This window comes from Diospyros lotus, chromosome 9 (assembly GCF_014633365.1).
Source record: "Diospyros lotus cultivar Yz01 chromosome 9, ASM1463336v1, whole genome shotgun sequence".
NCBI classification, from domain to species: domain Eukaryota; kingdom Viridiplantae; phylum Streptophyta; class Magnoliopsida; order Ericales; family Ebenaceae; genus Diospyros; species Diospyros lotus.
In genome coordinates this window covers 32,619,295-32,763,473 of record NC_068346.1, presented here as the reverse complement: position 1 = coordinate 32,763,473, position 144,179 = coordinate 32,619,295, and the positions used below count along the sequence as shown (strand labels likewise).

The following is a 144,179-nucleotide window of genomic DNA, read 5'->3' as shown; positions in this document are numbered from 1 at the left end:
AGGAGAGTAGCGGGAAGCTGGGAGAGAGTGGGGTGAGGGGGGGAAGGGGACTTTGAGAGGGAGCAGAGAAGGAGAGAGCAGGAGGGGAATAAAAGGCAAGGGGGGGTCGGCCTTAATAGGCCGACTCGAACAGCGGTGCGGCCGCGGCATGCATGCCGTGGCCCACCCGCGAGCCACAGCAAGGCTGTTGTGGCACGGGCTGGCCGCGGTATGCATACCGCGGCTCGCCCGCGAGCAACAGAGAGACTGTTGCCTCGCGTGCGGCCGTGGCATGCATGCTGCGGCCAAGGCGCGAGCTGCCCCCCCTTTTGAATATTTTTTTTTTGTATATATAAATATTTTTTTATTTTATTATTCTTATTATTATTATTATTTTCTTTTAATTTTCATTGTTATAGCCTAGGCTCTAAGTAATAAACTCTCCTAACCAAGGCACTCTCTAACCTAGAACCTAACACTTTAAAACAGATGCAAAATAGGGAAAATGAAATAAACAATAGCAAATAAAGAGGAAAGGATAGAAAATTGGGTTGCCTCCCAAAAAGCGTTTGTTTAGAGTCATTAGCTTGACTGTGCTGCTACTCATTCCGAATTGCTCAACACGGTGGAAACCTTGTCTTTTGTACAATCACCGCCAAGATAGGGTTTGAGTCTCTATCCATTCACTTTGAACGTGCCCTTGGTGTTATGAGTCACTTCAACTGCACCATAAGGATATACTTGGACCACGGTGAACGGGCCTGACCATCTCGAACATAATTTGCCTGGAAACAACTTGAGACGCGAGTTGAACAACAACACTTTTTGCCCCACCTAGAACTGTTTTCGGTGTACATGCTAATCATGCCATTTCTTGGTCTTCTCCTTATATAATTTGGCATTCTCATAGGCTTCCAACCGGAACTCATCCATTTCATTTAACTGTAACAACCGTTTCTCACCAGCTTACTTGAGATCAAAATTCAACCTTTTCATTGCCCAATATGCTCGGTGCTCTAGCTCAACAGGTAAGTGACATGCTTTGCCAAAAACAAGGCGATATGGAGACATACCAATCGGCGTTTTGAAGGCTATTTTGTATGCCCATAATGCATCGTCCAACTTCTTAGCCCAATCTTTTCGAGAAGTACTCACTGTAAACTCAAGGATCTTCTTTATCTCTCTATTCGAAATTTCTACTTGGCCACTCGTTTGGGGGTGATATGGTGTAGCAACTTTATGCCTTACCCCGTACTTTGCCAAAAGTGATTCAAAATGCCGGTTACAAAAATGCTTCCCCCCATCACTGATAATGGCCCTAGGAGTTCCAAAGCGAGTAAAGATGTTTGTTTTTAGAAAACTTACCACTGCTCGGCCATCGTTAGTAGGTAACACTACTGCTTCGACCCACTTGGAGACATAATCCACTGCCACTAGGATATATAAATTGGAGAATGATGATGGAAATGACCCCATGAAGTCAATGCCTCAAACGTCAAACAATTCAAGCTCAAGAATGCCATGTAATGGCATCTCTTGCTTCCTGGAGATGTTCCCCATTCTTTGGCATTTATCACACTTTTTTACCATGGTATGAGCATCATTGAATAGAGTTGGCCAACAAAACCCATATTAGAGTACCTTAGCTGCTGTTTTTGTTGCTCTGAAATGTCCACCATAGGGGGAGGCATGGCATTGCTCTAAGATCATCTCCATCTCATCTTCTGGAACACACCTCCGGATTACTTGATCTACTCATCTCCGATAAAGGATAGGATCCTCCCAAAAATAGTATTTGCGCTCCAAAAAGAATTTTTTTTCTTTGATGGTAATCATAATCAAGAGGTACAATGTTACTTGCGAGGTAATTGACATAATCAGCATACCATGGTACCTCTGTTTCTTTGCTTACTTGTTCCACTCTTAGAAGCTGCTCATCTGGAAATTTTTCATTAATATCCCCTATTTCAGATTGATTTTGTTGCTCCAATCTAGAGAGGTGGTCGGCTACCACATTCTCGCATCCTTTCTTATCTCGAATTTCCAAGTCAAACTCTTGGAGAAGTACGACCCAGCGGATTAGGCTTGGTTTTGCATCTTTTTTTGAAAATAGATATTTCAGTGCAGCATGATCCGTATAAACAATCACCTTTGAACCAATGAGATATGATCGAAATTTTTCAAAAGCAAAGACCACTGCTAGGAGCTCTTTTTCTGTTGTGGCGTAGTTCATTTGGGCATCATTGAGGGTCCTACTAGCATAGTAAATTACATGTAAGACTTTGTCCCTTCGTTGTCCCAAAACTGCCCCAACTGCATAGTCACTAGCATCGCACATTACTTCAAATGGCCTATTCCAATCTGGTGCCACAATAACAGGTGCTGAAATTAACTTTTCCTTTAGAGCGGTAAATGACTTTAAGCACTCCTCAGAAAATTCAAATTTTGCATCCTTCTCTAACAAGTTGCATAAAGGCTTTGTAATCTTGGAGAAATCCTTAATAAATCATTTATAAAAGATGGCATGTCCCAAGAAGCTATGGATACCCTTGACTGATGTTGGCGGAGGAAGCTTCTCAATCACTTGAATTTTTGCCTTGTCAACTTCAATACCCCTAACTGAAATTTGGTGTCCCAATACAATTCCTTCTTGGACCATGAAATGGAATTTCTCCCAATAGAGCACCAAGTTTGTTTCTTCACAGTGCTTCAAAACAAGTGTCAAGTTCTTTAAGCATTCATCGTATGAAGAACCAAAGACTGAAAAATCATCCATGAACACTTCAATAAATATTTCTACCATATCGGAGAAGATTGACATCATACAACGCTAAAAAGTTGCAGGAGCGTTGCACAAACCAAACGACGTCCTTCGATAGGTGAATGTACCATATGAACAAGTGAACGTTGTCTTCTCTTGGTCTTCTGGAGCTATTGGAATTTGATTATATCCCGAATAGCCATCAAGGAAACAATAGTGGGAATGACCTGCTAAGCGCTCCAACATTTGATCAATGAATAGTAGGGGAAAATAATCTTTTCGCGTTGCATCATTCAACTTATGATAGTCAATGCAAACCCGCCATCCGGTAATAGGTCGAACTGGAATGAGCTCGTTATTTTCGTTCTTTTCCACTATAATACCTCCCTTTTTAGGCACCACTTGAACTGGACTAACCCAAGCACTATCTGAGATAGAATAGATAATCCCAGCATCCAGTAACTTCAATACTTCAGCTCTAACCACATCTTGAAGATAAGGGTTTAGTCGTCGCTGATGTTGCAGTACTACCGGCTTGTAGGTGTCTTCCATTAATACCTTGTGCATGCAAATAGATGGGCTAATCCCTTTTATATCAGCTATAGTCCATCTAAGAGCTGACTTATGTTCCCGAAGCACCCGGAGTAACTTATCCTCTTCTTCTTGGCTAATGGATGTAGCAATTATAATTGGAAGAGTAGAAGACTCACCCAAACAAGCATATCGAAGATGGGATGGCAGCTGCTTTAGCTCCAATTTCGGAGCTTGTTGAATGGAAGGTAAAAGTCGTGGAGGCCCCGTGCCCAATGCCTTGTATTGCTTTCCCTTTTGAATAAGTTCAGATCCTTGCAAATATTTGACACATTCTTCAATCATAGTAGAGTCGGTCTCTTCAACTTGTGAGTGCATCACACATGCTTCCCAAGGATCTGATGGTTGGTTTAAAGTGAAAGTGTTTGCTATCTCTTTATCCACAATATCAATCTGAAAATAAGAATCTAAAGCAGTAGGAAATTTTAGTGCTTCAAACACATTAAAAGTGATTTGCTCCTCATTTAGCCTTAACATGAGTTGTCCTTTTTGCACATCAATAAGTGCTCGTCCAGTAGCTAGAAAAGGGATCCCCAAAATAAGAGGAATATCCCTATCTTTAGCCATATCCAAAATGATGAAATCTGCTAGAAATATAAACTTGTCCACTTTTACCAAAATATCTTCAACAATTCCACGTGGATGTTTCACAGACCAATCCACTAGCTGTAATGATACTCTTGTAGGCTTTGCTTCGCCTAGCCCAAGTTTTTGAAAGATAGAAAATGGCATCAAATTAATGCTAGCACCCAAATCACATAAGAACCGTTCAAAATATAAGCTGCCAATGGTGTAAGGGATGGTGAAACTTCCTGGGTCTTTCAACTTTGGAGGTAATTTATTTTGTAAAATGGCACTACATTCCTCTGTTAGCATCACGGTTTCATGCTTCTCAAGCTTCCTCTTGTTCGATAGAATCTCCTTCATAAATTTTGCATAGCTAGGCATTTGAGATAGAGCTTCAGCAAATGGTATATTGATATGTAGCTTCTTGAACACCTCCAAAAATTTCTCAAATTGCTTATCCAACTTGTGCTTGCGTAACCTTTGAGGAAATGGAATAGGTGGAACATACGGCTTGATTGGTGATGAAACCACTTCCTCTTGTTCAGCTATATCTTCGGGTTCCTTATTCTCAGTTGTTGTCTCCTTTTCAGCATCAATTTTCTTTTCCACACTTGGTCTTTTAACATGAATTTCTGATAATTGCACCCCGCTCCTTGTAGTGATTGCATTCGCTTGCTTCTTGGGATTAACTTCGGTATTTCTAAGCCATGTGCCCTGTTGCCTCTCGGTAAGAATTTTAGCTAGCTGTCCAATTTGAGTTTCTATATTTTTAATAGCTACATCGGTCCGCTCACTTCGTTCTTGAAGTTTTGAAATTGCTTCTTCCCATCCTCATTTTTCCTCATGTGGTCTTCCTTGTTTTGGTGGGTTTTGAATTCCTTGATTGTTGCCATATGAAAAATTAGGATGGTTTTTCCAGCCGGGATTGTATGTTGGAGAAAATAGATTATTCTGTGGACGCTGGAAATTTTGTTGACGCGAGAAGTTTTGCGCATAAGCAGCCTGCTTTGTGTGTGAATGGTCCCTAACGGTTAATGGGCATTCAGATGACAGATGGTTTGCACCACAAGTTACATAAACTGGAAGAGATCCTTACACCATATTAACTGATGGAGAGTATTTTAAGTTTTCCATCTATTTTGAAAGAGCATCAATCTTGGCCAACATCAACGTATTCATATCCACTTCGTGTACTCTAGCTACTCTCCTATGTGAACTCCTATCCGGTCACATTACAAATTGCTCACTCATTGTTTCATAAAGATCATATAGCTCTCCAACTGACTTGTTTCTAATAGAACCACATGCTATAGAATCAACTGCCGAACGGCTGTAAGGAGTTAACCCGACATAGAAATAGTGATTTTGAGCTGGTAAAGAAAACCCATGATTCGGACACTTCCTTAGCAACTCTTTATACCGTTCCCATGCTTCATGAAAATTCTCAGTTTCAGCTTGCTAGAAAGTTGAAATTTCATGCTTTAATTTGCTGATCTTGGCTGGTGGAAAATATTTTAGTGTGAACTTGTGAACCAAATCAGCCCATGTAGTGATGCTACCAGGTGATAGTGAATCCAACCACTCCCGAGCTTTGTCTTTCAGAGTATGAGGAAAAAGTCGCATCCGCATTGCTTCTTCATTGATCCCTTGATGCTTAAAGTTGCCACAATACTCCAGAAAACGAGAGAGATGGTAATGTGGATTTTCATCACTTCTCCCATAGAATGGAATGTTGTTAGAGAACAAATTTATCACATCCGGCCTCAACTGGAAGTTATCGTGCCCATATGGAGGATAAATTATGCTCAACCAGTTCTCAACGACTGGAGGCATCATGAAATCCCCCATCAAGATATCTCTCTCATTGATCTCAACAGTACGCTCCACTTGAACAAGCTGATTCCCGTTGTCATCCATAGTGCTTTGCTGTTGTTCCCTTTTTGCTCTTTGTTCACGATGCCTTTGATGAAAGGTTTGTTCAATCTCCGGATCGAACTCAACAAGATCAAGATGTTCTGAGCGCCGCATGCACTATTTCAATCCTAACACAACAAAAATTGAAATAGTTCAGTGTCAAAAATTAAAGGAAGCAACACAAGTATTAAAGCTAATCTTAATTAAAATAGTAATCAAAATAACCAATCCCCGGCAACGGCGCCAAAAACTTATTCGCTTTTTCTTTCCCACAAGTGAACGGAATCGTAACAAGTAATATAATGATGAATCAAGTATCATTCCCATGAGGATTAGCTTTTGATCCTACTTTAACCACTATTAACTTTAATAAGCCACACATAATTAAAAGAATACTCAATGGAAGTTTTATATAAGTTAACACTAACTCACCAAAAGGAAAACACAAAATAATTCTTTAAGTTTTAAATATAGAAATCTAATGCACTAGGGTTCATGAATCCATCGTAGTTCATTAATTGGTTTGATCTTTCAGTGATCGAGTTTTATAATTCTTGCTTTGAGATGAAAATCGATGATCCTAAGTTAATCAAAAGCCTCTCTCGATGGTCAATTGAACCTATGCTTACATATGAGATTAATTATCTCTAATTAATCTGCAAATATACAAACATGCATTTATCCACAATGATCATCTAAATAAGATTTCACAAGGCATAACGATATCTCTACCTATTATCGAACCTTATATCGTTTATTACCAAGTGCTAATCTATATTGAATCACTCGAAAGCAATATAAATCACAAACACGTTCTAATGGCGGCCAAGCATCAAAACGGAATTAGTGCATAACAAACGATCAACTCAAAAGACAAGAATAAAATAAAACCCAAATACTTTTAATTAAACCATCATTGAACTAGGTTTCATCAATCACCCTAGCCACAAAGTACTTAGCCTAACATAGTTTCAACCAACGAAAGAGTAATAAAAATGAAGTTCATGACGTTGTAGAGAAGAAAGAAAAGAAAAATAAAACTAAAACCGAAGATCTTCAAGAAAATCTCATCCTTTTGCCTCGACTTGTCGTCTTCTCCTCCTTCCAAGAAAACTCCTTAATCTCCCTTAAATGAGTCTCTATATAGTCCTATTTAGGTTATCAAAGTCATGCACCTTGAAGGAGTCTATCTCTCTTTTATTTGGATTGAAACGGGCTTAAAACGAAGCTTTGAACCCTACCACGGTATGCTTGTTGCTGCAGACCTGTGAGCTCCAGAAACTAATTCCTAAAACGGTCTTATAGCGGTATGCATTCCGCTGTAGGACCGTGAGCTCCAGAAACTAAATCTTACAGCGGTTCTACAGCGGAATGCATACCGCTGTAGGACCGCTAGCCTTTTTCTTTTGCTTCTTTCTTCATCATCTTTCACTTTTTGCTCTCGACACTCCCTTGCTTTATTTTGAATCGATACCCAACCATGCCTCCAAACTTCATTTCAACTCCTGTCATGCACCAAAATCACTCTTTTTGCTCCATGTCCACTTTACATGCAATGTGTACCTATATTAACAAAATTAAGCCCAAAATGAGTAGCAATCATGTTCATTTAATACTTAAATGCTAAGCTGAACCCACTAAATAATAATGCAAACTATGCTGATAAGTAGTGTCTCGATAAAGATCTGTTTAGAATTGGTTAGAAAAGAGGTCGACGCGATCTGGGATAAGATGTATGCTTCCACATTCTGGGATCGGGGTACGTGCTCTATATTTTTAGATTGGAAACAACTCATCAATTCCTGAACGAAAACTAAATATTTGGACATGTGGTCCTCCCTGGCCTCATATTCTCCCTTTACCTGCTGAATAACAAGGTTAGAATCAGATTGTACGTTTAGATATCTCGCCTCAAGCTGTGTGGCTAGCCTCAAACAAGCTATAAGAGCCTCATACTTTGCCTCATTGTTGGACACCCGGAACTCAAAATGCAGAGCATATAGCCAGGATTGACCCTCGGGGCTCTTAATCATCAGCCCGACTCCACCGCTAGCATCTATGGTCTTAAGTTGTCCTCTGGTGATCCCCCAAGCCCAAATCCTTTGGCAATGAAGTTTGCTAAGGCCTGGGCTTTAATAGCTAAATAAGGCTTATACTCTATGTCAGATGTTGTTAACTCCATTGACCACTTTAGCATTCTCCTTAAGAGCTCCAGCTTCCCCAAAACCTGCCTTAAAGGTTAGTTAGTAAGCACGATGATAGAGTGCGCCTGGAAGTAGGGTCGCAACTTCCTCGTTGAGACGACTAGGGCAAACGCTAATTTCTCCATGCAAGAATACTGAGCCTCTACCCCAGACAATCGTTTGCTCGTGTAGTATAATGGCCTCTACCTCTTCTTCTCTTCGTGCACCAGGATTGAACTCACTGCTTCCTCTGCTACGACCAAGTAGAGGTATAGCAGCTCACCCATCCTTAGCTTAGTGAGGACTGGTGGTGGGGCCAGACATTCCTTGAGCTCGTTGAAGGCCTCTTGGCACTCAACGTCCCAGACAAAATCCTTAGTCATGGATAGGGCTTTGAATAAATGGAGGCCCTTTTCTGCCGATCGGGAGAGAAATCTCCCTAGAGCCGCTATTCTTCCCGTGAGCTGTTGGACCTCCTTAATGCTTCTTGGGGTCGGCATTTCTAGTATCGCTTTAATCTTCTCGGGATTCACCTCAATCCCACGATGGTGCACGATATACCCAAGGAACTTCCTTGCAGAGACACCAAAAGCACACTTAGTGGGATTAAGCTTCATTTGAAACCTACGCAAGATTTTGAAACACTCCTCCAGATCTGTCGGATGCTCCTCTGCCAACAGGCTTTTTACTAGCATGTCATTCACGTGGGCCTCCATGTTATGACCTAACTGGTCATGAAATAGCCCATTTACTAGGCATTGGTATGTAGCCCCTGCGTTCTTCAAGCCGAAAGGCATAATAGTAAAGCAATAGGTGCCCCGATTAGTAATTAATGTCATCTTCTCCTGATCTTCCTTATGCAACAGGATCTGATGATATCCCTGAAAAGCATCTAGAAAATTCATGAGATGGCATCCTACCGTGCCATCAATTAGGGCATCGATCTGGGGAAGTGGGTAACTATCTTTTTGACAGGCTTTGTTAAGGTCAGTGAAATCAATACATAACCTCTACTTACCTTCTCCCTTGGAGACTAGAACCACATTGGCAAGCCACTCTGGATAATCGACCTCTCGAATATATCGTGCTGCCATCAGTTTTTCCACCTCGGCCTCTATAGCCCTTACCCTATCCGGGGCAAAATTCTTCTTTTTTTGTATGACAGGTCGGTACCCCAATTTCACTCCCAAATGGTGCGTCATCACTTTCGGGTCTATGCCAGGAATGTTGTGGACCGACCATGCGAAAACATCTGCATATTGGCGAAGAAGGGATACAATCCGGGTCCGAAGAGGGTCTTTCAATTGGGCGCTCACCTTCACACATCTATCGAGTCAGTCCGAGTCCAATGGCACCTCTACGAGCTCATCCACATGTTCAGCAGTCTTCGGGTCCTCTGAACCTTCCAGCAAAATACTGACCATAACGGGAGGGGAAATCCCAACATCCCCCACATTAGGGCCCTATCCTCGTCCTAAATCTTCCTACCGTTCTGACCGCTCCTGCACGATACCCTTAGTTGTGTTGATGGATGCCATGTAGCACTCCCAGGCAGACCTTAGGTCTCATCTGACCTCTCCAACCCCAGTAGCAGTGGGGACCTTAAGCATCATGTGGTAAATACTCAGCACGGCCCGTAGAGCATTAAGTCCCAATCTTCCTAGGATCAGATTGTAGGCCGAGGGGACCTCCATAACCAAAATGTCTAACATGACTTGGGCAGACTGAGAACCGTTTCCAAGAGTTAACGAGAGATGGAACATATTGTCCACATATACCACCTCCCCGTCGAATCCAATCAAAGGGATACAAGCTGGCTTCAATTGTTCCATCTTACATCCCATGCCCAAGAAGGTTTGTGGATATAAAACCTCAGAGGAGCTTCTTGGGTCTACGAGGATCCGCCGAAGCTCCCATTTTCCTAATTTTTCTGTGATGACCAGTGGATCATTAGAAACCTGATACTCGGGCAAGTCGTAGTCCGTAAAGGTGATAACGTCCCCTGGTTGAGCCTTCTTAACTCCCGCGTTTTGATGCAGATCAGAATTTTCCCCCGACTCCCTACCTGGCACCACCTCAGCCGCTAGAGTATGAAAAATTAAATGTTGTGGAGGACTCCCTTCCCCCTGACGACTCTCTCTCTTGGGCGGGGTTCTATTCTTGCGCCTTTCCTAGGATCTACCACGTTTACGAGAGGGGCTCCTTGATCTCCGGCGTTCACCCCTTTGTGGCTTAGTATCCTTAGCTATGAACCTCCTCAGGAAACCCCGATTGATGACCTCTTAAATCTCTTCTTTCAACTGATGGCACTCCTCTATGTCATGTCCATGATCTCGATGGAATCGGTAATACTTGTCTTTACTCCTTTTGTTAGTCGGGGCCTTCATAAGTCTCAATTTTTTCAAGTAATCCTTATTCTCAATTGTAGCCAAGATCTCAGCACAATGAGTATTAAGCAGGGTGAACCTGGCCGGACTCCATCGGGGGCCTGACCTTTCTCCCTATCAGCCCTATTTATCTTCAGGCTTTTGTTCTCTATTCTGCCTTTTCTTCTTTTTCTTGTTCGAGTACTCAATTCTCTTGGCCAACATCACCTTCTCGGCATTAATGTACTTGGTGGCTCGACTCGGGATCTCCGTGAACGTCTGGGGAGGCCTCTTAGCCAATGATTGAGTAAAAGGGCCAACCGTCAAGGCATTCTAAAAAGACACCATAGCAATACTTTGATCAAGGTTCTCAATGCTCAATGCCTCCATATTGAATATGGCCACAAAATCTATTAATGACTCCCCTTGATTCTGCTTGAGATTCACAAGGGTCATGGTAGACCTTTGGTGCTTTGGAGGGGAGCGAAATGAGCCAAGAACTTGTTTCGAAGCTGTCCGAAATTAGCAATCGATCAGTGTGCAAGACTTGAATACCAGGCTCGCGCATATCCTTCTAAAGTGGCCAGGAAAACTCTACACCACATAGCATCAGGTGATGCCTGGACCATTATGTGAGAGGCGAAGAGATTCAGGTGGTCAGCAGGGTCGGTTGTGCCTCCATATGGCTTAATGGCTGGGATTCGAAAGTGCTCAGATAGTATAATTGCCATGATTTCCCAACTTAGGGGTTGATTGGAAATAATGTCATGTGGCTCTTCCTCCTTTCGCCTCAACTCTGCAACTTCCCTTTCCAAATGCCGCAAATGCCTTTCCCGTTGGGCCTCTCCGGCCTGAGTACAATCGGGACTAGAGAACTCCTCATCCTCTGAGCGTGGCCTCCCATACTCGCCACGCCTGGAGGGTTTGCTCCTTCTCTAGTCCCGATGGGACTCTGTAAGATCCCGTTTTCCCGTAAGCTTGCCACGTAATTTAAGTGAGATTAGAATACCAAAAAGTTGGCCGGATAGCAAAATAAATTGCCGAATCGACTAGAGGGTGTGTCTCAGAGTGTAATTGGCTAGGGAAAATGGTATAGTCTCGATGAGCGTTCCGAGATAAGATTATGTAAGTAAAAGAAATTGGAATTGAGACGATTTTCGATACAATTAAAATGCAATTGTGATTGAGGCTGAAATACCAAATTATCGTATGGGACTTCCAGGAAGTCAACGGAACCCTAAGGAGGCTCCGATTTTGGGTGAGGAATAACCCTGAGGCAATTTCAGGATGAATCAATGGCCCGGTGAGGACCCGAGAGCAAAATCGTCCTTGTCAAGCCAATTCAAAGTTATTAATTTTGGATTTAAGCATCGTTATGCAATTTTAATTGGTCATTGAGGGTGCATTTGTAATTAAGAAATTCCCAAGTGTATTAAGGATAAATTATGGGGATTAAATATATATTTTCTATAATTATATTACTGTAATATTAATATAAAATATATAATATATATATTTAGGTGCATGCGTGCGTATAGGCGTGAGGGGCAGGGGAAGCTTCAAAAAATTCTGTATGCACGCGTGAGGCTTCTCCAAGATGGCTGTCTGCGAAGCGTGGGAGGAAGCATGTCTTCAATTGGAGCTTTGGGCAGAGAGATTGTCGAGAGAGTGGAGTAGTGGCCAAGTTGCCTTTAGCTATAAATAGGAGAGGCCACCGGAGGAGGGAGCCATGGCCGAATTCGGCCATGGCTGTGGCTGTTTCAAGATAATGTTGCCATGGCCGAAAGCAGTGAGGAAATAAGAGAATGAGAGAGAGCTCGTGAGAGCTTAGCCGAGATCGAGAGGAAGAGAAGCCGAGGGAGAGAGAGAATAACATGGCCGATTCGGCCATATGCGTAGCAGCTTCAAGCTGCTGTTGCAATGGCAGCCAAGCGAAGCCGCAAGCTCGCGATGAAGGGGACGGCTGCGATGAAGGCTGGGCGGGCAGCAAGCTCGCGCAAGGCAGTAGCAGCCGGTTCGGAGGAAGCTCGGGGAGGTCTTGGAGGCAGCAACCGAGATGAGGCGTTGGCAGGCCGAGGCAGCCGAGCATGGCAGCTCGAGCAGAGCTGCAAACAGCAAGCGCGCAGTGAGCAGGGCAGCGACGCGGTTGCGGGTGGTGGCCGTCGGAGGCGCACGGTGGCGCTGGAGAGCGGCGGCGATGGCCGCGAGGCAGCCATGCGTGCGCGGGTGCGGGTAAAGGAAGAAGAAGGAGGGGAGAAGAAGGTGAACAGTAAGGAGGAAAGAAAAATAAGAAAAGAAAGAAAAAAAAAAAAAGAAAGGAAAAGAAAAAGAAAAAGAAAATAGAAAAAATTAGAAATAAATCCCGAAAAATGCTGGAAAATAGGGATTGAAGATGTATTAATATTCCAGAGATTTTGGTGAGAAAAATGGTTGGGCACGAGCTTCGAGGCAGTACATGAAAATGAGGCGATGCACGAAAATTGAGATGGTGCACAAAAATTGAGGTTAAGTACAAGAATCGAGGTGGTGTGCAAGAATCGAGGGTTTGCGCAGCATTCGACGTCGATCACGCATTTCGAGGTTAAGACACACATACCGAGGAAGTCTGAAAGGTTACCCCAATGTAAGTAAAATTTTCTAGAAAATTTTAGTAAATTAGGAAAATTATTTTATAAATTATTATAGATAAATATTTGAGAAAATACTTGAGAAATGCTTAGTTTGAATAATTATTTAGAAATTATTTAGCAAGGAATTATTGATGAATTATTAGTGAGGAATATTATGTTTAAGGAATTATTGAGGAAAATAGAAAAAATAGAGGAAAATTATGAGAAAATTAGGAAATGAATATAATATTACTTTATTGAATGAATATGATGACTAGGGTATGTTGAGGATCTGATTTCAATACGTTAGAAGTCTGGCATGAGAATCAAGATATTTTGAGATGCGTACGAGATAAGTGGTACTCCCCAAACTAAATTTAATTTTATGAAAAATGTTTGATTTGAAAGTGGTTTTCCAAAACCCAAATTGAGGTAAATGATTTATCATGTTGTCATGTCTTGATATGAATATGTCATGTAGATTGCATTTACATGTATTGATGATGAAATGTGCATATATACACGATGAGATTATTGAACATGCATCCCCATAAGGGTTTGAGAGTACGGGCCGGGGCTGCTGCTTTTCCAAGGGTGCACCCATACACCTCGGCCTGGAAAGGAGGCTGTAAAAATGGAAAGTAGCATAAGGAACGGTCGGCTCAAACCAAAATGAAAGGAAAGACATTTTGCATTCATGCACGAAAATGATTTTGTACGCTTAATTAGATGGTTCATCATCTAATTGGGCCTTGCCCCTGGAATATTCAAACGTTCCAGATGGAGATTGTAGCAGGTACCAGAATGAATGAGGCATGAAATGGCACTTTCCAAGTGCATGATGAAATGAATGATGAGATGAATGTATGTATTGTAGCTTATGTGTTTAAGTCCTGCTACTTTGAAATCTGAACGATTTGAAAGTCCATGATGTAAGATGTGAGTTATGATTGATGTTTAATGAACAATGATGTATAACCTTATGGTTAATGGTGACAATGTATAACCCTATTTAGGGTTAATGTTAGTAAGAACGTATGTTATGTGTTGATGTTAGTTGAGACTCATGTTATGTTTTAAGTCATTGATGAATAGCCTTGTAGTGAGGATTAAGTTCGAGAAACGATGATATAAATATTTAATTTATGATTTATGTTAAAATAAGATGTCAGGTTCGATTCTAGTTTCCGCAATTGAGGTATGTATATGATGTCTCTCTTTAGAGATAGAATAAATATAGGGAAATTTTGGGACGGATGCGAGAGATGATGCGATTTAGTATGATTTAAAAAAAAAATTATCGTCCCAGAATTGTCCCAAGAATTAACGCACCCGAGTAAACGGGGCGTTACAGATTCATTCCCAGTGCAGGGGGATCCGCCTCCTTGGATTTCTCTATGACTAGAGTGACGGTCCCCCTGGTGCTGACTGTTGTGGTTGGAGTGCTCCCCTTGTCTCACCTCTGGAGGTTGCTATTGGGCCAAAAAATTGATGAGCAATTCCATCAAACGTTGAACCTGTCCTTTTAATTGGGCGACAAGATCCTGTGATGGCGAGAGATTTGAGGGATGACCCCCTACGAGGCCGCCCTCAAGTGGGTGGTTTTGACTTTGATCGGGGACGAGTTAGGTACTAACAATTCGCGGTGGATTTCTTCTTATCGCCATAACAGGGGGGAACTTGAGCTCGTCCGAGGTTCTCAATGAACAAGGGTAAATAAAGCAACTGGCCCCACGGTGGGTGCCAAATGATGATACTGGATCGATCACCGAGGTCTGTCTCGAACCAAGTACCTACAAGGGTGGGGCTTTAATCCCTCGGGATGACTCCGACGCTCAAGTCAATAGAGAAAAATACTTGAAATGGAAAGTCACTCAATAATCAAATGCCCATACCTATAGAAGTTGACATCTATTTATAGATAGCGTAAAGCTTACTCCAAAGAGATAAGATAACCTTTGAAAAAGAACGTTGAGAGAATCTCAATTAACTAGGTCCTTCTCGTTCAAATCAAATCTGGGATGGAGATTCGGACGGCACGTGTCGCTTCTTAAGATCGACACGTGGCAGTTGCGTACTAGCACACGCGTCCCCAAGTTGGTAGTTTTCGGGGGTAGTAGAGTAAATTTTCCCTTTGTAAAATATCCCCTCACCACTTGGTGATTGTAGAAATCCTTGGCCAAGGTACGTATGATTGAAAAGAGTTTCTGATGTCGGAAGAATCCCATTAATGAATCATCTCAATCACCCCAAACTAGATTTTGCACAGCTACTAAGTCCTATGAGTTTGGTTGGTCCATGGCTTTCACTCAATCAAGATGTTAGTCAGTGAAGAGACTATAATGCATGGTAATCGAGAATCCAAATAGGTTTACAAGATACTCTGACTTCATTGACATTAGAATCATCCCGAGTCCTGGCTAAATGATATTCAGGATCTTTTAGGATGCTTTAGAGAGAATGAGAGATCCTCTTAATAGATTGAAGTATTCAATTGGTATTAAGACTTGACATGTCCTGATTGTTACATGGTTATGAAACTAGAAGGTCACACCCTAAGTAAGTAATGCGCTAGATTAGTGAATCTGAGCTTATAAACTGTTATTCCACCATTAAGAGTTAATGGAGACTAAATTACCATTAAGAGTTAATGGTTAATAAAAAAAATCATTAAGAGTTAATGAGGTCTTTAGCAAGATATTAATGATGAGAAATGTTCTTAGAGTGTAATTAATTCTTATATAATATTTTATGTATAATTGTTATACGTGTATTATAAAAAATTAATTAATAAATCTCAAAAGGGGGTCATTTGAGTTTGAAAAATCAAAATCCATTTGAAATTAAAAAGGAAGAGATGGACCTCGAGTAAAGGGAATTGATTTGGCTAAAAAGATAATGGGGCAGTGAGTTGCATGCGCAATCATGCACTTGCAAAACTATCCGAGGCTTATCCTGAAAATGGACTTTGATGGTTAAGTAGGTTGGTATGTAGAAAATAAGCATATTTGGAAGAAATAAATTTAGAGGGAGACTAGATCTTATCTTGAAAAGGGACTTTGATGGTTAAGTAGGTTGGTATATAGAAAATAAGCATATTTGGAAGAAATAAATTTAGAGTGCTGATATTTTTTCACAAATTAAATGTCCATTTTTGTGAATTTCAGATAATTAATGTGTTAATTAATTTATTTTTGAGTTAATATTGCACTAATATTTATTTTATTATGTGGTATATTTGGAAGAGGAATTAAGAGGCTAATTGGAAGTCAAATTTCTTAATTAACATGGAAAAAGAAGTTGGGGTCGAATTGGAATCTTACATGCACAAGGATTGAAATTCTAGCATGCACTGCTACTCAGTTTTCAAGTTATAACTTCCTCTAAAGATATTGAATTTAGGTTTTCTTATATGCATTGGAAAGCTAAGACAATTATCTACAACTTTCATGAAGGCCACAAAGCCTAGTTGTAATAGTAAGGCAATCTAAAATGCATGAAAATTTGTTGGACGTGGGTAACCCTATTGTGAAATGAGACCTGTTAGTTTGGGAATCTGTTTCCAAGTTGGTTTAGGACTTCTTAGAGAAGCCATCTATTTAGGGATATGGAAAACACATTACAGAGAATATTGGACATACAAAACCCTAAAAAAAAAAAAAATAAATAAATAAAAAAGAGGAGAAAAAGTGCAACTTTTGGGAGAGAAGGCAGATTATTTTTCGGGGAGATCGTTTTGCTTCCTTCCTTCTTCTTTTGAGCTTTTTGTTCTACCCACTTGTCCACCCATTCCTAACTTTTGCATCACCTAGAGAGACCAAAAGCAAGGTTTGGGAGGCAAGAAGTTCAACAAAGAGTGGTATTTCATCAAGGAAGAGTTAAGGTGATATCAAAGAAAATTGATTTTATCTTTTAAATTCTATTTTTCTTTGATTATTTAGGATCTCAATTATGCAGCAACTCTTGGATGATTTTGGGGATATATTATTCATTATGAGTGGCTAATTATGAGTGGTCAATTAATTGTTCAAGGTTTCTAGAGGATCCTATGCATTGAAACTTTATTTGTTTACTCAATTTTTGATTGTGATTTTTACTTCAATTATGTTTATTTTGTTCTAAACTTAATGCTTGAAATTGGTGAATTAATGCTTGTAATTATTTGATCACCAATTACATGATTTGAGATTTCTTATGATGCTAGACATAGATAAGTAAGAAATAGTCTCTTGGACAAAATAACATGTGTTAATGGGGAAGACATTCACTTGATTACATGTGCAATCTTTGATTATATTTGTGATTAATATTTTCATGTTATGAGTATTGTAAAGTTTTATTAGCTTAAGAGGCGGTGAATTAAGTTTTTTTTATCCAAAAAAAAAAACTTGAAGTAGCTAGTAAAGATAAGTAAAGAAATACAACACACAAGGATATATAGTAATTCGGCTATGCCTACTTCACTACATTATCTCATCGCCAAGGATTTAGTCAAATTAACTTACTGTTGAGTCGTCTTTCAAGAAAGATAATGTTTTTTTGTGTCTTAACTGCCATATTTTGTCTCTACAACATCTCAAAATTCAGTTAAAATATCAAAACTTGCATACAATTTGTCTGAATATCATTTAATGTTCTGAAAAGTAGAAACAAATTGCATTTAATGCACTATAACGGTTATAAATTTTAAATTCAGACAGATGTTACTAGAGTACTGTTACAAAATTAGATCGAATACAAATCACGATCAAACCAACAATCATATAAGCAAACACAAAATTTTACGTGGAAAACCCAAATCGAAAAAAATCACGAGCAGAAAGAACAAAATGTCACTAAGCCAATAATTGTTAATACAAAAGTGACATTGTCACACACAAAATATCAATAAACAAATATTGCTACAATAAAAATGATATAGTTATAACTAATTCCAGAGCATTGAATACCGATTTATAGACCTAAAATCATCTATAAATATATATAGGAAATCATAACTTGATTAGAAGATGATTCATGAGAATATTCCTCCAGATGAGATAAATCTAACTCAAAATTGAATTTAATACACTATAAAAATTTTGATCTTTTGCGGCGATTTTTTTGCGGCACTTTTAAAAACAACCGCAAAACACGATATTTTGTAGCAATTTTAAAAACAACCACAAAACACAGTATTTTGCTGCGGTTTACAAACCGCCACAAAATACGTTTTTTGCGGCAGGTTTTTTAACATTTTGCGGCGGTTTTCCAAAATCGCTGCTAAATTTATTAAAAAATTTAATTTTGCGGCGATTTTTAAAAAATCATCATTAAATTAAAAAACTAATTTAATAATTAAAAATTAAAATTAAATGTTTTGATAGTTTTTGAGAAATCGTCGCTAAATTCAAAAAATAATTAAATAATTAAAAATAAAAATATTTTAACACTTGCGACGGTTTCAAAAAATCGCTGCAAAATTCATTAAAAAAATTAATTTAGCAGCAGTTTTTTGAAAACTGTCGCTATATTCCAAAAATAATTTAATAATTAAAAATTAATATTAAATAACATTTGTGGCTATTTTTCAAAATCACCACAAAATTCATTAAAAAATTTAATTTTACAACGATTTTCAAAACATTGCCGCTAAATTTAGAAAAAAATTAAATAATTTACAAATTAAATTAAATAACATTTGCAGCGATTTTGAAAAATTATTACAAAATTTATTAAAAAATTTAATTTTAAGAATATAAAAATAAATTTAACAAAATTTTAATAATTTTAAAAAGAAATTTTAAAAAATATATAAAATCTTTTTCTATTTTTAATCAATTAATTTATTTTTATTTTATTCCATTATTCTTTTAAAAAATAATCAATTAATTTATTTTTCTCAATTTATAGTAAAGAATATAAATTATAATTCTAGAAAATAGTGGTTGTATATTAGTATATAATTTATATGAGTGAAGATTTAATAATAAGGCTTCGCAGCTTATCTAGTTTCGCGCACGTATGTGTTCAATGGAAGTGTTCTGGGTTCGAGTATGGGGAAGGGGAGAATGATGCTTAAAATATATTTCTAGCATCACCACATGGCGCAGGGGGGCCAGGCACGCTTGTGCGCGTGCGCAAGCCCACTCTGGTGGGCGGATAGGCGTGCGGCTTGGCCGCGCGCGCGAGGTTTCAGAAATTCAAATTTTTTTTAATTTTTGCGACGGTTTCAAAACTACCACAAAAAATATGACTTAGCAGTGGTTATTCCAGCGGTTGTTGAAAACCGCCACTAAATGCTTCGCAATGGCTAGTATAGCGACGGTTAAGTAATTAGGTCTCACAATCTCACTCAAATTTGAATTCTAGGTCACAATTATAACAACCTCTACCTTAACATGAACTTCAAATATAGAATTATTTAAAAAAAAAATTTCCAACTCATGGAGAATTAATATCCTAATAAATACCAACCAAAATTGCACCATGGGAAATACCATCCAAATCCACACAAAATTCACTATAGTGGATATCTTCAGCCGCACTTAAAGCATAGGCAACTTAATGACTCCACATTCACCAATATAAATCCCCTTGATAACTCCACCTCCATTTAAATTCATCTGTGTTAAAATTGCATGCATCTTAACTTGCCATAACAAGAATCAAATATTTTGATCCAATAATAGAATATCATACTTTAAGGTAGCCAATACGAAGATCAAATAAGGCCAAATAATGTCAAACAATCGATAAATAAAATCCTAATAGAAAACAAACTAGAATACCTGATCTGGGTAAAAACAGATCTAAATTTAGGCTGTCGGATCTGGAGTGGACCAATGGGTCAAGTCGTATCCAAGCCAAATCTAGGCAAAAGAGAAATCTAAAACTAGGCTAACAAATTTGGTTATGTTACAACAATGGCTCCTCACTATTGCCTTTTACTAAAAGTTAAAGGGAAGGGTTCATGAAGGTAGAAGGGGAGATGGCCCGAAGGTGATCATGTTTAATTACTTCAGAAAGGTCCAGGTCCCAAAGATATGTGTGCAAAATTGGTACTTTTTTAAGGGTATCTAAGTATTTTACGTTGTTATGGGCATCATAAAAGGAGAGGATCATGTTTAATTCTTTCAGAAGGGTGCAGCTCCCAAAGATATGTGTGCAAAATTGGTACTTTTTTAAGGGTATCTAAGCATTTTGCGTTGTTATGGGCATCAAAAAAGGAGAGGATGTCTTCAGGGTATGCAGAAGGTTGTATGTGCATAATCATTATGTGATTGTTCAACTTTCGAGGGTGCAACTATAATATTGATGGTCCCTTGTGGGCCATACCTTCTGTTATCTAACCGCTCAAAGCCTTCACACCTAAAGTCCTTCCTCGAAGACTTTTCCACATTCATAAATACTTTTCAAAAGCGATGCTTGCCCCCAGAAGACTCTTCTGCATCAATACACTCCTTTGAAGGACTCTTCCACTATTGTTAATGCTTTTGAATCACCCTTTCGGGCTAAATGACCTTTTCATAAAGGAACGCAATTTTGCTCTAGGGAATCTAGTAATGACTAAGACTAAAGTTGCTTCTACACCATGAGGCTCTAGGGTAGTGATATCTCCAAGGTTACAACAATCAATTTTAAGGAATGAGGATGTAAGAGAATATATACTCGCATTTGATATCCTTGCCTCTTAGAAACCAAGAAAAAAGCCAAAGAAACCTGAGTTCACTGCCACCGTTGAGAGAGCTAAGGTAGCAATTCATATTGATAGTCTAAGGGTAGGACCCATACTACCACTCCACCCACTTGGAATGCAATTTTTAGACGAGGAGGAACTGACACCAGCTTAGTTGCACCCAAATGGTTAGGCAATTTTGGCAAGGTTCTTTGTTTTATGTAAACAGCCGAGAGTAAATCCTACTACCAATCTTCTTGGGTGTTTCTATTATGTTCGAACCATAAGAGGAGAGAAAGAATTATGACACTACAAAATGCCACTACTAAGGTATCATTATTCCAGGATGTGCCTTAGAAGATGGATGGCTTTAGGACCCGATGGTTGGTGGTCAGGCCTCCACTAAGTTGGAAGCCACCCAAGTTTTAGCACATTGCAATAATGAGGAAAAGAGCAAGTAAGTGACCAGATATGTAGTTACTAAGGTAAACCAGGTAAACATTGACAAGTTAACTTGTGGAGGACCAATCATTGTTTGATTTGCTCTTAGATGAGTGCTTGATTGAGGTAGGATGGCTTGTGATTGAGAGAGAAAAATATGATGGTGACAGGCCATAAAGGCTGGCGATATGAGGAGTTGTGGGTCCTTAAAGTCAATAGCACCTATAAGGGTCGCTCCCTAAGATCCTTGTGCAGGAAAAAAAGGAGAAGGAAGAAGAAGAAGAAGAAGAAGAAGAAGAAGAAGAAGAAGAAGAAGAAGAAAAAGAAGAAGAAGAAGAAGAAGAAGAAGAAGAAGAAGAAGAAGAAGAAGAAGAAAGTAGTAAGGAATAAGAGATAGATTTAGCTAAAGACAAGGATGAGGCAGACTAAGAAGAGAATGAAGGATGTGAGGGGGAGACGAACCCCGCACGAGGGTGCTTAGTTTTTCCTTATTTTTATCTAGTTCTTACTTGCTTTATTTCTGTTTTACATCAAATACTGACACTTAGCTTTTATTGTTTTACAAAAATGCATCAATTTAGGCTGATCAGAATGGTTAAGATGGACAAGGCTGAAAAGCTAGCTCAAGAGGCACGTGAACAGGAAAGAAAGCAATGCAAGTTGGAGCAATTTCAGCAACAACAACAACATCCATAGCCATCATTCACTTAGCAGCTAGGAGAAGCAGAGAAAGGAGAAGTAGATATACCTTTAGCTAGGAGAAACAAAAGGGTGAAGGTTAAAGGTGAAGCGAAAGCCCCATTAAATCCATCATAGACTAAGCTGCCTGATATGCCTCCCATTATCCTTCCTTCAGTGCCACAGTCACCACATGTTTCAGGCGGAGCCTATGAGTAGGGTGAGCTGCCTAACTCACCCTCTCTACTTAGCCTAGGTACACAAACCTCCCTTACAGCTGCCAAGGCTAAGGCAATAACAGAGATAGATGACGAAGAAGCAAGTTTCATGCTTAACCAAGCTCGGCTAGATAAGTATCATAGCTAGCATCAAGCTATTTGTAGGCTTCCTCTTCCTAGGTGGATGGAGCACCTGCGAATACGAGAGCTCAAAATGGAGTCGTGCACTCATCCACCATTGTTCCCTAAGCTAGGCACTATCCATGACAGGGAGATTCTTCTCTTGCATCGATGACTAAAGGGGCATGAGATTCAAGTGCACCTTGGACTACTTGACACCGATTGGATGTTAGAGCTTGGCCTGGGAGAGAGACTAATCTACACCACTGTGCTACCTCATGATGAGTGGGAATTCATGATGTGAGCTCCTAAAAGTTTCAATATAGCGAAGCAACATTTAGTGGAGATAGATGACCTAACCTAATTCAATTAAATTGGGAGTTTGATTGATTCTAAGAGATTGTTGTCTTTTAATACACAGGGTGTCCAAAGACAAATTATTATCAATGCCAACATGCGTCCTGACCTCACTTGAGCTGAGGCTGACCGAAAGAGGTGGATTAATAAAGGTCTATACTTATGGAAAAAGCGTAATCACCTCAAGAGCAGAGTTAAAGATCTCAAGGGCTACAAAAGGTAGGCTCAAGACCTTTAGAGGGAGAATGAAAAGCTAAGAAGGGAGCATTGAGCACTAAGGAACAAGCGTGACCAAATAAAATGGGAGCTAGACGAACGACATCGAGTGACTAAGGTGATTTAGACCACCAACACCACCTTAATCGAAGAGAATAATCATATGATGAAAGGGATGGAGCATCTACACACTCAACTTCAAGAGTCCAAAAAGAAGGCCAAAGAGGTCATGCACCAATTGGGAGAAGTAGACATTATGGGAATCTAGGTCATCATAATGAAGGAATACAGGGTTTCTCGAGAATGCTATGTGAGGAAAGAGGAATTCACCTCAGGCTTCATGAAGTATGGTTTTTGCTTGGGCCAAGGCCTTTTAGAGAAAAAGTGCCCAGGGAAGATGTTTCCTAAGTTGGTGTATACCCCAGAGGCTATGGGAAGTGTTTGTTCTTGATTGGTATGAATTTGGTGATCCACATGCATTGGAAGAGTACCTAAGGGCTAGGGAGGAGGATGACCTATCAAACCTTATGGGTCATTGGAGTCTGTTTGTTCTAGAGCATGGGCCCAAATCTAATATGTGTTGAAGTAAACCAAACTTTACCATTGATCTTCTAGAATAATTATCAACTCTAGTCACTTATTGAATCTATACATAAATAGAGTCTATTCAAGAGTCTCCTAAAGTTACATAGACATAAATAGAGTCTAGTCAAGAGTCTTCTAGAGTTACATAAATTATGTAAGTTGAAGAGTCATTTTGTCTTTTGGTTTTTCAAATTAATGTTTTGTTGGTTCCTATGCCAATTGGTACATATACATAGGACCACGTGATGAAGTATTTTACAAGGTAAAATTGAAAGTAAATTTTCAGATTATATTGCTCCAGAATTATCCAAAATTTCTTGCCTTCAAACTGGTATTGGAGCATTGAAAACAATGGCCAACAATCTTGTTTCCCTTATGCCTTGTTTCAATGGAGAAAATTTTGATTATTGGATTAATCTTATGAAGTTGTGTCTTGAATCTCAAGACTTATGGAAAGTTGTTGAAGAAGGTGTACAACCACCAGAAGATAAAGATCAATTGACTAGAGCATAAAGAAATGTCTTGAAAAACAAGAGAGAAAATGATAGAAAAGCCTTTTTCCAAATATATCAAGCAATTGAAATTCCAGTTTATCAGAGGATATCCAAGGCAAATAATGGTCAAGAAGCATGAGAAATTCTTGTGACAACATATTCCGACCAAGATCAAGTAAAAAAATGTTTGTTTGCAATCCTTAAGGGCAAAATTTGAGAAGATGGAGATGAAAGAGAATAAAAAAAAAATCAGAATATTTTATAAGAATGAATTTCGTAGTGAATCAAATGGCATCAAATGGAGAAATTATGGATAACCAAAAGTTGTTGAAAAAATCATTCAAAGTCTACCAAGTAAATTTGATCATGTGGTGGTGGCTATTAAAGAGTCATAGGATCTTTAGTCAATGTCTTTGGAGAGCTTGCAAGGAAGATTGGAGGCTCATGAAATTAGAATCATTCAAATAAGTCATCAATTGACTCTTTCAATAGATCAAGCTTTAAAGTCCCAATTCACATTATGGGAAGTCGTGGCTCTCATCTAGGACGTGGAAGAGGTCCCAGACAAGGAAGAGGAGGTGGAAGATATTCTAATGAACAACATGGCCAAGGCAAGGGACATGGAGAAGAAGAGGAAAAACAATCCCTACACACTTTTCAAAGAGGAAAAGGATGAGGCTCTTATCATCACAAAGGATAAAAAATCCATAGTTGAATGTTATCATTGCCATAAACTTGGGCATAAAACAAGTGATTGATGGATAAAATATCCACAAAAAAAAAGATGTGAAACTGGCTTGGTACATGAAAATAAGGCTGGAAATTCTAATCAAACTTTATTAATTGCTTCCGACGAAATTGTTGGTAATATTTGGTATTTGAATAGTGGAGCAAGAAGGCATATGACTGGAAACAAAGATTTGTTTTCAAAACTTGTTGAAACTAACATTTGTTTTCAAAACTTGTTGAAACTAACAATGGGCAGGTGATACTTGGAGATGCCAAATCCTACAAAATTGAAGGTGTTGGAGAAATTACTTTCAAAACAAAAAATGGGCAAGTTGAGAAGATGTATGAGGTATATTATGTACCTGGATTGCAAAGCAATTTACTTAGTGTTGGCCATCTTATGAAGAAAGGATTTAATATTCACTTTGTTGATAATTGTTGCACCATGAAGAAGAAAAATCATTTGGTTGCAAATATTAGCTTGGGCTCAAATAATTTGTTTCCTCTCAAACTCGATATAGTAAATGGATCTTGTTTCCTTACTGCCAATGAATAGATTTCTAAGTTGTGGCATGACAGATATGGACACCTCAATTTTTGAAGCTTAAAGGAGTTATCAAGCAAAACTATAGTTCAAGAGATGCCCAAAATTGATGTTATCAGTGAAGTTTGTGAAGATTGTCAGTTGGGAAAACAACACCGAGAGCCATTTCCATCTAAATCAACCTAGGAATCACATTCACCATTGGAGCTTATTCACATTGATCTTTGTGGCCCAATTCGAGTTCCTTCTCTTGGAGGTAGATGATATTTTTTGCTCTTTGTTGATGATTACACCAGAAAAATTTGGGTCTATTTTGTGAAAGAAAAATCTAAAGCTCTTGCTTATTTCAAGGAGTTCAAAGTTTAAGCTGAAAAAATCTTCGGGCTACCAAATAAAAAATTTGAGAAGTGATCAAGGGGAAGAGTATCTATCTATTTTATTTGAAGAATTTTGTCAAAACTATGGTATTAGACATGAATTGACAGCTCGGTATTCACCACAACAAAATGGTATTGTTGAACGGAAGAATAGAACAATTATGGAGATGGCTAGATGTATGCTCAAGAAGAAAAATATGCTGGCTAAATTTTTTGCTAAAGCAATTTCATGTGTTGTTTATTTAATCAACAGATCACCTACAAAGGGCATGAACAATTCTACTCTGAATGAGGCTTGGTATGGGAGAAACCCAAATGTTCATCACTTGAGAATATTTGGTAGTATTACTTTTTCACATATTCCAAGTTCTTTGAGAACTAAGCTTGATGACATATCTGAAAAATGCATCTTTATTGGCTACAATGAAGGGAGTAAAGCTTATAAGCTTTACAATCCGAAGACAAAGAAAATTGTGATTAGTAGGGATGTTCGTTTTGATGAAAAATCATCTTATGATTTTTTTAGATTTTTCAAGTTCATCAAATTGGCAGATTCTTGAGTTTGAAGAAAATGAATCTCAACCATCACAACATGATGATCAAAGAATTGAATCTCCTCAAAATTCACCATGGACGTCGGGAAGAAGAACAAGAAGCTCGAGAGAAATTTATGATGAAATCGAAGGAGTGAATGCGGGAAATCAAATATTTATTTTCCTTCTTTGTAGGAGAAGATCAAATTACATATGAAGAAGTATCAAAATAAGAAAAGTGGATTCAAGCCATGAATAAAGAAATCAATGCAATAGAAAATAATGACACATTGAAGCTTACCGATTTACCTTCTCAGAAATCTATGATTGGTGTCAAATGGGAGTTTAAAATAAAGACAAATCCAGATGGTTTTATCAACAAATACAAAGCAAGATTGGTTGCAAAGGGATACAAGAAAAAAGAAGCTGAAGATTTTAATGAGGTATTTGCTCTAGTTTCTAGACTTGATACTATTCGGTTGATTATTTCACTTACTGCCCAAAATGGTTGGAGATTATTTCAAATGGATGTAAAATTAGCTTTTTTGAATGGTTTTCTGCAAGAAGAAATATTTGAGCAGCCATATTGATATGTCAAAAAAGGTGATAAAGATAAAGTATATAAACTTAATAAGGCATTTATATGGATTAAAGCAATCACCTCGTGCATGATATGGACAAATTAATGATTATTTTGTAAAATCCGATTTTGAAAGATGTCCATTTGAGGACACACTTTACATTAAAAGGAATTCATGTGGTTTTATCATTGTAAGCCTCTATATTAATGATCTTATCTTCACCGGAGATAATTTGGAGATGTTAAATGAGTTCAAAGGGTCTATGATGAAAGAATTTGAAATGACCGACCTAGAAGAATTGCATCATTTTTTGGGCATTAATGTTTGTCAATCAAAGGCAAGAACCTTCATTTCTCAAGAGAAATATAAAACTAAAATTCTAAAAAATTCAAGATGGAGCATGCAAATCCCATTACAACTCCATGTGTGGGTATGAAGTTAAGTAAGAAAGGTGAAGGAACGTTTGTGAATCCAACCATATTTCAAAGCTTAGTTGAAAATTTGATGTATCTCACAGCCACTAGACCTGATATTGTGTTCTCAATGAGTTTGATTAATAGATTCATGGAGAAACCTTGCTCAAATCATTAGGAGGCAGCTAAAATAATTTTGAGGTATGTTAAAGGAACAATTGATTATGGAAATTTTTTATGAAGCTCATACTCCAGCTAATCTTTTTGGTTATACGAATAACGATTTAGAAGTATTGATGATTCTTGAAGCACTTCTGGTTATGTTTTCAATCTTAGAAGTGGTGCAATTTCTCGGTGTTCAAAGAAGCAACCAATTGTGGCACTTTCTACAATGGAAGCAAAATATATAGCATCTTCTTCAGCTAGATGCCAAATTATGTGGTTAAAAGGTGTTTTGGAAAGTATGAACTTCAAACAAAAAGGTCTTACAACTTTGTATTATGAAAATAGTTCAGCTATTTCAGTTATAAAAGATTTAGTTCTACATGGCAAAACAAAGCACATACGTCTCATTTTCATTTTCTAAGGGGGCTTGTCCACAAAGGAGAAATCAATATTGAATATTGGCAAAGTGAAGAACAACTTGTTGATGTTTTTACAAAGCTTTTAGAGGACACATTTTTTCAAGAAATGTTGTAACTTTAGGAGTCAAAATCAAATTCGGTTTATGGGAGGCATTGTTGGAGTAAACCAAACTTGACCGTTGATCTTTTAGAATAATTATGGAGTCTAGTCACTTATTGAATCTAGACATAAATAGAGTCTATTCAAGAGTCTCCTAGAGTTACAGACATAAATAGAATCTACTTAAGAGTCTCCTAGAGTTACATAAGTTATGTAAGTTGAAGAGTCATTCTGTCTTTTGGTTTTTCAAATTAATGTTTTGTTGGTTCCTATGCCAATTGACACGTATACATAGGACCACATGATGAAGTATTTTACAAGGAAAAATATAAAGTAAATTTTCAGATTATGTTGCTCCAGAATTATCCAAAATTTCTTACCTTCAGTATGATGCAAGACTCTACTGAAAGAGAAGGACTGGAGATAATCGATGCCCTTTAGGACATTGATATTGTGAACATGGACATTCCTAAGGATGAGTAGATCGGGGTTGTGACAACATCTTCCCAACAACTAGGTGAATTTCCTTAGCCTTCGACATAGGTTTTCAAGGGTTCTCTCCTCAAGTTTCCAATGTAACTTTGCTTTTTTGTAACTCATTTCATGTAATACATTTTTAATGCCTATGTATCAATGAAATGAGAATTTTTGGATGATGCATGACAGCTGCATACCTAGCCTACTAGCTAGAGCTTATATATGTCTGTATATATGCCTTGCATGCCTTACGCATTCATGTATATATGGGAACATAATGACATGGTAATATGATAGGCATTAAGTGAGGTAAGGATACTTGGTTGCTTGTAATTTGCTTGAACCATCATAGAATCTTCCAACCATGATAGTTAAGATAATGCAATGGCAGCATATAATAAGCAACATTTTACGTCACAATTATATGCATTGAAACACATGTAAAGTATGATCTCCTTAGGTGGCACCTTCACCTCTTTTTGTTACCTGCACTCATAAAGAAGCATAGCTCTCCAATGTAGCTACATAGAGGGTGCCAACCTATCTCAAATTATAGGGTGTGAGGCCCATATACATACATGAGAGATTTCATAAAACATGATGATGTGAATGAGATGGCTTTAGCATTTTATGAAAAGGTGGAGAAGAATTGATGCAAGGAAAATTTGAAGAGAAGTGGTTTTAGGCAATTATTTTTATGGAATTTTCGTAAATTTTGGCAAGTTTAAAATGTGTGATTCGGGTGATTTCAAAGGCTAATTTTCAATAGAATTGAGCTGAGGATTCAAAATCAGGTTCGTGTCTTTTCGGGAAAATTCCTTTGTTTAGTTCTCGAAATTAGCGTTTTTGCTATTTTATGAAATAATTGATTTGGTAATGACTTCCATTAGGAAGTGAATTTTAATATGCTAATTTGGGGGATTTTCTTTATTTCAATTTGATTTTAATTCTATAATGAAAACTCAATTTTGCGTTTTTTGGTAAGATTCAGGTTTTAGGATTTTGGGGTATTTTTCAGTTTCTTAATCATATTGGAAGTTTTAGCCTATAAGTACTATGTTTATAGGATGTTTTAGTTGATTTCAGAATTCTCAATAAAATTTCTGTTGAAATTTTCCCCATAATTCTCTTTCATTTTTAGTATTTATTAAAATCAATGAATTATTGATTCAGTCCTATAACCCGACATTCATGAGTGAATCAACGGGTTAATAGAAGGCTTTTGTTGCGTTAGTTGGTATCAAAGCCAAGTTCATTCCTTGACAGCCACCATGCTGCCAAGACAAGCAGTTTGCAACCAAGCCGTAGAAGAAGTATATGCCCAAGATAACACAAGAGAAATCCAACGTTTGAATGGGCTCGTGAATACTATGATGGAGCAAATTACGCAGATGAATCAGGCCATGCAAGAGTTCATGATTGGATAGGGAGGTGAATGAAGAAGGCAGGAGGATGTCAATTTGTTCGGTCCTTTCAACCAGGGAGAGGGCGATGAGAACAATGGTGACAGTGAGGGAGACTTTGAAGAGGAACCTATAGGCATCATAGAGGCAACGTGGACAAAGACAATAGACATTGGAAATCTGGAATGCGAACTAAAATTCCAAAATTCTATGGCGAAACTAAACTCGGAGAATTTTTAGATTGGTTGGAAACGACAAAAGAGATTTTGGGATTTAAGGAGAAGTCAGGGAATAAATGTGTGCCATTAATCATAACGCGATTCAGAGGCAGGGCAATAGCTTGGTGGAAACAGGTGAAATTAATCGGGGCCAGAATGGGAAAACCTAAAATTTTCACATGGAAAAAGCTGAAGAAGAAGATGAGGGAGGAGTGTCTGCCCTATAATTACCATAGATTGATGTACCAGAGGCTGCAAAATTTGAGGCAGGGAAATAGGACTGTGGATAAATATACCACAGAATTTTACTAGTTGGTTGCAAGGAACGAACTACAGGAGACAGAGGATCAGATGGTGTCGAGATATATTGGAGGATTGAGATTACAGATTCAGGATACAGTCAACATGTTTGATCATGTGTTTGTTTCAACTGCGCATCAGAAAGCAGTGCAGGTTGAGAAACAAGCTCGGCATGCAGGAAATCCCACAAACAGTAGCAATATGGTTGTTGGCAGTAGCCGAGCAGTAGGTGGTGGTAGTACCAGGAACGTGAATCAGAGTGCTAGACGAGTGAATAGAGTCATCCCTAGCATAGGCCAACCAAATAGAAATAGTCCTAGTGGCAATCAACCTAACAAAGCTAATGGCAATAGTGGAATTAAGTGTTTCGGTTGTGGTGAAACGGGCCATCAACAGTCAGAATGCAAGAAAATAGCTAGGAAAAAGGCGTTGATGGTTGAGGCAGGAGATGAAGATGATGAGTTAATGGATATGGAGCAAGAATGAGCATTTGATACAGAGACTTATGAGGAAGAAGATGAGCTGGCTAGTGATACAAGGACTACCCTGGTGGTTAGGAGATCCTGTCTAACTCCTAAAGCTGCTAATGAAGACAATTGGCTAAGAAATAATATTTTTCAATCTACATCCACCATCCTAGGCAAGGTATGTCGTTTTGTTATTGATGCTAGTAGTTGTGAGAATATAATATTCATTGAGGTTGTCCAAAAATTGAATTTGAAAACTGAAAAACATCCAGCTCCATACAAGATGGCTTGGCTTAAGGAAGGTAGCGAGGTTACAGTGTCTTTACGTGCTTTAGTGCCCTTTTCAATAAATTCAAAATATAAAGACTATGTATGTGTGATGTAATTGCTATGGATGCATGCCATTTATTATTGGGGAGACCTTGGCAGTTTGATAGAAAGGTAGTTCATGACGGTAGGGAAAACACCTATAGCTTTGTATTTGAGGGGTCAAAAATTGTATTATTGCCCAGCAAGTTTTCAGAAAAAATTAAATCTATTGTGGAAGGTACTAATCTCTTATCCTTGGCAAGATTTAGTGAGGAATTGCAGGATTCGAAGGTCTTGTATGTGTTGATTGGAAAAGACATAGGAGCTGAGTTGTCGATTCCTACAAAAGCAACTTCATTAATTTTTAAATTTCATGATGCCTTTCCTGAAGAGCTGCCTGAAGGGTTGGCACCATGGCGAGATATTCAACATCAAATTGATCTTGAGCCTAGAGCTACTTTGCCAAACAGACCCTATTACAAAATGAGTCCAAAAGAGCACAAAGAATTGTGCAGACAAGTGGAAGAGTTACTCACCAAGGGGCATGTGAGAGAAAGTATTAGTCCTTGTGCAATTCCAGCATTGTTGACTCCCGAGAAGCATGGGTTATAGTGTATGTGCGTAGACAACAGAGCCATTAATAAGATCACAGTAAGGTATCGCTTTCCTATTCCTTGTTTGGATGACTTGCTAGATCAAATTAGTGGTGCCACAATTTTTACTAAACTAGATTTGAAGAGTGGATATCACCATATTTGTATCAAACTTAGTGATGAGTGGAAAATAGCCTTCAAGACTCATGAGGGTTTGTATGAATGGTTGGTCATGCCTTTTGGATTATCTAATGCCCCTAGTACTTTCATGCGTGTGATGAACCAGATTTTAAGGCCTTTTATTGGAAAATTTGTTGTTATGTATTTTGATGATATCTTGATTTATAATGCTAATGTAAAGCGCATCTTCATCACTTACGGGAAGTGTTGTGTTCTCCGCAGGGAGAAGTTTTATGCTACTGCTAAAAAGTGTGTTTTCATGACACCCAAGGTGTTATTTTTGGGTAATGTGGTTTCTGAAGATGGATTACATGTTGATGAGTCCAAGGTAGAGTTGGTTAAACATTGGCCTCATCCTAAAACAATTACTGAAGTTCAAAGTTTTCATGGATTAACGTCTCTTTATAGGCGTTTCATTCCCCACTTTAGTAGTATCATGGCTCTGGTTACAAATTGCATGAAGGGTGATAAGTTTGAATGGACAGATGCAGCTAAAGGGGCTTTCTAGTAGATTAAACAACGCTTTACAACAGCCCCAATTTTGGTGCTGCCAGATTTTTCCCAACCATTTGAGCTGCATTGTGATGCTTCCAAGGTGGGCATTGGAGCTGTTTTAAGCCAAAATAGTAGACCTGTGGCTTATTTTAGTGAAAAATTATCAGGTTCCAAGCTTAACTACAGTACCTATGATACGGAGTTCTTTATCGTGGTTCAAGTAGTCAAGCATTGGAAACACTACCTTCTCCATAGAGAGTTCATCTTATATATAGATCATGAAGCATTAAAACACCTACACAAACAAGATAAGGTACCTTGTAAACATGTTCTTGCGTGGCCTATTTATAGCAGTTTACTTTTGTGGTCAAACAAAAGGCAGGGCTGACAAACAGGGTGGCAGATGCTTGGAGTCGTAGACGGAGTTTGTTGACTAACATGAGAGTTGAGGTACCTGGTTTTGATGATTTTCATGAATTAGTTGCCACTAATCCATATTTTTCTACTATTTTGCATGCCGTTGAGGTAGGAGAACAATTAGATTTTCTTTTGCATGATGGATTTTTATTCAAGGGCAACCAGTTGTGTATTCCTAATTGTAGTTTGAGGCTGAAGATAATTCAAGAATTACATGGAGAAGGTCATGTAGGTTATGATAGGACTTTGCAATTAGTTCAAACTTCCTACTTTTGGCTTACCATTCGCAAAGAGGTGAAGTATGTCTAAAGGTGTCGGATTTATCAAATTTCAAAGGAGATAGCCACTAATTCGGGTCTTTATAGGCCTTTACCTGTTCCTTCGCAACCATGGGTTGATCTTGGTATGGATTTTGTGTTAGGGTTGCCAAGAACTCAACGAGGTAATGATTCCATCTTTGTTGTGGTTGATTACTTTTCTAAGATGGTTCATTTTCTTCCTTGTAAAAAGACAACAGATGCTGTGCATGTTGCCCAATTGTTCTTTAGAGAAATTTATCAAATCATGGATTGCTAGAGTCTATTGTTTCTGATAAAGACACTAGGTTCCTTAGTCTTTTTTGGCACAGTTTGTGGAAAATGGTCAATACTTAATTAAATTTTAGTACTGCCTATCATTCTCAAACAAATGGGAAAACGGAGGTGGTGAATCGATCTTTGGGCAACCTATTGCACAGTATAAGCAAGTTGTTGATCGCAAACGAAGGCATATGGAATTTGAAGTTGGAGGTTTATTATGGGTTGTCTTGACTAAGGACAAATTTCTTATTGGAGACTACAATAAGCTTGCTGCCAAGAAAAAGGGCCAGTGGAAATTGTGGAAAAAATAAATCCAAATGCCTATCAATTGAAGCTACCTAGCCATATTCGTAATGTTGATGTTTTTAATGTCAAGCATCTGCTTCCTTATTATGGGTATTCTTTTGATGATGATGATGCGAATTTGAGGCAAATTTCCTCTGCCTTGGGGGGAATGATGTGGATGAGATGGCTTTAGCATTTTATGAAAGGTAGGAAGAGAATTAATGCAAGAAAAATTTAAAGAGAAGTGGTTCTAGGCAATTATTTTTATGGCATTTTCATAAATTTTGACAAGTTTGAAGTGTGCGATTCTAGTGATTTCAAAGGCTAATTTCAATGGAATTAGGTTGAAGATTCAAAGTCACCAACTTTGCTGGTGAGGTTTGTGTCTTTTCGAGCAAATTCATTTATTTAGGACTCAAAATTAGCGTTTTTGCTATTTTAGAAAATAATTGATTTGGTAATAACTTCCATTAGGAAGTGAATTTTAATGTCATTTTAGGGGATTTTCTTTATTTCAATATGATTTTAATTCTATAATGAAAACTCAATTTTGCCTTTTTTGGTAAGATTCAGGTTTTAGGGTGTTTTCCAATTTCCTAATCGTATTGGAAGATGTAGCCTATAAATACTATATTGATAAGATGTTTTAGTTCATTTCAAAATTCTCAATAAAATTTTTGTTGACATTTCTCACATAATTCTCTTCAATTTTTCAGTATTCATTAGAATCAACGAATTATTGATTCAATCCTATAACCCGTCATTCATGAATGAATCAACGGGTTATTAGAAGGCTTCCGCTACGTCACATGAGTATCCATGTTAGCATCTAACATTTAGGAGTTATAAAGGCATCTTTTAAATTTGGGACAAGTGAACTCGCTAAACTTTCAAAATACCCAAGGCTTGAAACCATCCGACGATGTCGACACCCTGATCGCAATTAGGAGTTGTGAGCCATACCTCAACCTCCTAAGCCACCTATACTGAATTATCCTCTCAAGACCTAGAATACCCACTATAATACCTCATTTCGGCATAAGGTTGCCACATAATTTAAGTGAGATTAAAATACGAAAAAATGGTATGATAGTAAAAATAAGTCATCGAATCGACTACAAGGAATACCCTAAAACTTAGATGTCTAAAGAAAATGATACGACGTTAATGAGTATCTCGAGGTGAAATTTATGACACCAAAAGAAATTGGATCAAAGACTATTTTTAGTACAACATCAACGTAGCTAGAAAATCAAATCATCGTAAGGGACTTCCAAAAAGGTAACAAAACCCCGATAAAAGTTAAATTTTGTATAAGGAACAACCTTGAAGCAGTTTTGGGGAAAAATGAAGAGATTCATGATCAAAATATAATTTTACATAATTTTAGACCTAGGTGTAATTTTTGAATCTTGGCCAAAAAGTGGTAAAATGGGTCTTAGAGAGTTTAATGTGAAAGAAAAAAATCTAAGGGTCATTTTGGAATTTTTGGGAACTTAATGGGCCATATGGAAAGGCCTAAAAGAGATTTAAAAAATTAAAGGGGGTCAAAGTGCAAAATGCTTAAAAGGTAGCCATGGCCATCCGACCAAGCTGTTGCCACCACCGGACAGCCTCAGGCCAGCATCGTTAGGGTCGTCTGAAGACACAAGCATGGGCCCCACAGCATAGTGGGTCAATTGAGATGAAGCATGGCTGTGATTGGATGAGGTATGGTCGTGATTTGATAAGGTATGGTCGAGTATGGTCGTGGGTTGCCAGAAAATTGGGAGAGGGGTGTTCGTATCAAATCATCTTGATTTGAGGCCATTAAATGGTTGTAAGGATGATAGAGGCTCGGATTTGACAAAGGTATGGCCCGTCTTAGTCCAAAATCGGGTATAAATAGAGGATTCTAGGTGGCCGAATGTGTCAAAAATTGAGAGTGAATCGAAGGTCGGGGATAAGGGGTTTTTACTCCCCATGTGTTGAGGAGCAATTCTAGAGAGTTTGGTGAGTTTTCATGAACGTTTGAAAGGGTATTGAAGCCTCGCCGAAAAACGCACATATCTCCAAAGCCCATCTAAAAGTCTATCATTTTAGCTATTTCTAACAGTTGTTTCATTCATTGGAGGGTGCCATTGTGATCAGATTGAGGAGATCTTTTAGGAGGTGAAGTCAGATCGAGTATCAAAGCAAGTTGTAGGTCGTCATTGCTAGAGAAGAAGGTGAGAAAATACGAAAATACGAAAAAAAAAAAAAAAAAAGGAAAAAATGCTGAAAAATTAATAAAAAAATCTAGAAAAAATTTTTGGGAATTATTGTGTAGAAAATTTTGGGAAATTATTTAAGAAATATTTATTTTATAATTTTTGAGAAAAAAATGAATTATGAAAATTAGAGAAAAATATGAAAAATTCCCAGAAAATTGGGAATATTTTTTATGATTTATGCTCGAAAAAATTAGAGAAAAACCTTGATGAGGTATTTATTTTAGAATTTTTGAGGAAAAAATAGGGAGAAAATGAGAAGAAATTATTAAGAAATTATGGAGAAAATAGATACTGATATTCTTTTGAATGAATATGATATTTAGGGATCGTTGAGGCTCGAGGTTGAGCATTAGTATGATTACTTGAGGTTTGGCACGAAAATCAAGGTCGGACACGTTATTCGAGACATTCCGAAATACGTTCAAGGTTGAGTAATTCTATTAAAAATTGGTTTATTTGTGAAAGTTTCTACTTCAACTTGGTTTATTTTGGATGGTTCAATCTTATACTTGATTTGTTTATACAAACAATTTGACCTTCGATAGGTTGGTTTCATATGGGAGGTTCGTTCCAAATTATTTTATACTTGTGCATTGAACTTCGTGTTTTGTAAATTCATGCATTGAAATGTTAATTTTAAATTATGCATGTTATGTGTTGCAACATTAGCATGTTTATGTGTGGTCCATGTGGGATATGGGTTGTCAACCTGTGTTGTGGCACTTAAGTGATAGCACTCAGGTTGCGTGCCAAGAGTTAATGCTATGTGAACCACTTAAGATGGGGCTAAGACAAACTTCACCCTATGGTACTCAAGTGGCAAGGCTGAGAGTGGACACCACCTTGAATATTGGCCCAAGTGGCGGGGTTGAAAGTGGACACCACCCCAAATTCCTTTGAGAGATAGCACTATTGCCTAAGTGGATGTTGATTATAGGGATAGTGTTGATCCTCTTGTGGCCAGGGTTATGTTAAGATCTGGAATGCTTTTGAGTGGGAGCGTAATGCCTAACATGATATAGGGGTGATACCTGGGTTTATATGTTGAGGTTGTCCCTCTTAAGCAGGATTGTGTTATGCCAATGTGACGGTGTGGTTGTGTTACCTTTAGAGAGATTGCATTTTTCCCGGTTACGGTTAAGTGCTGTGTGAGATTCATATATCGATTGTTTCATGATCTTGTATATATTCATGAAAATGTTTTTGAACTCTCACTTAGATAATTCATCATCTAATTTGGACATTTGCCCCTGGAATACTCAAACGTTCCAGGTAAAAGCAACAGCGCCAAAGGAAATGAAGTTATCGAGATGTAGTTGATAGTTACATATTAGATTTTTTGTAGGTCTTTATTTATGCATGAGATATTTAGTTGTAGGTGTATTATTTTGATGATGTCATGTTGAACATTGATGGTACAAATTCTATATTATGAATAAAGGAATTATGGTTACGTATATTCAAGGCTTCAATTTTGCTTCCGTTGATGTGATGATATTACTTGTCTTAGCTTATTCCTTTAAGTTGATATGCTAAGATGGTAGATTGAGATTGTCGGGGTTTAATTTATGTTGAGTATATGTTGAGAAAAAAAAATTATCGAAACCTCGAGATAATGCACGCTTGGGAAAAATGGGGCATTACATCCACACTCATCCCAGTCAATTTATCCCGAAGATGCTTAGTAATGGCCAACGCATGGCTTGCGAGAGCAACAAAAGAAGGACACTAAGGCCTTGCGCAGGTCTAAGTAGGTAGGGTCCAGTACCCTAGTGCAGCACAAGCACACAATACTGCCCTGATGGTGATTAGTAGACTTTAACATGTCTCTTTATGAACCTGCATGTCATATGAGAACTTAAGACAAGAACAACTATGATATTAAGCATTACACCTTACTTTTTGAGGATGGACCATTGCGCAAGGCACCTATCTTTTCTTTGCTAGTCGTGCATCTCATTCTTGAACTGAAGAATGGTGGAGATCATCCAACATTGTACCCCTGTGCTCAAATCCCTTGATCAATCTCTATCTCAAGCAAAAATGCATTGAAGTAACCTGCTTCTCTAGAGAAGGCTATATAGGGGTATCACCCTATTAACCTTATGTCACATTAAGAATAAATGGATTATGGCGGGTTAATGCACGCAACCTCCTTCATGTGCACATGAGTGAGCCTTGACTAAGCAGGGAGAATATTAAGCATTAGGTTCTTCAACATAGTCAAGTTAGGTTTCTTGTTCATTATTCGCACAACACCATACTGTTACGCAATAAAGTATGCAAGCCAAAATATTAGAATCCATCCGAACATGATGAATAGTAACAAATAGAGATTAGCAGCATTTGTCAAGCCAAGATTATCGCGTCACTTGGATAAGGTTGCATAGGGGTGTATTGTTGCTTTAGTGTTTTGACAACATGTGGGTTCGATTCTTTGTTTGTCTTCTTTGTATTATTGTCAGACTGCAAGATAAAGGATATATACAAGTAGGGTATATTGGTGTTAATGACACACACACCACCACTCACTATTTACTTATAACACGCAGAAATATTTTACATGGTTCGGCTCATTTGGCCTATGTCCACGAGAATACAACGGGTGCATATTTATTGCATTCTAGAGGAGTACAACAACTAGAAGTACAAAAGTACAATAACTCAAATCGAAAAAAAGGAAAAATATCTCTTTAGATGAGTTGTATTCCAAGTCTTTTCAATGGTCTCCCCCTTCAATGTTTGGAAGATACAAATGTTTGGACTCAACATCTCTTGAATTCTATAAGGACCTTCCTAGTTCACTCAAAGCTTGCCTTCCTCTCAGAATGCACCAGTAATGGTTGTTTTCCTAAGTACAAGAACACCAGGCTACAGTGGTCTACTTTGGACACGAGAATTATAATAATTTACAACCCTCTAATGGTATGTTGCCAGTTTGATTGAAGCTTAATCTCTAAGCTCATCAATCAAATCCAAACTATTATACAGTTGCTCGGAGTTTCTCTGTTCATTAAAAGCCAACACATGTAGGGATTGAATGTCAACCTCGACCGAAATGAGTGCTTCAATTCCATAGACAAGGTAAAAATAAGTCTTTATATTAGATACTCAGCCGATGGTATGGAGCGCCCATAAAATGATCGGAAGTTCTTCCACCTAATGTAATACTCGGGAAATTCTTGAGGTTATAAATGGTATTTTACAAAGGTACAAATGGAATTATCGAAAGAATGAGGCTTTAGGGTACACTAACACAGTTTTAAGCGATCGAATGGAGTACCACGGACCCTAGATATTTAAGGGAAATGGAATAGTACCGACGAGTGATTCGGGGCATGATTTTAGGCATCAAAAGAAGTTGGATCGGGAACAGTTTTCGGTACAACTGTTAGTCGAGCTAAGAAAACCAAATTGACGTAGGGAACATCTAAAGAGTCAACTGAGTGTCTTGAGAGCCTAGATTTTATATATGAAACAACCCTTGAGTGAATTCGGGTTGAAATGAAGGAAATTAAGGTCAAAATGATAGATTGGGCCTAAGTGTAATTTTTTAATTTTGCCCCAAGAGAGGTCAAAAGGATAGTTTTCAAAAATTTTGAGGCTGAAATGAAGAGTACAAAACTTGTGGACCTTAGTGGTATTGTTGGAAAGATCAAGGGACTCAAGGAAATGGGCAAACCGAGATTGGAAATTAGCTAGGGGCCAAAGTGAAATATATGGAAAGTCTGGTGTGAACACAGAAAATGGCCGCCACATTCCATTGCACGTGGTCGTTGTTTCCGGCGATGGGATGGTTGAGAGAGACCTAGGGGAAGTGATATACGGCGTGGGGATGCTTAGAGGCCAAGGCTTGGCTGGTGATTGGCCGAGAGGTGGCCCGATTTTACTATAAAAGGGGTCAAGGGTTTTGACATTTTTGGCCAACAAATTGGTCGCGTTTTGGTGTGATTTTGAGATAGTGGTTAAGAGGCTTTTGATCCTTCCATTAAGGAGAAGGATTATGGAGCATTTGGCATTGATTTGGATGCTATTCGAGCATCATCGGAAAAAGCAAGGCAAACCGCCTTCACCAACCTGCAACTTGATTTTTAGGGGGGTTTTCCGGTGTGTTTTCGGGAAACCAATGGTGCCACTGTGATCAACTGGGGGAGATCTACAAGGGGTGGGATCATTTCGACCATTGGAGGAGTCGCCGGCAGCCGAAATCGAGGAAGAAGGTGAAAATTTTTCGACCATCGGAGGAGTCGATAATTTTTCTTAAATTATTTTAGGAATTATCATGTTGAAAAATTTGGAAAAATGTCTGAGGAGATAATTATTTTGGCATTATCGAGGTGAAAATTAGGAGAAAAATAGAAGAAATTATGAAAAATTGAGGAAAAATAGATTTTGATAATCTTTAAATAAATATGATATTTAGGGAGTATCGTTCCTTGAGGTTGAGTATAAGTTCGAGTGTTTGAGGTGTGGCACACAAATCGAGGCAATGCACAAGGATCAAGTCATTCCGAATACGTTCGAGGTGAGTAGTTTACCCAAAACTTGACTTATTGAGGGTGCTTCTACATCAAAACTTGATATTCGTTCTATCTAAACGTGTTGTGATTTCATACAAAATGGTTTTGTTACATGCAAACAGCAACCGGTGACAGTTGATTTTGTGAGGAAGGTTCGTCCCTAAACGTTTTGTACTTGTGCATTGCATTTTATAAAATATTTTTTATATGATACATTGACTTGTGAAATGTGGCATAGTCATGCGTTTTGTGTTGTTTATATGGAATGTCAACCTAAAATGTTGTCTAGATAATGTAGCCATAATTTTCCAAGGGTATTGACAAAATAATAGGGGTATCTTGTACTACTGTGCATGCCGGGATAGCTGCATTGGTTTTCATGCCGAGCCATTTGGTTAGGGAAGTTGCACTAGGATAACTAGGTGGTCCATATGGGATTTGAGTTGGGACTGGGTAATGGTTCCTAGGCGCTTTTGAGTGGGAACGTAATCCCTGACGTAAATGTGGTGAGCCAGGTTCGTGCATTGATGTGACCCTCCTAAGCCGAGAGTGGTAACGATTGTTCCCGAGATGTTGGGGAGATGCATTGACTTTGCTCTTCTTAAACTAGAACCGGGTCGTGTCGTTGTGTCGGTATAGTGGCATAGCTTTTAGAGAGATTGCTCTTTTCCAGTGGTAGGTTAAGCGTTGTGTGGGATTCTCTTAGGCTAGGGCTTACCGGGTTGTGTTGGTTAATTTCATGTCTTACATTCATTTATGAAAACATGTTTTTGAACTCTCATTTAGCTGATTCATTATCTAATTTAGACTTTGTCCCTAAAATATTTAAACGTTCTAGGTGAAGGCAGCGGTGTGAAGAGAAAAGGGATTGCCAAGGAGTGACGGCGATTAGTGGATAGTTTATGATATGTCGTTTTCAATTGTGTAGTTTATTTTGATGACATCATGTAAAATGCTGGTTTGGATTTATAATATGAATAAAGTGATCTCAGTTGTGTTCTATTGAGATTTCGATCTATCTTCCACATTTGAGGTGATTTACCTGTCTTAGTTTATTAATTATTCTAAGTTGATATATTGAGAAAGTGTAACGGGATATTCGGGGAACGATTTTTGTGTTGAGTTTCTGTTGGAAAAAAATATATCCCCGAAATCTTACATTACCTAACGCCTTAGGAAGGCAGGGTGTTACACGTAAGCACCTTTTGCTTTCTCCAACCAAGTCTTGAGGCCATGGAGAATTATCTTGTTGATCACTTTGGCCTAGCCATGCAAAGGCATATTCCATATATCTGACAAAAGGCATGAAAAGCATCAGAGTCAAATTGTGTGTCATGGTCTATATTGAGGATTCTAGGAATATCGAATCCGCAAATAATATCCTTCCACACAACATTCTCCAATTTCCTTTCAATTATAATGGCTAAGGGATCTACTTCGATCCACTTGGTGAAGTAATTAGTGGCCACAAGCAAGAACTAGCACTGTCTCAAGGCAACTAGGAAAGGACCAAGGATATCCAACCCTCACTAAGCAAAAGGGATGGACTGGAAGATCTATTGGATCTCTGTCAAGAGGATAATGGGGCGTGCTGCTAACACTTATTACATGAAGGTATCTTAGTAAAGGTATCTTAATGAAGTGTGGGCCAAAAGAGACCTACCTTTATGACCTTTGCATCTAGTTCTCTCGCCCCGTGATGTTCACTGCAATCTCCTTTATGAACTTCATCAATCACCCGCTGCGCCTCTTGCAGGCCAAGACACTTCAAAAGTGGCATAAAGAAGGCTCGCTTGTAGAAGAGACCTTCGATAACCACAAAATGGGCAACTCGAGTTCTCAATAACCTGGCCTCAAACGGAATGACAGAAAGTTCTCTTGTGAGCAAATATCAAAGGATCGGCGACCTCTAGTCATCCGTCATCTCAATAAAGTGCATTATAGCCTTAACTTCACACTCCTCAATATTAGACCGTTGCAAGACTTCCATATGAATTAAATGCCTGTGAGTGCCCCTTGTCGCGGCCAATTTAGACAGGGCATCAACGTACAGATTAAGGGAGCAATTGACCTAGATCAGCTGGAAACCTGTGAAGGAGTGGGCCAGCCCATGGAGCTTCTGAAGATACTGAGCAAGTGTGGGATCTCTAACTTCATAAATACCCTGAAATTGATGAACCATAAGTTGAGAATCACTATAGACTATCACTTCCTGTGCCTCAAGCTTCTTGGCGATACTTAGGCTAGCAATGGGGGCCTCATTTCCAATAACACTATTACATATGCCATTAGTTCTACTAAACAGCAATATTAAGTCGTGATGCTGACATAATATCATATTTCAATAACGAAAATGTTATCCGAGCTTAAAATTTGATATTTTGTATATATGACACTTAGTATAAATAATTAAAAAATCACAATAATTACTAATAATTTCTTTATTAATAATGTCGAATGTCCCCCAAAGTGTCAAAACTCTCCATGCAAGTAGTCTCTTCTAATAATACATTATCATGTCTATACAATTTAAATTCTTAATAGTCAGTGATATGAGCCTTAGAATGAATATTGGGGTGTCTTTTTCTTGATGACAGGAAGACACAAAATAAGTTGCCATTTTAATGATGGCACAGTTGGGTGTGAGTGGAGGGGGGTTGACCCATTCATGCTGGCCGTCGTCTTCCCCAACGCACAAAAACAAATGAATTAGACAACAGCTTCCACTTCGTAATGGCCGTCCTTTCTCACTCCCCTTCTATGTAGCTTTCGCCTCGCCATGCCCATTTCCCCCTCCATTCCATGGCCAAAGATGCCGACAACTCCTCCTCCTACACCAACCACCTAACCATCCTCATCATCGCCGTCTCCGCAGCCGCCCTCGTCGTCCTCATCTACCACTTCACCATCGTCTGCTGTAAGGGCCGCATCCGCCGCAGACCGCCCCCCGCGCCACCACAGCGGCAGCAGGACCCGCCGAGCAGCAGCCTCGACGCCTCCGTGGCCGAGCTCATCCCAGCCCACAAGTACCGGAAGAGCGACGATTGCGGCGGCGGGCGCGACAATACTTGCGCCGTCTGCCTCTGCGAGTTCGAGGACGGCGAGGAGATTCGGACGCTGCCGGAGTGCGGGCACTCGTTCCACGCCGATTGCATTGACATGTGGCTGTACTCGCACTTCACGTGCCCCGTCTGCCGGACGGACAACACGCCGTCGCCGCTGGTGTTGAGGCGGCTGTTGGAATGTTCCAGCAGTTCTGATCGGACCTTGGGAAGAAGCATGGGCCCCAATAATAATTTGGGGATGCAGTGAAGTGAGTCTGTTCTGTTGTGACTGTGAAGACCGAGATGGAAGAACATGTGCGTTTGTTTGTACTTCCCTGTCATGCATGCTTTGACAATATTATTGTGGGATCAACCTTAATTTACTCGATCACTTTTAGATCAAATTAAGGAAATATTATTATGAGAAATTCGATATCCTCTTCTCTTCTGTACACACTAACAACAGCTATAGCATGGATATTGAAATTATATTTTTAGCTTAATTACCCTTTCCGTAACTGTTTAATTTGTTAGTACTAGTTGTTGTTGAAGCAGTAACGCAAATTCATACACAAGTATCACACTGGTTATATCAAAACCCCAACACTACCAACAGCTATAACAGTGGCACAGCAACGATATATATATACCACAAGAATAACCGTAAGCAAGCACAACAGCAAGGAGTGCAAACCCAGATTCCGATGAGGCAGGCAGCAACCGGAGAACACTGGTTCGATGGAAACAGCAGCGGAACAGAACCACGGCGAGAAGCAATGAGCAACCGACGATTGAGGCATGCTGTCTTGAAGACAGTTACGTCATGCTCTGGTCACTGGCTAGCTCCGGCGATTATGAATGCAAGATATAGAGATGGCAAACGGGCCGGGCCAAATCGGCCCGCTTAAAAACGAGCCAGCAGATTGCTGGCCCTAGCCCGGCCCTACACGGGCCCGCGGGCCAAACAGGCCAAACGGGCCAGCCCAGCCCGCCCAAAGACTAAGAGCGAGGGGCGCGGGCGACAGAGGGCGAGCGAGGGGCGCGGGCGAGGGCGAGACAGAGGGCGAGGGCGAGACGAGGGTGAGGGCGAGGGCGACAGAGGGCGAGGGCGAGACAAAGAGCGAGCGAGGACGAGCGAGGGCGGCGAGATGAGGGCTACGGTGAGGGGCGCGGGCGAGGGCGAGACAGAGGGCGAGGTGAGGGCGAGACGAGGGTGAAGGCGAGGGCGAGGGCGAGACAGAGGGCGAGCGAGGGTGGCGACAGGTGAGCGAGGGCGGTGACCGACGAGCGAGGGCGAGACAGAGGGCGAGGGCGAGACGAGGGTGAGGGCGAGGGCGAGGGCTGTTTGGGGGGGGTTGTGTGGTCGATTAGCGGGCCAAGCGAGCCAGCCCGGCCCGCCACCATTTGACCCACCGGGCCAAGCGGGCCAGGCCAAATCGGCCCGGCCTTAAATGGGCCAGCAAAATGCTGGCCCTAGCCCGGTGCCAAGCTGGGCCCCAACGGGCCAGCCCGTCGGGCCAAGCCCATTTTGCCATCTCTAGCAGAATACAATGGTCTTGCTCCGATGAACGGTGACCTCAATCTGGAAGGTATTCGTTCTCTGTGTCTATAAGACTCCAAGGTAAACGAAGACACTGAAACCGTGCGATGATCAAAAAGTCAAGGCCCAACCAGTCTTTTATAATTGGGTCAACGGTACTAAAAAGACTCCGCAATCAAGCCGACATTAAACGTCGATTTAAATATATATCTCGACCCAACTTGTCCGTACAAATGGTCTGTGGCGGCAACGCGCGAGGCCCATGGCGTTCGCCCACTCACAAAATCTAAGTACCCTTTAGAATCCAAATTCAAGTGAGAGAAAAGAGTATAATTACGAGTCATGCTATTTGTATAGAACAAATGTTACAGAAGGATTTATAAGACAATCAAAATATCTATTTTGTCCCTGCAATTAATGACCCAAATGTAGCATCTCTCTCTCCCTCTACCTCTCTCTCGCTCTCCCTCTCACACCGTCGGCCCCAGCGACAGCGGCAGAGGCAGTGACGAGGCAAGGCGCGGCGGCAACCGCGAGGCGGCAAGGCGGTCAAGGCAACACGATGAGGCGACGGAGGTTGCAGTGGCGAGGCAAGGCGGTGGCGAGGTAAGGCCAGGCGGAGGCGAAGAACGGCGTCAAGTGAGGTTGCAGCGGCGAGGGAAGGGGGGAGAGGGAGAAGAGGATGAATAGGGATTAAAATATCACGATATATCATCCCTATAAGCATTTTGTACAAAAGATTCTGTACAAATAACATTTTTCGTATAAATACTCACTCTTATCTCTTTACACAATTATTGTGAGACACACCCACACCGATCATGTTTTGACAATGTTGGACCAACCTTAGTTTACTCTATCAACATGAGAAGAAATTTGGGAATGCTATTTTTACATTCAGCTCAGTTTTAATGTATTTTATATTTTTTATTCTTATAATTTTAGTTTAATAAATATATAATACATCGAAATGGTGTAAAATAGACTAAATAAACTCATGTCCTTATAACATTTTTAGAAGAAATTAAGGCAACTTGTGTACATTGAGTTAATATATAGGATTGCTATAAGTCTGAGCAGATAAAAACTCAAACTTGTTTGAATAGAATTTTTTTTGGTTCAGGCCACTTGAGTTGAGGTCAAACATAAGATTAGAGTTTATTTATTTAAAAGCTCATCAAGGTCAAGCTCGAGTCAAACTGGACCATGCTCATTTAGATTTAATAAGTCTTAAATGAGTTTATAAGGCAATTTATAATGGTTCTAAGGCAAACTAACCTTGCATTCTGCCATCAATACTTTCATTGAGGTTTCCATAAACTTATTACAAACACCTAGATTTGAACAGGGTCTAGAAAGTCAATTCACATAAAAGTTTATTTAAGTTATACAAGCCTATACCATCTAACGCTTAGACCAAATATGACAATTGTTGTACCCAGAATTAAGTATTTACCATCGTGTCAAAAACTATAACTGTTAGTAGAGATATAATTTTATTTTTTTAAATCATGTCAGTGCAAAATCTCCACGACAAGCCCCAAAAGAACAAAACAACAAATCTTACTGAAAATAGATGTTTTATAACATTGGTAGATCAAGGTTTTAAAGACATTTCTTAAGTGGCTTGAATGTCTTGGTTGCTTTGATTCATTTTGTAAAAGTTACACTTGAGAGTTGTTTGATGTTTGTGATAACCTTTAATGTGATTTTCTTTTATGTTTATGAAGTTTTATTTATAATTCGAGATCTTCATTTGAATGTTTTCAATAGCTAAAAGTGCATTTAATTGAAAAAAAAAACACTCTTGCACGAAATCTAAATAGGCAGACAAACCAGTCTTTACAGTAGTTGACTATTTTAGTCCTCTCAATTCGAATGCACTTATCTATTCTTGGAATAGTCAATTATTGGTCTCCCTAATTTAGAAAAGAATGAAAACTTGCTATTAATATCTTTTTTCAAAGTAGTAGACTATTTTGATCTAGGTAGCACGGAAACGTGTTTGGGATGTCGTTTCGGCGTTTTCGAACCGTTTCCCATTTTGCAGATGGTGAGAACGCCCAGTAACAAATTTTGAGGTGTTTCTATAAATTGCGAAACGTATGGAGACCGTTTTGCAATTTAATAAAACTTGTTGGAAACGTGTTTTCATCTAGAAATGCATTTCCAACAGCCACCTCGCATTCCCTCTCTTTTCTTTTTCTTCTTCTTTCTGGTTCCAGTCGCCCGTCACTCATTTCTCCAGATCCGTCACCGACCATCGATCTGTCACTTCCGATTCCAATCGTCCATCGTCGTTCCTTGTCGAAGATCGTTCCTTCAGTCGCTTCCAATCAAACCCCGATCTGTCGTTTCTAATTTCGTCACTTCCAGTCGCTTCTGATTTTGTCGCTCCTTTAGTCATTCATCACCGTCGCTTTCAATTTCATCATTTCTTCAATTCGTCGCTTCTAGTCTATATATGTGTGTTTGTGTGTTCATCAAATTGTTTGTGTTCCTTCAATCAAATTTCTCATTCCTTCAAGTGTATGCATTTTGTGTGTTTATGTCTTTGTTTAATTTTTGTTTGGTATTTTATTTTTAATTTATTTATATTAAAATTGAATTAATTTTAAATTAATTAAATTGTTTCAATAATATGGCACATTGTATATTACTGAAAAGAAATTTGTATATTTGAATTATTTTTTATAATTTACTCTATTAAAAATCATATTTACAAAAAAAAAAATTATATTTTTAAAATTTACAGTTTACCCTGCGTTTCCATTTCTTACCTTTTTAGAAAAATACCGTTTCAGCATTTCTATTTCGTTTCAAAAATGTATCGTTTTTTCGTTTCCGTGCTACCTAAATTTTGATCCCCATTTTTCGGAATAGAATATAAATTAGTTCACCTATTTTAGAGTAATTGACTATTTTGTTTCCCTGGAACAAAATGTAAACTGATTCACATATGCCAGAGTAGTCTGACTATTTTGTTCCCCCATTCTAGATTAGATAATGTAATTTTTGGTCGCCTATTCTCTTGTAGTCAACTATTGGCTCTCCTATTTTTATGTTGAAATGATATTTTAATCAATTTTGATCTTGTAGCCCACTACTTGTTCAACTATTTCATATTGAAAATATTTTAAAGCATATTTGAACATAAAATTTATAACAAAAACCTTTTATTTAGATCAAATTAGTTTTGTTAATCATTAAAATTTAAGATCGACTCTTGTGGTAACATAAGTTACCTTAACAATTACTTGTTGATGTTTAAAAAAATATTTTTTATGTCATCGAGCTAAGGGTGATCGAAATTGAACTGACCAAAATGTTAAAACTAAATAAGTCGAATTTGTGTGAAAAACCAAATTGAACTGACTAAACAAATAGAAAAACTAAACAAATCGAAAACCAAAAAAATCAAACAAATATGAAAAAATCAAATAGAAAGAAAAAAATAAAAAAATAAATTAAAAAAAATAAAAAATTACTTGAGTAAGTTTTCCAATTAGTCAAGTAAAATTTTATAGTTATTTGAATAAACAGTACAGTTACGCAAATAATCTTACATATTACTCGACTATCGAAAAGAATTAATCGATTATCTTTCAAAATAGAAAAGTGTTGAAACCCTCCATTTACTACTTGATTATTCTCGAGATTATACGTGTATAATTCAATTATCACTTAATTACTGCACAATATTAGTTGATTAATTTTAGAAAAAAAAATTATTACTCAAGTTATGAGCAATATTAGTTGTCTAATCTATGAAACTATGCAAATAATTACTACATTGTACTCGATTAATATACAATCTTAGTCAAGTAATTGAGTTATTACTTGAGTAATCGGTTATTTCAATTTTTTCAATACGAAAATTGAACCGAATCGAAATAATTAAAATTATCAAACTTGAAAAGTAAACAAAATCGACCTGAAATTTTTTTTTTTTTTTGAAAATATTTGCTTTACATGTTAATTAAATATTAAAAGATAAATTGAGAAAAAATATATAAATATTTTTATTAATTATTTTTAATTTTACTCTAAAAAAATTCAAATCAATGGATGACCAATATGGTAATCCCATAATGACTTTTCTTTTATGTTTATAAGCATTTGTAATATAAATTCGTTTTACTAATAAAATAATAAAATCATTTTTTCATTTTTGAAAAAAAAAAATTGAGCACCTTTTAATTTTTTTTTTTTTTATAACTTGAACTTTTATTAAGTAGTTGAATCTCCCATTAAAAAATAGAGAACTCAATTTTTTTTATTTTTCAACTTTATACTACAAATTAAGAAAATAAATTTTTGATGTTTTTAAAATTTTGGAAAAATAAATATAATAACCTTTTAAAACCTTAATAAAGTTAGAATAAAAAACTATAACTATTTTGTAAAGCTGAATAATATAACCATTTTTGGCCAAAAGGGGATTGCTTAGTGTGGCTGCTGGGATTCGAGCCCAGGTCTCCACGGCCACAACGTGGAATTCTTACCACTAAACTACAGCCACGATGAGGTTTTCTGTAGCATCTATTTAACTTATTTGGAGATATGGGCTACTAATGAAAATGGCTACATGCGATCACTTAAATTTTTTATTATTTTAATTACACTCTTATACTTATATTTTTTAGTTAATTTAACCTTTATACTTTAATATTCCTTTTATATATTAACTCAAATTTTTTATTATTTCGATTACACCCTTATATTTTGAAATATAAAAAAATAAATAAAGTGAAATAACTTAGCACTTTAGGTAAGAACTTTATCTAATTTGTCAAGTTAAAAATATTTTCAAACAACTGTCTTCTTTCGTTCTCATACTCTTACTTTCTTCACCAAACATATTATAATCCTTTAGACATAATTAAAAAAGTACTCATCATCTTATTTTAATTTTTTTTTTTTTACATATCAAAGTATAAGAGTTAAATTGACTCAAAAATACAAATATAGATATAATTAAAATAATAAAAAGTACGGATTACCACATATAAAATTAAAATATAAGAATTAAATTAACTTAAAAATACCAATTTATAGATATAATTGAAGTATGAAAAAGTTTGTGTAACTACATAAAAAAACGTGAAACATAAAAGAAAAAAATATAAATTTAACCAATACCAAATATACCATGCCATGGATAACCTATTCAAATTAATTGGCCTATTTATTGTTAGAGTTAATTATTAAAAAATATTAAAATTTTGCATTCTACACTAATTTTGAAAATTATCGTGTTCATATATAAAATTTCACTTTTGTATCAATTATATAATATTATTTTTTTTTTTTTTGAAATAGAGTTCTATTAAAATTGGACTAGAGACAGTCTCATGTGTCGAACAAATGAAATAATCAATCACATCAACTCGTTTTAATAAAACTTTATTTTCTTATGTATAACGGTATTGTATAATTAATTTAGAGTTAAAAATTTACGTATAAAATTAATAATTTTTAAAATTTACCATAAGGTTTATATGCTAATCACAAACTAATATGGTTTTGAGAATTTACCCTCCTAGTTACAAAAAGACCAACATAAAGTATAATAAACTTGTTAAAAGGTTTATAATTTTAATGTTTATCAACAGATTGCAAACTAGGAAAAAGGATGATTTTTGAATAATCTTTCTTTCATATATAAATCCCTTATGATAGTATTTGGTATTTGAATTAAATAATGATGATGTAATAAAATTAATTATAAGATAAAATGGTGATGAATTAAATAAAGTTGCCTACAATGGGCGAAAAAGGTCTAACTTAAGAATTATGTCAATTCTATGTTCGTGATGCGAATTCTATATACCGATATAGCACTTACAGGTCTAGTCGAAAACAAAAATTCCAAAAAAGATTAAAACAAATTTATAAGAAGAGAAAAAAAAAACATTGACTTGATGATTATAGAGAATTATGAACTAAAGGTATAGACATCACTCTTAAGAATAAGACGAGAAAGTGATTTGATTGGCATAAGCATTAGCTTGATAAAATCTGAAATTTCTTCAAAAGAACAAGAGAAAATCTCTCAAATTTGTCTTCAAAATTCTAATTCCCTCTTTACACATGAATGCAGCCTTTTATAGGCAAACATAATTCTAAGCCTAATGCCCTAACAAATAGGCTTTAGTTAAGATAAGGATGGGCTTAACTTAAAACAAGGTTATAAGCCCAAATATGCCCAAGATGAAATGTTTTAGTTCAACCAAATACAAACTAGAATAATAAAATTAGACATAGCTAAAATGACTAGGGCTCGAAACACATAGTCCATATAAAAATAAAATAAGTGCATATTAGACCCATAATAATAATTTAGGCTCCAAATGTGCAAATGATGTGGCATTATTATGTTTTGGCCTAAATGCCTTTGATCTTGCTATACTTTGGACTTAAATAATGTTTTTAATATTTTGGTCTAACTATTATTATGATTCCTCTAAGTTGTCCAATCCAAATTGCTTATTACTCTTGGGTAAGTCTCTTGGATTAGCTCATTTAGAATTTCTTTCATCCTTTTAGTTTTGGCCATTGTCATTGGTCTACCATGAATGTGCAATGGATCATTGATATTGACTTGTCATCCTTCATGATTACTACCATGATCTCTATCAGTTCGACATGTCACATAGTGAATGTGATTAGAAGTGAGCAAAACTTCGATTAAACTAAAATAATTGAATCAAACCAAAGAAATTGGCAATTCAATTTGATTTGTTTTGTAAAATGATTCGGTTCAGTTTCCAATTTTGAGTTTTTCAGTTATTTCGATTCAATTCGATCTCCTTATTAAAAAAAATTAAAATAACTAAACGGATTGAAATGTCAAAAACGTTGGGGCGACCCAATCATTCAAAGTAAAAGTTCAATCCATTAAGTTCTTCAATTTGTTCAAAATAAATTTTTTGACCAAATTAAGAATTAAGAAAATGCAAATTCAGTAGAAGAAAAAGCTATTCAACAGATGGTAAGGACGAGTCCCCAGCCCTTCCCCTTCTTCTTTGTCTTTTGACTGACCTCGACTTTCTCCTCCCTTTTTGCCTCTAGCCTTCTTCCCTTTGATTTTGATTGACGAGTTGTTGCCGATGACATTATCTGTCTCGCTATTTACTTATACCAATGTCTTATTTGATTTTCGATTTGTTTCATCCCACTCGCCTCAACTTGCAACAAGCATCCTACACCCCCCACAACTAGCCGTAGCACTAACCGTTGTCTGCAACAACCATCGCCATCATTGACCATTACCTTTTTCATATTCTTCTATTCTTCATCCATCTCTTCTGCAATTCACAGTTATCGTGTGGTTCGACCCAAGTGATTTTTAATTAAGTGACCGAATCAACTAATTTTTTTGATTTTTTTTTTTTTTTTGTTTGAGCAACTATTCGATCAATTTGGTTTAATTTTTTAAAAAGATTCGATTTGTTCTGTTTGAGCAATTCAATTGGTCGGTAATCGAATCAATCAAATGCTCACCCTTAATTGAGGTATTAATGTGAATTAATTCTCAAAAGATGAATTTGTCCCTTTATTCAAATAGGTTATAATTATAAAAAAGTATTTGCTGTTGTGAATAAAAATATTTTTAAATTACATAAAATACATTTTAATTACAAATATATATCTAAATAATATATCAAGATTTTAAAAACAAAAATAAATTTCATAAGAGAGAATGGTTGATTTATTTATATAATTTAGGGAAAAAATGTTCATACAATACAAAAATTTAATCCCACCAAGATGAAATTATATAAAACTACCCCCTAAGTTTTATATAATTCCTCTTCGGTTGAATTATTTTAAACTTGGCTGGCTTTATCCAATATTGAATGAGATATCAAATATGATATTAATCACTATGTCAGAAAGTAATACTATATTACAACTCTTATCAAACATGCCATTAAGATATACTAAGAACAATTTTTTTTCCCCTCTAAAGTTAATGGTACAAGATCTGATAATTTTATATTAATGTTTCAACTCTCTAACACAATTCTAAGTCATTTTTCGAGTTTGGGATTAACTAATATCTATTAGCAAAGAGAAATGCAAATAATGATGCAACTTAATCCCAAACAAAACAAGAAACTTATAAGCCTTTGTGATTTTAAAATCCCACAATATATAGATTTGGAATATATATTTTCACAAATAGAGATAAATGTTAATTTTAAGAAATAAATATTACGGAAGTGGTAATCTTACTAAATCCACCCTTAGATTTAAAAGGATAGTAGTTGATGATATTATTTGAAATGACTCCTAGTAGTAGTAAGATAAAATGCAATGTTTTTGGTCGATTGAGTTTTCCCATGATAAAGAAAAAATATAAAAAAAATTAGGAAATTTAGATGAAATCTAAATGTCTATTTAATTTTGGTCAAATTTTAAATTTTTTAAAAAATTAATTTTATTTTTATGTAATTTTATTTTTTTATGACACTTCATTGTAGACGTCCTCGCTACAAATCAAGAGTTAGGAAACCACAACAATCAAGATTCAAATATTGACACATCACAAACGTGAGGCACGAAAAGTCTTTTTCATATTTGCCCTGACCACTATGATCCATAATACATAAATAATACTCTATAAAAATGTTCACGTCTCTATTTATGAGTTTATAGAAGTTTTGTTAGACTCATTTCAACTAATGATCTCACGCTTGATATGAAATATTAGTCAATTTAATTTAAGCCACTTTTAGTATTTAATATAAAATAAAATTCAAGCTTAAAATTAGAAATATTTTTTCAAAAATTAAATTCACTTGTAATTTTTTTCCCACAATGTCGATGATTGAGGTCAAAATCACGTGGAGAAGGTCCTCACTCTACAAACAGATCTATTTAGTCAACTTAGATTTAGATTTAGATTTAGATTTACATGTATCTATGAGTTGTATCTGACGTGGCAGATAACTCCGCCGAACCGTATAAATAACAGCACGTCAAGTTACTACTACGTGGCCCTATTTCATTGGAGAAAGATGAACCGCAGGCAAACTGTGGAACCACGTTTTCCGATCGGATCCGAGATTTATATTTCTGTCACCTCAACCTCAACCTTCTCACCAAGAGTCACCCTCCTTGGTTCCTCCCTATACAATTATTGTGATATAAAATATTGATAAACTATTCAATATCTGAGATTGCAATTTCAGTGCAAATTCAGTGAAAACAACGAAGGATTGCAAATCTGTGATCCAAATCTCCGAGGTAATATGAATAGCATGCGATATTTTGATTGCTTCTTTTAAGCTTTACTGGTGATGGATTGTTAGATCTGAATCTTTTAGGTGCGTCTGGTCGTATTGAAGTCTTTGTTTTGCGCTCTACTTTTCGTGGTTTTGAAGTTTCAATTTGTCTCTCACTAGTGGGTACGAAAGTTTGGTGGCTGAAACTTGTGATCTATTTTCTTCTGTTGTTTGGTTTGTGGGTTCGTTTTGGTGTAGAATGTCGCTTATATAAAGCTCCAATCCTTGCATTTTTGGAGATAATCTTACAGAAACAATCAAGCTGATTCGAGCTTGATCTTTAGATTTGAGAACTCTGAGTTGAAGGTGTGTTCTAATTTTGTGCAGAATATGATGAATGTAAACGATGATTTGTTTGACTTGTGGGTTCTTCCTTTTGATTTGTGAAATTCAGGTTCTTTTGAGTTTCAACAAAATAAATCAACAATGGCTTTAAACGGGCAAACCAACAAAGCCCCACCAAGTCCATCTCCACTGAGAAGTGCCAAATTTTTCCAGGTAACTTGAGGGGTTTGTTAGCAGAGTCTTCATTTTATTTATTTGCTTTGTGATGTCGAGCTATTGTTTCTTCTACTAAAAACTATCTTCCGATGGAGCATTATAATGAGCCCAGAGAAACAAGTAAAGAAGTTTCTGAAATACGTTGCTTCGTGGGTTTGTCATCTGAATGCTGGATGCAAGCCGATGTGAAATACTATGATTTCTGAAAAATAATGATTCTTACCTTGAGCATGTTGAGTGCTAAATCATTATTTTTCTCTACTATGTCATTCTGCCCAGAGATCATAGTATAAAGCTTTATTTGTCTGTAATTTTAGCCAGGGCCAATGGGAGGACACCTCCACAATGGAAGCAGCATTGCTACTTTGGTGTACTGGCAAAGAAAATCATGTTCAAATATAACATTTTGTAGATGAAGCGATTTATTTCATGAAATTTGAATAAGATTTGCATCTAGAGATCCATTTTGGCTATAAGATGCAGATCATGCAGTGCAGTACTTCTATTTATTTATACTGATCTGCGCCAGCTTCTCCTTTCTGGTTCAAAGACAAAATGAGTAGGCCTTTGAACTTAGGCTTCAAATGTTTTTTTTTTTTTTTTTGAGAGAGAAGATGCCCTTTATCCTCTTCGTATCCTTGTTGACGGGTACCTTTTCTTAATTATTTTGCTTAATCTACTTGTCCCCTTCTTTTGGTTACAGGCTAACATGAGGATTTTGGTTACTGGAGGAGCTGGGTTTATTGGCTCTCACCTGGTGGACCGATTGATGGAAAATGAGAAGAATGAGGCACGAAATTTTGGGCTTTGTATTTTGTTATATGTTTGTTAATTGCACAATATTTCCTGTTCCCTAGATGGATGGATGTCTGCGTCACTTAGTGCTCTAAGATCAGATAGAAAGCTCCAAAGCATTGTCCTATCATGTTGGAATATTTTATGGTTTAGACACTGGCATTATTATTTTACTTGTTTAAAAAAATAAAGAAAAGACATTTACATGTTTTCACATGTATTTGTTTTATTCAGGTGATTGTTGCGGATAACTTCTTTACTGGATCAAAGGACAACCTAAAGAAATGGATTGGCCATCCAAGATTTGAGCTTATTCGTCATGGTATGCCACTGTACTTTCATGTCCTGTACAAGACTTCTGAATATCCTGCTAGATGAACCTTTAAACAGTTAGATAACCCTTTTAAGAGTTCATATGGAATAGTTCACTTTCTCTTTTAAATCATCATCATCATCTTCAACTGCACATTATCCTAACCAACTTAGGGTCCGTGGCATGACATTCGTATTGTAATACAATATCAGTCGACTTCTAAAAGTCACATTGACAATACAAATCCATGCAAAAAGACAATCTGGCAAAATTTACACTGGATGCCCTTCTTGTCACAACTCTTTTCCAAGAGAATGATGAGATAAAGTTTCAACACTATCTTCACATAGAAAAATTTCATGAGATGACGGTGAATGAAGATAACTGATATGGTCATGTTCCATCACATAATTGAAGTCTAATCTAACTCCATTCTTATTACTGCTTACTATTAGGTCAATCAATTTCCTGGTAATCGTCATTGTGCATATATAACTTTTCCTGTAGCGATGAGGAGTATTGTTTTAGTTGCACCAAATAATTGTGAGTCCAGGAAATTGCTCAACTCATACAATTGCATTGCATCCTGCTTCATCTATCATATCTTTTCTAAATGTCTAATCTACTATAAATTTTAGTCCAGCAAGTTAGCATATGCTAGTTGCTCTTTTTTTGTTCTTTCTAATTACCTGTAGTTTACTTCAACATTTATGGGTTATGTTCACTTACACTAATGATCAGAAATTTTCAATGAGAACCCAAGCCATGGTTTTGTAGATGATTATAGCACGCTCAATGTTTCTATAGACAACCATAAATTATTTTTTTTTTTAATTTTGGAGTCCTAAATGAGAAGAGAGTAACCACCCAGGAATCCTTAACTTTGGCCTTCAAAAGAGACTATTTATATCTGCTTAGATTATGAAAATAAGCCAGTAGCAGTTGCATCTTCAAGATAGAGCTGAAGAACGTATATAGTGAAGAAAGATCTTTCCAAACACATACACTTTTCATGATGTATTTGTTTGTGTTAATCTTACAATTCTTTTTATGTTTTTTTAATTTAAGATCCAGCATGTGTTTAGTCATTGACAACTCTTATTATATCATGTGCTTTTTAAGCCTAATCACCAAAGGTACTCAATACTAGGGTTGGATAAATGTTCTCTAAACTTTCTCCAGCAACTTTGTTCTTCCAATAGCACTAACTTAATATTGGGTTTTGGTTTTTCTGTAACTAATTTAAGTGGATTTTTAAGTTTCTAATTTTTCATATTGACTTATGAAAACACAGTCTTTCCAAAAACAGCAAGACGAAGGTTGCATATAGAAGCAACTCTCGCAAAGTGGAGAGCTTTTTCACTGGGGACACTTTCTTTTGGAAAATGACTGTTGAAGAGAAATGGAAAACTTTTTGATGAAATGTTGGAAAAGTTCATACTCATCCAGTAGTATCCAGGCTTGTTTTACTCTGTCAAGAGCAACAGATAACTAGGACTTTGATTTAGACTAAAGGTTTTTGAAGGAGGAGTAAGATTTATGCTGGATAGTAGATATCAATCAACCTGTGATGTATACACCACATGCCTGATCGATTTTGTATATGTAATTTTATAAACTAAATGAAGTTCATCTAAATGGATAACCTTTCTAATGGTCTGTGCTTGCTTTTTGGTTGTACGAGATCAACTCTCTTTTAGCATTATGCATCTTCAATTTGTCTGTATGTCTTCTAACACTTCTATTTTTCTGTTGGTATGCAGATGTCACTGAGCCATTGTTAATTGAAGCTGATCAGATATATCATCTTGCCTGCCCTGCTTCTCCTATTTTCTACAAATACAATCCCGTGAAGGTATTGCTATTCAGAAGAAAAGCAATATATATTAGTATACCTCTGTTGTGAATGACTTTCTTCGGTGCATGAGATATTTGCAAGCTGATGAACCTTCGCCCCTCTTACATGGACTTGTGGTATTTGCGGATTACCCTCTTTAGAGTATCACATTTTAGCCAGCCCAGCCTTCTTTACATTCACGAAGATGGTAGCTGACAGTTATGTGTTGCTTGCACCAGTTAGCAGTTCTTATCGAATCTGTCGACGTTGAAGACTTCCTTTTCCCTATCTTCTTGGTTTTGCCTTAAACCCTTTAAAATCAACGCCATAAATCAAAGTGTAAAAGAACGCCTCTCCAAATGCCAGTATCATTCTCAATTATTTTTTTGGGATAAAACCAGGCTGATGATTTGGCCTTACCAGTATTTCTGCTCAAACTAATGTGCCGCATCTATGCAACTAAGGGATGAGCTTTTTTACAGCACATTTGTACTCACGTGGCAGTCCCAGAGACCCCTAAATCGCCTAACAGGAAAAAGTTTCCTTGATGCATTTTCACTTGCTAAATGCGTGCTTCTTCTCCGACTCACCAAAAGTGTGCTTTCCTCCAATGAACACAAGTTGAGTTAAGTGATTTTCTGACCTGTAATCAAATGATACTTGCAGACAATAAAGACGAACGTGATGGGGACACTGAACATGTTGGGACTTGCCAAGCGAGTTGGAGCAAGGTTGGAAGCTACTTTCCTCTTATTTATGGAATTCTTATTGGACTAATGATGTTGTACAACCAACAGGATTTTACTTACATCAACTTCTGAGGTTTATGGAGATCCTCTTGTGCATCCCCAGACTGAGAGCTACTGGGGCAATGTTAACCCGATAGGTATGTTGACCATGAATGCCTTTTTTCCCCTTATAGGTCATGGATGCCTTTTGATCAAAAAGAATTATTCCAAAACTGCCATAATTTCATTTATCTATTGTTGAGAACATGGTATAATATTGTCATTGCCTTACCCCATAAGTAGTTTATGTGCATTTCTATTCCTTTAATGCTCAATTAGTTAGTTACATGGTGCACATAATTTTTGTGATGTTCTATGCAGAGATAATTTAGCTAACAGTGTAGTAACAATATCCTGAATGCCAAATGATGTTTTTTGCTGTGCCTTACAGGTGTTAGGAGTTGTTATGACGAGGGAAAGCGTGTGGCTGAAACTTTGATGTTTGATTACCATAGGCAGCATGGCATAGGTAATTCTGCTCGAATGTGTGTTTTGGGTAACTTTGTTGGTAGAAAACTGCAGTCTGATCCAAGTTCTTGCGATCGTGAAATGGTTAACCTTTGACAGAAATTCGGATTGCTAGAATTTTCAATACGTATGGACCTCGCATGAACATTGATGATGGACGTGTTGTCAGCAATTTCATAGCTCAAGCAATCCGGTAATGTTCAATTATACTGCTAGCTACACTTTAATATTTTCTGAAACTTGTTCGTGCATCCAAAACACTCAACTCGAAGCTCTCCCAAATGAGCAAAATGCAGTTGATTCATATGGTGTTTATTTCTTCCCGTTTGGTCCTTTTCTGCAGTGATGAGCCCTTGACTGTACAATTGCCCGGAACACAGACCAGGAGCTTCTGTTATGTCTCTGACATGGTACGCGAGATCATTATCGATTTTTGATGAGCTCACTATGTCGTGTTCTAATATTACATGTTCTCGTTGCAGGTTGACGGCCTTATTCGACTTATGGAAGGAGATAACACTGGCCCAATTAACATTGGCAATCCAGGTACTATCTATGACTTAATTATGCATGAGGACTACAGCATTTAGCAAGCAATGTCTGGGTTGTAATAACTGTTATGTTGCTTTAGGTGAATTTACCATGCTTGAACTTGCTGAGACTGTGAAGGAGGTTAGTATTCAACTTGCCATTCTCTATTCCACCATGAACACAAGGCAAACTTCCTCAAAAAAATAAGTATTTAATCAAATGGCCTGTGGTTTCTGCATCAAGAGTTAGTATGCAAACATCATCACATGCTTAGACAAGGGAAGCTAAATGAATAGATTTGGGATCTTGCAGCTCATCAATCCTAATGTGAAGATCATAACCGTGGAGAACACGCCGGACGATCCCCGCCAGAGAAAGCCTGACATCGCCAAGGCGAAGGAGTTGTTGGGGTGGGAGCCGAAGGTGAAGCTGCGCGATGGCATTCCCCTCATGGAGGACGACTTCCGTCAGCGGCTTTGTGTGCCTAGGAAGGCCTGAGACGTTGGCAATGGTGTTGTTTTGCTAGTGAAGTTAGAGTCCTCCACAATGATGAGTAAGTTCCTGCCACAGCCACTGCGCCTGCGCTAGCTATGTTTGGCCTAATCATGGCAACGGTGTCGTGCTATTTTCCCAGTGAAGTTGCTGCTCTGTGTCTTTGTCCAATTCTCTTTCCCTTTTGTCTAATATGTTAACCATATGGAATAAATTGTGCAACTACTATATTTTCCAGATGGGATTATGCCTTCATTTAGAATGTGGCAATCATCTTTTCTTCTTACTTGCACTTGAAGATGATCACTATGAATCCATAATAACTGAAAAAGCATTCACTGAATAGAATGAACAATGAAACCCATTCTCCTTTATGAAGTCCATAATTTGAAACTATTTGATTGTGGAGTAAATGTGATGATAAAGAGAAAAAACGAATCAGGTATGTATATATAGATTGTACTGAAGATGCTGAAACCACATCTCTTCTCTTAGGCCTCCGCCAGAGTCTGACTTAGAGGCATCCTTTCTTTCTTTTTGCTTGCTTTCTTTTTTGTCACTTCGCCTTCCTCTCCCCCTTCCCCTTCCTTTTGGCTTTCGATTCTAGCAAAGATAGGCTTCGGTTCAGCCATGACCTGACCACCCTTCAGCCCGCCCCATTTGGTGTCGCCCTGAGACATAGGGCCATAACAAGTCAAAAAACCATTTCAGAGAGAGAGGGAGACAGAAAGAGAGAGGAGATACCCAGGTAGCAGCATTGAACTGGCCCTCAGAGTAGCCGAGCTGGGTATATATTCTCAGGCATAATCTAGGTGTAACGGGGGATAAAGCGATTGCTATTATCCTCATTGCTTCTAGAATGATCACCAGATCCTGTTTGGAATCAAACAGCAAGGATTTCATGAAGCACAACAATGGTAACAGTATCAACAGCAACAAATTCAGCATATTGGCGATAAACGAAATATTGAATAAGCCTTTCTTAAGCAGGCAACATATCATTGCATTAACTCAGTAGCTGAGTTCAGGTTTTAAAGAAAATTTGAAGTTTAATGGTCATTCAAGCTCAGTTATGGTAAATCTGTAAAGATCCAGCAGAAGGAGAAAGAACTGGGAACCTTTGAAGCAGCTTCAGCGGCAGCACCCTGTTGCTTGAAAAGAGACCATGGTGCACGTTCATCCATGTACAAGTTTCCTGCATTACCAATCTCTAGTACAGCCTCACAGGCTGATGATAGTGAGAGATTCTCATACTGAACCCGAGCCTTGTCAACCTACGTAATAAACAGAACCAACAATAACAAATAAATTGAAGAAAGGAAAGATTATCATCTGTGGAAAGAAGATATGAGCTTGAAATCTACTGTTCAAAGTCAACTAGAACTTAGGAAAACCTAAAAATTTGATTTTCAAACTTTCAACTGTATGTAATCTGTGAAATATTATCTCATCCTCTAACAAACTAGTATGTGTGTGGACGGACCCAAGTAATCTGGCATGGGTCTCCATATGGACTTTACATGTGGACACAACTAAACCTTTACAAATAACTTTGGCGAGTACCCTATTCCTAAGCCTGTAGATAACATCTTTCTAGAGGTGGAAAATAGCATGAATCACAGGCGTTTGGTTGCTGGACCTTCACGTGCAGGAATTTATAAAAGCATGGTACATAAGTCCCCACGGAAACAGTATTGATTTCTGAAATAAGAGGACATGGCCATGAAAACACACTAGTGTGCAAGGTGATGCAGAACAGTAAGGAGGGAAAAAATGATGGGAGTAGAAAGCAGGAGAGAAAGCGAAGAAAAAGAAAAGAGGGAGAGAAGAAAGGAGCAAAGAGAGAAGTCCAAAAACGAGAGTGAGTGAGAGAGAGCTCAACACTCTTTCAAAAGTTAACTTCTATTCATCACCATAATCACATTTTTGAATTACACCAGCCAGCGATATTTAATAGGCTAAAAATCCTAAAACAGCTAGAATTCTTTTGAAGTAATAATCCTATATAATATACTAAATCAATGCTTTAAAGTCTATCATAAAATGTTTTACTAGAATTCAAAAAGAAAAGAAACAAAAAAAAAACTCATGACAAGGAAGATAAAACTAAAATTTCTTAAAAATCTAATATATATCCAATGGGCCCCAGTTATCTTAGCCGCAACAATCTCCCAATGTAGATAAAACCTCAACCTCAAGTTTTGTAACACTGCTGTGTACAAATGATTCTTTGTGGATCATTTTTCTCAAAATGCATCTCAAACCAGGAACCCAGCACAGTCCAGAGGACAAAGAAACTTATTGAACCAGAAGAGGCAATCTCAATGGATCGATATCTCAAGGTAAAGAGACTTGTTTAGCAATATCTTCCAACTATCATCCCCTTTCCAAGGAATTGCCATGGATGCTTTCTCCACCCGGGGCTTCTTGCAGAGAGTGAAATTCCTGACCCAAAGCAATCCAATTCTCTCTCATGGAGTCAAAAGTTTCAGTTCCAACTTCCAGGAATGTGACAGTACAGCATGAAATCCTAGAAATTGGACTGAGGAACCGGAGGTGGCCATAAGCCTTGAGGGCAGTCACAATCACGCCTGCAATGAGCTCAACCTCATTGATAATGAAGTGGATCAGGCTGGACTACTGAGCACTGTGAGGCTGTTCTACAGCTTGGACAGCACCATTCTTGAATCAACAAAAATAAACAAAGGCCAAAAAATCACAATCCAGAATGTGGGTTTGGGCTGGATTGCCATCATCATTATCATCATAACTGCACCTATTCTGACTACATTAGGGTCAATGGCATGACATTCATAAGGTCAACTAACTTCAAAAAGTCACATTAATAAACAAATCCATGCAAAAGAACAATGCGGCAAATTTTATGCTGGATCCCCTTCCTAATGCAACCCTCTATGAAGGAATATTGGACTGGATTTCCAAAGAGAAAGAAATTGAAAATTATGGAATATGGGTTTGTCTATTGGGACTTGGGAGGCAATGGTGGTTTAAGGTTCAAGGCCAAGGCAGCAATAGTACCAGCCTTGCTTGCAAGAACTGAAGCAGAAAGTGGAGGTCATGAACAAATTGGTTAAGATTTCCACCATTCACCAAGGAAACAGTTGAAGAGAGTTTTCTGGAAAGAGAGAAACAAAAAGTTGCAGAGAAAAATAGAGAGGGTTTGAATCAGAGCATGGAGAGAAAAGGTGCAGCGACCTGTCCCCACCCCCAGATATACCATCCTGATGCCTTTCCTTGGCACATCTTAGCATGGTTGTACCTACCACATCTCATGGACCTGACCTGTGCTACAAGATGTAAAACACTTCTCGGCATGTGAATAGTGTGTTGAGTAGTTAATCTTTAACTCTTGTGTGCTGCCAAGGGAGTGTCATTTTCAGACCCACAGAGTCACCAGTCAATGTGCCTAGTCAACTCTTGCCTCATAGTCAACCCACAGTCAACTGTCTTGACGGTTGATCTTCCTGGTGGCAGTCAATTATCCCTATCTTCAATTGAGCCTCCCTAGCCTCTGTTTTCCACAGCTTACAAAATAATAGACTTTTTATTAAGCAAAATAAACAAGGAAAAGAAAAAGAAAAAGAAATAAGAGACTTTTTATCAACTGCATTGCCCTTGCCCATAGTTGCCCTTCAGCTGTTGTTCCTTTTTTGTCTGCCAGTGGCAATACTATATTTCCACAAAATCCAAGTCCACAGACACAAATCCATTGTCAGGCATGCTCATGGGTATTTAAGACAACATTAACCTCTTAACAGAAGTTCATCTTCATAAATCTAATGTGCTTAAATTTAGCACATTAACATTAACCTCAAAACATGCTGCATCATGCTTCAAAAGTACATGCATTACATCATGCAACCATCCTTCCCCTTACCTAGCCCCAACCTAGTTTTCACCCCATCCCTTCCACGTTCTGGCATGATAAAATACAATATATGTGAACATAATCTCAGCAAGTCATGGTACTGAAATGCGTTCCCACACAAACACAATGCTCATCATTCACATAGCTCCTGTAGGCAACCTCCAGGTTCCATAACCCAATTTCCTCCAAGGGGTACCCCTAGGTTCAGGCCCACGCTCCACCCTTGGCAACAAGATTTCCACATTGAACAAGAAGCTGAAAGCTCACTCTTGGCTTCCACCACATCACGCAGCCAAAGGGAGTCCCACACACAATGCATGGAACCCACACAAAGCAAAGTATGCTTGATTCAACATTACCATGCAAATGCTCAGAATGTTCATGCACCCAATGCATATAAACATGGTGTAATGCATAACAAATTTGCCCTAAGAATAGTTTATGCACAATGCCAACATGTAAATACCATAACCATGCACTTACCTCAAGCAACACTCTAACTTCTTCAAGCTTTCTAGCTCTTTAACAAAACCTCCACTCTTCTTCAACTTTCCCTCTCACCAAACCTCTTTTCCCTTGAGATCCTCTCCCTCTGCATTTGATTGTGATGGAGTGGTGAAGGGGCAAGGCCTATTTATTTATAGGCAACTCAGCTGGGATAGGTGCCACCTTTCTTACTTGACGTCTAGCCTTGACAAAGTGCAACCTTCTTCTCCTCACACCTTACACCTACTTTACCACAAGCAGGTGAGTCATTTAGCCCTCTAGAATCTCCCATAAGCTTCTCCCAGGTTGTCCTTTCCTCCAAATAACAAAAGATTATATTAATCTAGCTCTAGCTTAATTAACCTTAATTAGCTCCTTTAGTCTCCTAATCCAATTTTCACAATCCTTAAACAAAATTAATAATTTTTATACCATTAGAATCCTTAGTAACAAATTTCTTCATGTATTCATTCAGCAAAATTTTAACAGCTACCAATACTACAAAACAATCAATCAGCTAAGAGTAACAGGGAAGCCAATTTGATGTCTCTCATCTTCATGTTTTTGGCAGATAAAAGTGAAATTACATCAGCTATTGATATTTGCAGGGAGAAAAAAAAAAAAACAAAAAGAAACCAAACTTATGTCCTCGACTAATGAATCCATGTATTACTATAAAACAACCACCTGAATGAAATAACTAGTCAGTCCTCTTACCGAACAAAAAAGAGCAAAACTTCTAGTCAAGACTTACCAGCTTCTCAACAGTGTCCTTAAATGCATTTCCTTCCGCTGCAATAGTTGAATCAACTGCCAAAGTTGATTGGCAATTCTTTTTCAAAAGCCCAAGTGTACGGTTTAGGAGATTTCCTGCATCGATGACCTTCAATTTCAACTTCATGCATCGCTTACCCAGGTTCAAAATTAGCTGAAATGGAGGATTTTTCAAATTATACAAGTGGAGGGAAAAGTAGAAATACCAATTGTATTGGCAAGATGTGCATTGACCATATTGATGAAACGGTCCTCAGAGTAGTCCCCGTCATTACCAAATTCTACCTCCCTAAGGAAGAAGTACCTGACAGCATCAGACCCAAACCTTTGTACCAAATCACTTGGTTCAAGGGTGTTCCCTAGCGACTTTCCCATTTTCATGCCATCCTAAAATTTTAAAATAAAAAAGCATTGCTGCATGAAATGAAATTAGGTATATGAGACAAAATTAAAATCAAAAGCTTCATATTAATGCAAACGTATTGTCCTATGAGTCAAGGCAGCATCAATTTCAATTGTTAAGTATCTCACTCAAAATCACTTAAAGTTCACAAGAATCCTTAACTAAGACAACATTTATTAAGATCATGGAGTTTAATTATATTAATTGTTTGCAATAAATTAAGAGAACTATGTTATGTGGGAGAAAACGAAAAAAACAAAAACCCTCCAGCTATTATCCAACATAACCATATTCACATCCCAAGTTACAATTAAGAAGACCTGTAGCAGTTCTGTAAACAAATCTTCACATTATAAGCTTTTACAGTTTCCAGAAAATAATGTCAGAAGTTGCTACAAGCAGCCAATATGGAAGGATAAAAGTTTCAGGCATGACAAAGGCTCACACAAATAGAAACAAATCGTGTTTGAGACAATCTCCAATTTATGACTTAATGCCATACTAGAACTAGAAGTTTACGTTTTCAGGAGTAGGCCAGCCAGTTCAAAAAAATAAAATCACCAATCATAACTAGTTACCTTCGTTAAGAATCCATGGCCAAACACCATCTTAGGAAGGCTTAGTCTGGCAGACATTAACATAGCTGGCCAATATATTGCATGAAAACGTAATATATCCTGCAAGGAGAAAAGTGAAATAAATACTTTAGATCATTCACTTTCACAATCCTAACACAAAGACAGAAACATAATGTCATGGAAAATAAGATGCTACCTTAAGTCCTTTAGGAATGGAAAAGAATGAAATAGAACATAAAAGGTGAACCAAACAGAAGAGATGAGAGTTGATCTCTCTTAAAACTTCAGGAATGAAGTTCTCTATAGAATCATGCAATTATCTCTTTAAATTCAATAAATGCCATTTTTCCTCAGATACAAAGACAGAATTATATCAATGGAAGTATGTGCATGCAACAAGTACTGTACAGATTCACACGTAAACACCTAAAACTGTCTCAGCTGATTGCTGTGCAAGCATGTGTATAATAAAATACTAAAACGAAATGCACAATGCCCTAAAAGGTAAAAATGAACCATATAAGTCCATAAGCAGAAGCTCAACAAGAATAAAAACATAAGTTTAACATCCACAACACAGGCAAAGTTAGTCAGAGAAAAAACAAACAAGATTATGTTCTTGGACAAGGTAAAATGATTTTATACAAGGTCAATAACCTCAAATTTTCTCTACTACCTTGTGAACATGGTTATAAGCGTATTGTGTTGTGCAACACAACACTATTGATACCTAGCATGCAAGGAGTTATCTCCCCCCTCTCCCAATCCAATCTTCTCTTCCCCCATCCTATGATTGGGGAACTTTAAGCTAATGTTTGGTTAGAGGGAATGGGAATGGGAATTCCACCAAAATGATGTTTGGTTGTTAAAGAGGGAATGGAATACAAATCAGGGAATGGGCATTCTATCACAAAATGGATGGAAAGCCATCCAAGTCCATGGAATGGGTGTGCAGATTACGTTTTTACTCCTAGCATCTTTATGAAATTACACAATGCCATGTATATAAGCTTGGCCTAAATCATTTTGCACCTCCATCAACCCCATCTGCTGCTGAGAGAGTTCCTCCCAGACAATTTCCGCTGCCGTTGAAAATCATCGTCAAGTTCATCTCTCTCTTTTTTTTTTTTTTTTTTCAACCCTTTCCACCATGCTCCGCCACTGCCAACCACCATCTCTAACAATGTGGTTCATCAAAAAACACCAAGAAATACCGCGAGCCACTCCTCTCCTCTATCACTAAAAACCAAGGCAACCCACCATGAACCATCCCTCCCCTCCAACCAAAACCATCGTGACCCACCCCTCCTCTGTTGGCAAATCCCACCATGATCATTTGCCTCTTTCATCGCAAATCTAGCCAAAACCACCACAACCCAGCTATCTCCTTTGCAGCTAAAAGCCACCGCGACCATCTACATCCTCCATCATAGATCTAGTTAAAACACCATGATTTGCTTGCCTCTCCATTGGGAACCACCGCAACTATCCATCTCCTTCATCGTAGATCCAAATGAAACCACCACAACCCACCATCCTCCTCTACTACTAGAAACCACTACAACCATCTGCCTCCTTCACTGCAGATCCACCCAAAACCATTGCGACCCAGCCCCCCTCCTCCTTCGCCAAACCACCGTGACCACTCATCTCCTTCCCCCAAAAACACCGTCACCTGTCACGACAGATCTAGTTCCCTCTCACCACAATGAACCTCCACGATCTACTTCCCCCTGCGTTGGCACAAAATTGTTGTTGAATTAAATCCAATTCAATAATTAAATTATGCATGTTACTTAATCAATTAAATTCAATAATTACCACCCGTTGTTGAATAAAATTATATTTATTCTTTTATCCATTAAAAACATAAAAAATTAATTTTTTAAATAGTATTCAATAATTACATGGATATTTTGAATTAATATTTTCCATATCTTAAATGTTACTTGAAAATTATTGATGTATTTTTCCTTAAACTATTTTTTTCAATTTGAAATAATTTTGTTTTTATTTAATGTTTTTAGCTCAAAAATGAAAATTATCTTTTTTCTAAGATATATTCAAAAATTACATGATTTTTTTGGAATTAAATAACATTTATATTGGATTTTCCAATTTTTATTATATCAAAAGCAATTTTGTCAACTGGTTATTTTTTCCATTCCATCAAAATCAAGGTGTACCAAACCAAACATAAAAATGGAAGGGAATGGTCATTCCATTCCTGTCTGTACCAAACATGGCAATGGAATATCCATTACTGTTCCCATTCCCTTCAAAACCATTTCGTCCAACCAACATGACCAAAGTACAAAGGATGGACAAGATGCAATTGGTATCTGCAAATTATTTATTCACGCATCACTCAAGCTGAAAAGCTAGCATTGATTCCTTCCAGATCTCTATACTGAGCCCAGAACAACAGGGAAAATCTAGTTGATTAGTCTTAGTAAATCCTTTATAAAACAAGCATCTCAGATTTATAATACAGTTTCTAGTCAATGTCACTGTATGAAAATGAAAGCTAGGCTGGAAAAAAAAATGAGTCAACAGTATTCATAATTCAAATAATGCTTGGATGCTAATATCATATTGGTTTCATTTGAAGGAAAGGCAATGCAAAAATACCATAGATGCAAATAAAGGGCAAGTCGTACCTTTCCAATCAAGTGTACTGAAGCAGGCCAACCAGAAGAAACTGCAGTTTGTAAATTAGCTTGCTCCTCCTCCGTAAGTGCAGATATATAGCTTCATAATGCAACAGACTCAAAGGTATAAAGAGAGGATTCATACAAAATTTTAGGGGACAAAAAGTATTTAGAGGCGTTTTACAATCAAATTAAAAATAACGTTGATTGGTAAAATTAATGTTAAATGCCCAAACAAGCCTCAAAAGAAATGTATTCTTCCAACAGAGAGCCAAAGATGCATTTAACAGGGAAAAAAATGTGGCAGGAAGATTTCAATACAGATTTGCGGAAATAGAGCACTGATGAAGTCCCTAAATAATTAAATGAACTTGAGTAAAAGCAAAGCAATTTGATAAGATTAGAAAAAAGGAACACAATTTATTTCATCAAGCATCCAGCCCCCCCGCCCCCCCTCCCCCAACCCCAATGCGTGAGGCTCCCTACTTAGTGAGGGTCAAGGGAGGTCGTTTTTTAATGTAGCCTTGCTTTGTAAAGAGGCTGTTTTGACAACACCTGTAACCTTCCAATCACAAAGGAGAAAAAAAAGAAACATAGAGGATATAAAGAAAAAAAGAAACAAAAACTAAAAAAGCTCAATTACAATATAAATTTGATACAATGGGGCAAATCAGCTGGAATTTGATGTGATAATTAGATGTGATAATTAGACAGGTCAAAATCATAAATTTACATTGAATGGAGGTCAATTAGCCTAAATGACTAAATTAATCTCAAGTACTAAAAGAAGGAATAGCTTTACCCGAGTAGAGCATCAAACCAGACATAAATGGTTTGATTAATATCATTAGGAACCGGAATACCCCAATCCACTGATGTTCGTGAAATTGAAAAGTCTCTCAGGCCACTTTTGATCCAACTTTGCACCTGAAAAAGGTGTACACCATAAATGATATCCAAAAGTGAATTGTCAAACTAACCTTAAATCTAAGTCTAAAACATGTTCCTCATGTTCATGTTAAATACAAAGAGAAAGAAATTATTTTCTTTAGAGTTCTAAGAAATTAATGATATTCAAATAGTAATACTGCCATATAAAAGATTGGCATTCACACTGGAAAAATTCAAGAAAGAAAAGCTCTAATTCTCTTCATCTCACCTCGTTTAGACGAAAAGAAGGCTGTACAAAGCCCGGATTTTGTGCTAAAGTCTCTTCCAACTTCTTTTGATACTTTGAAAGAGCAAAAAAGTAATTGTCCTCTTTCCTAAGAAGACATGGCTTCAGGTGCATGGGGCAACAGTTTCCCTCCAGCAGTTCTTTCTCATCCTGCAGATTTTACAAGCTTAAAAAAATATCAATGCATATACAATAGCTAGATAACTAGAAAGAAATACCTCATTGAAATAGTCAAAAGGCTTTTAACACATTGTTGGATCCAATAGCTAGAAAACCACATATAAAAGTGAATAACTGCATACCAACAACTGGTCAGAGCAACTTTTCAAAATAGCCCCAAAGGCAATGTTTCAGAGAAGGAAAAAAGAGAAGTGCAAGAAAATTCTAGCCCATTATATTAAATGCAAAACTCCAAGTAATGAATCTGAATCTAAATCAAAAGGCTGAGAAGATGATAAAAGAATCTTTGCAATAAGCACGAGCAGGAAGTGAAAACATAAAGCTCCCTGGACGTAGATCCCACATTTGTTTTTGAACCGATTTACATGATGCCATCTGTTTCAAATGTGTTGACTGTGAGTGTAACCAATTTACCTAATGCTAAAAGCTCAATTCCCTTCAGAGTTAGTAGTATTATGAATATAGAGTTAAAACATGAGCCAGGTTCATTATTGTTTATAGCAAGCGGCTCCTAGAGATGCATACTTCGTTAATTGAGTGTCACATGCTGGTTAATGTATAGGTGTTACCAAGAACCATGAGCAAATTAGCTTAAGGAATGCTACTGACTTTTTTTTTTCCGAGGAGAGGGGTTGGGGTTTTCCAAAAATAAGTGCTCTGCAGCATCTAATAACTACTTATGGTGCAGAATACCACCTTGTACTCCTCACAGTTGACACAATAAAGTCCCTCATAATCTGCACGGTAAATGTCACCATTTTCAAGTACTCTAGAGTAAAACTCCTTCACTATAACTTCATGCTTGGGAGCAGTTGTCCGGATGAACTTGTCATAAGCTATGTCTAACTGCAAACAATTATTAAAAGAAGAAAGATTAGATGTTAGCCCAGGAATTGAAATACTCAGCAGCAAAGTTACTAAATTCCAGAGGTAGGAAATTATACATCTTCCCAAAGCGCCTTGTAAGCTTGTGAAATGACATCACAGTGTTCATGTGGGCTGGAACCACTGGCAGCTGCAGCAGTAGCAATCTTCTCTCCATGCTCATCTGTGCCAGTTATAAATGTAACTTTCTTTCCTAGCAACCTCTGCGATTACAAATTAGATATTAGTATAAGTCCTTCCATGAAACCACTCATGCCAAATGCTATCTTCTCGTCCTAAATGCATTTTCACTCGAAGAGAGTAGAAATGTATGAAGTTTACTCAGCAAAAGGAATTAAGTGTCTTTGGGACAGTAAAGTTCATGAATTTCTAATTCAAGAGGCAGAGTTGCCAATACATACCAACACCATTGACAAGAGCATAGCATTCAGGCTTGGTTACAGAAGTTAAGCAAATGAATAATCAGATATATTTATCACAATGTTTGGGCAACATCACTTGTGTGTCCTTCTACTAACAAAGCATTTGATAAAACCAATACTCAAATGAAGTTATTCAAGAACACATGTAGCTATTGGTAGGTTTCCATTATCTTAAACCAAGTTACTGAAAGGAATACACATTTATTTACAGATGCTTGGTTTCATAGAAAGGGAACGAAAAATATATTAGAAGAGGTAAACTATATATATATATATATATATATATGCGCGCGCGCACGCCTAAACATACAGCCTTCTCATAATTTTCTACCATTAAATATCTAGTAGAGTGAATATCAGGAAGTCAACAACATAAGACATGATCCTCATAACAGTATACTTTTTTGACATATCCTTTCCCTTCACTTTCTTAGAACCAAATAGGGGTCACCCACTAGTATTCCAAATTTCTTAAGAGTTCAGTGACATTTAAAAGATACTTTATGTGTCTTTACTTATATAATAACTCAATCAAAATGCAATTATCTCCAACAACATGCCTGCTACGTTGAGTATCTTTATCTTTAGTTTAATCTGTATCTGTGTTGGTTCTACCTTTGATTTGACAAGTTTTTTCTTTGCCAAAAAGCTCTTAGACCATGCCTTTTTGAATCAAATCAAAGGTGTCATGTTATTTATAACCCCAACTTTTTCCCTCCTAAGCCTTTTTTGAAAAAGTCACAAGTTTGCGATGAGATCTTCAGTACTATCTTGAAAATTAGGCTAGAAATTGATGGATTTTTCCATAAAATCAGAGAAGTGTTACAGAAAGAAATCTCAATCCAAACATTGGAACTCTAGGATCGACGCAACAAAGTTGAAACACCCCATTTTCTGATTCTGAGTTTTTTTGTCCTTTCAGTGAGAGGCACTAATCCGGAGTTGAAAATGAGCCATTGAATGGCTGCCATAATGCAAAACCAAGTTGATGAAATTAAAACATGCTGTATATATAGTCTTGTCACAATATCTATTATTAGCTACTTGGCAGTGTAAAAGTAAGGGAAACCAACAATATAAGACGTAGTGTTCATAAAAATATAGCTCCTTTTGCTACATATTTTCCCACTGATGCTATAGAAAATGAATTTTCAGAATCAAAACAAAAATGACAGTCACAGTGGCCAGCCCCAAAAACTTTCTGTTTGAATTTCATTTTCCTTTTCGTTTCACTTTCTCAGAGGCCAAGCTAGCTAGGGTTGCCACAACTGCGCGGAAAACTCTTTAAAGCAGAGAGACGAAGTCAGCGAAGAAGGGTACCTGAAAACGGGCCATAGCATCGGCGGCAATGGTGGTGTAGGCGCTGCCCATGTGGGGAGGGGCATTGACGTAATACAGCGGAGTTGTGATGACGAAAGGGTCTTTGTTCGCCGCCTCGCCGACAGGAAGACTCCTGCTTTTGCCGCTGCAAGTGCAATAGTACAGAGAGAGGGCTCCTCTGGACTGATGAGATGAGAACAAGTTGGTGCGGAAGTGGAGTCGATTCTTGAGATTGTGGGCTCCTTTGGAATACAGAGAAGAGGATGAGGATGATGATGATGATGATAAGAACCAGAGGCTGTTTTGGATGGAGACATGGGCTCGACCCGCCATTGCTTCTTCTTCCTGCTCCCCCTGGCTATGAGGGAGAAGGAGAAGAGAGGTAGGAACTTCAAGAGGATAGAAAGCTTCAACCTTCTTGGACCTGGCTGTTCTATGTATCGCTTCTCCTTCCGTACGGCAAACAAGCTAAGGTTGTCCCTTTTTTTTTTTTTTTTTAACTCTTTAAATTACTGATAATTTTTTGGAATATTTTCTTAAAATACATTAATTTGAGATCTATCTTAATAACAGACCAAAATGACAGCCATGCCCCTATTGGGCTTAGTGAAGGTATAGGTGGTATCATGTGTTTTTAAAAACAACAAAAACTTAATATTAAAACGAATATATTTAATCTCTAATTTCAAATTCTAATATCTCGTTTTATATCTTAATAGAATAAGAATTCAACGTGGTTTAAGGAAAGGTCAAATCACCTTAAATTTAATTATCTTACTAAAAAATTCAAATATATATTTATATATAATAAATAATATTTTGTATATTTTTATTGATTATGTTCTAATGTTGTGACAAAGGTGGGTAATTAAATTTATTTATTATGGAATGATTTGGTGTATTTCATCTTAATCTTGAGGTATAGGATTGTAAAACTTAATAAATAATCAAACGGACCCAATGTTAGAACATGAAAACATTACATATTTCTATCATCTATGCATGGTATTATTTTAACCTTCACATAGAAGTTTATTTTTTATATCGGCATATTCAAGCATGTTATATAATTGAGGTTTAGCAAAGGAAAAAGTAATGTGGGGAAAGTTCAATTATGTTGTTTATTCTAATTTTTTGTTTAATTTAAAGAATGTTAGAAATCCATAAAATAACTCTTCTTTGCATGTAAAATTCACCTTATTTAGAATCTTATATAAGCTTGTATAATTCATAGTTTTCCTCTTGTTATTACCCTTCTTAATTCCTAGGATTAGTTTATTGATTCTATGAAAGTTAACCTACCAAATATAGTCTTTCCTATGTGTATAAATGACATCAATGAATATAAGAAACTATTCTTCTTTTTCATGATATTAGAGGAGTTGCACTTGGGCCATTTCTTTTACCAACCTTCATTGTTGAGAATCAACCTTCATTACCAATCGAAACTATTGAGATCTTTCACCAAGTAGACTTGCCCAATTTGATCAGCATATATTGTCAATTGACCTCACTTCCTCTCATCTAATAATTGGCCTTCATTGCTATAGTTTTATTTCAATTCCTATTCTCAAACGATGTCAAAAACTTATGAGACCATGCCATAAGGTTCATATGGAACCATCTTCAAGTCAGGGTAGAATGTGGCCCAGCAAGAAACTTTAAATAATGAATCTTGCTTATGACTAAATGGAAGAAACTATCTCCAATGGTCATGAATAGTGAGGGCATTCCTAAATGGAAAGGAAAAGATCGATCATTTGAATGGAACGAGACCAAATCCCAATGACCCAAAATTTCATGCTTGAGATAAAAAGGATTCAATGATTATGTCCTACCTTTGGAACTCAATGCAATCGAAGATTAATAGGAATTGTATGTTTCTGCCTCTATCAAAGACATCGCTAGACCTATTCGAATGTGCAAAATGCAAACATTATTTATAAGATCAAGACAAGGATATAAACCACTAAACAAGGTATACTCTCAGTGATTTAATATTATAATATGATGATAGGTTATTGGCTTGAACTGGACCATTATCAAGACACTCCAGGAATTTGTGGAGAGAGACAGAATGTTCAACTTTCTTGTAGGTCTCAATGCTAAGTTTGATTAAGTTAGGGTATAAGCACTAGGGAAAGAGAAGTTGTCATCATTCAATGAAATCTTCTCTATAACTTGGGCCAAGGAAAGCAAAAGGTCAACTATGCTTGACACCCAAACAGTTAAAGCTTTGGCTATGATCTCTATAAGGACCACAAAAGATGGAATTAAAGGTAAAAATTTAGGACATGGTTGAAGGAATTCACATATGGTGGTGCGGATAAAAATAAAAATTTTATGTGCATTAAACATACACAGCGAAAGCAATAAATACACATACCATACACAACTTAGATATTTAAACAACACATTATTTTATCAGATGAAATACAATAAATGAATACTTGATATCTGATGTCAGGTTAGATATAGAAATCATTTCTGTATCGAGACCGAATCTACCTTAAGTCGTGGTGATCCTAATTCGTCCATACCTAGCATGTTATCTGGTATCACTCTGTGCACCTCTTCCCATGCTAGTTTGAGGATTTCGTACCACTAACACTTGTGTGTCTCTTACATGTGACAATCACCCACCTGTTAATTTACAAAGACAAGCAGAAATAGACAGAAGAAGCAGATAAAGCAAAAGACAAAAGCCAAGTAAAATTTTGTAAATCCAATTGTTCTCATCCAATTTTACTCAACCAGTCACCTCACCATCAGCCTCTAATTTTGTGCCATGTGGAACGCAATGACACAAATTAAGGCGACATCAGGAGTCAACCCACTGCCAATCGACTGCCGAGGTAGTCGACTCTCAGTGCTTCAACACGCTAACAATTAACGCGTTGTCATCATTAACACTTAACGACATATTTGAGACACAATAGGTACATAGTGTTGATACCAAACACAACATTATATGGTGTGTGATTTTCTAGGTTTACTGCTCGCTAGCAAATAAATAGTGCCAAAACCTGTTTGGCACTAGTTAACACCTTAACCCATTACAAGAATTTCTCCATATCTCGGTGATGATCCGAGAGGTCCTAAAAAGTGCCTAGTAGCAGTTTAGGACAATATAAAAAATAATGAAGTCTCACTCCAAGTGAATCTATTACAATTGATGATTATCGTGTGTTATAATTCTTTTATCACTTAACGTCTTGACTGAGCGAGAGTTATAGAATAATAAACACACAAACTCAATAACTATATGTCAAATCTTATTAGAGTGACATATGACATCTCAAGAAATACATTTCCTGATAATTAATTTGCCCTGACTAGGGACTATTTTGTCACACTAACAGTAGACCACATAGAACGTTCAGTCCATTAATAAAAATGAGGGTGACATATCATATCCCCGAACACCTACCTCCATATACCAGCAATACAGAATCACAAAGAGGGACCTCTCCACCTCGCAATTGGATGGTTCGGTCTATTAGCAAATTTCGCACATCAATACATAAGATAATTGTGTCAGTTCAAGTTTAAGGATCAGCTACACTGTCGTAAATAGACGACATGACCATTATCCACAATTCTATATTATTAGTCATCAACGTTACATTCAGTGCGTTGTTCTCCAATAACCATCCATGAATTTACTATAGATATCCCCATGTCATATAGCATGTGATTTACCACCCTTACCATCAGTAACAGGTAGTAAATTCTATGGCAATCCATACTTGACTAATTAGAGTCCCCATCCAATTGATCTAAGGACCATGAATAATTTAAGAAGTTCTATTACCAGAGAATCTCATCACATATTCTTAACACTTTAAGAATAAGATTCTCAAACAAGAGATTTAGGGACTCAATTCATATATCTAACTGGAGAGTTATGAATGAAGATAAACTTGCCTTTTATTAATATATACAAAGATATAACAAATGTGTTTATTACAAGCCTACTATACGTTATCTAAACCTAGTATTAGGGCATACTATACTAACAATGTAACAAAACTAAGAAAAAAAAAGGGCAAAATTCATTAAGTCTCGTAACCGGGAAGGACTTTGGTGCACTTATAGCAAGTCGCAAAAGTTTCAAGTTTCAGGGAAAGACACAAGTCTTGAGTTGAAATGGAGGATTTAAGGGACAACAACAAAGTAAAGTACATTACACAAATGGAGAAAACAGTCCCTAAGAAAAGGTTGCTTCTAGTAAGGTAGAATCTAGAGAACTAAAGAAAAAAAAAATTTAACCGGCTAAAAGACTATATTAATTCCCTTACTCCATTCTCTAATAAGTGTTCATTGGCTTAATCAAGTAAATGCCTTGTCTTTTATATCTTTAATGCCTCAAAGGTGTTCCAATCTAACTCTTGGGTTATAAACTTAGGAACTACTAATCACATACCCCACAATCCAACCCAATTTGATTTCTATAAACCTTGTCCTAGTACTAAAAAAATTATAGTTGCCAATGGCTCTTCCATCACTATTGCCAATTAAAGAGCTATCAATTTGACCCCTACCCTTCTTTTGAAAAATGTGTTGCATGTGCCTAAATTATCCACTAATCTAATCTATATTCCTCAAATTACTAAGGATCTCAATTAAGGGGAAAACAATTGGATTTGTTAAGGAAAGGAATGGGTTCTACTATCTTGAAGAGATGAATGATTGTACGAATATAAAAACAAATTGTCCTTTTCATTTTCAAATTTCTCTTCCAATACTTCCAAAATCTTGTTTTATCACTATCAACTTGGACGCCCATTTTTCAAATTGCACAAAAACATGTATCTTTCAATGTTTAGTAATGTTAATATTGACACTTTCCATTATAATATGTGTGAAATTGCAAAACATCATTATTTATCATTTCCATTAAGTAATTCAAGGTATTCTATACCTTTCTCCTTGATTCACACTAATATTTGGGGTTTATCTAAACTCCTAACGTTACTAGGGCTAGACAGTTTGTGTCATTCATTGATGATTATACTAGAATAACTTAGTTATTCCTCATGAAAGAAAAATCAAAGGTAAGCCATATATTTCCTACTTTTCACAAAATGATTAACACACAATTTGGGCTATTTATAAAATAGATTAGATCTAATAATATTAGAGATCACTTTAATCAAACTCTATCACAAATTTTCCAAAGGGAAAGAATTATTCATGAGTCCTTATTTGTCGATACATTTCAACAAAATGGCATAGTTGAAAGTAAAAATAGACACTTACTTAATGTTACACAAACACTCTTGTTTCAAAATAATGTTCTAAAACACTTTTGGGGGGAAGCTGTTTTAACGACAAGTAAATCAAATGCTATCTAGAGTACTAGGGAATTGAGGTCCTACACGTGCTCTTGAAATTCTATCCTAATTTTCATGCCCATTTAGAATTACAACCTAAAAGTGTTTGGTTGTGTCACATTTGTGTACGTTCATGCTCATCATAAAGGTAAACTTGACCCAAGGTCTTTAAAATATGTGTTTTTAGGATACTCTTACACTAAAAAGGGCTATAAATGCTATCATCTTCCCACTAAAAAATTCTTTATCTCTATGAGTGTCACTTTCATGAAAATACATCATTTTTCCAAAGCCAAACCTTTTATCTTTAGGAGGAAAAATTCAACAAGAAAGATAGGGAGAAATTCCTTCTTATTAAGCTTAAGGGTAAGTAAATAAGATTTTGATGATAACAAAAATATTTTTGGCTTCTTGTGAAGTAAAATATGTGTTTTTCATGTCTATGTATCTTAAGTCGATTGATGGTTTAGTTTAAGTAGATTGAAGTGAGACAAAATGTTTAAATCTCTTTGTATGCCATTTAGGCCGACTAAAGTTATTCTTCAGTAGACCGAAATTGGTCAAAATGTTTGGCCTTGTGTTTGAGGTCGACCTAGCCTTCGACCTAAGTTATGTGAATGGCTGTTGGACAACTTCGATCGACCGAAGTTCAATGGTCGTTTCTGTTATATTGTGTTTTCTGTATTTCTTTCTTGCACGCCCAAAGGTATATTTTTGAAAAATATTTTTCCCCTCGTACTTTAAAATCTCATCTTAATTTTCTCATACAAAAAGTAAAATCACTTTTTGAAGAAAAGGTATTTTGACTCCACTTTTGCAGATTCTGATTTTATTGTCTCTAACTTTCATGAGTTTTTTGTTTCAAAAAGTTCATGGCTAATCTTGTTAATAGGTTGTCTCCTTAACTTTCTCAGATTGACCTTTTGTTCAAAGTATTTTCTCTGATGTGTTTGTTAGCCAAGATTCCTTCAAATGCTAGATAGAAACTGATAAAGCCTAAGAAAGCTAAAGAATTTTTGAATTTCAAAATTGCTTCTTACCCCTCTTTGTAATAGTTAATTCTCTAGAGATGTTTATAAATATAAAGTGAGTATGAGGGCTAAAGATATAGAACAAACTGTTGAAAGAGCTTTCAAAAAAGAGTGCTGAAAGAGTGTTGGTTGGTGGAATTCTCAATCATTTTGTGACTTATTTGATATTGTCTCTGGTTGTAAGTTTGTTATTTTTTACTTATTGTTGTGTTAGGGGATTGTATTTGCTAGTAGTGTGATAATGGTTCTTGCTTAGGCAAGAGATTATGTGTTGGTTATATCTCCAATTAAAAGGTAGTGTTAATTATCTTTAGTGGGATTTCAAACTTAGTCTTGAGAGAGATTACTAGGCTTTTTAGAGCCGAACTTCTATAAAATTCTCGTTTCTTATGATTACTTGACTTTACTATTCTTATTTCTTCTGCAATAACCACCTATTAAGATATAAATTTAAGAGTTTTCAACAGGAATTGTTTGTGTGTTGAAATGGCTAAGTATCTTCGGTGGACTGAAGTAAGGTAGATTGTTTAAATTTCATTATAAGCCATTTTCGATCGACTAAGGTTGGCCAGTTTGCTAACCCCTTGTCTTAGGTCGATTGAGCCCTTGACTGAAGTTATGTACTTGGTTGATGGACAAATTTGGTTGACCGAAGTTGTGACTTCAGTCGACCAAAGTTCAACAGTCGTTTTTTACTGTCATGATTTTTACATATTTTTCTATTGCATGCCAAGAGTATATTTTTTCAAATATATTTCCGTTTTGTTCCTCAAAGTCATAGACTAATTTCTTCATATTACAAAAGATAATCTATTGTTAAAAGATGTTGTTTCTTCAGCCCTCCCAACTTGACTTTTATGTAAAAATCTCTCAGTTGTGTTCTAAGTTGTCAACAGATGCTAGCTGGAGCTGAAGAATTTGAAGATTTATTTTGATATTCAAATGTTGTTTCGTCTTTTCTATGTAACAACTATTTCTTTGATATTATATATAAATAGAAGGTGAGTATGAAGGCTTCATGAAGAAAGGAAATACAATACAGTGAACAAACTTAACATAAGCATTCAAATAAAGGTGAGAAGGTTCAAGTGTTGCAGGCTTGCTGGCCGGTGGAATTTTCAAATTGTTAGTAACTTGTTTGAGATTGTTTTTACTATAAGCTTATTATTGTTACTCGCATGTTATGAGGAGATTGTATTTGTTAACTGTGTGCTAGTGGATCTTACTTAAGGCAAGAGATTGCATATTTATTTCTAACTCCAATTAAAAACTATAATTGATTCTCTCTAATTGAACTTCAAGCTAAGTTTTGAGATCTTCAAACTTAGTTTTAAGAGAGAGGATTAGACTCTTTAAAGAGTTGAACCTCTATAAAAATTATTTTTTTCCTTATGGTTGTTTGATTTTATTATTCTTATTCCCACTGTAATAACTATATATTAATATAACAAATTTAAGAATTTTCAAAAAGAGCAAAATTATTAATTTTTGAAAAACTCAATTCACCCTCTATTAGGTATTTATCTGGATAACATCCCATACTAGACCAAATATAGCCTATGCATTGAACATAGTGAGTCAATTCATGCATAATCCAAGGAAAAAACACTGGCAAGTAGTTCATAAAATTCTTATTATCTCAAAGCAATGCCAAAACAAAAGATCTTATTCAAAAAAGGTGAGGAAGTTAACTTGGAGACTTACATAGATGCCGACTATGCTAGCTTTCTAGTGGATAGGAGCTCCAGTTATTGTTCCTTTCTAGGGGTAATCTAGTAATTTAGAGGAACATGAAGCAAGATGTGGTTGCATTATTTAATGAAGAAACTAAATTTACAACTATGATATATGAAATTTGTGAACTTTTGTGGCTTAAGATAGCTCTTAATGATCTTAAGATTAAGAGAAAATGACATATGAAGCTTTATTGTGACAACAAATTTGACATTAATATTACATGCAATTTTGTCAACATGATCGCATTACATTGAGGTGGACCAGAATTTCATAAAGGAAAAGTTGGATAGAGGGTTAATTAGTATTCCTTACATGCCTTCCAATAGTCAACCGATTGATGTCTTAACTAGAGGATTTCTTACTTAGAATTTTAAAGAATCAAAAACAAGTTAAGAATGGAAGACATTCATTCTTTAGCTTTATGAGGGGAAGGGGTATTAAAAATAATTTTTTTATACCAACTTCATATAAATACTTTATGTTCAACTCAAAAAAATTTAATAAGTTTATAATTATCTTAAAAGTATTTTAAAGAATTTCAAAGAGTTGGTAATTATTTTAATTTTTTTTTACCAAATTGAAAGAATATTTAAACACCATTTCTATATAAATAGAGAAAAGTAAAAAAAATTAATTAGTTGGTGATTATTTTATAAATATTTTAAACTTTAAGAAATGAAAAATAAAAAAATCAATTAGTTGGAATAATATGCCAAATATTATTATTTTTAACTAAAAATAAAAAGATTATTTTATGAAAATAGTTTTAAGAATTATTATCATGTCAAAAATTGAGAAATAAAATAATTAATTTTGTTCATAAAATAAAATAAAATATTATGTAATTAAATAAAATAAGCCATTTGTTATTTAATTATTTTGAAAATGGTAAGATTGTAAAAAAGAAAAATACAAAACGAATTGGATTTGGCAAGCCACATCCGACCCGTTTTGTGTACGATCCGACTCCCTTTTTCCATTCAGCCGCGCAATCGTCTCTCTTTCAAACTCAAATCTCTCAAACAGCTCACACTCTTTCTCGCGGACAGACGGGGACCGGCCATATTGCGGCAAGCCGCCGACCACGTCGACGAACGGGTTTTGCACCCTTCCCCGGTAAAGTCCCCGATGCCCTGCTCCCTTAGATTTTCGATATATATATATATATATACGTCCGTCTATGCGAATGTGGGGTTTATCGATTCTAAAAGAACTCAGATCTGCTATGGTCCGGCCGTTAGATCCTTTTGGGTTTCAGTTATGTGGTTGCCGAATCAAGGGGAGTCCAATGGTCGGTCCCGATCTACGGAATCCGGCTTGGCCGGTGGCCAGTGACCTTTATCCAGAAACAGTAAAGTGTGACAAAAAAAGTTAATTTTTTGATCTACTACAATGTAGCCCTGGGATCATTCTCATTTTCGGAAATATGAACCACCGGAGTTAGGTATTCGATAGCTGGCTCCGATCCTTGGAATCACCGGCCGGCGGCAACGGTTAGGCCGAAAAGTAATTTTTTGATATAGAGAATTCCGACTGTCGGATCGCTTCCATTTTTAGATATATGTTAATCACCACGACAAGGGGAATCCGGTGATCTGGTCCAATCACCGGAACCACCGGCGTCGGTGGCGGCGACGCCACCGCTTTAGTTGCCCCTTCAATTTTCCAGCTAAGTGGCCGTTTGGCTGCAATTGAGTTCTGGGGCTTTAGGCTTAAAATTTTTTAGAAAATGATATGGGACGTATTATATAAACTCTGTTGCATTGGGCTTTGTTTTAACTTATACAAATTCGGCCTTTTGTCTTATAAAATAAAATGGGCCTTAGGTTTATAAGATTATGACTAGGTAGAGAAGGCAATGGGTTGTCCATTTACCCATTTGCATGCCCATATAATAAATGTTTAAAATATGTCTTGTGTCTATATCGTTTAAATATGAATTTTTAAAATTATTTTAATTTTAAATGGGTAATTAGCATTTATTTTAGTAAATGTTTAAATAAATTTTATCTCTATGACTCAAAATATGAGGTGGTGTTCTCTTTGTATTTCAGTTTTGTGTTTTAAGTTTTGAATTCATTTTGAATTTTGTGTTTTGAGTGTCTGTTTTGAAATTTTTGAAAACACGTTCTTTTTGTCATTCTGAAAAATTGTTTTTTAAAACAAAAAACTAGGAAATGCGTTTGCTTTGAAATTTTTAGAAAATTTATTTTATAATATTTTAGTTAATAAATTTGATTTAAAATAAATTATAAATCATTAAAAAAAATAATACAAAAAAATCATATTACATATTTCAGTATTCAAATAAAAAAAAACAAAACAAAAAAAATCAAATCACAAAAGAAAATCAAATTAGAAAAGAATTCAAAACACATAAAGAGGCACAACAGAAATCAGGAAGGGGAGGCCGCGAGCGGTGGGTGGTGAAGGAGAGGTCGCGAGCGGTGGCTAGGGTTGTCCGTCGAAGGTGGTGGGCGGTGGCTGGGATTGTCAGTCGACGGCAATCATCAAGTCATCATCACCTGCTTGCTCTGCCATGGCTGTCGTTTGCTCGACATCATTAAGCTATCATCGCCGACTTCATGTGGCCGTCAGGGATGGAGGATGAAGGAGAAAAGAAGAGGAGTCGACGACAGTGGAGGAGGGCGAGGAGGAGTCGGGGAGAGTGGTGGAGGATGAAGGAGAACAAAGGAGAAATGAGAGAAGAGAGGAGAGAGAGAGAGAGCGTGGGTTCTGTGAGTGCGAGAATGGGTTTGGGGTCGGGGGGTTGTTGTTTTCCGTGTTTTGTGATTGTTTTGTATTTTCAGTGAGTTTTCATTGAAAACACTCAAAACATTTGTTGTTTTGGGTTTCTTTTACAAATTTTTTAGTTATTTTTGAAAATAGTAAAAAGAACACATTTTGGGTGTTTTGAAAAATTGAAAATAAAAAATGGCCCTAAAATGACAAAGAGAACAGGCCTGAACTTTTCATAATCATTTTAATTTTAAATGGGTAAATAGGACCCATTTATCAATGAAGAATTGGCTCTTAAGTTTATAAAATTATGAGTTAGCCTTTAAGTTTTTAAAATTTTGAAATGACCCTTAAGTTTTTAAAATTATGAGTTGGCCTTTAAGCTTCTAAATTTATGAATTGGTCCTCTATCTCTAACATTAAAAATTGGGTTGGTTTATGGGCTCAAGTTGGCAAGGTCCAAGTTTTACTTGGACCAAATTTGATGGATTTTACTTGTCCCTTTGTGACTGTCTCAAATATCTTGGATGCTTCTGGTTTGGTTGATACTTGATCTCGACTCAAGATATCAGTTTCTTGCTTATTAAGGTTCCCTTTAGGCCTTCTAGGAATTAACAAGTCACTCATGAATCACTTAGTTGATCGAAGGTCTAAGGGAGAGATTCTCTTGGCTTGGTTATTGGGATCAAGAGATTAACCTTGAGACATGTCCTGAGCTAGCCTATGATGACAACTTGGGCATTACCAGAATCTTAATTTCTGATGGATTTGCGTATGTCTGAGACCAGCATACTACTCTTACCACCCTTGCCTATTTTTCATGATTTTAACACTATTTTACAAAAAAAATTATTTTAAAACAATAAAAGTATTTTGACTATTCATAAGTGAATATACATATATTTATATGTTCACGTAATTTATACACGAGGATGGATTAAGTATTTGAGTGCATTGGGGCTATGTGTGTTTTCACGTATCCTTGTTTACACTAAACATGCAAAGCCTATTTGTAACTTCACAACCTATACAGTGTGCACTAAGACACAACAATTCTTGGCTAGACATGATGATGTAGCCCAACGAATTCCATAATTCGGGATCCTATTTGTTCGAGGCCAAATCTAGTGTTAGACACTAGAGCTGGCTAGGCATTGATTAGGACACACCTAGGGATTTATCTTTTTTGCTATCCTGATTTTAGTGTGATGACTTTTTGTCCTTGTTAGTTAGTTGGGTCTGATACTCGGGCCTACTTTGCCTCTTACACCGCTCTGTTGTTCTCTTTCAGTGTCTGAATTCAATCGAAGAAATCAATGTCAAACAGTGACGTTATTACTAACTCACTTCACAATGATCTCTTCTCTTTGCTGATATCAGACATCAAGACCTACACAGGCAAAGACCCTCTCCTTCCATGGCTCAGGTACCCATAATCAATCCAATACAGTCCATGTTCGCTCCCTTCCATATCTATATATATATATGTGTGTGTGTATGCCTGATGTCTGTGCTATGCTGACTCCTTTTTTGTTGATGATACACAGAGGGATTCGGAAGATGAGGGACTCTCTCCCATCTCAATTTCTCAAAGAAAAGCTCCCTAAGTTCCTCCAGAAATGTGCTCAGGCATTCCAAAATGATAGGCGCTACAAGAATGATTTGCGCTACATTCGCGTTTGGTTGCAATTGGTAAACTATCCCTAGCCTGTTTTTGTTTTTCCTTATGATTTTCATTGTGGATCATCTTTTCTAATTATTTCTTGTTGTTTGGTTCCTACTTCTGGATTGGTTGTTGAGGAATGGCGAAAAAAAAAGGAGCAGGAAAATGAGTTGTTATCTGTTGTTTATTCACTGGTTGGACCACAAATCATAAATACTAATAGTAATATTATGTGCGATAAATTTATAAAATGCTTCTAAAGGTAGATTTTCTTAGATTTTCGTTCCTCAGGAGCAGGACAACTTCCCTTTTAAATCTCAACCGATGAGTACCTAAGTGTTTCTGTATTAGAATTCTGGGCCTGGAAAACAAAAACAAAAGAAAACAAATATCAATTTGCTTCCATTTTCAGTTGAATTTGTGGAACTACATCGAGTTTCTATGTGATTTGATGTAATTTTTCTTGTTTGCTTAGATGGATTTTGTGGATGATCCTAGAGTTGTATTAAGGACAATGGAAGCAAACTGCATAGGAACGAAGAAGTCACTGTTTTATCAGGCCTATGCTCTTTACTATGAGAAGGTAAAGAAGTTTGAGGAGGCTGATAAGATGTATCATTTAGGGGTACAGAAGTAAGTAATCTCATCCTTGCACAATTGTCACCTTTCCTGATTTTCATGACATTTGGTGATAGTGGAACAACTATTAAATGCATAATTAGTTTGTGTAATTATAAAATTATATGCATACAGTGCTGCTATCAATGGCCTTGTAATGTTGAAAGTCAATGCAACAACGGGTTTTTTTTATTAATCTTTTTCATCCATTATTCCCTTTGTATTAGTTCGCTCAATACACGGGGAATGTTGTTCGTCAAACATGACTCTATTATCAGCACAGATTAAGATTCATATGTTCTATTATTCTTGATGGTAACCTGTAGACCATGTAAGCAAACTTGCTTTACTTTCACTTTCAAATAAGTTATTGCTTGTGAGATTAAGTCTTTAGTCCACCAACTCAAACATTGGAGCAATGAAAATGCACTCATCACGTGCTCCTAATCATGGACTTGTAAATTGATGTTATGTAGTTTGCTAGTCCTCACATGTCTTATAGGTCTTAAGTTCTAACCCAAACAATGACAATAGCAAAGCTGAGTGCACATTTACAAGTAATGTGCCCAACTAAGCTTGCCTGTGATACCAGCTAGTAAACATGCCATAAGCCACTTGGTAGGCTCCAAGAGTAAATACTTACAGCACATTGTTACATGCTAGATGCAAGTCCTTTTGCAAAGCCGTGGGTTCCTACAATAAAAGGAACAAGTCAAGCAAATGTTTGACTTGGAGCACACTCGAGCAATGCAAATGCCTGTTCTTGTTTCAAAAAAATTGAAAGAAAATGATTGGGCTAATCGTGAAAATAATCAAATCCATTTCACAAATTTATAATTTTATTCAATTATTTCAATTTTGGCAATTAGGTTCAAATTGTCTCAATTGGGTGCAATTTTATCCAATATGTAAAATCGATTTAGAAAGAGTGTATACTGATTTGGTATGACAAGTGTCATATAATAAATAATATTTGTGTCATATAATAATTTTTTCTTTTTTTATTTACTTATGTGTACATGTGGCTCCCACGAATATTATTATTATATAACACCTGGCATGCCAAGTCAATATGAACATATTATCTCTAAATTGATTTTACATGTTGTATAAAATTACATCTAATTGAGTCAATTTGGATTTAATTGTCAAAATTGAAAGGATTGGATTTTAAATTTGCAAAAATGATTGGATTATTTTTATGATTAGCCCAAAATGGAAACAACTAAACGGGTTTTTTTTTTTTTACATTTTTCATTTTGTTTTCATTTTCATTTTGTTATTGGTTGCACTCTTTTAAGTTTCTGTGGAACCGTTCCAATGCCTACAACCTATGTTGCATGAAAACATCTCATAGGAGTCGTTTTTCCGTTTCCGAAACCCGTTTTGGACCCTATTTATGCCTATTTTTTTTAGAAGAATGTTCATTTCCATGTTTCCGTTTCCTATTGAAAACGTTTCCGTTTCCGTTTCCGTGCAACATAGCCTACAACCTATTTCAAAATTCAGTTTGTTATTTAATCTACAAGTTATGAGATTCAACCTCAATCTTGATCATATTTTGTACCATCTACAAACCATGTAACTTCAAATTTCTATAAACCCAAAACTTGAGATTTCTTCATGAATTTACCAAGTCTAAAATCCTAACAAAAAAATTTCATCTTTTTGTTTTCGTAGATATGTGGTATTCCTTTGTTTTCTCTTGTCCTAATTTTATTCTCACTCCATCATCATGAAAAGATTTAAAACTAAAAAATACTTGTAATTGGAATTCATAAGGACACTGTGCTGTATTTGTCTATTTATTAGGTTGTTGAGGGTTTTAACTCCATGCTGATGGTTGGTTTTGCTTTGCACTTGTGAATGGATTGTGTAGTCTGATATAGGACTCATCCAAAAAATGGTAAAGAGGTACTGTAATTTCCATTTGACATCTGCTCTGAAACAAAGTCTATTATGTTTGCTTAATAGTCTTGCAGAGCCGATAGACGAATTACAAAAATCATATGAACAGTTTCTTCAACGCAAGGAGCGATACAAGAAAAAGAAAATCCAGGTTTGGTTTCTTTCAAATTTTAGTATTAACGATTCTCTCATTCTCTTTAATGATCCTTCTAACCATGGGCAGATACCATGCAGCATTGTGAAAGGATGGCTGGAAAGGGGCTTCTCTCTGTTGGAAACCTCCATCCTAAGTATAATGATGTGAAAGTAAACATCAAAGATACCTGTGAAAGTAGCGAAGTTAGGCTGGCAGGGGCCTGCCTGGCGGAATCTTTACCTGCAACTCTACTTGTCTATGAAGATGTTCAGAACAAGGTCGTCAGGGAGGAGAGCTGTCATAATGAGATGCCAATTGGAGAACCAAACTGCACCAGGATGGCAGGTAACTTGCGCAATTTTGAGGTACCAAGAAATTCATTTTCAAAGAATGGAGTCGTGGGAGATACCGGATCTGAAAGCAATCTCAGCTGGCAAGATAATACTCGGTCAGAATCAGATGAACCTAACAAGTTTTGCAGTGATGATACAGTTGTTGTAAGGTTTGTAGGTACTGCTATTGTGGGGAAGTCCGAAGCAGAAGATGCACGCCATCACGGTCTGGTGGAACCGACTATAAACACAAAAGAAGCGTTGAACGCCATTAATAGCATGTTTCGAGAACCTCTGGAGCCACGAATTGTGATGAATAGGAAATTACCCCGAACAGAACTCAAAGCTGATCAGGGATTGGACAAAGGGTTTGGCGTGTTCATTGATGAGAACTTAAATGATGCTGGATTTGTTAACCGCAATGGAGAGAAGGGTTCTGAGTTGCTGAATTGTAATCGAGTTGCAATTACCCAGCCTTTCCAAAAACCACTTCAGATATATGTTGATGATGATGAAAACAACGAAGTGGAGAGAAGTAATGGCAAACACGAGCATGAACATGATCCGGGGAGAAGCAAGGATGAACAACTGATGGTATGTGATAATATTTTTTCTTCTTTGCGAGTTAATAATGCATTTGTGTTTCCAAGCCCAGTGGATACAGAAGATCCTATTGATGTGGAAAGAGAGAGTTCAGCTCCTCAAGGAAGAGTTACAGAAGATACGGTGGTCTGCAGGTTTGTAGGGGCTACAATTTCAGATGAACCACAAGTGGAAAATGTTTGCCATCATGGCCTAGTAGATCCCACAATTAACTTGAAGGAGGCAATGGATGATATAAATAGCATGTTTGGGAAGCCAATAGATTTTGTTAGGACCAGAAAGAGGGCGAAGGCCAAAGACAAAGCCAAAGCCAAATCCAACGATGGGGGATTTGTAGTACTTGCTGACGATGACTTGGATTGTCATCATCAGCTGGCAACAGCCAAAAATGGAACTGATTTGGAGAAAAGGCATGACAAAGATCAAATTAGCAAGAATAACCATGGTGGGTTTATGGTGCTTGCTGCTGCTGCTGCTGCGGACGATGATGATGATGGTGTCAAAACGGAACGTGATCTGTTTGAGCCAACCATCTGTACAAAGGAAGCCATGGACGAGATAAACAAGATGTTTGGGATGCCATTGGACTTCTGAGTCTTACTTATATCTGGAATTGATGGAACAGACGTTTGGGATGTCCATTTCATTGCTCTCTCTCTCTCTCTCTCTCTCTCTCTCTGTGGTTTTGCTAATTATACAAATCCACACTTTGGAAATCGTTTTGAGGGAAGCCCATGGGCCATTACTGGCCTATCACATGCCTTTTCTTTTTTCATGACTGCTCTACACTTCCATGCTTTTCCAAACAATCATTATCTTCGCTTGAATTTTCTAATAAATTAATAATTATATATATACATATTTTGTTTTTTATGCAATTAGTATTGAATTTAAAATTTTTACTAAAATAATATCAAGCTTTTTCAAGCCAAAATTAAAGAGGCTTATCGGTCTAACTAACGGCTTCCTCTAACTCTAAGTTTTTAGCAGAGAAAAAACAAACTTCCTAATGTAACACCTCTGATGAACAGGGAACGTCAACGTTGTTTTAGTATTTTTGAAATATTTTTTATCTTAAAATGTTAAAAAATATTAAAACAAATTTGGACTGTTTTTGTCATTTTAGAAATACTTCAAGGTCATTTTATAATATCAAAAAGATATTAGAAACGTGTTTTGTTGTTTTGGCAATCACATGAGAGATGGAATTAATTCTGTTTTTGTTATCCCGACAACCATGTTAGAGGTGAAAGCAATTTCGTCTCTAACTAAACTTTTAACCTTTATTGGTTGGTTCCGTTTAGTTTTGTCTCTTGGTTCGATTAATTTGGTTAGTTGATTTCGGTCGATTCGATAACCTTATATCTCTAATTGTGTGAATGTATGTATGTAGTTGTAACTATGAATGTATGTAAATATATATATGTATATATATAAAGAGAGTGAGATTTTGACGATGAAGTGAAGGAATTTTCGTAAATTATGTTACGTTTGATTATCTTATTTTTTAAATTTATTGTTTGCTTTTAATTATTGAGTTATAGTGATTAGATAATAGAACTTGTGTTTATATTTATTTGAATAAAAATGAATTTATGTATATGTTTAATTGAATAACTATTTTTTATAATTCTTGATATCAAAAATCATATTTACAAAAATGTTACTATATTTTTTTATTTACATATTTTTCTTGTGTTACTATTTTTTTTAAAATGTCGTTTCTTCATTTTTATAATTTTATTTCATATCATATTTGTTTCTCATTTTTATTTTTGTGCAACTTCATATAGCACTGTTTTTTTGCACCATTCTTTTCTTTATATTAACAAAATTCTCAAAAGTATATAGAATAAAATTACTTTATCTTCGATTATACTTGTTTTTAGTAATTTCAATTATAAAATATTTTAAATATTTCTTAATAAAGTTTATACGAATAAAGAGTAGCTAAGAGATTTAAAACATTTTATAATTCAAATTGTAAAAAATAAATACAGGATTGAAAATAATCTACTTTAATTATATATATGTATATATATATATATATAATATCAAAATTTTCATAGCACAAGTAAATAATTCTAAGTATAATTTTAAGGCAACAGTCATCGAAGGTTATAATATTAAATATTTTATGAGTAAATTAAATATGATCATCACATCAATTAATATTATGAGTAAATTATCTATAAAGGTTATAATATTTATACATGTATATATGTTTATATATGTATATATGTTTTTGTGCGCATATAAATAAATATATATATTTTTGAACTTATATATAAATAAACACATGTATGTATATATATATATATATGGGTGTGTTTATATATAAAAATAGAAAGAAAAATTTATAGATAGATCTCATGGATCTAATCCAGATCCATAAGTCTAGATCCATGAAATTCAGTCAAATAATGAATGGATCTAGATTACATTTATCTTAAAAAATCTATAGATTTAACTAGAGATAGATAATTAATTAGGACAGGTATTTTCATATTTATTAAAAATTTTAAGAAAGGGAGGAAGAAGAGAATAGAAAGAGAAAAATGTACTTGGAATTCTTTAGATGGAGATTGTATATATACATATACACAATAATATATAGATAATTTAAAATTTTAATGTTTTAACGGAAAAAAATGCTTAAGAAAAGTACACTTTAGATCGTATATATTGATACGTGGGAATTAGATTTTAATCGTGGAGCAAGATTTAGGGCTCATCTATATTGCATCGAAACAAAAATATGAAACGTTTCGAATAGGAAACGGAAACGTGAAAATGGATATTCTTAAAAAAAAAATAGACATAAATAGGGTTCGAAACGGGAATATGAAACGTTTTGGAAACGTTTTGAAAATGGGAAAACAGCTCCTATGAGGTGTTTTCGTGCAACATAGGGGCTCACCACTATACATATCGGAGATATTAACATTAATGACTTATTTTTCTAAAAATAAATTTTTTTAACAATAAAAAGTTTTTTAAAAAATTATTATATTAGTCACCCCACCTTTTAACTTTCAAATAACATCAAAACAAATCATCTTGGTCAACATGTTAATTCTTACCAATTTTTGAAAAATTTTAGAGGGCAAATAAATATTAATTAAATCATCAGCCTAGCTGCTATATGTGACGACATTAGAGAATTTAACATAATTTCAAACTATCACATTGATTTTATTATTTTGTCAATACTTTGACAAATAAAGAGTTACCACTTCTATCTAACGTTAATTTGGGATAAGGACCAAGAATCGAGTCTCGTCAGCGACAGTGTGAGAGCAATCTCTCAAAATGAGGGGCTCCTTGTGCGCAGTGAGCACTAGTCTAGCCATTATGCCCGACTGAATCACCATGATTAACCCCCCTCATATTCTGTCGGGCCGGGTGTGGGGCTCATGAGGTGAACGATTCACCTTTTGAGACAACAATAGTATTTTTTTTAAAATAAGGGAAGAGAGGTAACTTGAATGGCAAGAAACCTTTTCTGGCGTGAAGAGATTACAACTTCTATCTAACATTAACAAAACAGATCATCTTGGTCAATATGTTAATTCTCACCAATTTTTAAAAATTTAAAATGACAGATAATATTAATTAAATCATCAACCCAACTGTTATATATGAAAACATTGAAGAATTGAACATAATTTCAAAACATCACATTAATGATTTTTTTTATTTTGTCAATAATAATGTAAACATATTACATCAGATTATATAGTGTGCAGTTAACATTTTTGAAAGGACTAATGTCTCGTAGGCATGATTATGCTATTGTACATAGTCAAGTAAGATTAGACACCATTCAATTTTGACTGTTATTTCAAAATCCAACAATACTAAAGAAGAGAGTTAATCATGCCAATATTATTACTCTCGTATCCATGCACACCTATAAAAAAATTCTCGCAAACTTGTAATTAACACAATTGAATCATGCAACAATCAAACCTTGCGATTATCCCTTTCCACTACTATATACAAAATAGCACATTAGGGCTTTTTGATTAATTTTTTTTTTCAAGAGGTACATTTTTCTCTAAACTATCACTTGTCTTTTGATGCGAATACTATCATTTGTGATGAAAGGACCTGATTACTCAACAAGTCATAAATTTAGAGTGCTTTGCATACTTATATTTCAAGTCACCGTTTGACGTGAAGGTTGGCATGAGTGTCATGTCTAACCCCTAGTTACTAAGTAACAAGAAACATTGGAATAGATAAAACTCTCATTTTTTATTTTTATTTTTTTTCTTTTTCTTTTTTTTTTTTTGCCCTTTTTACTTAAACTTTGTTTAGCACTAGCTTTAAGGGATAATTAACAAAATAAGTATCACACAATTCAATCATGCATAATCACAAAATTCACATAAACTTCTTACCAAGGCATGCACTTCAATAATCAAAATAGTCAAAACACTTATAACCCTCCTACATAAGATATTGCTACATCTCGAAAACATCGAGCAAGAATAGTGTCATTCAATTGAATTGACTATTCATCATAACATAAGTGTTAAAGTGTTCAAAACTAATACCGCACAATATCCAATCTCAACTAGCAATATATCTACACAAAAGATTGAGCTTCCAATCTCTCCATGGACCACGAAGAATCTCTGCAAAAAGTTGAGCATCTTTGAGAACAACTCCCAAAAGTTTTGGTCCTCTTCGTGAGAAAGAAACATAATGTATCAACACACTGACCTTAACAATAGTAATGTTTTGGAAATGAAGGAGAAGAGGTAACTTCAATGGCAAGAAACCTTCTCTGACGTGTAGGGATTACAACTTCTCTCTAACATTAACAATAGTAATGTCTTCCAACTCCAATTATTATTCCTTTTCCGATCAATTGGCTGCCGCTTATCATCTTCTTCATCCTTGGCGGCGGCGGCGGCATTGGCTTTCTCCACATGCGGCTTCTTCCAAAGCTTGAAATTCCTTGCGCCAAACGATCCAATCGTCTCCGACGGGCTCAAAGCTTCCATTTCAGGAATACTGGGGCAGTATAGTACGAACTCATTGAAATCGGATCCCAGAACCGGCAAACGCCCCTCGCGGGCGTAATTCTTGAGGACAGTCCCGATGACAGCGGCGACGAGCTCGTCCTCATTGACGACGAAACGGATCGGTCCGGCACTGCCGAGCACCGTCACGCTGATCAGGATGCGGCGTTGAGGGCAGTTGATGGCCTTCTTGTTCGGCTTGTGCAGCACCATTGTTGATGAATCAACCAAGATTGACGATGACACAGAATTCTTTTAGGATGTGGGTTGGATTGTGAATAAAAGGAGATATCAAGAAACTGAAATAGAGGAAATATGTGTTTATGGTTTAGGAGGGTGCGTGGTCATCGGTCAAGAGACGAGGCCAAGGCAGCGGTGATAGGAGCCTCGCCTGCAAGAAGTGAAGCAGAAAGCGGTGGCTGTGGAAGTAGCCTTGGAAGTGGAAGGGAAAGAGGAGATCATGAAGATTTCAACCATTAACAAAGGCGGGAAGAACAGCAGATTTGCGTTCTTGCAGAGAGGGTTTGAAAGAATGAGAATTTGGAGAGGAAGAGGTGGGGCTTTATATATAAATAGGATGATGATAGATGTGTTGAATCCTATTGAAAATCTTTACAAATTGATTTTTGAAGATTTTTTTTATTATGATAATAAAATCTTAAAAATAATAATTTATCATAATTAAAATCACCTTGTACAAAAATCTCCTCAAGAACTTATTTGTATACATCATTATTATTATTATTTATAATTAAAATCACCTTGCACACCACTCTTACTGTGGATATGATTTAGCTTGTGCAATTTTAATTTATTCTTTAAAAAATATAATTTTAAATTAGATTTTTAAATTTTACATTTTTTTTTATCAAATTTGTAAATATATTATATAAAATTTTATGGTACCTAATAATAGTAGTATCTTACACAATAAAAAAATTGCAATATATAAAAAATATATTATATAATGATTTCGTAAAAACTCTACAAATGTCAATTGAAATTAGGGTGTGATTGATTGGAAAAAGATGGAAGGAAAATATTTTTCAATTTCATGGAAAACAATTCCCACCTTCATTCTAGTTGTAATTTTCTATGAAAAACGGATCAAAATATGTTTCAATGTCTTGTACCATGAAAATTTTTCATGAAAAATGTTAAGCAATTAAACATGCAAACATGAAATTTTTTTCATTGATGTGACATTTTTCATGGAAAACAATTCTAATCAAACATATCCTTAGATCCAATTGTTAACATTGCAAGGACTCCTCAAATAAAAAATGATAGAAAAAGAAAAAAAGAAAACACATGGATTTTGTGTGGACATTGCTTTGTGAATCAATTTAGCACAAGCTAAAGGATGTCAAAGAACCTAGCACTTGCAAATTCACCCAATACAAGATTTAAAACCTTTACCCTAGCCTTAATGGCTAAAGTCATAGAAAGTTTGTCCTTGTCTCTCTCACATGGATAAATGACATCTATGGCAATGATCATCTTTCTCCTATCATGCCCTGTATAGGTCACAACGTCTCATACCACATTATCTAAGAAAATCTTAAGCACGCGCGCAAGTCTCCTCATATAATGTGCTTCGGATAGAACATGCATCATTTGTGCCTAATTTGTTGCCATTGTTTCATCTTCCTTGGTTCGTTTGCTTGTCATCGCCTACATCATAGTTGTTGGATTTACCATATGGATGTGTGTGATTTTATAATTTTTCTCATCAGAGAAGCATAATAGAATTCTACACAAATAATATGCAATTTGAATGTTTAAGCAATGCAATATTACATCGCATGTAATTAAATGAATGCTTACTTGGTTCGTCAATGCCGAGTAGGTGTAGAAATTATTTTTATATTGAGACCATATCCTTTTTAAATTGTGGAGGGTCTAGTCTACTCACACTAAACAAGTCTTCTAGAACCAACTTGTAGCTCTCGTCAAATTGCTAGCCAAAGAGCCTCAAGTTACTAGCACTCGTATTGTTTTGCTTAGTCTATAACCTATGCTTAACTCTTGAGCAAGCTAGTAGCAAGTAGTAAGCAAAAGAAAGAAGAGTAAAACCACGAGAAAGAGTCAAACAACATAGGTGGTAAAGATATATCTAACCCATGCATAAGCCTAAATTCTTGTCCAATCCTTTTTCTCATTCGTTATTAGGAAGGTCCAATAGAAGCATAACAGCTCCCACCTACGTGCCCTCAAACCACACCATATGTAAGCCACTAACAAGGGATAACCTATTTCTCTCAAAACTTCCACATGTTGTCTGATATATAAAATCGATTAACTATTTCTATAGAACAATTGACTGTTTTCCCAACATTTGGAAAATTAGTTGATTATCTACATAAAAAAGTCGATAATTTTTCCTTGCATGTCGCATGGCCCTTCATCTAGCTACATGTGATCCATTAACTCTTAATAACATCTCAAGACTCACAATTAACTCTTAACAACACTGAGAACATATCAAGTACATTGATTAGGTTTCAGACGCCACACTTTATGATGAGTAACTTTTTAGGTTCATTGTCAAGTATCTATCAAACAACGTCAAACACCTTTAATGCTGGTCGAACACTTCGACCTATCTTAAGAATCTCTCCATCTTCTTGAGACATTTTAACGATCCTGAGTGACGCCTAACAACGTTTTAGGAGAATTTAAAAGGCAATAAAGTACGATATTCTCTATTAATCCAATAATAAGGTTTTAATAATCAAGTACTTCATTAATCAAAAAAGGCTTAAATAATTTTTCCAACCTTTTGTTCGTCGAGTGAAAAGATTGTATAATCGAGTAATGTTATAATAATTCTAAAGATAATTGATTACAAAAGTAGGATTAATTGAGTAAAGATTAAGTATACTCTACTAAATAAACCTTTGTATTTGTTGGAATACACGTATGGTGGTACAGGTAAATTTAAAAATTTTACATACATCAGAGATGCTGTAACGTCCCCTTTTTCAAATATACAACAATGCTAAATACAAGCTAATATCACACACAGACGTTATTGAAATCCTTACTGACGGAAGAGAAGGTTCGAACCTGAAAGCTAGGTAAAACTATATAGCAAGGATTTTCACTATGTAGTCTCGGTATAAGTACAAAATCCAACAAATAAACTCCTATCATGGAAGCTTTCTTATACAACGTCCACAATGTGTTATTTGAGATACATACATAGTAACTATGACACACAACCCTCAATGAAACAAAGATAAACCCAAGTCTTTTGTAACCCCATGTTTATACAATTGCGATATACGAGTCCCAAAACAAATCCATAAAAGTAGCCTCTTTATACAACATCTAATTTAGAAATAGATAAAAATATTTTTAAAGATAAAATGGCTATAAAGATAAAAATGAATTTTTAAAAGAGAATATTTTAGATATATTAAAATATGCCTGTGAATAACAAAATGATGGGTGCAAATATAATTTCTCTTTTACTAATTATACAAATCCACACTTTGGACATCGTTTTGAGGGAAACCCATGGGCCATTACTGGCTTATCACATGCCTTTCCTTTTTTTTTTATTGACTGCCCTACACTTCCATGCTTTTCCAAACAATCATTATCTTTGCTTGAATTCTCTTTTAAATTAATAATTATATATACATCATTTAATTTTTATGCAATTAGTATTGAATTTAAAATTTTTACTAAAATAATATCAAGCGTTTTTCAAGCCAAAATTAAAGAGGCTTATCAGTCTAACTAACTAACGCCTTCCTCTAACTCAAGTTTTTGGCAAGGAAAAAACAAACTTCCTAATGTAACATCTCTGATGAACAGGGAACGATAATAATTAGAGTGTGTTTGATTGCATATATTTTTCATGAAAAATATATAATTATTACACATTTTCTATAGAAAATAATCAAACACTCTTAATTTTTTCATGAAAAAATATATATAGTACAACCATTTAAAGGTTCTTTCCATGAAATTTATTTTTCAAGGGGGTGAGATGGTTTTTGTTTTCTAGACAATATTACCTAGAATTTAATTCTAGGTAATGCAATCAAACACACCTTTAGTATTTTTGTTGTGGAGCACTTAAATACCAAGATCAAATTGGTTCGTTAAAATCCTCGATAAGGAGCTAATGTAATGCATTAGGCTCTTAAAATGAACCACTCTATATTGTGTGTGCTCCATTTTTAATTTTCTTCTAATTTAAGATTTTTTTTAAAAAGTAAAAAGTTTAATTCATCCCATTCTTAAACTAAAATATTCTGCAATATTAATGCAAATTGAATATCATATTTGATATATAATTCAGTATACATATTACTAATTTTTTAAAACAATATATTAAAAACAATATACGGTATTATTCAATACCTGGCTATCATCTTAAGAGACCATTTTCTCCTTACTGATGGTGTATCTTTTATTTTTATTTATAAAAAAAAAAAACATTTTGACATAAGAAAATGATATTTGGGGTGACCCTTCACATTTAACGCTTTTGTTACATGAAAAAACATCTACATTTAAATATGAAAAATATAATGCAATTTCAAAACAACTTGGCCTCATACTTAAATTGAAAAAAAAAAAAAAAATCAAATTAGAGTATTAAAGTGAAAAATAGACACAAATTGGGTCCCTTTTCTTACCCTAATGTTCCGCTGCACACCCTAAGATTTAATCCTGCCCATCCATCTTTTTTTAATTTAATGGTCATTTTGAATGTAAGATTATAATTTAATTTCTTTCTAATTTCATTAATTCTCACAATTTCTAGTAATAATTGCCATGCCAAACTATTAGGCTACGTTATCTTTACTTTTCAATTTTGAATTTTGAATTTATTTTTAATTTTTTATTTTGATAGTCTATTTTTTAAAAAATTGAAAACGAGTTCTATTTATCATTTTGAAAGTTATTTCTCAAAACAAAAAATTAGAAAAAAAGTTCTCTTTAAAATTTTGAAAATAATTTTTTAATGATATTTTATTCAATAAATTAGAAATATTTAATGTTAATATATTATTAAAAATATATATAAATTTTAAAGTTAATGAATTTTATAATATTTTTTTCCATTACAATAATAAAATATGAATAAATAAATGCGTTTTGAGTTTAGAGTTTGTTTTGGATGAAAACACTCAAAATAACTTTTTGTTACTTTGAGTTTTCTTTATAATTTTCTTTTTTGTTTTCAAAAATTTATTTTTAAAAATAATAAATACAACGTATTTTCATTATTTTAGAATTTGAAAACAGCAAAGAGAACGCAACCTTAATTTTTACATTGATTTTGAGATCTTCTTTTGATTTTGCTAATTTGGCTTTAGAAATTGAGTAAGCTTAATGATTATAATTTTCACATTGGTAATGAGAATATATAAATATGTTGATATTTTTGGAAATGTAAAAATATATTTGTAGAATATAAATTATTTACATTAAGAATTAAAATAGATATATTTAATGTTTCATGTATTCGATTATTAAATGTTATATATTTATAAAATATTAAATACTAAAATATATTTAATATTTGTGTAGCTTCCAATGTTTTAGCTGGAAAAAGATGCATAAAAAAAAGACACCTTAGATCGCAGATATTGATTTGTGAAAATTAGATTTTTATCGTGGAATAGGACTCAAAGAGGCTCACCAGTATACACATTGATGATATTAATGTAAATAGCTTATTTTTAAAGAAATATATATTTTTTAGCAACAAAAAGTCCTTTTGATGGCGTTTAAAAATTTACTATATTAGTCGCTTTATTTTTTAACTTTTAACTAATAATAACTAATACAAAGAAAAAAAAAAATGTGCCACCATCGAAACACCAAAGCCAAACACTACCCAACACTAATCCTTGCCTTTGAGCTACGAACACACCACCATCAAAATAGATCATCTTGGTCAAATGTCCTCACGGATGTAGTACGGTTGGTTTTCAAGTAATAGATTATACCCAAGAATGTAGATTCGAGTCATGATAGTCGCAATCTGAGAGTTTCACCTTGTTGTGGGGTGACTCTTTATGGGCACCATGCACTTTGTCTCTTACTTGGTGCGCTATCGTGTACTGTGATTAACCCCTCCCACAGGCATTGAGTAATGTGTGAGAGGCCTTTAAAGTAAGGGATTTCACTTTTTGCAGCCAAGATCATCTTGGTCAAATGCCAGATAATATTAATAAAATCATCAACCCAACTGCTATATATGGAAACATTCCAGAATTCAACATAATTTCAAACCATCACATTAATGATTTTATTATTTTGTCAATAGTAAAATCAGAGAAAAAAGGGAAAAGGCTGGGAAAGGCAACCACATCAACTTTACGCTTAATTCTCATTCCATTTGTTTAGCATACCATACGCTTATATTAATCAATGGTGAAATTCAATATATCAATGTAAAAATATTACATCAGATTACATAGTGTGCGGGTAACATTTTTCAAAGGACTAATATCTCATAGGTATGATTATGCTATTATACATAGTCAAGTAAAAATAGACACCATCCAACCTCGACGATTAATTCAAAATCCAACAATACCAAAGAAGAGGGTTAATTATGCCAATACTATTATTCTTATATCCATGTACACCTCTAAATAAATTCACGCAAACTTATAATCAACACAATTGAATCATGCAATAATCAAATATTGAGATTATCCCTTTCCACCACTACAAACAAAGTAGCACATTAGGGCTTTTTGATTTTTTTTTTTTTTTGGGGGGGGGGACATTCTTTCCTAAGCTATCACTTGTCTTTTGACGCGAATGCTACCATTTGTGATGAAAGAACCCGATTACTCAACAAGTCATAAACTTAGAATGCTTTGCATACTCGTATTTCAAGTCACCATTTGACGTGAAAGTTGGCATGGGTGTCATGTCTAACTCCCAGTTACTAAGTAACAAGAAACATTGGAGTAGATAAAGTCCCCATTTTTTTTTTTCTATTCTTTTCTTTTCTTTTCTTTTTTGCCCTTTTTATTTAAACTTTGTTTAGCACTAGCTTCGAGAGATAATTAACAAAATAAGCATCACACAATTCAATCATGCATAATCACAAAATTCACGCAAACTTCTTACCAAGGCATGCACTTCAATAATCATAATAATCAAGCACTTTCAACCCCCCTACATAAGATATTGCTACATCTCGAAATCATCAAGCAAGAAGAGTGTTGTTCAATTGAATTGACTATGCATCATAACATAAGTATTAAAATATTCAAAACTAATACCGCACAATATCCAACCTCAAGGAACAATATATCTACACAAAAGGTTGAGCTTCCAATCTTCATGGACGACGGACGATCTCTGCAAAAAGTTGAGCATCTTTGAGAACAGTTCCCAAAAGTTTTGGTCCTCTTTGTGAGAAAGAAACATAATGTACCAACACACAAACCTTTTCTGACATTAGAACTTCTATCTAACATTGGCAATAGTAATGTTTTGGAAATAAAGGAGAAGAGGTAACTTCATTAATCAACAATAGTAATGTCTTCCAACTCCCATTACTATTCCATTTCCGATCAATTGGCTGCCGCTTATCACCTTCTTCATCCGTGGCGCCGCCATTGGCTTTCTCCACTCTCGGCTTCTTCCAAAGCATGAAATTCCTTGCGCCAAACGATCCAATCGTCTGCGATGGACTCAAAACTTCCACTCCAGGAATAGTGGGGCAGTACAGTACCGAACTCATTGAAATCGGATCCCAGAACCGGCAAACGCCCTTGGCGGGCGTAATTCTTGAGGACAGTCCCGATCACAGCGGCGACGAGCTCGTCTTCATTGACGATGAAGCGGATCGGCCCGGCACTGCCGAGCACCGTCACGCTGATCAGGATGCGACGTTGAGGGCAGTTGACGGCCTTCTTGTTCTGCTTGTGCAGCATCATTGTTGATGAATCAACCAAGATCGACGATGACACAGAATTCTTTTAGGATTTGGGTTGGATTTTGAATAAAAGGAGATATCAAGAAACTGAAATAGAGGAAATATATGTGTTTATGGTTTAGGAGGGAGGGTGGTCACTGGTCAAGAGCAGAGGCCAAGGCAGCGGTGATAGGAGCCTCGCTTGCAAGAAGTGAAGCAGAAAGCGGTGGCTGTGGAAGTACCCTTTGAAGTGGAAGGGAAAGAGGAGATCATGAAGATTTCAACCATTAACAAACGCAGGAAGAACAGACAGATTTGCGTTCTTGCAGAGAGGGTTTGAAAGAATGAGAATTTGAAGAGGAAGGGGTGGGGCTTTATATATAGGATGATGATATGGGCGTTGAATCCTATTGAAAATCTTTACAAATTGATTTTTGAAGATTTTTTTTATTATGATAATAAAATCTTAAAAATAATAATTTATCATAATTAAAATCACCTTGTACAAAAATCTCCTTAAGAACTTATTTGCATACATTATTATTATTATTATTATTATCACCTTGCACACCACTCTTACGGTGGATATGATTTAGCTTGTGCAATTTTAATTTATTCTTTAAAAAATATAATTTTAAACTAGATTTTTAAATTTTAGAATTTTTTTATCAAATTTGTAAATATATTATATAATGATTATGTAAAAACTCTACAAATGCGAATTGAAATTAGGTCCAATTGTTAACATTGCAAAGACCCCCCAAATAAAAAATGATAGAAAAAAAAAAAACACAAGGAAAAAAAAAACACATGGATTTTGTGTGGACATTTGGTTTGTGAATCAATTTACACAAGCTAAAGAATGTCAAAGAATCAAGACGATCCTAAGTATCCACTAGCCAGGACTCAAGATGATCTTGAGTATCCATTAGCCAAAGACTCTGGACGATCCTAATGACAGTGAAGTTTAACTTAATATGAACTTATTAAGACTTTTTGATTACCATGCACTATAATCTTTTCATTGACTGACATCCTGACTGAGTGAGAGTCATGAACTAATTGAACTCACCTGACTCGATAACTATGACCGATCCGATAAGGTGTGTGGTATAAATAGCATGTCAGATCCCATCAAACATTGGAACTCTTTCCAATCTCATGCTCACCCTAGTCAGGAAATTTTTAATCACTACAACTAATACGTATTACATAGGATGTACATCTTCAACCCATGGAGATCAATGGATCCTATTAGTGAACATCTTTCTCCAAACACTATTGTAGAGTGACCACGCAATGAGCATTCCCACATTTTACACCGAATGGTTCTGCTTAGTGATAATTCCCTGACACTAGTGCACAAGACACCATGTCACCTCTAATCCAAGGACTAGATACACAATCAAGAGCCAGTGACTAATCATTAATCCCTAAGTCACGCGATCATCGCAGACGTCACATTCAGTGGATGTTCTACCAACACCCACTCACATGTCTGCTATATACGTCCCACTCAATGTGGCATGTGACTCATCACCCCCATTCCCATTAGCATCCCATGATAACAATGTAGTAGCCCGTGTGCCGGTCCACTGATTGATATATCATATTCCCCTTCTGATAAATCTAAGGATCGGGAATACTTTTAAGATATCCTAAACTAAAGATCCAGGTCACAATGTCTCAACCTTTTGAGAGTAAGAACTCTATCAGGATATCTAGGGACTCATTCATAAAAGTGAGAGAGAGAGGTCTGAATGAAGATATGACCCTTTTTTATTAATATCAGGAGTTAATGAAGAGTGCCATTCACATACATCCCATGTAATGTAAATCAAGTATCTAGGACACTATCACTAACAAGCTTCCACTTACATCAATGCTAATTTACAATCTACAACTATTGAATCATCACATGATATCCAATACCCATTTTTTGAAGATGGCGATCCAACTGAGCTTGTGTTAATGCCTTGGTTAGTGGGTCGGCAACATTCTCTAATGATGCCACCTTCTGTAGCTGCTCATCCCCACATGCTACAATCTCTCTAATCAGATGGAAACGATGCTCAATGTGCTTGGCCTTTTGGTGAGACCTAGGTTCTTTAGCTTGTGCAATAGCCCCGTCGTTGGTAGAATAGACCCGTTGTTGTTGCAATACAAAGGTATTTGCAACTCTACTAATGGAACCACATCAAGTTCAAAAATGAACTTCCTTATCCAAACAGCTTCTTTGGCTGCATCATATTCTGCCACATACTTTGCCTCCGTGGTGGAATTCGCAATTATTTCATGCTTGGAACATTTCTAGCTAACTGCTCCATCATTCATGAAAAATATAAACCCAGATGTGGATTTCCTATCATCCACGTCAGACTGAAAGTTTGAATCTGTGAACCCGTCTACACGGAGATCACCTCATCTATAAGGCAAAACCATATCCCTAGTCCTTTGTAGAGACTTCGGGATATGTTTCATAGCCACCCAGTGCTCCTCACTTGCATCAAACTGATATATGCTAGTGATGCTCACGGCATAGGATATATCAGGCCTCGTACATAGCATAGTGTAAATAAGGCTTCCCATTGCCGAAGCATAAGGAACTCTCTCTATGCACTGTCTCTCCTCCGAAGTCTGTGGAGACATCCTCCTAGAGAGTGAAACTCCATGTTGAATAGGTATCAACCCTTTCTTGGAGTTCTCTTTGGTAAACTTCTTTAGCATCTTGTTTACTGGACAACCATCTCCTCGCTCTATTTCTATAGACACGGATTCCCAAGATGAAGGTCACATCCCCCAAATCTTTCATGAAGAATTTACTGGATAACCAAACCTTAACTGACATCAACATGCCAACATCGTTCCCCATAAGGAGACTGTCATCCACATAAAAGATAAGATAAGCTCTCGCTCTCCCACTTACTTTCTTGTATACACAAACCTCATCGGGATTCTTTATGAAACCAAATTCCTTGATTTCAGAATCAAAACAAATATTCTAAGAACGGGAAGCCTACTTGAGTCCATAAATGGATCTCTTCAGTTGGCAAACCTAATTAGGATTGGTAGATTGGAATCCCTACAACTGTTCCATGAATATATCTTCATCAAGATAATCATTTAAGAACACCGTCATAACATTAATTTGCCAAATCTCATAATCATAATTGTCCTTAAGGCCATGCTGAATCTCAGGGTAATTCCTCTTTTAATGCCCATCCTGTCCACATTGGAAATATTTTCCTTTGCTAACCTTCACTTTGGACTTGCTCTTGGAGGATCTCCTTCTTGGGCCCCACCAACTTCTTCTTCTTCTTCTTGGAGGTAGATTTCCTCTTCTAAGATTTAAAGGTTGAGGCAACGACAATGATGTCTTCCTAACCCTTTCCCTTGATCTGGGCCTTAGCTGACCTTAGCATGTTGAGTAGCTCAGGGAGTGTGGACATGATTTTGTTCATATTAAAGTTCATTATGAAACCAGAGAATGACTCAGGGAACAACTGCAAGATCAAGTCAATATGTAGATCTGCGTCCATGTTGAAATCTAGTGCTTCCAATTGATTGATCGAGTCAATCATGGACAACACATGATCCCCAACATTTGCGCCCTTCAACATTTGGGCCCGAAACAACCGCTTTGATATCTCATATCTAGCGGTCCTACTCTACTCTCCTACAATTCTTTTAGATTTAAGATCATGTCAGCAACAGTCTTCATATTCTCATGCTACCTTTGAAGCTCACTGTTCATGGAGGCTGCCTCCTTTCCACATCCAATGTGGAGCTCAATATTTGGCCCCTATGCCACCAAATCCTCACATAATAGTTTCTTGGACCTGTGACATAATTAGATCCCTACCTATCACACCACCCAACTGTCCATTTGAACGCCTATCCCTCACATAATAGTTTCTTGGGAATAGACTTATGGGGTCACTGACAACACAAAGTGCTTAATAGGTCAACAAATCAACTCTCCTGAAATGTACCCTCACATATATCTATAGCCAGGGCACACCCATTTGAGTGATGGTCTTCCTACAGTGACGAAGGGCCATGATGAATCAAATTTAATGCTAAGATCTAATATTACTTTGCACATTTGGGAAGATTTTTCGATCTCTAATTTTAATGATCTCACTTTGCGGATGCATTAAGTTTTAATGTGCCTAACGCATAATAAAACAATAATGCATACATGCACATATCCAGGATGATCGTGGGCCTTAAGCTATTAATTAGACCCGAGCCTCGTGATCTAATTAAGGAAGCTTTCCAAGAGACTCGACCATACATTCTTCGCTGCCAACAAATGTAGTTAACTTACTCCTTTGAGGTCCAAAACTGGACGACTCGACGCCTCCATCAACATCAACCTTTTGATTCTCCTTCTTTTGATTTTACAAGAAAAATTTCTAATACAAATAATTTTAAAAATTGAAAGAAAATACATGGAGACTTGTGTTTCTTTACAATGCGAATGAATAAATTAATATTACATATTGGTCACCAAATGTAACACCTGAGATTTTTCATATTCAAGGAAAGAGAATCATAGGAAGTTAGGGGCAAAATCATAATTTTGAAGCTTGGGTAAAAGGATAATTTTTTAAAGAAAAAACTTTGGAACAAACGTAATTTACTAAAAGACCTGGGAATTGGTGAGATTCAAGGATAGATCAAAGACCTAAATGAAATGGATTTCAAAACTCATTAAATATAACTTTGGATTCCAAATCCTATTTAAATCCAACTTTGGGACAAGTGGCAAGAATCAATTGGCCGTTTGGGGATAAGGATGAGAGCCTCATAGTGACAGGACAAGTGGCGATGAGTGATTGGCCCGAGATTTCTATAAATAGGCTATGGAACTCAACCTAAGTCATTCTAAAAGAATTTTGGATTGATTTGAGTTCCATTTTGAGGCATTGAGAGTTAGGGGTGTGTTCTTAACAAGAAGAAGGAAATTTTGCAAAAAGAATGAGCGAAATCGGAGAAGAAACGAGGGAGAACGAGCTTCACCAGAAAAATTGAAGCTTTGCTAGAGTTCGGGCCAAACCAATTGGAAAACAAAAAGGTAGGTTCTTTTTTTTGTTATATTCCTATAGAAGGGGAAGATAGAGACCCATAGGTTCAAACGGGGGTCAAATCAGAGCTAAAACGAGGGAGATATGGCAAAAAAAACCAAAGGGGTTGTGCGTTGTTGCTAGAAAAGACACCGACGCGTGTAGTACACACGTTGCTGCTGGCCACGTGTGGGGGTGCATGGGCCCTCTTCCCAAGGCGAGTGAGGCCGCGTCCCAGCTCCTTTCCCCCTGAAATTTTACACACAAGAACATTAGATCATATAGAACAATCCTACATAAAAATATTTATTGTTTGCTTCACAAGAACTGGTGTTTTCTGCAGAAAAAACGTTAGATCCGCCATTAAACAGGAAAACTTCTACTCCTTATGCAAGCTCCCAACCCTCTTCTCATGTTTTTTTATCCTTGCACAAGCTCTTAACCCTGTCCTAAGTTATTCTCACCTTCGGTTACATATAAGTTCTCGTTTGTGAGTCTTCTTCATATTATTCTCTTTAGTATGAACGGATTAGTATGATTTATTTATTTAGCCTGTAACATAAACTCTGGTTAAGTCATGTTCATACTGTAAATAAGGGTTTTGATTTGCCCTCAAATTCTTGAAGAATGATGTTTTATCATTGGGTTCAGTTTACGCAAGGAATTGTGTCTTCTTGCGAAGGGAATGTTATGTATGGGCTTATGGTTGTTTAAGGGTGTGGGGTGCAAAGCTATTGGTTGTCGACCGTTGAGTCATGACAGTCTATCATTGGATGTATGGGTGCCAACTATCGGCTGTTGTGACAAGCCACAGACGAGCCAGGAAAGCTGGTACTTCCAGTCACCCACATTTGTTTTGTGCATATCATGATATTATGTGATGCATGGGGATTGGATTGTGTTCATTGGGGGAAGCATGCTTTGTGTGTGGGGGGGGATATGTGCATATTGGCATGACCTGGTTGGTCAAAAAGCCAACTTGGGTACCTTAGGTGAGCATATGCATTTAGAGCATTTCGCATGTGTGTGTTCCTAGGCGGGTGTAGCATGGCCTGATGCATGGTTTATGGGGGCCTTGACATCATCTTTATGTTGCAGATGCCATTGTCTTTATTATGTGTTGCATTATATGGTAAAGAAAAGTGGTTATGAGAGGTGGGTGAGGCCCACGACGTAAGATCGTGGAACAGATCCATGGCAACGACATGTTATGATGATATGTTATGTATGATAGGGAAAACATGTTATGAATGTCAGAAAAAACAGACCAAGGTCAGGAAAAGGCAGGTCAGGAATGATGAGATGGTAGCCTATATTGGGTTGCTAACAGGTTTGTATGTGGAACTTGGTGATGTGAACCCCACGAAGGAAGGTGAGACCCGACGATCAAAAATGGTTCCTTTGCCAAGGATCGTTTTAAAACAGATTCATAATAAAGAAAACAAAGGACCTTGACTCGTTATCTATAAAGAGATAAGAACCAAAGGTATAAGAAAGTAGGGTTGACGCCACACTCAAGATAGATGAGAAGATTTGTGAGTGATAAGTCAAGGATGAATGCCACAAGATAAAATCTTGATAAGTTCAAATAGTTCGTTGAAGAACCAAAGAGAAAACTCTCACAAAATAATATTGATCAAAAACTAAATTCCTCTCGGGTTACATTGGCTTATATAACCGAATTCAAATTCTAAATTAGAAAGAAATAAATCAAATCCTAGGCATATTAGGAATTGATTACAAGAAGGAAATAGCATAATCTGATAAAGAAACAAGAATTATCTAAAATAGAAAAGATTTAAAACAAAGGAGGAAATAAGGGAAGCTTGGATCAATCTTGTCAATCAATCAATCATCTCCAAATCTTGCAAATCTTGTCAATCAATCAATCAACCAATCAATCTGGCAATCTTGTCAATCAATCAACCAATCAATCAATCAACCCCAAATCTGGCAATCTTGTCAATCAATCAACCAATCAATCAATCAACCCCAAATTTGGCAATTGTGTCAATCAATCAACCAATCAATCAATCAACCCCAAATCTTGCAATCTTGTTATTGGGCCTCCATAAATGCTCAACAGATTTTGGGCCTCCATTAATGCTTAAATTGGGCCTCCATCAATGTTCAACAGATATTGGGCCTCCATTAATGCTCAACAGATCTTGTGAGGCTTTAGCAACCTGATTCACATCATTCCCCCTCTCTTGAGAAAGATTTGTCCTCAAATCGTCACCTACATGAAAAGGAAAGAAATCAGCAACATTAAAGGTTGCACTTGCAGTATACTCACTCGGAAGGTCGAACTTGTAGATCCTTTCAAGCACTTGAAATGGATCGTCTCCCCTTGAAAGTTGTTTTGAACGCCTTTGAATAGGAAATCGTTCCTTCCTTATATGCCACCAAACCCAATCACCAGGATCAAATACAACTTTCTTGAAACCATTAGGTATCCTTTCCGGGAACACATCATCAATTTTCTGCAAAAAAGAAACAACACTAGGCAAAGAGGGGTGAAGGTCAGTAGTTACAAATAAAGCCTTTTTGAATTCACTCTCTCTTACATAATAGTTCACTTGTTTTCTCTCTTTTCTTTCCTCACTAACAAAAACTCCTTTTCCTTTTTTGCTCTCCTTTGCTTTCTGTTTGGTCTCAATTTCTCTTACTTTTGAACTCTCACTCTCTTTTTCGATCATCTCAGTTTCTCTTACTCTTGAACTCTCACTCTCATTTTTCTTATCACTCTTTTTTTTTAACCTCACTTGATCTTCATACACTTGTCTTGGGGATAGGGGTACAAGAGTAATTGGTTTTTCATTAAGTACAAAGGAGAATCTATTGGTATAACCTTCGTGAATTGCACACCTATCAAACTGCCATGGTCGCCCCAAAAGAATATGGCCGGCATGCATTGGCACCACATCACACAAAACTTCATCTGTATAGTTTCCAATGGAGAATGAAACAAACACTTGTTTAGTTACTTTAAATTCTCCACAATCATTCAACCATTGTAGGTTATACGGCCGAGGATGCTTCAAAGTCATCAAATTTAATTTTTCAACCAAGCTAGTACTAGCCACATTAGTACAGCTCCCACCATCAATAATCATGCTACATACCTTATCGTTGACATGGCATCTAGTATGAAAAATGTTCTCACGTTGCTCTTTCGCATCCGCTTTGACTTGCACACTAAGAGCTCTCATTGCCACCAAGAGCTCCCCATCAACCGGGTACTCAATGCCACTTGCATCCTCTAAAGGTGGCATGGACTCATTATCAGACTTATTATCAATCTCATCTTCGGTCTCAATATCACCATCATCTTTCAAAATCATCACACTCTTGTTTGGGCATTGAGATGCAATATGGCCTGTTCCCAAACACTTAAAGCATTTGATATCTCTATTTCTAGGAGGTAGGGTATCAGATTTTACCTTATTTGGTGCTCCTCCATCTTTGTTTGTTTTGAAGGTTTCAACATTAAGCCTTTCATCCTTTCCACTACAATTCGATTCCCATGTTGAAGAAGAACTTGAATTTTGCCCAATTCGTGTGGACCCCTTTCTCCTCAATTGTCGCTCCACTTTAATGGCCATGTGCACCATGTCATCTAACTCAACGTAATGTTGTAATTCGACCACATCTGCAATATCACGGTTCAATCCAACTAGGAACCTGGCCATGGTAGTTTCTCGGTCCTCCTCCACATTGGCTCGAATCATGGCTATTTCCATCTCCTTGTGGTAGTCCTCAACACTTTTGGAACCTTGAGTAAAATGATATAAGAATGAAAAAAAAAAAAGGATAGATAAATACCCGATTTTAGAGCCAAAGCTCTGATACCAAATGATGTGAACCCCACGAAGGAAGGTGAGACCCGACGATCAAAAATGGTTCCTTTGCCAAGGATCGTTCTAAAACAGATTCATAATAAAGAAAACAAAAGGACCTTGAGTAAGGCGTTGCAACTTCTGAAATAAGTCCCTATAGTAGTGACTTGGAATGAATCGCCTCCTCATAATAGCCTTCATTTCTTCCCATGTCTCAATGGGCCTTTCATGATTCCGTCTCCTGCTCAAAATAAGTTGATCCCACCAAATAATAGCATAATCAGTAAATTCGATGGTGGCCAATTTTACCTTTTTCAATTCAGAGTACTTGTGACAAGAAAACACCATTTCAACCTTTGTCTCCCACTTCAAATAAACTTCTGGATCGTTTTTTCCTTGGAAAGATGGAATCTGCATCTTAATGTTGTCCAAGTTATTATCAATCCTTTCTCCATGTCTAACTCCTCTATCTCTATTCCCACGCCTAATTCGGCCTACACTTACATTAGAGGAACGATCATCATCATCTAGGTCATCCCCATAGTCATCTTCATAATCATACCTAGGTGGATGCCTCTCTCTTCGTTGCACAGTAGGAGCTCTAGGTGGTTGCCCCCTTTGTGAACTAGATTCAACTTTATCTATTTTCTCATTTATCTCATCAAACCTCATCTCCATTCGTTCAAATTTTTGCTCTAAGGACTGAAAGAAGAGTTTGAAATCTATCTTTTCCTGAGCTTCATTCTCTTGAGACATGTTTAATACCCTGTAAAACAAAGTTAGGAAACCTCACAAACACTCACTCACGTGTTTCCTCTCAAGATTGATAGCACTCACACTCGTGTATTCTCAAACTTGGCTTTTACCCTCTTATGAGCTCACACTCTCCTGCCTTTTTCCATTCTTTAGCCTTCTCTTTTAGTTCTTTATTGAACTCAAATGAATTTAATCAAAATTTTTCTTGCAACAATCCAAACTCAACCAATCAGATCACTAAGAATGAGAATGGATTAATTTGCAAAGGACGAAAAAAATAGGCAGAATTTAAGAAGCCGAAAGGATAGAGTTATAATGAAACAATGGATAAGAAAAGACAAGAGGAAAAGGAGATACGAATTTTGATGCAACTAGGGTCAAACTGTTCTGAATAGACAGAATACACACTTTATGCTATCAAAACTTGAATGATAAGCAACACTTCAACTAATTCAGATTCAATTGATTTCTGAATTTACTTTACTTTTTTTTTTTTTGAATTTTCAATTTCGCACTTTCTTTTTCTTTGCGAACTTCCAACTTTCCACTCTTTTTTTTTTTTTTTGATTTTCCAACTTTCCTTTTTTTTTTTTTTTTGGAATTCCCAACTTCTCACTTTTTTTTTTTTTATATATATATAATGATAAATAACAAAACTTGAAGAAATCAAGATGAAAAATAGGCAAAGTTGCAAACTTGAAGAACAAACAATGGTGCGGGAATAAAGAGAAACAATAATCAATGAAAGCAAAAATAAGGATAGTTCAAACTTGATTTAGAGCCAAAGCTCTGATACCAAATGATGTGAACCCCACGAAGGAAGGTGAGACCCGACGATCAAAAATGGTTCCTTTGCCAAGGATCGTTCTAAAACAGATTCATAATAAAGAAAACAAAGGACCTTGACCCGTTATCTATAAAGAGATAAGAACCAAAGGTATAAGAAAGTAGGGTTGACGCCACACTCAAGATAGATGAGAAGATTTGTGAGTGATAAGTCAAGGATGAACGCCACAAGATAAAATCTTGATAAGTTCAAATAGTTCGTTGAATAACCAAAGAGAAAACTCTCACAAAATAATATTGATCAAAAACTAAATTCCTCTCGGGTTACATTGGCTTATATAGCCGAATTCAAATTCTAAATTAGAAAGAAATAAATCAAATCCTAGGCATATTAGGATTTGATTACAAGAAGGAAATAGCATAATCTGATAAAGAAACAAGAATTATCTAAAATAGAAAAGATTTAAAACAAAGGAGGAAATAAGGGAAGCTTGGATCAATCTTGTCAATCAATCAATCATCTCCAAATCTTGCAAATCTTGTCAATCAATCAATCAACCAATCAATCTGGCAATCTTGTCAATCAATCAACCAATCAATCAATCAACCCCAAATCTGGCAATCTTGTCAATCAATCAACCCCAAATTTGGCAATTGTGTCAATCAATCAACCAATCAATCAATCAACCCCAAATCTTGCAATCTTGTTATTGGGCCTCCATAAATGCTCAACAGATTTTGGGCCTCCATTAATGCTTAAATTGGGCCTCCATCAATGTTCAATAGATATTGGGCCTCCATTAATGCTCAACAGATCTTGTGAGGCTTTAGCAACCTGATTCACATCACTTGGGCGCCGGTATGTGTATCTTATGTGGGCCCTAAGGACCCTTTATATGCAGTTTACTTTATGTTTATGCATTTAGGTCTACTGCACGTATTGGATATGGCATAATGTGTTACTTCATTGACATGGAATGCATGTGGGTATGGGAAAAATTCTATTCTTAACTTGTTGCCTATGCTTGCAAGCCTTACGACTCACGTTTGCTTGCGTCATTCTAGGTAAGAGCAGGGTACCAAGCAAGGGTAAGGTAGGCGGTGCTTAAGGCGGGGGTTAGACGTGTACAAAGTAGTCTGGACCATAAAGTCCTGGTGATGTCTTCTTGTTGCAGATGTTGTAATGGGATAATGTGTTAGATTATGTATTGCTTAATGTAATGACCTCGATGTATGCTTAAGAATATGTTAAATGGATTGATAAGGCAATAACAAAGCTTTGTTATCAAGAGTAAGTATGTTAGCTGTTGTATTTTCATTAAGACTCTGGCAGGTGCCAATTATTCTGACGCTTCCCCTTGAATTCCTCGGCCGGGGTTTCCAAGGAAGAGGTCTCCATGTGTTTTTGGTAGCCGTGCTAGCATCACGTCCCCGGGAAAATATATAAATATTAACTATAAAAATGGGGACGTTACACCAAATACCTGTAATCATTCATTCATTCACATACATTCAATCCCATTTAATCGACCCACAATCATCCTTATTCAATTTAATTGAACTATTTGGCATAAATACATTTTGAAATCCAATTTCAAATATATTCCGTGTTTATGTATTGTGTGCTACCAATTTCAAAAACATTACATTTAATATTACAATTTATTTCCAGTATAAGCTTACCCAACAAAATCCAATTATATCTAAGCATATATGATGGAGATCAAGGCAGTAATCAAGAAGGACGACAAGGCAACACCAATGATCCATTGAACATCCATGGTGGACCAATGACAAGGGCAAAAGCTGAAAGGGTGAAAGAATCTTTAAATGGGCTAATCAAAGAGGCTTTGGCCAAGAGTTATAAGCAATTTGGATTGGATAACCTGGAGGAATCACAAAAGCAGTTGGGCCAAAATATTATAAATATTATTCAAGTCCAAGTGCAACAAGATTAGGTTAGTTTTATTATTCCAACTTGTAGTTGGATTGGGTTACTTTTGTTATTCTTACTTCTATTTGGATTGGGCTAAGTAAAACCCATTAGATTTAGGATTTAGTTTAGGATTAGGTTTGCCTATAAAAAGACTATATCAATGTGTAAATAAGACATAATTTTGAAGGCAAATTTGAGAGCTTGTTATTTTGAAGAACTTTATGATCTTATCAAGTTAATGCTTGTGGCGATCAAATCTGACTTATCTTCCACCTTTTCTGTAACACCCTACTTTCTTGGGCGTGTTATAAATTGGGATAATAAATTTTGTTTCTTCAAACTAATACTAAACCACATCATTCCTCATATCTATCCCAAAATCTCCATACATTTATCTCGAAAGAGAATCATCATAAACATTAAATGCAGAATCTAGAATTGAACATAACATCTTAACATTATTCACAAATAAGATTATACATCATCATTAACCATAGGGTTATACATCATCATTCTTCAGAACATTTAGAATTCAAAGTAGCAGAACTTAAATACATGTGCTACATAACATACATTCAATTCATAATGCACTTTGCTAAGTGTCATTGCATGCTTCATTCATCCTCGTTTCTGCTATAATCTCCATCTGGAACGTTTGAATATTCCAGGGGCAAAGCCCAAGTTAGATGGTGAATCATCTAAGTAAGGGAATAATAAACATATCTCGTGCATGGATACAATTATGCAAAATGTCTTATTCCTTATCTTAGTTTGAGTTGACCGCACTCAACTGTTGCTCCCCATTTTTATAGCCTCCTTACCAGGCCGAGGTGTATGGGTGCACCCTTGGTAGAACGGCGGTGCTAGTCCATAATCCCAAACCCTTATGCGATACATGATCAATAATATCATCGTGTACATATGCATATTTCCTCATAGCATGTAAATGCAATCTATATGACATATTCAGATTAAGACATGACAACATGATAAAATCATTTACATAAAATCAGGTTTTGGGATTGAACCACTTACCTTCTCAAGCTTATTGGGCTACCTCGATATTCGCGCATTGCCTCAAAATACGTGCAACGCCTCGATTTGCATGCCAACCTCAAAATTCACACAAGTCACTTCAATTTAAGCCTCAAAACACCCTAATTATCATATTTATTTAAATAAGTATTAAAACCTATTTTTTCATAATTTCTTGCATTTTCTTTATTTCTCTCTCTATTTCTTACTATTTTTCCTAAATAAATCCAAACTAATTATTTCTCAAATATTTCACTATAAAAATTCATAAAATAGCATTCTTGAATTTCTGAAATTTTTTAAGAAATTTTACTCACCTTGACTTAGCCTCTCAGGCTTCCTTGGTATCCATACCCCAACCTCGAAACACATGCCCAATCAATTTCCTAGCTTCTGGCATGCTCCTCAAGCCCAAATTAATTCTTGAAATTTTCGAAAACCTTTTCAAAATTTTTCTCCATTTTTCCTATTTTCTTCTTTTCTTTTTCCTTATTTCCTTTCTCTTTTTCTTCTTTCTCCTTTTTCTTCCCTTGTTCTTTTTCTTCTCGTGACCTACGCGCACGAGCTTCGCCGTTGCCTAGCCTTGCTCCATCAGCCCCGTCGCTGCTCTCGGCTCCACCACTACCATCGTACTCCCCAACAGCCACCAGCGCGCTGCTGCCTGCTTCGTTCGCGGCCCCTCCGGCTGACCCCTGCCTCATGACCAACCGCTGCCATGCCATGATTGATTGGCCATTGCTGCTTCATTTTCTTCTAGCCATCATTACTAGCCCAAACAACCCCTTGCCATCGCTTGCCACTGTAGGCCACCCTTCACCAGCTCATCGGTCACCACTGCTTACAGCAGCTCTTGCCTCCTCAACCAGCTCTACTCGGCCATCCTCGAGGGACAGCCATGGATGAATTCGGCCAAAGCTCTCACGAGCTCTCTCTCTTTCTCTCATTCAGTCTCTCTCTCTCTCTCAGCTTCTCTCTAATCTTGGCCATGCTCGGCCACTGCAACAGCAGCTTGAAGCTGTTATACCATGGCCGAATTCGGCCATCTCTTTCTCTCCTCCCTTTGCTTCCATTTCTTCTTCATTTTGCATTTTATTTATAGTGAAATGCAGCTTGGCCACCACTATTTCTCTCAATAATCAACTGTCACTCTTTTTCTTGATAATCAATTGTCGACCATTTGCAATTCCTCATCCCAATGGAGAACCAACTCATTATGCTCAACATGCTGCACAACTGTTTCCTCACGCGTATACCCCCACACATATATATATATAATATATATTACACAATTAATCTTTCCACTTCTCATTAGTTTTACTTTAGGGTTTTATTAATTGCACTTTGACCCTCTAATGCCATAATTATTTATCATCAAGCCACTCAAAACATCGATTTTCTTGAAATTATTAACCGACAATTACTCGATAAATACTGATTTCACCCCAGTGTCCTCACTGGACCCTTGCTTCATCTCGAAACCACTTCAGGGTTGATTTTTATGAAAAATCAAAGTCCCTTAGAGTTTTATTGACTTCCCGAAAGTCCTCTACGACAATTCAGTTTTTCAACCTAAATCATAGTTGTATTTTAGCTATACCGAAAATTATCTCAATTCTAATTTCTTTTAATACCATAAATCCTATCTCAGGATGCTCGTCGAGACCATATCTGTTTTCTTAGACAATTACACTCCGGGGCATTCCCTGTAGTCGATTCAGTACTTATAACTGTAAGAAATTACACTTAAGTCCTTAATCTTTTGATAATTTCACATATGGCTCACGTTAAAATTATTCTTTAACCCTTTAGAAAAATTGGGATATTACATTCTCATCTCGTTCTTGGGAGTGGTGTCTATACCTTTGGTTCGTGACTCTCCAAAAATCATCGGGTCAAGGTTTTTTCTTTCTATCTTTTATGAATCAGTTTTAATCTTCGGGGTGAGAGTGCCCTGATAAGTTTCATTCGAGTGGGTCTGAAGACTCTTCAGAGCCACCAGGTGAACTGGGCCTGGAAGACTCTGGGTGTGTTATTGAGCTATGCAATGCTAAGGCTAGACAGTCTTGGAGACTCTTCAAGGACTCCAGGGGACATTACCTAGGACACTTTCCGGGGTCATTCAAGGATATGCAAAAATATACTTAGGAAATTTTTAGGGATTTTGAGATTTTTGAAATTTCTTAGGCCATCCCACAACAAGAGGTTTAAATGCATTCGAATTGTAATGTTTTGGAATATTTATCTTTTAGGTATTACTCAAAATATGCAATATTAGTATAGGAGTTATGTTCTAGATCTTATAGAATAAAAAATCTTATATGCGCTAACAAGTAAGCTATTTGCCTTATGTGCATTTTATATGTGCAAAACTGATCTGTTTCCCATGTCAGACAACAATTATTGAGGGTCCAATTATATTGCCTGACACTGACGTGGCAATAGATCATTGAGGGTCCCACACCGCCCAATGATCTGTTGCTCGCTGCAAGCAACAGATTAGGGCTCTTCATATGTGTGTATTTGATATATGTGAATGAATAGTTATTCGGGTAATTATATTTATATAGAGTATGTCATGTTGTGTGTTTAGTAGAATAATTTTTCTTTGATCAAGAAAGGAATACTTTCAGTTGGGTAGTAAGTACTACACTCAACTTATTATCATTTGCAATCAATCAAAGTCACATGTATTAAAATATCTCATTATTTTGATGTAACGAAGTGAATGTGATTGGAAAGTTAGTTTTAACTTATCTTGGGCTTGGTATGTGAAAATGTCTTATAATCAAGTAAATCATTCCTATACTCGTGTATATCAAAATATTAATCGAGTACAAATTTCATATTAATCGAGTAAAATATTGATCTAGGCAAATGAGTCTTTGTACTCATCATATTAATAGAGTATAATCTTATTGTATTCAAATAAGCCTTTTCTACTCAGTATATAATTGATTACAAGTTAAAATATATTCAAGTATAAGTTTGTACTCGACTAAATAGATTTTTGTAATTGAGTAGTTATTGTAAGTGTTTGGTAGAGCAAAAATAATCGAGTACTAAACTTTATAATCGAGTAAATCTAAATTGTGATCGAGTGAATGTTAGATCATACTCGACTAAATATGTTTTTGTAATCGAGTAATTAATTTCAAGAGAAATTGCAAGTTTCTGGAATAGCAATTGCAATCGAGTACTTAAATTCATAATCGAGTAAAATCTTAACTTAGTCGAGTATTTTTATATCATAGTCAAGAAAATTTGTTTGGACATTGGTTGGGTCTCTATATTTGAAACATTAATCGACTATGTATATGTGTAATTGAGTAAGAGTTTATGTTTAATCGATTATAATTTTAATAATCCACTCGGGTAAATATAAAAATTAATTGAGTATTATTCTTTTATAATCGAGTACTATTTTTTTGTAATCAAGTAAGAAAAAATCCCACTCGGGTAAATATTAGTTGAAAAAGCATAGGTCTTTGATTCTATAGCTTTAATGGAGTAAATAAGTTTTTACTCAATTACAATAAAAAAAACTAGTCGATTAAAAATGAGTTTTACTTGAGTAATGTTAAAAAATAGTCGATTACAAACAATTTTTACCTGAGTAAAAGTGTGCTGAAACTTAAAATTATAGTAGTTATAGACATCCAAAAAGTGTATAGTTTTGATTCTAACCATTGCAAAAAGGCTTTCTAAACATCCTTTGGTCATTAATTATATTTCTAACCATTGGGATAAAAAAGAATAGAATATATCTTGAATATCTTACAGGTTTTACCCAATCGACAAAAATACTTACGATTATGAGGCAAAGAAAGATATAAAAGGAAGATGGGATTCAAGAAGATCTAGTGGATGCTGAGCTAAATTTTTTTTCCCATTATCATACTCAAGCAAAAGAGCCCTCAAAGCATATATCTTATATCAAAAAAAGAGAAACAATGTTCTTATTCTTTTATTTTTTTTAATCTCTCTTTCCTTTGTGAGAAACTACTTTCATTATTTGATTTTGATCTTGTGAAAGCTTCTCAAAGTACTTATTTTGTATACTTCACTTATCTTGTTGTGGTTATTGCTTGAGCCCATAAAAAACACAATGTAAGAGGTTCCAGCTGCTCTTTATAAAAGCTTTTGTATTCAGTTACTGTTGATCCATTAAATAGTAGAGGTTACAGTTGCACCTATTAAAAGTTGAGGTTATAGTTAATCCTGTTAAAAGCTAAAATGGATTGTTGAAATCCTTGGTAAGGAGCCACTATAAAATATTTTGTGTGCTGCATATGTTCATTTCTATTTTTCATTCTAGCTAGTTAAGTTTTACTTTCAGCATTTAAGATTTGCAGTCACAACTATGAAATTTGATTTTATAAAGCTCATTCTCATTAAAGTCATATTTGCATCATTATTTCTTTAAGAAACAAGAGTTAAAGCTTTGAATAAACTCTTTCATAACTATCCTCCAAAGGCTCTAAAAGTTTAAACAATTTTCTTTGCATAAAGGGTCTTTAATTTTAGAAAGTTTTTGAAACACCCAATTCACCCCCTTCTAGGCTAGTATATTATTTCTTACACATGCTTTATTATTTTGGTAGCTATTGACGAATCGGGCTTTATTGAATTCCTTAAAAAGAATAAAAAACCTATGGGAAGAAAAATGGATGTCTTTTGTCAATTTCACAATACTCATGGCCACTCCACTAACAGATGCCACGACTTGATAAATCAAATAGAGGCTCTAATTAGGAAAGGGGAACTAGGAGAATTCGTGGACACATAAGTTTAAAGGCAAGAGGTATAACTCAAGACAAGAAGAGAAATGAGTTCCTATTGATCTAATGAAAAATGGGTTCGAGGAGCATGTTTCACCACTTGAATATCTAAGCCCTTAAGAAGCCAAGCATTCTTTTGCAAAAGAGCCCATAAAAGAATTCATAAACCCCAATTGTTCTAGAGAGAGAAAATCATCTCCCTTATCTCCTAATTCTAAGGTGATTCTTAGGCATCTTTCAACAGTTCATGAATTAATGACCATACTTATTGACTCGTTCACCCTCTAGAGGTCTCTCCCATGCTTCTCCCTGAATTGGTGGCCAAGGTCGTTCATGGAAAATGTTCTGTTAAAGTCATTTCTGGCTATGGTCAAACCATCATACATGTTTTGCAAGTTTCCAAGTTTTTTGGAGCTTCAACCTGATCACATTTGAGTCGTTAATTGCATTAATCTAGCTCGGTAACTTTTGGATGCACTATTCATGGAAAGAAATAATAATAATAATAATAATAATAATAAAGGCTTTTCCATAGCTATCGAGCTCAAAAAATGAAGTTAAAGTGGATATCCATCTTCTGCTACAAGGACTATGATGATTGTTAAATCTTTGTTGTCTTCATCACCTACAACTTTGGAGCCATATCATGCTCTTTCTTTGCTGGCATCCTCTTCGTCGTCCCATCTACTGCCTTCAACAACATTGTGGTGTTGGTCGAAATCTGGAGAGTTGGATGGCCTTTTATTTGTTGATTATCCAAGAATCCCATCACTACTTTGATGTTCTCATTGCCTCCATCTCATGCTTCTTTTGAGATCATTGCGTTTGCCTCGCGACTTTTTCCCCATCTAGAGGAGATACCAGAGGAACGTCTGGCCTTGTCCTTAGATACCTTGTCGTTTCCTAGAAGATTTTCTCCAGGTGATCTTGCCCCAAAACCTCTCTATATTGCCACTCAACCTATTTGTGCTCCAAGTAGTGATAGTGATCGGCTCATGTTAATGGGCATGGCCTCAGTTAAGTCGTTGGAGGCCTTAGTCCCTGTAAACTAGAGCTTCCTCTCTTCTTTGATGAGTTTTCCTATGTAGTAGGCCATATATGTGGACTCGGTAGGCCTTCCTAGTTTTGGGTATCATTCTTTGCAATCGATGGGGCCCTCCATCACATCCTGTCCCTCAGTTGACATTAAATGAGGCATGTGATGTCGAGATTGTTGGTGTTAGTGCCCTAATGCTAGTGTAGAAGACATCTAGTATGAGTGTTGGGTCTAATGATACAATTTTTCTTGTTATCTATTTGATCATATCTGCATTCATAGCTCTCCATTTTTATATAAATGAGTCCCCAAATATCCTGATGATCTTATTCTTAAGTTGTTAAGAATATGTGAAAAATATCTATAACACATGATTTCTTAAAGATATTAATTCATAGTCTTAAGATTTCTCAAAAAATGATTATAATTAATTGATTATGGACTAGTACATGAGCTACTACCTTTCGTTAGTATGAGATACTAATGAAAAAGAATGATGAGTCATATGTCATATATTGCATGAGATGCATATAGTAGACATGTGGGTAGATATTAGTTGAACATCTACTGAATGTGATACCTATAACAAATCACATGGCTGAGAGGATAATGGTTTGTTACTAGCTTTTGATTATGTATCTAGTCTTCAGACCAGAGGTAACACAGTTGTTTTGTGCACTGGTGTCAGAAATTTGTTGTGGAAGAAAATCATCTAGAGTGAAAGGTAAGAATGCTCTCTATGCAGTGGTGTATAGAGACAGGTAATTGCTGATGGGATCCATTGACCTCTAGCGTGAGGTGAACAATCTATGCAATATTAGTTGGTTTGTGATTGTAAAAATCATTGGCCAAGGTATGCACGATCGAAAATGAGTTTTTGATGTTTGAAGGAGTTCTAATGTGTCATCTCGATCATCCCAAACTAGATCTTGGCATAGTTACTAAGTCCTATGAGTTTAGTCAGTCCATGGCTCTCACTCAGTCGATATATTAGTCAATGGAAAGATCATAGTGTACGATAATCAAATAATGAATAATGATAGTTTTTTGTTGTTGGAACGTAACAATAATATTTAGAATCATGAGAAATTCATTTTAAAGTCTTTAAATTTTTGTAAGGAAGAATACCGTCAAAGGGAGTAGGATAATCCCCACGCAGATGCTTCAATGCAAATTTTTACCTTCGATGTCCAGTCTAGAAATCTCTCAATAGATAAGACTTATCTAATGGCATTTCTTATCCTATATCAACTAGGAATCCTACCACTTTCATGAAATCCTAGGAGGATCCTTGCAATGTAGGTAAGTCATTATAATTGATATCAACCACTTTGTAAATTCTTCAACAATCTACCATCTACTGACTTAAGCATCGGAATGTCTGTGTGGGGATAGCCTTGTACCCTTTGACAGTGTTCCTCTTTGCAAAAATTTATAGGCTTAAAGATGGATTCCTCTAGACTCTAAAAATTATTGTTGTATTCGAACAACAACAATTAGCGCTATTGAGTTTGATTTTGAAAATATTTTGATGATGAGAAATTAAATGAAAAACTTTAAACACTTTCTCTATTAAAATGTGTTGATAACAAGATATGTTATGATTTGAAGATTAATTAACTAACATGTGACTTTAATAAAGTAATTATCATTTTAATCGAGTAAAGAAATGTTTAGTTGAGTAACAAATGTTGCACTTGACTAACTTAATCTTTTAATTGAGTAAGTCCTAAATATTCAAGGAATTCATCGATTATACACTTGTATTACTCGATTCTGTGATGGAATAACATTATTTGAGTAACCAAAGAGTTAAACAACTAATTGATATATTAGTTGAGTAACTATATTCTTTAATTGAATAAAAAACGAGGGGACAAATTGACAAGTTTTTGTACTTGTATTATTAATTGACTAAGTCAAAATTGAAATTGAGTAATGTTATGCCTTAATCATGTAACTAGAAATCTTACTCGAGTACTAATTCATGAGCAAAATGATAAGTCTCTATACTTGAACATTTAGTCGACTAAAAAGTTAATCATAATCGAGTAACTTTATACGTAATCGAGTAACTACATATTGTAGTAGAGTAAAATTTTTTGGATAAATAGGGAGTCTCTATATTCAAATTATTAATCGACTAACATAAAGTTTTAATTGAATAATGATACTTTTTAGTCCAATATCAAAATAACTTAATCGAGTAACAATCTCAAATCTGCAAATGGTTGAAATGTTACTCAACTAAGATATGCTTTTAATCGAGTAACAAATATTTGTAGTCGAGTAATGACTGTGCAACTGATTCTTAATCGAGTAAAATAATTTAGCAGTCGAGTAACATCCAAGTTTAATCGACTAACCTTTAAGCTTACTCAAGTAACCACATATCTCATTTGAGTAATACCTAGTTTATTCGACTAATGCGGGGCTAAAATTAAAAAAACTAGTCATTACAGACAACATTAAATGCCCATAGTTTTGATTTCAAACAAATCAGACCATTATTAAAAGATGTCTGAACATTTCTTTCTTCAAAATCGACTATGTTTGAGCTTAAAATACATATCTAATCATTAGAATGCAAGAAAAGAAATAGTCTCTACAGGTTTGCAGGTTTAATGTTTTTATCTTATGTGCAAAGTGATAAAGTACATTAAAGAAGTTAATCTATAAATACCTAAGGCATGCACGAAAAGAGAGTTACACACTTGAGCTAAAATGAAATTCTCTTAAGGAGAACGAAAAAGAAGAGAAAGAAAAAAGAGCTAAGTTGAAAGCCATTGATTTTTTATATCATCTTCCTTTGAGTTTTTCATTACTATAGAGCTTTCAGTTTCCATCCTTTAATTCTCTCTATGTGTAACATTTAAATCCCTCATGAGCTTTCATTCATATCCTTAAGGGTTATTTACCTTGTGAATTTTACATCATATCTTTTGAGAGCTATTGTAAAAGTTACAGCTTAGCCTTACAAAAGCTACTGAAAGGTTGTAGTTGAGCCTTACAAAAGCTACTTAAAGGTTATAATTGACCATGTTAAAAGCTAGTGTAAGGTTATAGCTGAGCTTTTAAAGAACTACCATTATAGAGGATAGTGTTCGCCTCTCTAAATAGGCACTTCCTTAGTGGATTTTAGAAAATCCTTGGTAAAGAGCCAAGGTAGTAAGTAGGTTGAGTTGTGCCAAACTACTATAAATATTGTATGATGTTCATTTTTAATTCTATTACCTCTTATTTTCACATTTCAAGCATTTTATATTTACAGCATTATTTTTCATCTACAAAAAAGGTCATAAAATAGTTTTTGTGTATAAATCTTTTTTAAACCCAAAAAGTTTTGAAACACCCAATTGACCCGCTCTCTTGGGTGTACACTTTTATACTTTCAAGCATTGTTTGTGGGAATCAATTCAAAAGGCATAAATACATTAACAATGGTTTGTACCAAAGCAAAGGGGTTCGTGATGTTTAAAACCCCTAGATTCTTCCACGAAATCGGGAAACTCTCCCAAAAAGATAGCCTAGGGTCTCTCGAACAATAGTGTCACCCATGATACCCCTAAGTGACTATGAGGCCTTCTGAAGATAACACGATGAAAGCATTCAATGATATTCTAATAATAGTTTTGGTGTTTTGATAATGACAAACCTTAACATCAATGTCTATAACTTGTATTTAAAATCAATTTTCAAACATTACCTTTTTTTTAAAGTATATCCTTGATTCAATTAATATATATAGTTAAACTAAATTTTCTCATGTCAAGTGGTCTTATCTTTTCAAGCAAACAAAGATTGATCAATCAAACAAGTCTTGAAGTCTTAAAATTTCAAGGAAACTTGTATTTGAAATCATTTAAATAGAAAAGTTGTTTTTGAAATTTTCAACCCAAATTGTCGACATCTTTTGAGAACTATCAATAGTTTCATTTGCTAAAAGAGAGGAACTGTCGACAGGTTTAAATCAAGCTCTCTAGATCCAACTATCAATAGTATCTGTATCTAAACTGTCGACAGTATTCCTTTATTATGTTAATTCTTCGACCAAAACTATCAATAGTTTTTTTTTTCTACAGATTTCATAACGGCTAGTTTTTTAGCACAATTAATGCGCCCCATCTACCACCAACGGTCCGACTTTTAGCATTTCTCATTCTCAACTATAAATACCAAGCAGGTGGCTTATTCAAAAGGCTTAGATGAATTTATTGTTGATCTACCAAGTGCCAAAATCATTTATTGTGCTAAATTTTTTAATTCTCTCATTCTCATTGTTAAGGCTTTGAGTGTTTTCTTGTCTACCCCTATTTCAAGCCTTGTTTACTTATTGAGAGAGATTGTAACTAAGGGTATAAGCCTTTAAAAATTTTCATCTTCATTTCATTGTATTACCTAACATTTGTGCTAGAGGACCTACCTTTTGTGTAGGAGGATTGTATTGTCTAGCATTCTTTGCCAAAGGGCCTATCTTGAAGATAAGAGGTTATTTTGTTTTAGTAGATTGATTCAAAAATCCTTAGTGAGGAGTTAAGATAGTGGACTAGGTTTAGATTAAATCGAACCACTATAAATCATTGTGTTCTTCTTATGATTATGCTTTTTGTTCAATTTATTGTTCCAAACACTTCACTAATTTTCACCTGCATTGGATTTTTATTTTAGAGGATTATAAGTTTCGCCCCCCCCGGCTTGGAAGTGTGACCTAGCACATTATTTCTATCTCTAAGGCACTCCGAGAGATGCCAATCTTTCTTTAGAATCTCATGCCTTCTACTTTACGTCCATCAACACTTCAAAACTATTTGAATGCTATACAGAATCACATGGAATAGACTAAAAATAGACTTTTCTAAAATATATTTAATTTTTGAATACATCCATAATATGATTACGAAAAGTAAAAAAAAATTATATTCAAAATATTTAGAATAGATTGAACTTTAGGTAGATAATTTAGGAAAGGCATACCTTAGGCGTGAATGGAGAGAGAAGAAAGGGAGGAAAATAAAGGAGCATGGAGAGAGAAAAATGTATTAAAATTCATTGGACTTGATTGAGTAATGGAGTGAAACAAGACGATTAGAAGGGTTTTTTTAATATAGATAATTTAAAATTTTAATATTTTGGTAAGAAAAAGATGATGCTTAAAAAACAAAGACTTTAGATCGTAATTGTGAACGTACGATGGTGAGATTAATACGACGAGCCCTTCTTTTGAACAATAAATATGGATTAAATTGAACATCAAAACCTGTGCTCCCGTCAAAACCTAAAATCAAGCACTGCCCACAACTAATTCTTACCCTTAGTTATCAACACAGTGACACCAAAACAAATCATATTCATCACCATATTAATTTTTAAGAAAATGCTACTTATACAAATAATTGAGTTATCGAGAGAATGATCAAAGACGTCAAATCATAAAAATACCCTCACCCAATTTGTCATTATCGCTGCTACCTGCCGCTTTTGGATGAAGCCCGGGCTTCTTCCGTCCACGGCCCCTTAATGATCGATGAAGAAGTTCGATCGGATTTCATCATTGGATGAAGTTCGATTTGGTCATCGAGTATATTTTCTCGTCGATACATGTAGCACGATCCTAATTCACAATAATAATGTATTCAAATAAGGGAGAAGAGGTAACTTCAATGGCAAGAAACCTTTGTAAGGTGAACAAACTTATTGAACCACGTCTTCCAACTCCTATTATTATTCCCTTTCAGATCAATTGGCTGCCGCTTGTGATCTTCTTCATCCGTCGCCGCCGCCGCCGCCGTGGCGGCATTGGCTTTCTGCACATGCGACTTCTTCCAAAGCTTGAAATTCCTTCCGCCAAACGATCCAATCGTCTCCAACGGACTCAAAGCTTCCACTCCTGGAATGCTGGGGCAGTACAGCACGAACTCCTTGAAATCGGATCCCAGCACCGGCCAACGCCCCTCACGGGCGTATTTCTTGAGGACAGTCCTGATCACAGCCGCGACGCGCTCGTCTTCGCTGACGACGAAGCGGATGGGCCCCGCACTGCCGAGCACCGACACGCTGATCAGGATGCGGCGTTGAGGGCAGTTGACGGCCTGGTTGTTCGGCTTGTGCAGCATCATTGTTGATGATCAACGAAGATTGACGATGACACAGAATTCTGTTAGGATTTGGGTTGGATTGTGAATAAAAGGAGATATCAAGAAACAGAAATAGAGGAAATACGTGTTTATGGTTTAGGAGGGTGTGTGGTCACTGGTCAAGAGCCGAGGCCAAGGCAGCGGTGATAGGAGCCTCGCTTGCAAGAAGTGAAGCAGAAAGCGGTGGCTGTGGAAGTGCCCTTGTAAGTGGAAGGGAAAGAGGAGATCATGAAGATTTCAACCATTAAGAAAGGCAGGAAGAACAGACAGATTTGCGTTCTTGCAGAGAGCGTTTGAAAGAATGGGAATTTGGAGAGGAAGGGGTGGGGATATGGGTTCTGAATCCAATTCCATCTGGGATTGGGATTGGAACCTAAAGTGAAAATTGATCAATCCCAATACCAGGGTTGAAGACATGTCTACTCGGTTCTAAATTAGACACTGATGGGGTGAGAGAGTGAATGATTGGATTTTTGTTATTTTTTATGGAGATAGTGTTGTTGTTAGGTTGTCTTTTATGGAGGTAGTGTTCTTACGTCCATATGCACAACACTCTTCCGGTGGATATGATTTAACTTGTGCGATATTTATTCCTTAAAAAATATAATTTTAAACTAGATTATTTATTTTTATATAAATTATTTATTTTTGAAAATACAGAATACAAATGTTATATATAATTTATATATTTCTGTTATTATATCTAATACATAAATTATTTACATATTTTTCTATAGACTAAAAGTATTTTTTTTTCTGAAATATATTTAATTTTTGAATATATCCATAATATGATTACGAAAAATAAAGAAAATTACGTTCAAAATATTTAGAATAGATTTAACTTTAGATAGATCATTTAGGAAAGGCATACTTAAGACGTTAATGGATAGAAGAAAGAGAGGAAAAAAGAGAATGGAAAGAGGAAAAGAAAGTGGAGAGAGAACAAAGGGAGGAAAAAAGATAATGGAGGGAGAAAAATTTATTAAAATTCATTAGACAGTTAAACATGGTCCTCTTCCTTCTCGGGGATCTTCTCCATTGGGGGAGGGGCTTCTCTTGAAAGTCCTTTCGAGGTTAACCATGGGATAACATTGTAGAAGGGGTAGACATATAGCCCTTTTTAGGAAAACGCACAACACTCTTGCACGCACATGTCGCGTCTCCTTGTCCCCTCTTGATGCCTATAAATAGCCACCCCAACTCTCCAGTTTCAGGGACATATGGAGACAAACACAAGTACACACTAATGCAACCAAATAAAACCAAGCAAACACTACTAGCAATAGAGAACACCTCTCTCGCTCATCATACGTATCTCCTGCATGACATCTTTACATTCTATAGTATTCAATATAACAGTAGTTTATCTTTCAGTTATTTTTTCATTTTCATTTTATTATCCATCTACCAAGTTTAATTCAAGTTGATTATTTTTACCTGAAACTAATTCTAACTTGGGGCAAGGCAATGATAGTGTCTAATGCCTCTGATTGCCCAAAGTAGCCGAACTTCAAATGTTTAATAGCATGAACCAAGAGGGCTTTAAAACTTTTCTTCATTTAAACTTTAGGCTTAGATTGGTTCATACGCCTAACCTAGAGTCTCCATGCCATGTATGGAGATTGCTTAACTTGGAAACGTCCTCATACTCAAGCCCGAATAACTATCTGTGTTAAACGTTATTTACACGTTGATTTATGATAGTTGCTTATGATATTTTACTCTTGAGTAATAAAATGGTTTTGATAATGACTATATGAAAATCAATATATGAAAATCAATCTATGTGGATTATATGAATGAGAAAATGAATTTTTAGTATATAAGTCTTAAAGGAAGATATGAAATCCTATAGAGGAAATATTGAGTATGGCTTGTTGAGAGAGATTTGTTTCAAAATATACTTTTGATAATCTCAACTTGCTTTCAAAATAATCAAAATGAGCTTTCAAAATAATCAAAATGAGGATTCAAAAGAATCAAATGAGGATTTGATAAATTTTCAATCTTTTCAAAAGGACAGTCGACTATGTTTTTCATTCTGTTAACTATGCCTAAAAATAGTCGACTATTCAAGGCATATGTCGACTATTTTAGCATCTGTCGACTATCGAGTAAGGATAGTCAACTATGCCTTTTGGTCTGTCGGCTATTTTTGTTCATAAGTTTCAAAATTTTCTTCACATTTTTGCATCTGTCGACTATTGGAATGTGTCTGTCGACTATTGAAAATTTGTGTTATAAGATAGTCAACTATTCGTTTTATCTGTCGACTATTTCTTGTTTTTCTTGTAAAAATAGTCAACTATGCATTTCTTCTGTCGACTATTTCTTTTTGTAGAAAGCTCCAACGGCTATTTTTTCAAATCCCAACGACTCCAAACGGCTATATTTCTCTTCAACTTTGTGGGACACTTATATATACATGTCATAGATGATCAAGAGAAGGCTAATGGACGGGAATGAAATTATTTGAGCTTACTGTTATTCTCATTTGTATTTAAAATCGTCTGTGCTTTAATTTTCTCTCTTCAAGGCTTCGATATTCACTTGTAATTATTTACTTCAAGCCTTGTATCATTTTTGAGAGATCATTGTAACTAAAAGTTGTACTCTTAGATTCTCTATTCGATTGTTTGTATTTTTCCTAGCAATAGCTAGAGGACCCATTAAATTGGGAGGTTGTATTTTTCCTAGCAGTAGCTAGAGGGCCCATTAAATTGGGAGGTTGTATTTCCTAGCTTGTGTAGCTAGAGGGCCTACTTGTGGAAGTAGGAGGTTTTAGTGAATTGGTTTAAAATCCTTAGTGGAGCTAAGGTAGTGGATTAGGCTTGGTTTAAGCCGAACCACTATAAATCCTTTGTGTCTTTTATTCTTCTTGCTTTACATTTATCATCTCATATGTTCTATGTTTTAAGTCACTAAAACCTCAATTGGGTCAAAAAGTTTTCAAGTTCTATCAAGAGTTTTAATTATACCAATTCACCCCCCCTCTTGGTGTGTGCCATAGCACCTCCCGTTCTAACAATTGGTATCAGAGCCTAACTCCTTGTTTCAAGGTCTAACAACCTAAGGAGAGATCCATGGCTCTAAAAGAAGGTTATCCTATAAATGTGGCACCTTATTTTGATGGCTCTTATTATGATTTTTGGAGAAAAAGAATTTATGTATTCATGACATCCATCGATTGTTATCTGTGGTATATGGAAAAGGGTTTTGTTTTAAAACCAAAGATGGAATGGGATGATCGTGATAAAATGAATTTTTCTTTAAATATTAGAGCTATGCATATTTTACAGCATGCCCTAAGTGATGATATTTATGTTAAAGTTTCTAAATGCTCCAATGCTAAAGATATTCTAAACACTCTTGATTCATTATATCTTTCTAACAAATGCTATGAGAATGTTGATGAAAGTATACAGATTGAAAATCCTTTGAACCATCAACAAATAGAGGAGAAAGAAAGCTCCCACGTCTCTAGTGATAAAAGCTCAAACGTGTGCTTCATGGTAAATGAAGAAGAGGAGGTAACCTCTACTTCTACTCTTGTTATTGATATTGAAAATGATCATGAATCTAGTTCTTTGAATGATAAAAATTATGTTTGAAAAACAAAACTCTTCAAGATCAATTAAACTTGTTGTCAAATGAATTGGAAGCTTTAAAATCTAAAAATGAATATTTGCTTGCTTCCAATAATGAACTATCAATGAAAAATGATTTGAATGAAAATCAATTGAAATCTCCTAATGTTCCTTTAAATGAGAAACCTATTTCAAATAGGAAGATTTCAAATTCTTGTGATCATGTTAAAGGTGTTAAAAACTTTCATAATCAAAAAGCAAATTTCAAAAGCTCATCTATACACACCTCTCATGATATTAAATGTTTTCATTGTAACAAGTTAGGCCACATTGTATCTAGTTGTCCTTTTAGGAGGAAATCATCTAGTGGTCCTAAAATGAAATGGATTCCTAAGGGAACTAAAGTATCTAATACTTCCTATATTAAACCCCAAGGATCCAAGTATGTTTTGAAACCTAAAAATGATCATTTTAAGAGGAATGTGCATAAGGATAAAAGGAAAATGAATTTCAAACGAAAACCCTTTGCTACACATCCTAGTCATTGGTATCATTTTGAACATAAAGGTTTCATAACAAAACATCCACATAAGCTAAAACGAGTTTGGGTTCCTAAGGAGGAGCTCTATGCTAACATGAGTGAACCCAAGGTGGTTTGGGCACCAAAAGCTTGTGGATAGTGTTTATGTAGGTTGCTTGACATCCAAATGAACTTTAAAGAGAAATCTTTATGGATGGATCAAGCATGAAGGAAGGAGGAAGTGGACAAGAAGATCACTCCTCATTTTGCCAACCAAGTGTAAGAAAGATTTTATTAATCAAAATCTTGGTGGTATGCTTCTATCCCTTAACTCCCTATGCTTATTAGTTTTTGATAAAAATGAATGATATGCTTGCACTCTATTATGTTTTGATATGTGCATTGAGTGAGGGAAGAACGAAGTTTGTTGATATATGCTAGAAATACTTTCTTGATAAATGCTCCTATGCATAACCTAGCTAGCATAAGTCAATTATGTGATAAAGATATAAAGTATGCTTTAATGATAATTCATGTGAAAATATCTTGTCACAAATAAAATGAAGATCATATAAAATAGGATAGAATTTGTGCATAGACTTATTCTTGTCTAGTATAAGAGAAATGCCCAGTATAATCTATATCTCAAATATTTATCTATGGCATAATAGACTAAGTCATGCAAATATGAATATGCTTCTATAATCTATCCAAACATGATCTTGTTGAGAAATTGCCTAAAGCTTAAATATGAAAAATATTTGTGAGGCGTGCATGAAAGGCTAACAAATAAGTATATCATTTAAGCCTTCAAATAAAATCTCAACCTCTAGGTCTCTAATCTCAATCTATTTAGATCTCTTTGGACCTATGAGAACCCAAAAGCCTAAAGTGAAACACATTTTATCTGTGTCATTGTAGATGACTATTCTAGGTAACTTGGGTAATATGTCTTGTATCTAAAAGTGAAACATTTAGCTCATTTGAAATATTTTCAAAAGATAAAAGTATATGTATTTCAAAAAAAAATTAGAAGCAATCATGGGGAGAATTTTGAAATGAACAATTCAAGCACTATTGTGATGAAAATGGTATTGATCATAATTTCTAGTGCTAGAACAAAATGAGGTACTTGAAAAGAAAAATAGATCTTTACAAGAAATGGCTAGAATTGTGCTATGTGACAAAATTCTTTTTTAGTCTAAGCCATTAACACCTCATGCTATATGTTGCATATGATTTCAATAAAGCCTATCTTAAAGAAAACCCCTATGAGTTATATAGAGAAAGGAAACCAAATATTTCATATTTTCATGTTTTTGGTAGTACATATTTTATGCTTAACAATGGTGAAGATACTCTAGACAAATTTGATGGTAAGAGTGATGAAAGATTTTTCTTAAGATATTCTACTCAAAGTAAAGCATATAGAGTATTTAATTATATGACTCTAACAATAGAAGAATCTACTCTAGTTATAGTTAATTATGTGAGGGTTGAAGTTCCAAAACCCAAGGAAAGTGGTGATAAAGAATTAGGATAAAGATTTGAAAAATTCTCATTAGATCATTAGAATCAAATCTATCAAATGATAATAAGCTTAATTGCTTAATAAAGAAAATGTAGCTCATGAAAAGAGAAAATCATCATTTCTAAGAGAAAATGTGTGCAAGATAATGAGATCATAGAAAATATTTTTAGAAAAATTAGAACAAGATCTTCTCATTAGAAATAAGTGTTAATATGATGTCTTTATATCTCAAGAAAGCCAAAAAGCATTAAGAAAGCCTTGAATGATGAAAATTGGTTTATGGCTATGCAAGAAGGGCTAAATAAATTTGAAAGAAGTGGTGTATGTGATTGGTTCCAAGACCTAAAGATCACCCAACCATATGAACCAAATGATTGTTTAGAATCAAAATGGATGAAAGAAGAATAAAGCTAGATTAGTAGCTTAAGAGTATAATCAAGTAAAAGGGGAAGATCATAATGAAACCTATGCTCCCATAGCAAGTTTAGAAGCCATAAAAATGTTGTTGGCATTTGCATTCCATAATTCTTTAAGCTATATCAAAAGAAAGTTAAGAGTGCCTCTTTAAGTGGTTATAAATAAGGAAATATATGCGGAACAAACTCCCAATCTTAAGAATCCTCAATATGAGAATCATGTGGTCAAACTCAACAAGGCACTATATTGTTTAAAACAAGCCCCTAAGTTAAGTCCTAGCAAGTTTGTTCTAGAAGAAAACCTTAAAAGAGCTTAAATAGATATAACATTGCTTCTAAGCCTCGTAACAAGGACATTTTATGAATCTACAAATGATTTATGCAGCATCTTCAAATAAATCCCTATGGAATCTATTTTCCAATTTAATGTAAAGGGAACTTGAGATAAGTATAGTATAAAGAAGATGAAGGGATCTTTATGTCTAAGCAAAAATTACATATTCTTAAGAAATTTAATATTTTTGAAAAGTGTCATCTCAAAAGAGTAGTACATCAAGCCTAGACAAATATGGGAAATGCCAAATGGTGGAAAATGAGCTATATAGAAATATGATTGGACAATTGCTATATTTTATAGCTAATAGGATGAACATTGTGTTTAGTGTTTGCCTATATGCTAGATTTCAATCCAATCCTAAGAAATCCCATCTTGGAGGCAAAATGGCTAAAAAGAACACTAGTGATCCATGTCAAGTTATAAGATATTTCCTAGTGTCTCTGTTTAGAAGAAACTCAAATTCCATTCCATTCTTGTTCACTAAAGGTGAATATGTAGTTGCTCAAATCCTATGGATGGAACCTCAAACTATTGCATAAATCCCCACAATATTCCAAATCAAATGTGCCAATACAAATGCTATAGCCCTATCAAAAATTCTAGATTTCATGACTCAACATATGAAAATTAATCATCTATTCATAAGGGATCTTGATCAAAAAGAAAATATCAATTGGTATCATTGATAATCAAAATCTAGATAAATCCCAGTCAATCGTTGAGTTCAAGTGCTTTTGTATAAAGAAGTTTAGATCCTTCATGTCTCTCATATCTATCATTGGTTAAATCAAAGGACTATGTCATCAAGCTCTTAGATGTTTTAAAAAGTTTATTAACGGCATATAGTATTCATGTCTTGAATCATTTAAAAATGCTATTTTGAAATAGCTTGCTTATTTTTTATGAATGAATACTTAAGTGAGAAATTGCGCTTTATTTGCTAAAGGATCATCTTGCTTCTTAAGATTATCTATATGTAATGATCCTATGTGATTACAAGTATGGCTAAGATTATCAAAAGACAAATGTATGTTTTTAAGGCCCATCTTTAATGTCTCTTGCATGAAATCTGCCATAACTTGTTTAGATTTATGTTTTTGGATGACCACTTATTCTTTGAACATATATATATGAGTGCATGTGGTTCATTCCTCAAATTTATGATCATTGTCATATTTTACTCTTGCAAAAATCATTCGAATTGAGACAAATTGCTATTCTATTTTTATATGAAAAAATGTCTCTATATCTTAAAACCTCCCATATAAGTTTAAAGGGGAGTCTTTTTCAAAAAGAGTCTTTCTATTTGCTTGAAATGATTTATTTCACTCCTATATTGATCATTTAATGTATATGCCTCTTATATGATGAATGGCTATGCATTTGATCTAGTGCTTTGATTGTTTAAATATGAGTGATTACTTTGAAAGATATAGATTGGCTCTGATATGATCATGAGTTTGTAATATGGTATGAAATTTTTTTGGCATCTCATGAAAAAGGGTTTTAGATATATATATGACATGTGCTCAAAAATTATGTTTGATATTAATAATGTCATCTTAAGGGGGAGTTATCTCTAAATGTTTTAAAAGAAATATTGAAAAAGTCTTGTGATTTGTAAAATCGTGTGAAATGTTTATATTTAAAAATGAAGTTTTTCAAACTATCATTGGGGGAGAGTTAAAAAGGGGGAGAGAGATTATCTTTTGGTTTAAGGAGGTCTTTTTTATGCCCTCAGTGTGTTTCAAAAAGGGGGAGTCTTCATCTTTTTGATATTGACAAAAAAGGGGGAGATAAATTGAATGATTTGATTTTCATATTTGTTTTGTCATCATCAAAAAGGGGGAGATTGATATTTTACTCTTGAGTAATAAAATGGTTTTGATAATGACTATATGAAAATCAATATATGAAAATCAATCTATGTGGATTATATGAATGAGAAAATGAATTTTTAGTATATAAGTCTTAAAGGAAGATATGAAATCCTATAGAGAAAATATTGAGTATGGCTTGTTGAGAGAGATTTGTTTCAAAATATGCTTTTGATAATCTCAACTTGCTTTCAAAATAATCAAAATGAGGATTCAAAAGAATCAAATGAGGATTTGATAAATTTTCAATCTTTTCAAAAGGATAGTCGACTATGTTTTTCATTCTGTTGACTATGCCTGAAAATAGTCGACTATTCTGTTTGATCTGTCGACTATTCAAGGCATATGTCGACTATTTTAGCATCTGTCGACTATCGAGTAAGGATAGTCGACTATGCCTTTTGGTCTGTCGGCTATTTTTGTTCATAAGTTTCAAAATTTTGCTTCACATTTTTGCATCTGTCGACTATTGGAATGTGTCTGTCGACTATTGAAAATTTGTGTTATAAGATAGTCAACTATTCGTTTTGTCTGTCGACTATTTCTTGCTTTTCTTATAAAAATAGTCAACTATGCATTTCTTCTGTCGACTATTTCTTTTTGCAGAAAGCTCCAATAGCTATTTTTTCAAATCCCAACGGCTCCAAATGGCTATATTTCTCTTCAACTTTATGGGACACTTATATATACATGTCATAGATGATCAAGAGAAGGCTAATGGACGGGAATGAAATTATTTGAGCTTACTGTTATTCTCATTTGTATTTAAAATCGTCTGTGCTTTAATTTTCTCTCTTCAAGGCTTCGATCTTCACTTGTAATTATTTACTTCAAGCCTTGTATCATTTTTGAGAGATCATTGTAACTAAGAGTTGTACTCTTAGATTCTCTATTCGATTGTTTGTATTTTTCCTAACAATAGCTAGAGGACCCATTAAATTGGGAGGTTGTATTTTTCCTAGCAGTAGCTAGAGGGCCCATTAAATTGGGAGGTTGTATTTCCTAGCTTGTGTAGCTAGAGGGCCTACTTATGTAAGTAGGAGGTTTTAGTGAGTTGGTTTAAAATCCTCAGTGGGAGCTAAGGTAGTGGATTAGGATTGGTTTAAGCCGAACCACTATAAATCCTTTGTGTCTTTTATTCTTCTTGCTTTACATTTATCATCTCATATGTTCTATGTTTTAAGTCACTAAAACCTCAATTGGGTCAAAAGGTTTTCAAGTTCTATCAAGAGTTTTAATTATACCAATTCACCCCCCCTCTTAGTGTGTGCCATAGCACCTCCCGTTCTAACAGCTTAATATAGAGTCCTCTATGCCATGTATGGAGATTGTTAGAACCAGAGTTATCATTATCTCGGTAGTGTATTTAATAACTAAACCTCAAACCATCTGAACATTCTATTATTCTTAAGAAAGCTATATGAGAATCAGTTGGGCTTGGCACTCGAATTGTCTTGACCCAAGATTTTGCCATATCCAGACAACAATCAATTAATATTAGTCCAAACCATTCTCGTATTCTTTAAGTTAATTAAATTGGTGTGATTACCTCCTTCCATGAGTAATCTCCCTAAGAATCGACCTAGACTTAACCGAAAAATATAAGTTTCTGCTACAATTACACTCGTGCACTAATGAGTCTAAACCCCTCACCCTTTTTTGAATGATTTAAGCTGCTCAATAATCTTTGTTATAACTAGAAAAGAAGATAAAAAGTGACAATACAGGGTGAGTGATGCAGCAAACAACACCATGGAAAAGGGAGATGCACCGTCATTTCTCAAGAAATCACACCACACCCATGCACGTGCGTGTCACGTGTCCCTACCCCCCCTCCCTTGATACTTATAAATGACCCCCAACTCTCCAGTTTGGGGGACAAGTGGAGATAAGCACAAGTACGCACTAACGTCACCAAATAAAACCAAGCAAACATTGCTAGTAATAGTGAACACCTCCCCACTCATCATACATCTCTCCCGCATGACATCTTTACATTAAATTACCATTGTATCTTGCATTGCATCAAGACTTCGTCTGACTTAAACATCGGAAGGCCCGCGCAGGAGAAATCCAAGCATGTCTCCTAATTGCCTTCTGTCTTGTAGACCTACTCTTGAGATGGAAGATCTCCCAGCTCATCACAACATTCCACACTCTTTTGGTTCCTCCATAGCTTTCCCAGCCAATAGATCAAGCCTTTTTCAAGCAAGCAACTGAGTCCCTCCCAGATGACTTCCCTTCCCCCTCGTGACAACGGACCAGGTAATAAGGCCAAGGAATGCCTCTTGTTCTACCAACTACTCACTAAGTTTCCCTGAAACAAACAAATGTTAATTGTTATAGTTCGACAACAACCTTAATACAAAATCATTCAAAATAAGAAAAAATACACTTATGCCCCCTCCAAAACCCAAAGCCAAGCACTACCCATAGCTAGTCCTTCTACTTGAGCTATCAACACACCAATGCCAAAACAAATCATCTTCATCACCATCTTAATTCCTACCATGTTAATGAAATGTGCCTTGTCTCCACCATGTAACCTACACACCAAAATTCTTAAAGCATTGCCACCCCTCTTCTTGGGTGTGAGGTGTAACACACCGTGTTATTGGTGTTAGAAAATATGGAAAGTTGTTAGAAACTTCCAAAAAAGTGCCCTTGAGATAAGTGGATCTATGGGAATAATGGTGCCTTTGGGGAGGGGCATTTTGGTAAATTGGGTAATGAGACCCAATAAAGGATAATCAGGAAATTTGGAAAGTATTTTCTTGTGGACGAGAATTTGTTGTGAATTATTTTCATTTGTGCATTTGCGTGGACATTGATGGGATTGCTAACTCATAAGGGCATTTTGGTAATTTCAGAGTATTATTCCATGAGGGAAGTAAATAATTGAAGAGGAAAATAATTATAAGTCAAGTGTGTGAGTAAGAGTGATTTAGTTTTCCTAAAGTGGTGAATAAATGTGGTGAAGTCACATGGGTGGCTTGGATTAAAGATTGGAAGCCAAGATTGGTGCCTAAGAGTGACATGTGGCAAGGTAATGTCCAAGAGAAATGAGATATCAAAATAAAGGAAAAAGGAAATGAAAAATGGTTACTCTTGCAATTAATAAGGGCCATTATTATGTTGGATAAAGAATTTCTAAATGAAAATAGAAAAATGTCTCTCATTAATGCTTTGAAAATGGGAGAATTATTTAAGTGGATAAGAAAAAGGAATTATGTCTCTCATGTGATGTGTTGAAATTAGTCAAAATTAAATAAATGAGAAAATGGCTAATTTTGGGATTTGAAGACAAAGTGATCCAAGGGTGGAGAATTTGTCTTGAATGTAAGATGGGAGAAGATCTAAGGGCCTTTGCTAAAAGTCTCCAAGTGGCATGGATTGTGCTTCTTTGGAAGGTGGAGATTTAATCTCAAATCTCAATGAAGGGTTGAGATTCAAGAAGAGGAAATGGCATGGATTTTCAAATATTAAAGTAATGAATGGTTGAGATTAAAGCTCTTCAAAGCACATGGATTGTGCTTGTTGTGGAGGATGTGGATTTAATCTTGTATCAAGAAGATCCAATGGCCAAGATTTAGTCTTGGAATGGGTTTGGATTAGAGAATAAGTGAAGGAAATAAGATTGGAAGAAGAAAGAAATTGCAAGTATTGCAATGGCCGAGAGTGTAAGTGGAGGAAAGAAAAAGAGGAGAAGAAAAGGAAAGGAAGAAGATCAAGGTATGGTTCTTGAGCTAGATCTTTCCTAGGAAAAAAAAAAGAGGGAAGAGGTAGTCTTCTTATTCTTCCCATCTCTTAGTTTTTGAGTCTTCCAATATTAAAGAAATGTTTTTCCTTAGGTGGGTTTTGGGAGTAAAGAGGGTCTTGGAAGCAAGTTTGTCAAACATCCAAGGGTTTAAAAGGTAAGCGATGGCCCCATAGGGGGTGGCCATGCATTGTTTGTAAGTATAGTTCATAAACTTATTATGTTGCATTTGGCATGCTCTTCTATGTACATGAAACTTATGGCCATATGTGTAGTTGGGGACATGGTGGGAAAGGTGGGTTGATGCCTCAAACCTTGGTGGATTGTGGGGGCAAAGAGACCCAGCCAAACATGCATGCACTTAACATTACATATTCTTGTTTATGTTCATATTTACATGCATTGCACCCTTACTGAGTTTTATGACTCATGAGGTTTTCATCCTCACTTTGTAGGTTTCTCATATGCCAAGTGGTTGGGAATTTTGCAAGCTTGAAGCCTTGGAAGATCTAGATGTATTTTATGTAAAATTGATTTTTGTTAGTAATGGCTTGTTGGAGCTTTAAGGGCATGGAATGTATTTTTTTTTTTATTTTATCAGAAGGTAAATGTATATAAAAGGATCAAAATTGTACAAGATACACTGGGCATACTTAGGAGGAACAAAAGGGCCACTAATGCCCCAAAATAATAGACTTGTGCTGGACTAAAATATGGGGATACAAAGAAAAAATAACTCTGTATACATGTGTTTTAATCCGACGAATAACATGGTCCACATAAGGCATTGAACCCTCAAAAATCTTCCTATTCCGTGTGTTCCAAATCTAATAAACAGAGCAGGCGAGAGCGATCCTCTTCATTTTACTGCTCCAAGATGTCCCTCGACTTTCCTTCTTAATCCACTTTAAGACACTAGCAATAATAGACATGGCCCTAGTGATATCTAGCCAGGCTCTGATGTACCCCTAAATAGTAGCACTGAAAGGGCATTGAAAGAACATATGTTGCATTGATTCCTCTCCAACCCCACAAAGAGAGCATGTGTTGTCAATGTCCAAAAAATGGATTCTGTCTTTTGTCAAGAGCTTAGACTTAGTGCATACTGATGTGAGAATTTATTTACATATTTATTGGTTAAAATTGAATAGTATTTTAAATATTTTATATGTGTTTTATCTATAATTGTCTTGTATTTTGAATTTTTTATATATATATTTAATTTTTAGTAATTTTTGTTATTTTGCAGGAATATTACTTGAAGTTTGAGTTAAAAATAAAATAAAAATAAAAAAATAAAAGATATTATAAATTAATATTACAATTTAAATAAAAAATAAATATTATAATATAATTAAAGTTAATATAATATTAAATATTATATATTATATTATATATTATTAAAGTTACGTGAAGTTGCAGAGATGGGCTTGGGCCATGAAGTTTTAAATATAATAATATTATAATATTATAAGTGGAATGTGGAGTCTTAGGGTTGTGCGCGAACCTTGCATATATATATATATTATTATATATATAATATGAAGAGAGGACTTGGCAGAGGATGGCGGCCATTAAAAAAGGAAATAAGGAAGGTTTTTGATTTTGGCAAAGAACCAGGGAGGCGGCGAAAATGGAAGCAACAGAAGAAAGTAGCCATTGAAGGAATTGAGGATTTAGCAGAGTTTGGACGCGCAAGGACTTGAGCGGCAAAAACTCCAGCACCCAGATTTGGAACAGATCTGGGGATAGGGAATTTGTTTTTTCTTCTTTCATATTTAATTAATTCTCCTATGTTCTTAATGTCGCTTTGGATTTTAATTAATTTTGCCATGAACTAATTTATTAAACTAAAGCCATGTATTAGCCGAAACTATAATGGTGCATTTTTCATAAATTTATGTGATTGAATAAATTATGTTATGTTGAGTTGTGTGGTATGAGATTTAATGCATGTGAATAATTGGCTACTATTTACATGATTTGATAACTAATCTTGAGACCGAAAGGAGATAGTTTAGGGATTGCATCATAGATACCATACACCATAAAGTAAAACCGACTAGAAATAGAATTCGGTTTCTTTGTGCCACTTTTAGCGATATACTAGGAATTTCACAATTTGTAATGCGTTTTCATTTAATTAAATTTTCATAGAAATTTAGGAAGTTATTAAATGAAAATAGACTTGTTATAGCCTAGAAATAGGGTAACGAATGCATTAGGAGATTTCGCTGTCACATACTCAATTGACCAATTCATTCGCATAAAAATTTATGATCTGCATTGCATAGCTAGGTTCATACATGCGCCTTAGTTATTAAAATTTACTTATTTCTTTGATTCAAGTTGCCTTCCAAATTAATTTTATTTTATTAATTTAATTAATTTTTTTTCCTGTTCTTTATTAAATCTGAAATTTTTATTATCTAAATAATAAAGGAAGTTTAAAAAATTTGGTATTTGAAATCTTTCCTCGTGAGAACAATATTCTTACTTACTATTATATTACTTGTTCGACCCGTACACTTGCGATATATTTTAGGGTGATCACATACCCAGAGAATGAAGGCATGCTTTGGCGTGATGTAGTTATGCCAAACGCTCGCAGCCCACTGTCTCTTGGTCCCCTTAACTCTAGAAAAATTATAGTGTATTTTATTTTGATGATTGTTGTGTAAGCATCAAGAAGGTTGTGTAAGCCTTATTTGTGGAATAAAAAGAAAAATTTTGATGTATTTTTTACATATATTTTTGGTGTAATTTCTAGAAAAAATTGGGCTAAAAAGCCCAAGAAAAAAAAAGTGAAGGATGGCAGCTGGGGCCAGCAAGGGCAGCCAAGCGCAGCAGGAGCGCACGAGCACACGAGTGAGCAGGCCCACAGAGCGGCGCTGGGAGGCGGGCAAGCACGCGGAGGCGTGGGCGCAAGTAGGCGGCCATAAACGGTAGGGGCAGCCAATGCGTAGGTGCACGTGGCCCGTGGCCAACAAGTGTTGCCGGCACACCGTTAGGCCCCAGGCACACTAACAGGCCCCGTCAAACAATTTTTCTTAAAATCTTTGGAAAATTTGGGATTTTTGGGGCATTTTTGATTAATTTTGGACCCCGGATGAATTTTCAAAATAAAGAAGTTTTTCGGGCATTTTTGGAGATAAATGCCAGAATTTAAAAAAATTTAAATTTATGAGTTTCTCCTCGAAATTGGCAAAATCAATGGGATAACTTGGATTTGATGGTAAAGGGAAAATTTTGGAATTTTATATTATATGGAGCCCGGTGGAATATTGGAAAAAAATGAAATAACATAATAAAAAGGGATTTGGGCAATTTAAATGAAAATTAATTAAAATAGTGGAATTTTTAAAGCCTAAATTTGCTAGTCGATTCTAGGGTTAACGGAAGGGAATGATGAAGCCTAATTCCAACCTAGGATGTTTCGTGTTGAAATATAATCCCCCCTTCACAAATAGCAGGCATGTGAGCAGTTTGGGTGATTGTTCACGAGTAACACCCGTAAATGGGAGTGGTGCGTCACATGAGGTGCCATTAGATTACAAAAAACTAACACCTAAAACCAATCCTAAGAGGATATTTTAGTTTCCTTGATTAGGAAGAGGATATTTTTTTCTTTTTAGTAAAATTTTATATCTCTATTCAAATTAGAGATAGAATTTTCCATCCCTAAATCAAAGACGGAGAATTTTATCTCTAACATCCATTTTTTAACGAAATAAACATAAGAGATGGAATCAGTTCCTTCTCTGAAGATATCAAAATTAGAGACGTGCTTTTTTGTCTCTGATTGTGTGAAACAATCAGAGATGAAAATATTTTCTTCTTCTAATACCGAGATGAAACAAATTCCATCTCTAATTCTATCTCTTAAGGAATCAAAATCAGAGATGAAAATGTGTTCCATCTTTGAAGGCGTGCAACACTCAGAGACAGATAAAATTATGTTTCTAAAATCAAAGACAAACAAAATTTTGTCTCTAAGGGAAATAAAATCTTCAGTGATGGAATTTTTGTCTTTGACGTTAGCAACGGAAATTTTCCCATCTTTGAGGTTCGTGATGGAATAAGTTTCGTCACTAATTCTATCTCTAACAGTTAAAAAAGTAACAAAGACATAAATCTTCTATCTTCAAACTCAGAGCTGGAAATATTCCATCTCTAAAGTCGTCACTAAATTGTTTTTTGGTCGTTATGGATTTCCATCTCAAAATTCATTTCTATTAGCAACGGATTTCAAGTCTGTCTCTAATTTTCATCACTAAAAATATATATATATTGTAATGACATTGATAATGCGAAGAGACTAACATATGTTATGTTCCTTTCTTGTGAAGAATGTAACTGTACTCACAAATTAAAAATGGTGACACTTGGATAAACATGTGGATGCTTATTAAAGAACAAGTTTATTAGATGAACTAGCCAAGAAAATTCCATATGGAGCATAGCTTGCGTGTCTATGGATGTCTCTCATAATGGTGGTATAAGTGATCTTTAAACTTGAGATCACCATAAGTATCTTATTATTAAAATTACGGTTACATTGGGACAAGTTCCTTAATGATAAGATAAGTATTTAGAATTTGAATTTGTTTCAAATTCAATCGTATTTGAATTTTAACAATATGATAGGATAACTGATTAGAATTTGAATTAGATTCAAATTTCTAAAGAGATATGCCTATCTATATCTGTGTGATACCTATAAATAGGTATAGAAACCAATAAAATAGACACAACAATCAGAATCAATTTCTGATCGCTCATATACTATCTTTGGCATCACCATTTGAGCCTTGGGAGGACAAGAGGTAGATGAATAAGAAAGCTTTTATAGTTTTCTTCCACAGTGGTGGTTAGAAAAATTAGATTTGATTATTTCACTACGGTCCAGGTATTTTACATACCATTTTTAATTTATTAAAAGTTCTACAATGGTATCAGAGCTAGGTTTACTTGTCTACACCATTGTGATTTGTGGTTGACTATTTGTAATTCAGTTGCCGGTGGCCATGTTCGTCATCACCGCTGGGCTAGCTACTCATCGGTCATCCTCACAGTAGCTGAGGACATCCCTGGAGGCTGCGTATGTCGCATCTTGTAGGAGATCCATTTCCAGCGATTGTGGGGCAGCGTTTGTGCGTGTCGCCTGGCCATGATTGGTTGTGTACGCTAGTCGCCAGAGGCCTTGTTTGTCGCTACCAATGGGAGATCCGTCGCCGGAGCCTAAAATTGGCCGTGACCATGAGTGGCCCTGCCCGTGGTCA

At 35.9% G+C, this 144,179-nt stretch overlaps 6 protein-coding genes, 1 long non-coding RNA gene, 2 other non-coding genes and 1 pseudogene across 12 annotated transcripts; 5 read left to right on the top strand and 5 right to left on the bottom strand.

The window, feature by feature from the left end:
• Positions 1-5,279: 5,279 nt before the first annotated feature.
• On the top strand, positions 5,280-5,386 carry LOC127810744 (small nucleolar RNA R71). Its single transcript, XR_008025554.1, has one exon. It is a non-coding gene; the product is annotated as a small nucleolar RNA R71 (small nucleolar RNA).
• Positions 5,387-42,720: 37,334 nt separating this feature from the next.
• LOC127810259 (RING-H2 finger protein ATL1-like) lies at positions 42,721-43,624 on the top strand. Its single transcript, XM_052349633.1, has one exon. It carries the CDS (start codon positions 42,894-42,896, stop codon positions 43,401-43,403), a length of 510 nt encoding a protein of 169 aa, XP_052205593.1. The 5' UTR covers positions 42,721-42,893; the 3' UTR covers positions 43,404-43,624.
• A 5,501-nt stretch (positions 43,625-49,125) lies between these two features.
• On the bottom strand, positions 49,126-49,197 carry TRNAH-GUG (transfer RNA histidin (anticodon GUG)). Its single transcript has one exon. It is a non-coding gene; the product is annotated as a tRNA-His (tRNA).
• Positions 49,198-53,748: 4,551 nt separating this feature from the next.
• On the top strand, positions 53,749-59,979 carry LOC127809732 (UDP-glucuronic acid decarboxylase 6-like). 2 transcript variants are annotated; one of them, XM_052348763.1, is made up of 14 exons: positions 53,749-53,930; positions 54,167-54,274; positions 54,363-54,466; positions 55,173-55,259; positions 55,499-55,586; positions 57,341-57,432; positions 58,081-58,145; positions 58,212-58,300; positions 58,594-58,671; positions 58,770-58,863; positions 59,014-59,080; positions 59,153-59,216; positions 59,302-59,342; positions 59,514-59,979. In XM_052348763.1, the coding sequence occupies exons 3-14, from the start codon at positions 54,395-54,397 to the stop codon at positions 59,697-59,699; spliced, it is 1,023 nt and encodes a 340-aa protein (XP_052204723.1). In that variant the 5' UTR covers positions 53,749-53,930; positions 54,167-54,274; positions 54,363-54,394; the 3' UTR covers positions 59,700-59,979. The 2 variants fall into 2 exon arrangements, with proteins under 2 accessions (XP_052204723.1, XP_052204722.1); XM_052348762.1 differs by lacking the exon at positions 54,167-54,274 and having other exon boundaries at positions 53,751-53,930.
• Positions 59,980-60,038: 59 nt separating this feature from the next.
• Positions 60,039-72,791, bottom strand: LOC127809731 (methionine--tRNA ligase, chloroplastic/mitochondrial). Its single transcript, XM_052348761.1, has 12 exons — positions 72,459-72,791; positions 70,776-70,919; positions 70,528-70,677; positions 69,634-69,801; positions 69,277-69,401; positions 68,484-68,574; positions 65,824-65,922; positions 65,049-65,229; positions 64,823-64,938; positions 60,812-60,967; positions 60,438-60,566; positions 60,039-60,364 (listed from the first exon to the last, which is right to left on the bottom strand). Exons 1-12 carry the CDS (start codon positions 72,789-72,791, stop codon positions 60,185-60,187), a joined length of 1,872 nt encoding a protein of 623 aa, XP_052204721.1. The 3' UTR covers positions 60,039-60,184.
• Positions 68,483-80,048, top strand: LOC127809733 (uncharacterized). The gene is made up of 3 exons (XR_008025213.1): positions 68,483-68,598; positions 72,380-72,931; positions 79,824-80,048. It is a non-coding gene; the product is annotated as an uncharacterized LOC127809733 (long non-coding RNA).
• Positions 80,049-81,540: 1,492 nt separating this feature from the next.
• On the top strand, positions 81,541-89,378 carry LOC127809443 (uncharacterized). 3 transcript variants are annotated; one of them, XM_052348231.1, is made up of 7 exons: positions 81,541-81,678; positions 84,593-84,727; positions 84,849-84,993; positions 85,440-85,597; positions 87,557-87,641; positions 87,725-87,971; positions 88,137-89,378. In XM_052348231.1, the coding sequence occupies exons 2-7, from the start codon at positions 84,618-84,620 to the stop codon at positions 89,153-89,155; spliced, it is 1,764 nt and encodes a 587-aa protein (XP_052204191.1). In that variant the 5' UTR covers positions 81,541-81,678; positions 84,593-84,617; the 3' UTR covers positions 89,156-89,378. The 3 variants fall into 3 exon arrangements, with proteins under 3 accessions (XP_052204191.1, XP_052204190.1, XP_052204192.1); XM_052348230.1 differs by having other exon boundaries at positions 87,725-89,378; XM_052348232.1 differs by lacking the exons at positions 81,541-81,678; positions 84,593-84,727; positions 84,849-84,993 and having other exon boundaries at positions 85,580-85,597; positions 87,714-89,378.
• Positions 89,379-93,336: 3,958 nt separating this feature from the next.
• LOC127809367 (uncharacterized protein At4g22758-like) lies at positions 93,337-93,807 on the bottom strand. The gene has a single exon (XM_052348130.1). It carries the CDS (start codon positions 93,805-93,807, stop codon positions 93,337-93,339), a length of 471 nt encoding a protein of 156 aa, XP_052204090.1.
• A 7,137-nt stretch (positions 93,808-100,944) lies between these two features.
• On the bottom strand, positions 100,945-101,814 carry LOC127810674 (uncharacterized protein At4g22758-like; annotated as a pseudogene).
• A 24,578-nt stretch (positions 101,815-126,392) lies between these two features.
• LOC127809366 (uncharacterized protein At4g22758-like) lies at positions 126,393-126,851 on the bottom strand. Its single transcript, XM_052348129.1, has one exon. The coding sequence runs from the start codon at positions 126,849-126,851 to the stop codon at positions 126,393-126,395; it is 459 nt and encodes a 152-aa protein (XP_052204089.1).
• Positions 126,852-144,179: the final 17,328 nt, after the last annotated feature.

Bases quoted from the DNA above. Each gene is read 5' to 3' on its own strand.
- LOC127809732 (XM_052348763.1), top strand. From the start codon at position 54,395: ATGGCTTTAAACGGGCAAACCAACAAAGCCCCACCAAGTCCATCTCCA. The intron at 55,587-57,340 runs GTATGCCACTGT...GTTGGTATGCAG, and splicing joins ATTTGAGCTTATTCGTCATG to ATGTCACTGAGCCATTGTTA. The intron at 58,864-59,013 runs GTAATGTTCAAT...CCTTTTCTGCAG, and splicing joins TTCATAGCTCAAGCAATCCG to TGATGAGCCCTTGACTGTAC.
- LOC127809731 (XM_052348761.1), bottom strand. From the start codon at position 72,791: ATGGCGGGTCGAGCCCATGTCTCCATCCAAAACAGCCTCTGGTTCTTA. The intron at 65,923-68,483 runs GTACGACTTGCC...TTCTCCTTGCAG, and splicing joins CAGTACACTTGATTGGAAAG to GATATATTACGTTTTCATGC. The intron at 65,230-65,823 runs GTAACTAGTTAT...TTAAAATTTTAG, and splicing joins GCCATGGATTCTTAACGAAG to GATGGCATGAAAATGGGAAA.
- LOC127809367 (XM_052348130.1), bottom strand. From the start codon at position 93,807: ATGGTGCTGCACAAGCCGAACAAGAAGGCCATCAACTGCCCTCAACGC.
- LOC127809443 (XM_052348230.1), top strand. From the start codon at position 84,618: ATGTCAAACAGTGACGTTATTACTAACTCACTTCACAATGATCTCTTC. The intron at 84,728-84,848 runs GTACCCATAATC...GATGATACACAG, and splicing joins CCTCTCCTTCCATGGCTCAG to AGGGATTCGGAAGATGAGGG. The intron at 87,642-87,724 runs GTTTGGTTTCTT...GATACCATGCAG, and splicing joins ACAAGAAAAAGAAAATCCAG to CATTGTGAAAGGATGGCTGG.
- LOC127809366 (XM_052348129.1), bottom strand. From the start codon at position 126,851: ATGATGCTGCACAAGCCGAACAACCAGGCCGTCAACTGCCCTCAACGC.
- LOC127810259 (XM_052349633.1), top strand. From the start codon at position 42,894: ATGGCCAAAGATGCCGACAACTCCTCCTCCTACACCAACCACCTAACC.